Source organism: Cornus florida, unplaced genomic scaffold (assembly GCF_030987335.1).
Source record: "Cornus florida cultivar Cherokee Brave unplaced genomic scaffold, ASM3098733v1 CherokeeBrave_3.0.0_Hap2_Chr11, whole genome shotgun sequence".
Classification (NCBI taxonomy): domain Eukaryota; kingdom Viridiplantae; phylum Streptophyta; class Magnoliopsida; order Cornales; family Cornaceae; genus Cornus; species Cornus florida.
Genome location: NW_026775581.1, coordinates 121,951,437 through 122,095,615, shown reverse-complemented (window position 1 = coordinate 122,095,615; position 144,179 = coordinate 121,951,437). Strand labels below are relative to the sequence as shown.

Genomic DNA, 144,179 nt, shown 5'->3' with positions numbered 1-144,179 from the left:
GTGCCTTTGTCCACTTTTAAATCTTCAAGGAGTGTCACTTTTCAAAAAATAGATAATTTGTAAATGTGTATCTTTTGCAAACATTAGAGAATGTTGCTGTACTTTATCTTATTTATTTATAATAATAATTTTTTAAAATTTGTCAAAATCCACTCTTTCTCTCTTTAAATTTCACTTGGGAGGATTTCTTTCAGAGTAGTGATAGGAACAGAAGGGAAACGGAACCCATGTTCTTTGATATGGGTTGACTACAAATTTTTTAGAATTGTCTTTAATTATCATTTTGGTTTATATACTAAAAAAAAATTAAAATTAATCCTATTAAATTTGTTAGTTTGCAATTTTTATGTTCCTTATTAAATTAGAAATTTTATGAAACCAATCAACTATGGTTTCAGTGGTGCTTGACGACATCAAGTCTTTGCCATGTCAAATGCATAATTGCAAGCTTCTCTAGCTGCCTCCTATTTACAATACTGTCGATGGTGTTTTTGGTGGAAGTTTTCAGATTTATTTTGGGAGCTCCAGCCACAATAATCTATACAATTCTCTAGGTCCCTTAATGCTAAAAATTACTTTCATCACCGTGGTTGGGTTTTTTCTTTTCTTTTGTTTCTCTTTGTTCTAGTCCGTTTCTTTTTCTCTGCTCCTATAAGTTTGTCAAGTTTTAAAAAAAATAATAATAATCAAATATAGCGTTTTAGCGTTAAGAATTAGGATGACTAAGTGCTCTTCCGGTGCATAGATTAAAAAAAGGGTTTCATAATTAGCCTTTTGTCACATTCCGAAATTAAGAGGTTACGCCACGCAGGCATCACGTTTCTAGACTTTTTTTCACAAGTATGAAACTTTTCAAAATTCTTTATAATAGTGTGGAGTTGTCTAGTCTCTTTTAGAGTTGTATAGAATTCTCTAAAATTCTCTAAACTTGTCTTGTACATTGTAGAATTATGTAACCTAAGTTGTAATCTCCTCTCAAGTAATATAAGTGTTCATACATTCCCAAACTCTCTTGTTCACTTTGTAACGACCCACTCCACCACACTCCACTACATGGTATGATATTGTTCACTTTGGGTCTGAGCCCGCACGGTTTTACTCTTGGGTTTCACCCCAAAAGGCCTCATACCAATTGGAGATGACACACTTACATATAAGCACTTCACATTTCCTTTACCCAGGCGATGTGGGACTTATGCACCCCTCTTGGGTTTCACCCCAAAAGGCCTCATACCAATTGGAGATGACACACTTACATAAAAGTACTTCACATTTCCTCAACCTAGGCAAAGTGGGACTTGTGCACCCGTAGCTCGCCAGTGTGGTAACATGTCAGTGTCTCTCGCACCCGCACCCCCTTGGAGGTTCGATGTCCCCGTCGGCACACTTCCGGCTGGGTCAGGTTCTAATACCATTTGTAACGACCCACTTTACCACATGGTATGATATTATCCGCTTTGGACCTGAGCCCACACGGTTTTGCTCTTAAGCTTCACCCCAAAATGCCTCATACCAATTGGAGATGACACACTTACATATAAGCACTTCACATTTCCTCTACCCAGGCGATGTGGGACTAGTGCACCCGTAACTCGCCAATATGGTAGCTTGTCAGTGTCTCTCGCACCCGCCCACGGCACACCCGCCCACAGGGTCATTACAACACTTGTCTAGCCTTAGTCTTGACTAAGCTAGCACACTCGGGTAGGCTGACTTAGCGCTTCAAGGGGACTTGAAAGTGTCTAAGCTCGCACGTGAGCTTGGAAAGGTCCAAATCCGTGGCATTTTGCTGACAATACCAAAAGGGCTAGAAAGTGTAAAGCCTTACTTTAATGTGAAGGACCTCATCTAATAAATACCATCATTCACAAAGTCTCAGTGTCTTTCTCTCTCTCTCTCTCTATAACAGAAGCCATCTCTTAACCTCTGCCTGTCACTCACTAACACAAACTGTTGGGTTTATGTGATACCCCTGGATATCCGGATGCAAGTTGGCCAGGCCCACGCCGATTACCCGAGGATATCAAACTAATTAGTAATAAACGAATACAGAATACAATTAAGGAAACAGGAATAAATAAAACTGCTGAAAAGAAACTAGAATAATAATCCAAAACTGAAAACCTCAAAATAAAATTTTATAAATAAAGTATTAATCTGATACATCAAACTTTTCCAATTCTAATACAACTCGGGAATCCATCTGGGGGACCCCTAATCAAAACCAATACTGGAAAGCGAACAACTGAAAAGAAGTCCATTGCTAAACCATGAAGAAACCTCCTACGTCGCCGGTAGAATGAGTAGTCGTCTCTGCTCAGCACGAACAAGTTCTAAGACCTAGAACCGTCCGTTACCTAAAAAATAATAATGGACCAGGCCCACGAATAAGTTCTATCCTAACTACAATCCAAATAGAGACCCGATACGCAGATACATCCTAGATGTCTCAACCATATCTATATAGTCCGTAATAGATAAATATATATCCACGCTACAGGACTCTCACTAAACTATGCTGAGGGTCTCAACCTGAATAGAAGGCAACATGCAATATGCACCTGAGTGGCATGACTACCTAAGTTTAATAGGGTATACCCCAACCAATATAACTAGCTACGCATCCTACCGCATATACGTACCCTAATCGTCGACTATGAGACTCAAGCTCAGATCGCGGTACCATAATTTATATATATAAATTTCTATCCAAACCAATGTAGTACCGCTCAACTGTTCATTGCCATGACACGACATAAAATTAAGATTTAAGTGTTTCAATTAAATCCCTATCCCAATTATATATATAAGTTCCCACCAAATACAATGTTGTGCCGGTCAACTGTTCATCGCTCAAGACACAACCTGTAATCCGGATTTAAATATTTAAATTAAATCCCTATTCTTCCTAATACAGAAGTATAAACAACCATCCAATATGTCGTTCAACTGTTTTAGTTGACAGGACATGAAACCATGTAGGATTTAACTGTTTTAGTTAATCCATTCCGTATGTATGAATAGGTAGGAATTAGCGTTGTGACCTAATCCATCCCTACATATGATACCGTCCCATACCTGTGCATACATGCAAATGATCCGTAAATGATGCCACATTTTATATAGTACATCAAATAAAGTCCACGTTATCCATATAGTTGATAAACACAGAATTTAAATAAGTCATCAACTAAAAAAAAAATCCAGAATGCATTTATGTAATTAAACGAGACAAAGTCTACTAGTTCGTCAAGTTAAATTCCAGCATTTATCCCGGTAATTGACAGAAAATATATATTTAATTTTTCAATTAATTCCAGGCCAACGTCCAATTAGATTGACAGAACCTAAGTACTAGTTCAGCAATTTAAGTCCAAACCCTAATCCAAATAATTGCAGTGTATTACTTAATATTACAGCAATTAAAATTCCAAGCTTAAATCCATGCATTGCAGAAACAAATTTAGTATTTCAACAACTAACATTTAGGATATGCATAAATCAAACTTATTAATTAAATGATCCTAGCGTGCAACCAAAATAAGATTTACAAACGCATACATACTCCGTTAAATTGCTAAACCTAAATTAGGCAATTAAACTTCTTCCAACCGTTAACCGCCTGTACCGTTGTATACATTCCTACGGTTAAATCCATGATGTCAGAGACATTAATTTATCAAGTGTGGCTCTAATGTAGCATGGTACAATGATTAAAATCCATGTTCTAACCCCTTTTAAATTTCTAGACACCATTTGCACAATTAAATCCTTTCGGTCCGTCAAGTCCGTAAACAGCCTGCGACTTGCTTCGGATTTTCCCACGGTTTAAACCATTAGCATATAAATAAATTAATGCATCCTAGGGCTTTAATATTCCATGAATTAAGATTTAAAACCATCACGGTAACCTAAACACAGCTGAAAATAAGCCAGTTTGAACCAAATAAAATGAAATTAACCTTCTGTCTTGCACAAAATCATAGAGCCTTCTCTAAAAAAAACTGGAGAAGGCTCTAAGCTACCTAGAGCCATCTCCAACTAAGGGAGAGCCTTCTCTAAGTTTTCAAGAGCCTTTTCTAAGTGGATAAAGCCTTCTCTAAGTTTTTAAGAGCCTTCTCTAAGTTTTTAAGCTGCTGTAACACACACTGTAACACCCAAAACCACAGAGCCTGCTCTAAAATCCTGGAGCAGGCTTAAATCAGCCTAGAGCCGACTTTTCCACAAGGGGAAACCGGCTCCCCTTGCCTAGAGCCGGCTCTCTCCCCTTTGAGAGCCTCTAAACCTTCTGCAATTCTTACGGCTTCTGCTTCATCTCTGGCCGCTTATACCTCTTCTATTCTTAATTAAAACTGATCCTAAAAGTCTTCACTTATATCCAGATAATAATCCAGTCATTTGTTTACCACAATTTGCATTACAAAAAAAATCAAAACTATTACCGTATCAACATGCTCACGGAGTTAAAAGTGAAACCAAACGTGCAAGAACAATTTCAGTTTAAATTTCAACACACACAGATACTTAATTAAACTTATACTAAGCATGCATGATCCGTTTAATAGCCGTTTAAGATCTTAGAGAACATCTGCGAATGCAGTGAACACAGGCCAAAGGGAGAAAGAGAATAAAACTTGCCTTAACCGTTTCTGAATTTTTCGATGAAATCTCCGATGATTGTGCCACCTCTGTTGCTCTTGGTTTTATCCTCGAGCCAACCACTGCTCCTCCTCCTCCTTGGTTCAACCCTAGCCTAAGGCAAAACCCTAGACTTCTTCCTTTTATCCCTCTATGTAATTCCCTCTGAAACTCTCTCTGTTTCTCTCAAAACTCTCAAGTACTTCTCTGTAGCATACACCCTTATATATGTGAATATCGTCTGTGCTATATTCAAAACCCTAAGATGATCTACTGTTGTATTTATATAGGCGTCAAGAAAACCTAATTCTAATTCTGAGAAGAGACGGGACAAATAAAATTATCCTAAGTCAGCTAACTCATGAGAATAAACGAAACCCTAAATTTATAATATTCCTTTAATAGTAATTAATTCTAATTTAACTATTAATAGTTACATAAATCCCTATATATACATGTATATAAAATCATGAGTATTAAACCGTACCCATGTAATCCAACCCATCCAATTGAATAAAATAAAATATATACTTAACAAAGCAACTAACCACAATTAAATTAAATAGACTAATTAATCAAATAAGGTAAATTCAAATACACAATTAACAATTAAATCAATAAAAATGAAAACAAATAGACACAAAAACAATTAAAAATGCGCAAAAATAAACTTTAAATTCCAATTTTATCCTTTTGGAAAATAGGGTTATTACATTCTTCCCCCTTAACAAAAGGAATTCCGTCGGAATTCACGAAACTCTGAATTATTTTCATTAAAATTCATTTCCGTTCTCGTGTGGACTCATCTCTATCAGTACGAACAGATTGAGTCATATCTTGGCAACTAACCAATGCCTCCCTAAGTATAGTTATTTATACTTTGGCAAATAAACTATGCCCTTTTTTTTGTATATCGTGTTAAACCTTTGCAAATCAACCATGTCGACAATTCAACCATGCCTTTGGCAAATAAACCATATACCGATTTTAAACTTAACAAAGAACTGAATCACCTATAGTCCGAGCATGCATAGCAACTGCATAACATAAGTAAAACAACCAATCCATATAGATAAATTAAACATGTCTTACATCATCCGATTCACGTAGCCAGACAGTCGATGTCCTGATGCACCTTTATAATTGTCCGAGTGCATTAAGAAGAAGTGCCGATTGTGCAATCGCATTCCTTCTGACAGCACTAACAAAAACTACTAATCTCCCGTAAGTACCTTAAGCTCTAACTGAGTAAGGTAACACCTCTACGAAGATCAACCCTAATATGTGCAGTTGACTTCCTTATTTTCTGTGATAACAGCCCGTGTCATTGTTATACAGACTGAAACTTCAACTACGATATAGAACCGATCCAACATCCCAACCAAAATCCTTACCCTTTGTAAAAGTCAGTACCCCTTTATTTAAATCCGTAAAAAGGTTCTATCATTTCCTCCTGAACATAAAAATGTCTACAGGGATCTAGTAATCTTGAATAGTCCAGCTCAATCATATTAGAGATGGTGTCAAAATCACTACGTCCCTCTACTTACCGATTCCCCAAACCTCAGCTTCATACCATGAAGCGTTTTGTTTTCACCAGGATGAATAAAGAACTACGAGTTGTGAATCTCAGTCCTTGCATCATTCTTCCCATTTGTCTACAGGAAGTACCAACTGGTCTGGTACCACTAGCTTTTGTTTACACCCATTGCTTACATTGGAGCATCCTCAAAAGCTAATCCTGTAACTGTAGCGATGCATCACCAGTTAGTGATAAACATACTGATAATAAAATCAATCGGTAATTCCATTCAGCGAAAGTCAATTCACTATGACTTTCCACACACACCGTGCACCGCTTCCTTCTATAGACGTTCGGTCTCTCATTCCTATCCTTGACGCATCATATTTCTCCAATATAGGTAAGTGTCAAACTGACTCCTTGTCTCGTTTCAATTGAATATGGAACGTTTCCTATCCTCCTTATAGTCATCAGTACTATAGCAACAGCTAATTGTTGCGAATGGTGACCCTAAAAAAAAATTTCACATTTTATACAGTGTAGAACCTTTGGTTCCTCCTCTAAGTGCAACTCTAGCAACCCCTCCAAATGACACTCCTAAGAAAAATGTCTTGTTTACAAGTAAACTGATGAAGCTTTCCTCTCCCAGCGTCATTATAATAAGTACTTACCAGCACAAAATCCTCCGTCCAAACCATAGTGGCATTACGGTGATCTTTACCTACCACAACCTCCACGAATCCCCAAAACATTAACAACCACCATTCTTATAGCGTTGTAAAAACGAATCCCTACTTAGCATATAACATGTAATACCCCGATATTTTAAAGGAATTATTAATTGAAATTAATTACTTTTATTTTATTTTAAATGATTTATTTGATTTAATTTGAATTAATTGTGTTTATTTTATTTTTATTTTATTTTATTTGTGTTATTAAGTGCTTAGATTAATTATTTTATTTATTTATATTTCGTGAATTATTGGTAGGATGATTGATTATTTTTGCACTTAATTATTGATTGAATTGTTGACGTGTTGATATGATGTGACTTAGTTGTACATTCTTATTTGTTTATATGCTTCATGTAATTAGTTATTTTAATTTAAGTGTTTAATTAATTATTTTATTTATTTAAATTAATTGGATTGGGCTTAAGGAAAGTTGGACCAAAGGATATGGTCTTGGGCTTGGATGAAGCCTAGTTGGGTTAATTAATAAAGGCCCATGGTTATATGATTATTTAAAATTATCATTTTTATATAATTATAAATGTATATATTTAATTATATATAAATATAATTAATTAATAAGTGTTACGGAAGGATTTATAATTATGGATATATATATATATATATATATATATATATATATATATATATATATATATATAGGATTTATGATTTAATTAACCATGGGAGATATATATGTATATATTATATTATTTAAAAAGTATTATTTTATTTGGTAGTCCTACTAGGAATAGGATTTAGGTTTTAATGTGTATAAATATACACATAAGGCTAAGAGTTAAAGAGTTTACACGTTAGAAAAATAAGAAAGACAGAGAGAGAAGAAGAAGAGAGAGTTAACAAGGAGGAAGCCGGATTAAAGAAAGAAGACGCTGGAATTGAAAGAGACAATCCAAGATTGAAGCGTCGGTTTCGTTTCGAAACCTTCAGGTAAGTTCTTTTCTAACTCTCCTCTTAGCACCCATAAATTTATCATCTTGAGTATTAATGTTTAGATTAAATTTATTGTTTAAAATCATAGTTAGATCGGAATAACTAAAAGGATAAATTATTATATTTTTATTTTTGGATTAGTAGATTTTAAATTGTATATATATGTGTTACTTATATTTTAAAAATCAAGTTATAGGTTGATCTTGGACCCATTAGGATTAATAAGGGTTTCTAGAGTTTCTGGAATTTTTCGGTAATTTTTAGAATTTTCTAGATATTTTTCTGAATTTGTTTTATATTTTTTTGAATTTTGTTATAATTATAAATGTGCATAAATAAAATATTTATACTGTTCTATGAATTAGAGGCTGCGGCGCATCAATAGGGTTTCTGATCCAGTGTGGTCGTTTGCACGGTAGGTTAGTGCAACCCCTAATCTAAGCCATGGGATTAACTTAATATATAATGGATTGATTCGGTGCTATGCGGCACATGATAAGATGATGCACATAGGGATCTAGTGGTTTAGATTAATTAATACAAGGGTGAGGGATTAGGTACATCACGGCACATGGAAAGATGGTGCGCCTGTACACCTGTACCGTGGATGTAGAATGGTCAACAATAGATTGATCCAGTGTGGCAGCGTCTTGTAGCTACGGTGCACCCAACCAATGAAAAGAGGCCAACACACGCAGAGGGCAAATCAGGCACGTGTACAGCGCGTGTAGGCGCGTGAGGACACCTGCCACTATGTACGAGCGCGTGGAAGCGCGTGCGGTGAAACCAGGTGCGTGGGGAGGCACGTGAGACACTGTTTAGGGTCTCGTTAAGGTCTTGTGAGGTCCGGTGAATTTCCAGAATTGGTTTTAAGCCTGTTAGGGTTGAAAACAACTCCTAGAAGAGGTGTTTTTGGTGTTCGAAAAGCCATAGAGTGTTACTACAATGATTTGTAGCATTTATTTTGCGTAAATATAATAACTTATTATATTGTTATGAAATGTGGGATATATATGTATATATATATAATTATGTATATATGTGTGTACGTGGATTTTATTAAATTGTGATTAGTATGGAAGGAAGGATATATATATATATATGTGTGTGTGTGTGTGTATATATATATATATATATATATATATATAGGATTTAAATAATCAAGGATTATTAGGGGAAGTTTATACACATATATATTATATAATATATGTGTATATATATGTCTGTTAATTAAGATTATTAGTATTATTTTTTTTTTATCTGGTATATATGGATAGACTGGCTGTTAAATTAGGGATGTACTTATAGTCTACATGAGATATCTATGCATAAATTAGTTATCATTGAGCCTACAATTTGTATATGGATGAGTTGTCATAGGCGTAAATATATTGCCTAAGTATTTGTATGAATAAAATATATACATCGGAAGCATGGATGAGTTGCTAGTTTATTAGTATAAATAAATATACTTAAGGAGGCATGGTTGAGTTGCCAATATATAAATAAATATATTTTAAATGGCATGGTTGATTTGTCAATATATAAATAAATATACATACATGGAGGTATGGATGAATTGTCAATATATAAACAAATATATTTATAATGGCATGGTTGATTTGCCAAAGTGTAATTATATTGTTGTGTGTGTTAGATGATTAAAATGTATCATCTATGGTTACTGTTTGTGTAAGTTGGATTATGATTAGATATTCTTAAAGTAGAATAGTCTAGTACCTACAGGTTGGTGTATAATTTTATACATATTAATAAAATAATACTGGTAGTGACATGGATGATTTGTCAAAGTCTAGATATTGACTGTGTGAGTTAAATACTTAAGATCATTATTGGTTTTGGAATTTAATATAATGTTCTTTTAATTATATTTTATAGTTTAAATTATTAAATTGCGGTCTAGGATGGAGTTAAGGCTAGAGGAGTTTCTTTAAAAGAAATTGTAGATTGGACTATGTATGATTATTAGTTAATCATTGATAATGGTTTTGGAATTAATAAACTTGGTAATAGTTGTGATAATTATATTGTATATAATTATGTACATTAAAGATAAAGACTTTATTAGGTTTGGTTTTGATTAAAGATGATCTATTTATTGGTTTTCAGAGGTTTGGTAGAGAGAACTTGCTCGTAGGGTTTAACCCGCGATTTATTTTTTAGGTTATTAGAAGTTCAAGTCTCAAGATTAAGGATCCGCAGCTGAAAGACTTATCCATTCTTTCTTCTTATTTCAATGTAGAATATTTTCTAATTGTTAGATACTGGATTTTATTTAGAGATCATTGGATTATTGGTTTATGTTATCAGGGGTCCTTGATTTATGGGATTCCCGAGTTGTAACTTTTGGAGAATTATTAATGGAATTTTTATTTAATAGATTTTTCTTCAGCGAATTATTTATTCCTTATTATTCATTTTTTGTACTCTGTGTTTGTTTGAAATACTTTAATTGTTTTGAAATCTCCTGATTTTGTGCGCGGACTTGATCAACCCGTGTTCCGAAATTAGTGGGGTATTACATAGCATATCAAACTAATCATTGCAGATTATTTGACTCGTATTGGTAGTTTAACTATCCCTTCCCTAGTAGCATACCATATTGATGCATATCCAGGTCCAATAGATTGGTTAGAAGTTTGTCTCTTTACCCAATCCTATGACCATATATCCACAAATCCTAGCGCATATAGCACTATTACTCTATGTCAGTAAAATCATAGTCAGCTGATCACATACTTGTGCCCCCAACTAAACCATATTCCAAATCCTTAACCAATTAACAAAAATGAAACACGTAATAACAAAATGTAACACATAACAACAAAATGAAACACGTAGATACACACAATACAACAAAATAACCAAAATATAATTCTACTTAAGACATCCTCCATTCCAGAGAAGAAAACTGACGGCGGCCGTTCCTATACGCCAAAATAATGTAGTGAATGTGCGGTTCAAGAAAAGCCTTTTGGGTCAAGTTTAAATTTATAAAAACCACTACCAACACTACTACTAACGTAGCAAGAGTGAGTAGGGATCGTCCTAAGCGATTGAGTTGTCGTACTAGCTTGTGGAATCACTATTAGGGTTAGTAGGTAGTGATCAAACAAATAGTTGGTTGGATGATTAAACTAGAGAACAAATTAAACTAAATAATTGAATGCAATACCTTTCTACACCAAACAATACATTTCTACACCCTTAACAAGTGACTAATGAGGGAAATGTGTGTTGCAATATTGATGTGTGTGTGTGTTTGGTTGATTTAATTAGCAAGGATAACCAATTAAGTATATATTGTCTAAGCAACATGGGAAAAATACAATCTATCTAACAATTAAGTATATATTGTCTAAGTAGCATGTGAAAAGCACAATATATCTAGCAAGTCATTAATCATTTCATTAAGCTCACAAGTTAAATACATCACAAGGTTAGAGACATATGTTACTTGCATTCAAAAGTATGGAGCATCAAACAACAAGCATGGATTGTCCTCCCATCTAACAACTATACCACCACTACACTACAATTAAACTAATGACATGAAATTAAACTAATTAAACTAAGGGAGAGGCACAATCTATCAAGTAATGAGCATGAACCATCAAGAAAATTACAAGAGCATTCCATTAAGCATTATGTTTTGACAATCTCTAGATCTATGGCATTAATACACATAGACATGCATCAATAACACAAGAAATAGAGACAAACACATGAACATCGATTCTAGCATACATAGACATATGGATAGAATGAAATGATCAATTGGAATCATTAAACCACATAAATCATTGAATAAATAAGATCTATATATATAAAAATGCCAATACATGTATTACAACACTAATCCCTCAATAATACACAAAATCAAGATGCAGAAAGCATGCTTGGGGCTAACTCTAGCCCCAAGAGGATGCCTAGTCATTCATGGTAATATTTTTCCAACCCTCAAGGGCAAACTCTATGGAAGAAATCTATTCCTTGGTTGATGAAGAACTCTCAAGCTTGTGTTTCTAGCTCTCTCTTCCTTTCTTACTCCCTAAGAATAGCCTATATTGTGATAGATGGATCCTCCTCAAAAAGTGTATCATATTCTATATATAGGTAGGTCAAGTGACACACAAAATGAGCTGGGGTCGTGCACAAAATATTCCCCAATGATTGGATAGAGGACAACTTTTGTGAGCTGGAAATTAAACTTTTTCGCACTGGAGGAAGTTCGATCGATCGAACCTTGGACTTGGATCGATCGAACATAGCTGAGATCTATCGAACTGAAGTTGGATCGATCCTCAATGGCGGCGCCTTTTTGGATAAAAACAAATCTGAGATATTTCGAAGATATTTTTGGGAAAAGGACAAAAGTGGTTGGTAGGGTGGTACAATTGGATAAGATCAATCATTTGGATAAGGACAAGGTAGTTCGATCGATCGAAGAATGATGTTGGATCGAACCAACTATTGAGATCTCTGAAAATGTCATCATAGCTCAGATCCATCTTGAAGTGCTGAGATCGATCATGTTGGATCGATCGAACTTTGATCTGAGATCGATCGAAGATATTGAATTCCACCTTTTGCTTCCACTTGACTCATTTCTTTGATTCATTCCAGAATTACTTCATTTCTGCTCTTATTTGGCTGAGTTAGCTTATTTTCGGGATAAGTGCCTGAAAATGGAAATAACACGAAATCAATCTAAAACGGTAAAGTAAGATAGATAAAGGTACTAGAATACCTAAACTTAAGGGGTTTAAATACGCACTTTTCAGCGCTCATCACACCCCTAAACTTAAATATTAGTAGTCCCTAGCAATGAACTAGAAAGTAAAGGAATGAAATGAACAACTATACATCTATGAACTAGAAAGCAATAAATAGATAACGCCACTTTCGTAGGGAACACGATTACATTTAGCATATGCAACAAGCCTTTTAAACCCCTAGGTTACCCCTAGTGGACGAGTGAAGTCTCGTGAGGGTTCCAGAAATGATACCCACAAACATTAAGCTCATTTCTTCTAAAGAGGCACCAATATTGCAAACAAGCATTGAGATAAAACTACCTCAAGTATGCAATTTTTCAAACATTTCCAAGTAATCTCCTAAAATTTCAACATCAAGCAAGCAAATATGGTCCTCCACACATCAAGAAAATGATCATGCAAATCAAAACAACTCTAGAATCCTTTTTGAGTGGAGCAACATCAAATATGTTGCTATCTAAGCTAACTAAAGAAATGATCACATCCTTACCCTCAAACTAGCACACAAATCTAGTACCGATCATCAAGACAAAAAGTGAACCTTTTATTAAAGCTTTATTGTTCTAGGTGCACTTATTCTTTTCAATCAATTTTTTTTTTTTTTAATAAGATCAAAGATGGAAACATGGTGCAATGTGTTGATCTATTAAGCTTTCTAGCGATTCATAAGGTTGAGCATTAGGTCAATGACTCCCAAACCAGACGGCTTTAGGATATTAGACGTTCAAACACCCCTACGGATTTATAAGCTCAAATCAACTAGGCTACAAATCAAGACAACCTCCATCTAATCATTTCCCACTTCTCACATTTTGGGAGAAGTCCTCACTTTTTTATTGCTTTTGCAACTTTTTTTTTTTTTTTTTTTTTTTTTTTTTTCAATTCAATTATTAATCTAGAGTTTGGCCCTCCACCTTTCGGCGTGAGAAATTCAGTGCTTGATGAGGCTAAAATCTCAGCTACTTAGTGAAAAGGGATTGTTATCCACATTTATCAAGAATGAAAATTTTTAATGCACTACTAGCCCAATTGGGATATAACCAATTCAATAATCAACAAAGCGTGTACCCACAAATGAATGCTAGTGTGCGCCTGTGCTAGTGTAGAATACTAGAGTGAATTTTAAAATAATCACAAAATTAAGATGATGTGGACCATAAGTGTAAGCAAGATATCAATCTTTCGAAAAATTTACTCCTAAATGGCATCCATAAAGCATACAAGGAGTATTGGACTCTCAAGTCAAACAATTTTTAAATTTTAAGCAATATAGTCCTCAAAAGATCAAAATCATCGCTAATCAATCTCAAATCTCAATCATGCATTTAAAACTCAACTTTAAGTAGAATGCAACAAAGACACCTTACCCCCAAACTTAAACCGCACATTGTCCTCAATGTGCAATGAAAACAATGGAAAAGATGGAAAGAGCATACTGTGGTGGCGAAAACATGAAGCCCGGTAATAATCCAATGCGAAAGACGTCTCCCCCAAACTTGGAATCAAAAACCTACTTAAATAACCACACTAGCAAACTCACATCAAATATCAAATGAGATAAGAATAATCAAGCATGCAATATAAAACAATATAGCACAATAAGAAAATGAGATATGAGATCAAGCCCTAACTGAAGCATAAAGTATGCATAACTACATATAAGGGCATCATGGTGAATCTTTTTAATTTTTTTTTTTTCGGAAGTAAAATAAAAATGAAATAAAAATATTTTTGGAGTTTTTGAAAAGAATAGAATAAAATAAAATAAAATATTTTTTTGAATGTAAAATTTAAAAGTCAAAACAAAGTCAAAACAATAAATTCCAAAATTGAGATTGATCTGAACAAAATGTTCAATTGATCTGACAGAGAGGTAGAATATGCAAGTTTTTGGGTTCAGAAATTTGTCATAGTGTTGGAACTCAAGATCGATTGAACTTGAAGTTTGGATCGATCTAAGAACTTATGATTGATCTGAGAATAAGTTCGAACGATGGGACAGAGAAGTGATTTGGATGCAGGTTGATGCAGGTCGAAAATTTTTCTAAGTGTTGGATGCAGGTAGAAGTTCGATCAATCGAACTGTCATTTGAGATCGATCGAACTTAAGCAAAATGCTCAATCACAACATAAAAGTGCATGCAATCCTAATCACAGTTCCTAGCAATGCATGTGAACCAAAAACAAGTATCTAGACTTCGCAAGAAATGAAATTAAAGATAGAAATGAGGAAGGAATAGGGTGTTGACACCCTACAAAATGTCGTGCTAGTCTTTAACGTCTCTAGCAAGACATTGGGCTCTTTTAGCCCGGATCAAACATCTTGTAGTGCATCCCCTCCTTGTTGGGGTGATAGATGTTTAGAACTCCACCCAACAAATGGTTCTTTGAAGAACTTGTTGAATTTAGCTCAAAAGAAACTTTTGATGCCTTGTCAATGCAATCACAATCTTTGAGCTTCCATACCCTTTCAAAGCAAGAATTTGAAACAACACTTTGAGAATGCAAGGTTGAAGATAATCCCTTGATGTTTTGGTCTTTCACAAAAGCTCACTTCCTTGACATTGGAGATCATAGCATTTTTCTACAACATTAACCTCTCCTTCATAATTGTCAAATGAGCTGGGTGTGGGATTGAAGATATTCAACTTCACATTCATGTGGCCAAATGAGATTTTCATTATTCTCGTCCTGCAATTGATGTTGGCATTAGCGGTTGCCAAGAAATGAAGGCCAAGGATAACGGGAATTTGACTTTTAGGATTGGGGACCGATTTCGTGTCAATGACAACGAAATCAACGGGAAAGAAAAATTTGTCTATCTTTATCAAAATATCCTCAATGATACCCTAGGCTTCTTAATGGTTCAGTCGGTTCAATTCACCTAGGCCCAATTTGACATAAACCGAGTATGGAAGAAGGTTAACACTTGCTCCTAAGTCAATAAGCGCCCGATTAATGATATGATCACCAATGATGCATGATGTGGTAGGTGTGCTAGAGTCCTTAAACTTTGGTAAAGTGTTATGTTGCAAAATTAAGCTCACTTGCTCGGTTAAAACCACTTTTCTTGGTGCTTGGCTCTTGTTCTTCCGCTTTTTGGTGCACAAGTCTTTCAAGAATTTAGCATAAGTCGGAATTTGCTTGATTGCATCCAAAAGTAGAAGATTGACTTTCACTTGCCTAAATATTTCCATGATTTCATTGGTTTTTGCCTTTTGCTTGTCTTTTGAAATGGATCCTTTTAAGGCATCCAGAAATGGAGCTTTTGGCTCAAACACTTTTTCAGCATTTTCTTTTGAAAACTCTTCAACACAAGAATTTTTCAAATCACTTTGTTTTAAATCATTTTTTAACAAATCCTTTTTAAATTCATTTTTCGACAAATCTTACTTCAAATCATTTTCAAAATCATTCTTCAAATCACATTTTGAAGTTTTCTCATTCACAAGATCATTTATATGCAATGAAGGAGGAATGTGATGTAAAACGGGACGGGTGACAACTTGAGGTTGTACCGGTTCACTCTCTTCATTAAACATTTCAACTTGATTGTCCACAATCCTACCACTCTGCAAGGTAGTCACCGCATTAACATACTCAATGATATGGCCTTCCGATAAGAAATGGGTTTCCACAACACATTGTTGCTTAGGTAGAGCATTCATAGGCATCTTTCCCTTTTCTCTTGCATTAAGAGTGCTCAATAGATTGAAAGTGGGAATGAAGCAATTGTGTGTTTGCCTCAAGAGTGCCCAAAACATTCAAAACTTTTTCTTCAAAGGCGGGACTTCTAGCATTTCCTTGGGAATAAGATTAGTTGGGAAAATGAGAGTTAGCAAATTGATTCCCTTGTGATTGATAATGTCTATAAGCTTGGGATCATTGGCTTTGAAGTGGAGGTGGAATGTACTTCCCTTGAAAACCGCCTTGGGAAGGGTTTGAGCCCTCTCCTTGGTTTTTCCAAGAGAAGTTTAGATGATTTCTCCAACTTGGATTATAATGAGAACCATAAGGACTGTTCCCTTGGTTCACAAAAGCTGCATTGACTTGTTCATTAGGTTCATTTTACACTTGTCCGTGAGAACAATGAGAAGTAGAATGAAGAACACTAGAACAAGTCATACATGATTCATTCGATGCACGATGAAAATGGTTAGGGAAGGAAGATACTTGGTTCGCCGAGTTTTGGTTAATCAAAAATTAATCAAATCTTTGAGATAAAGACTTCATTTCGGCGGCTATTTCATTTAAGTGATAGACTTGATGTAAGCCAACACTCTTCCTACCTTGTGAATTTTTACCATTCTTGGATGATAATGTTCTATGCAAAGAATTTTCACTCATGCTCTCATAAAGATGCCACACATCATCCTCATGCCTATCAATGTATGAGCCACCCATGGAAGCATCAACCATGCCCTTATAATTGTCCGATAAGCTCTCAAAGAAATATTGAACTAATTGCCATTTGGGTATGTCATGATGTGGACACTTCTGAAGCAACTCATTAAAGCGTTCCCATGCCTCATGAAACGTTTCTCCATCCCCATATGTGAATTCTCTAATGGAAGTTCTCATGGCATTGGTCTTAGAAACTGGATAGCACTTCTTCAAAAACTTTTGTTGCAATTCTGCCCAAAAAGTTATTGAAAAAGGCATAAGATTGTTAAACCAATATTTTGCCTTGTCTTTAAGGGTAAATGGAAAAAGTTTAAGCCTTAACACCTCTTCCGGCATGTCCGTATATCTAACGGTAGAACAAACTTCTAGAAACTCATCAAAATGCTTGTAAAGTTCTTCACTTGGAAGTCCATGATAGTTAGGAAGTATTTGAATGGTTTGTGGTTTAATTTCATAGTGATGTGCTCTAAATGGTGGCAATTGAATGCATGCGAGTGCATTATATTCATTAGGCACGTAGTGATCTCTTAAAGCAAGTGGAGGATTAGCAATTTGAGGTGCAACATGGACACCTTGATTTTGATTTCCTTGAATGATGGGAGGTTGTGGAGCATACATTGCCCTTGGCATTCCAATTGGAACTTGGCCTTGTTAGTGAATGAATGGCCTAGACATGTCTAATGGTACTTGAATGTTCTTATGATGCACATTTGGATGGAGGATACCTTATTGGTCTATGTGACCAAGGTCCTCCACATGGTCCTCATTGTGTCCTTCCATTGATGAAATGGATTGACTAGAACTACCTATTCCCTTAGGGTTTCGAACAGTGGATTCAAGATGAAAATTTCAAGGGACAAGAGTGGGTCTCAATGAGCTTCGACCATGCATGCACAATACAACACAACAAGCAATAACAACAAACACTTCACCTTCACAACAAATCAATAATTAACAAACTTTCCCCACATACAATGTTCATACTCCTATGCTTAAACAAAAATGCAAGAAAAGTAAATTGCCTCCACGCGGGCTCACGATTTATCTAAGAATTGAATTATAAGCCTCCACGCGGGCTGATGATTTAACTAAGGGATGAGTAAAGAAAAGCTCACAAAGGTCCTTTAGCACTTAAACTCCAAATTTATAGCTTGGCTTAGCAATTTTTTTAATTTTTAGCATTTTTCCTTGCTTGCTTAGCTCTTTTGCTTGAATGCTACTTTGCTTGCTTCCTAGCTCAATGCTCCTTGTCAATCAAGAACAAACACAATAAGTAACAAAAAATTGAAAACAAAGTAAAGACATGATCAAAAGAGTACTAATTCCTAATTGATTCCACAAATACGACGTTGCCAATCAATCAATCCCCGGCAACGGCGCCAAAATTTGACGATGGCCGTTCCTATACGCCAAAATAATGTAGTGAATGTGCGGTTCAAGAAAAGCCTTTTGGGTCAAGTTTAAATTTATAAAAACCACTACCAACACTACTACTAACGTAGCAAGAGTGAGTAGGAATCATCCCAAGGGATTGAGTTGTCGTACTAGCTTGTGGAATCACTATTAGGGTTGTAGGTCGAGTGATCAAACAAATAGTTGGTTGGTTGATTAAACTAGAGAACAAATTAAACTAAATAATTGAATGCAATAAAGAGTAAGTAAGAGAGAGAGATCTTGGGGTTTAGAGGTCACTACCAAACAATACTTCACTACACTCTTAACAAGTGACTAATGAGGGAAATGTGTGTTGCAATATTGATGTGTGTGTGTGTTTGGTTGATTCAATTAGCAAGGATGACCAATTAAATATATATTGTCTAAGCAACATGTGAAAAGCACAATATATCTAACAATTAAGTATATATTGTCTAAGTAGTATATGAAAAGCACAATATATCTAGCAAGTCATTAATCTTTTCATTAAGCTTACAAGTCAAATACATCACAAGGTTAGAGACACATGCTATTTGCATTCAAAAGTATAGAACATCAAACAACAAGTATGGATTGTCCTCCCATCTAACAACTATACTACCGCTACACTACAATTAAGCTAATGACATAAAATTAAACTAATTAAACTAAAGGAGAGGCACAATCTATCAAGCAATGAGCATGAACCATCAAGAAAATTACAAGAGCATTCCATTAAGCATTATGTTTTGACAATCTCTAGATCTATGGCATTAATACACATAGACATGCATCAATAACACAAGAAATAGAGACAAACACATGAACATTTGTCTAGCATACATAGACATATGGATAAAATAAAATGATCAATTGGAAGCATTAAACCACATAAATCATTGAATAAATAAGATCTATATATATAAAAGTGTCAAAACATATATTACAACACTAATCCCTCAATAATACACAAAATCAAGATGTAGAAAACATGTTTGGGGCTAACTCTAGCCCCAAGATGATGTCTAGCCACTCATGGTAATGCTTTTCCAACCCTCAAGGGCAAACTCCATGGAAAAAATCTACTCATTGGTTAATGAAGAGCTCCCAAGCTTGTGTCTCTAGCCTTCTTCTCCTTTCTTCCTCCCTAAGAATAGCCTCTATTGTGACAGATGGATCCTCCTCAAAAAGTGTATCATATTCTATATATAGGTAGGTCAAGTGACACACAAAATGAGCTGCGGTCGTGCACAAAATATTCCACAATGATTGGATAAAGGATAACTTTTGTGAGCTGAAAATTAAATTTTTTCGCACTGGAGGAAGTTCGATAGATCAAACCTTGGACTTGGATCGATCGAACATAGCTGAGATCTATCGAACTGAAGTTGGATCGATCCTAAATGGCGGCGTCTTTTTGGATAAAAACAAATCTGAGATATTTCGAAGATATTTTTGGGAAAAGGACAAAATTGGTTGGTAGGGTGGTACAACTAGATAAGATCAATCATTTGGATAAGGGCAAGGTATTTCGATCGATCGAAGAATGATGTTGGATTGATCAAACTTTAGAGATCTCTGAAAATGTCATCATGGCTCAGATCCATCTTGAAGTGCTGTGATCGATCATGTTGGATCGATCAAACTTTGATCTGAGATCGATCGAATATGTTGAATTCCACCTTTTGCTTCCTTTTGCTTCCACTTGACTCCTTTCTTTGATTCATCCCAGAATTGCTTCATTTCTGCTCTTATTTAGCTGAGTTAGCTTATTTTCGGGATAAGTGCCTGAAAATGGAAATAACACGAAATCAATCTAAAATGGTAAAGTAAGATAGATAAAGGTACTAGAATACCTAAGCTTAAGGGATTTAAATACGCATTTTTCAGCGCTCATCAAAAACCTCATTTGAACTCAAGTTGCCAAATTTTCTCACTAAAATGATAATCCAAAACTAAAACCTCAGAATAAAATTTTATAAACAAAGTATTAATTTGATACATCCAACTTTTCAAATTCTAATATAACTCGGGAATCTATCTGGTGGACCCCTAATAAAAACCAATACCGGAAAGCGAACAACTGAAAAGAAGTCTACTGCTAAACCATGAAGAAACCTCCTACGTCGCCGGTAGAATAAGTAGTCGTCTCTGCTCAGCACGAACAAGCTCTAAGACCTGGAACCGTCCGTTACCTGAAAAATAATAGTGGGTTAGGCCCACGAACAAGTTTTATCCTAATTACAATCCAAACAGAGACCCGATACGCAGATACATCCTAGATATCTCAACCATATATATATAGTCCGTAATAGATAAATATATATCCACACTACAAGACTCTCACTAAACTATGCTGAGGGTTTCAACCTGAATAGAAGGTAATATGCAATACGCACCTGAGTGGGCATGACTACCTAAGCATAACATGGTATACCCCAACCAACATAGCTAGCTACGCATCCTACCGCATATACGCACCCTAACCTTCGACTATGAGACTCAAGCTCAGATCGCAGTACCATAATTTATATATATAAATTCCCATCCAAACCAATGTAGTGCCACTCAATTGTTCGTTGCCATGACACGACATAAAATTAGGATTTCAGTGTTTCAATTAAATCCCTATCCAAATTATATATATAAGTTCCCTCCAAATACAACCTTGTGCCAGTCAACTGTTCATCGCTCAAGACACAACCTGTTGATGCGACTCGAGCGTGTGCACAAAATAATGCACAACACTTTAGGTTTAGAAATAATGTAAAGTGGGCATCATATTTTAAAATTTATAAAACCACTAAACACTTATACTATGTAGTATGAAGTGAGTAGGGATCGAACCCAAGGGATTGAACACGTGTTGGGATTAAACTTGATTTTAGTGCTAATGAGATTGCACAAGAGAGAGAGAGAGAGAGAAAAAAAAAGATTTTTGGTGAAGTGATTCAACTATAAATCGAAAGCATGAAATAGAAATGACAATGCAAGTAAATTAAATTAAATTAAACTAAGAATTAAAGAGATATGAAGAGAGTCTTAGGGTTAGGATTCACCACTAAGCTCATGCAATTAACCATATGCTTTCAATTAATGGGGAATTCATTAGTGTAATTATAGATGTAGCCACATTATCATCACAAATCACAATTGTAAGCATAGATTATCAACATCAAGAATGAGTTGTCTATTTAATGACAATTAAACTAAAGTATAGAACCCATTCAAAACTACGTCATAACCCACCATACACATTCACAAATGTATCAAATAAGAGCACACATCAATCAAGAGAATAATAATAATTGTAATTAGAAGCATGGATTAACATAATCAAGCACAAATTGCCTACTTAACTACAATTAACTAATAACAAGAAAGCTAATTTGTAGAACAACCCATCAAGATTAAGCCTTTATCCATCAAATTAATTGACAATTGTATCAAATAAGTATCATGTTATGGCCATCACTAAACACAACTACAAGAAATATTTAATGTAGAATATAATCCTAAAGCAATCACACATAGACATGTAAATTACATATAGAATTAATGAAAGAATTAAGTTCTAATCATCTAATGAAGAATAAAATCCCTAATTAATCATACATAGACATACAATCAATTAGAGATTTCAATGGAAGAATTCATCAATACAAACCCTAATTTGTCAAATCAAGCATGTATATATAAATAAATCACAAGGCCAAATATTTAATTACAACTTAATAATTCCCCAAGAAAAGAAATACAAAGGTTAGGGTTACATGAACTTAGGGCTCATCCAAGCCCTAAGTGAAGAACTAGCTCATGGAGAAGATGATCATGGTGTCAACAAGCTACATCTCCATCTTTTGGCTCCTTCTTCTTCTTCCTTCAATTATAGGCAAAGCCTCTATAAAAATATTCTTTAAACCCTAACTTTTCCTTTTTCCCAGAGAGAACGTAATATCACGGTACAGAAAAAAATTAAAACTTAATTAATTAAAATCATAAAACTCTCTTCTAAATAAAATAAAAACTAACCCTAAACTAATGAGTCACTGGGCCTTAAGTAATAACCCTATTTAAGCCCAATAGTTCACAAAATAAGCCCAAACAATAAGAAAAATCTGTAATGTTGCCAAGTCTTGGGGGATCGATCCTCCACCCTGGGGGATCGATCCCCCCAGAGTTGAAAATTTCCTTTAATCCCTATTTAGCTCCATTTTGGCCCCGAGCTCATTAGTTTGCTTCTTCATCTTTGGGAACATCATCAAAGGCCTGAGATTGACCGCTTTTGAAGAATAAACACACTATATGAGTAATGGGCTGTGACCTCCTTTTTGCCATTTTCTGAACTTTTTCTGAATATCTTTGCTTGACTCCAAAAAGGCTTTAATGGACCGTTCTTAACTCATTTTAACTTTATTGCCCTAAAATACACATAAATATAAATTAGGACTAAAACATGAAATTAAGATAGATGTAATGACTGAAATACCCTAGCTTAGGTGCTGAAATGTGCAACATTTAAGCACTTATCACACCCCCAAACTTAAATATTGCTAGTCCCTAGCAATGAACTAAAGCATGGAAATAAAACAAACATATATACAACTATGAACTAATAAAGTAAATAAAGATAACACCACTTTCGTAGGGATCACGGTTGCATTTAGCATGTGCAACAAGCCTTTTAAACCCCTAGGTTACCCCTAGTGGACGAGTGAAGTCTCGTGAGGGTTTCCAGAAATGGTACCCACAAACATCAAAAGCTCTTTCTTACTTGAAAAGCAACGACACATATTAAACAAGTGTTGAAAGTAGACTACCTTAAGTATGCAAATTCTGCCATTTCTAAGCTATTCTCAACATGTCAACATCATGTAAGCAAGAATGGTCCTCCACACATCAAGCAATTAATCATGCAAATTGAATCAATTCTATCATTCTTTTTGAGTGAACCAGCATCAAAATGTGTTGCCATCCTAGCAAATCAAAGTAATGGCGTAGCCTTACCCTCAAACTAGCATACAGATATAGTACCAATCCTCAAGACATTGAATGAACCTTGTTATTCAATCAAACATTCTTTTTTTTTATTATTGATTTCATTTTATTTATTTATTTATTTATTTATTATGTATGACCATGTGCAATGTCCAAGTTCCTTAAGCTCTCTGATTACCCCATGTAACAAGCGTTGAGCCAACGACTCCCAAACCAGATGGTCTTAGGGCGTTAAGTGTAAAGACACTCCTAAGGGCATAATGACTCGGAATGGCTAGGCTACGAACTCAAACTAATCATACATCTTACATTCTTTCCTTGTCTTCCTTTTTAATCAGTTGACATGTTCTTGATACTCACTTGGAAAACTTTGTCCAATGAGACAATTGGAAGTATTATGAGTACAACTAGAGCAAGTCATGCACGTCATACTTTGAGAATGGAAAGAGTTGGATGATTGAATTGCCGGGTTTTGGCTCGAAAGAAATTTATCAAACCTTTGAGTAAGATTTTTTACCTCGGCGGCAATTTCCATGGAACTCTCCACTTGAGAAAGACTGGAGGTTTTCTTCCCTCATTCATTTAAATTTTGGCCAAATCGGGACGATGAAGAACGATGCATTGAATTTTCGCTCATGCGATCAAAAAGATGCCACACATCGTCTTCATTTTTGTCCAAATAGGCTCCTCCACATGAAGCATCAACCACATCTTTTTGGGTATCGAATAAGCTTTCATAGAAGCAGTGAACTAACTGCCACTTTGGAATGTCGTGATGTGGACACTTCCGTAGCAAATCGTTCAAACGCTCCCATACTTCATGTAAAGGTTCTCCCTCATTTTGGGAGAATTCACGGATAGAAGCTCTCATAGCATCGGTTCTACTTGCGGGGTAAATTTTTTTTAGGAATTCATATTGTAGTTGAGCCTAAGATGTGATTGAATTTGCCCTCAAGTTATTGAACCAATATTTAGCCTTTTCCCGAAGAGTGAAAGGGAAAAGCTTTATTTTTAAGACTTCTTCCGGAAGGTCCGTGATTTTCACGGTTGAACAAACTTCCAAAAACTCATCCAAATGTTTATGTGGTTCTTCATTGCTCACCCCATAGAAAATGGGGCACATTTGGATGGTTGCGGGCTTGATTTCATAATGGGTTGCCCGAAAGTTTGGCAACCGGATGCATATTGGTGCATTGTATTCATTTGGAGTGTAGTGATCCCGAAGAGATAATTGAGGATTTGGGGGATACACTACATGATCTTGAGGATGAATTTGCATTATTGGAGGTTGTTGCATTTGATTGGGTTGTGGAAACATATTAGGATGTGGAATTCTCAAGGGTGGATGCACACCTTGAGGTGGATGCCCATTAAGAGGGTGATACTCACCTAGATTATCCATATGCCCTAGATCTTAGAATTGATTTTCCATTAAGTGTGGGATAGTCAAGAATGGGAAGAATTCTCCTAGAAACAACAAACCACAACAACAATCAATAACAATTCACCACCTCCACATACGATGTTCCCATACTCCCATGTAATATTAATGCACAAAATTAAATTGCCTCCACACGGGCCGATGTTTTCTATCAAGAAAGTAATAGCCTCATTTTGGGCTTATGCTTGGACAAGAATTTAAACAATGTGATAGCCTCGACAAAGGCTATCTCGCAAGCATGTAGAGAATTGAACAATTATAGTAAAAGAAATTCAAGGAAGCTCACGAAAGTCTGTAGCAACAATGTCACAATGGTGCCAATATCCAATGCTTGCTCCTCTTCTTTTCAAGTACCTAATTGAACAAGAGGGATTTGTAAGAAAATAGTAATTTAAAGAAAACAATCAAATTAGCCCTAATGCCTAATTCAATTCTAACTAAACTGTCAATCCTCGGCAACGGCGCCAAAATTATGATGCGACCCGAGTGTGTGCACAAAATAATGCACAACACTTTAGGTTTAGAAATAATGTCAAGTGGGCATCATAATTTAAAATTTATAAAACCACTAAACACTTATACTATGTAGTATGAAGCGAGTAGGGATCGAACCCAAGGGATTGAACACGTGTTGGGATTAAACTTGATTTTAGTGCTAATGAGATTGCACAAGAGAGAGAGAGAGAGAGAGATTTTTGGTGAAGTGATTAAACTAGAAATCGAAAGCATGAAATAGAAATGACAATGCAAGTAAATTAAATTAAATTAAACTAAGAATTAAAGAGATATGAAGAGAGTCTTAGGGTTAGGATTCACCACTAAGCTCATGCAATTAACCATATGCTTTCAATTAATGGGGAATTCATTAGTGTAATTATAGATGTAGCCACATTATCATCACAAATCACAATTGTAAGCATAGATTATCAACATCAAGAATGAGTTGTCTATTTAATGACAATTAAACTAAAGTGTAGAACCTATTCAAGACTACGTCATAACCCACCATACACATTCACAAATGTATCAAATAAGAGCACACATCAATCAAGAGAATAATACTAATTGTAATTAGAAGCATGGATTAACATAATCAAGCACAAATTGCCTACTTAACTACAATTAACTAATAACAAGAAAACTAATTTGTAGAACAACCCATCAAGATTAAGCCTTTATCCATCAAATTAATTGACAATTGTATCAAATAAGTATCATGTTATGGCCATCACTAAACACAACTACAAGAAATATTTAATGTAGAATATAATCCTAAAGCAATCACACATAGACATGTAAATTACATATAGAATTAATGAAAGAATTAAGTTCTAATCATCTAATGAAGAATAAAATCCCTAATTAATCATATATAGACATACAATCAATTAGAGATTTCAATGGAAGAATTCATCAATACAAACCCTAATTTGTCAAATCAAGCATGTATATATAAATAAATCACAAGGCCAAATATTTAATTACAACTTAATAATTCCCCAAGAAAAGAAATACAAAGGTTAGGGTTACATGAACTTAGGGCTCATCCAAGCCCTAAGTGAAGAACTAGCTCATGGAGAAGTTGATCATGGTGTCAACAAGCTCCATCTCCATCTTTTGGCTCCTTCTTCTTCTTCCTTCAATTATAGACAAAGCTTCTATAAAAATATTCTTTAAACCCTAGCTTTTCCTTTTTCCCAGAGAGAACGTAATATCACGGTACAGAAAAAAATTAAAACTTAATTAATTAAAATCATAAAACTCTCTCCTAAATAAAATAAAAACTAACTCTAAACTAATGGCTCACTGGGCCTTAAGTAATAACCCTATTTAAGCCCAATAGTTCACAAAATAAGCCCAAACAATAAGAAAAATCTGTAATGTTGCCAAATCCTGGGGGATCGATCCCCCCAGAGTTGAAAATTTCCTTTAATCCCTATTTAGCTCCATTTTGGCCCCGAGCTCATTAGTTTGCTTCTTCATCTTTGGGAACATCATCAAAGGCCTGAGATTGACCGCTTTTGAAGAATAAGAACACTATATGAGCAATGGGCTGTGACCTCCTTTTTGCCATTTTCTGAACTTTTTATAAATATCTTTGCTTGACTCCAAAAAAGCTTTAATGGACCGTTCTTAACTCATTTTAACTTTATTGCCCTGAAATACACATAAATATAAATTAGGACTAAAACATGAAATTAAGATAGATGCAATGACTGAAATACCCTAGCTTAGGTGCTGAAATGTGCAACATTTAAGCACTTATCACCTGTAATCCGAATTTAAATATTTTACTTAAATCCCTATTATTCCTAATACAGAAGTATAAACAACCATCCAATATGTCGTTCAACTGTTTTAGTTGACAGGACATAAAACCATGTAGGAATTAACTGTTTTAGTTGATCCATTTTGTATGTATGAATGGGTAAGAATTAACATTGTGACCTAATCCATCCCTCCGTATGACACTGTCCCATACCGGTGCATAAATGCAAATGATCCGTAAATGATGCCACATTTTATACAGTACATCAAAAAAAGTCCACATTATCCATATAGTTGATAAACATAGAACTTAAACAAGTCATAAACTAAAAAAAAATCCAGAATCCATTCATGTAATTAAACGAGACAAAGTCTACTAGTTCGTCAAGTTAAATTCCAGCATCCATCCCGGTAACTGACAGAAAATATATATTTAATTCTTTAATTAATTCCAGGCCAACGTCTAATTGGATTGACAAAACCTAAGTACTAGTGCAGCAATTTAAGTCTAAACCCTAATCCAAATAATTGCAGTGTACTGCTTAATATTACAGCAATTAAAATTCCAAACTTAAATCCATGTATTGCAGAAACGAATTTAGTATTTCAACAACTAACATTCAGGATACGCACAGATCAAACTTGTTAATTAAATGATCCTAGCGTGCAACCAAAATAAGATTTACAAACGCATACATACTCCGTTAAATTGCTAAACCTAAATTAGGCAATTAAACATCTTCCAACTGTTAACCGCCTGTACCGTTGTATATATTCCTGCGGTTAAATCCATAATGTCAGAGACATTAATTTATCAAGTGTGGCTCTAATGTAGTATGGTACAATGATTAGAATCCATGTTCTAACCCCTTTTAAATTTCTAGACACCGTTTGCACAATTAAATCCTTCCGGTCCGTCAAGTCCGTAAACAGCCTGCGACTTGCTTCGGATTTTCCCACGGTTTAAACCATTAGCATACAAATAAATTAATGCATATTAGGGCTTTAATATTCCACGAATTAAGATTTAAAACCATCACAGAAACCCAAACACAGCTGAAAATAAGCCAGTTTGAACCAAACAGTACGTAATTAACCTTCTGTCTTGCACAAAATCACAGAGCCTTATCTAAAAAAAACTGGAGAAGGCTATAAGCTACCTAGAGCCATCTCCAACTAAGGGAGAGCCTTCTCTAAGTTTTCAAGAGATTTCTCTAAGTGGATAAAGTCTTCTCTAAGTTTTCAAGCTTATGTAACACACACTGTAACACCCAAAACCACAGAGCCTGCTCTTAAATCCTGGGGCAGGCTCAAATCAGCCTAGAGCCGGTTCTCCCACAAAGGGAAACCGGCTCCCCTTTCCTAGAGCCAGCTCTCTCCCCTTTGAGAGCCTCTGAACCTTCTGCAATTCCCACGGCTTCTGCTTCGTCTCCGGTCGCTTATACCTCCTCTGTTCTTAATTAAAACTGATCATAAAAGTCTTAAATTACATCCAGATAATAATCCGGTCCTTTGTTTACCACAATTTGCATTACAGAACCATCAAAACCAATACTATATAACATGCACACATAGTTAAAAGTGAAACCAAACGTGCAAGAACAATTTCAGTTTAAATTTCAACACACACAAATACTTAATTTAACCTATACTAAGTATGCATGATCCGTTTAATAGCCGTTTAAGATCCTAGAGAACATCTACGAATGCACAGAACACAGACCAAAGGGAGAGAGCGAATAGAACTTGCCTTAAACGTTTCTGAATTTTCTGATGAAATCTTCGACGACTGTTCCACCTCTGTTGCTCTTGGTTTTATCCATGAGCCAACCACTACTCCTCCTCCTCCTTGGTTCAACCCTAGCCTAAGGCAAAACCCTAGACTTCCTCCTTTTATCCCTCTCTGTAATTCCCTCTGAAACTATCTCTATTTCTCTCAAAACTCTCAAGTACTTCTCTGTAGCATACACCCTTATATACGTGAATATCGTCTGTGTTATATTCAAAACCCTAAGACGACCTACTGTTGTATTTATATAGGCATCAAGAAAACCTAAGTCTAATTCTGAGAAGAGAATGGACAAATAAAATTATCCTAAGTCAGCTAACTTATGAGATTAAACGAAACCCTAAATTTATAATATCCTTTAATAGTAATTAATTCTAATTTAACTATTAATAGTTACATATATCCCCATAAATACATGTATATAAAATGAAGAGTATTAAATCGTACCCATGTAATCCAACCCATCCAATTGAATAAAATAAAACACATACTTAACAAAGCAACTAACCACAATTAAATTAAATAGACTAATTAATCAAATAAAGCAAATTCAAATACACAATTAACAATTAAATCAATAAAAATGAAAACAAATAGACACAAAAATAGTTAAAAATGCACAAAAATAAACTTTAAATTCCAATTTTATCCTTTTCAAAAATAGGGGTATTACATTCTTCCCCCCTAACAAAAGAAATTCCGTCGAAATTCACGAAACTCTGAATTATTTTCATTAAAATTCATTTCCGTTCTCGTGTGGACTCATCTCTATCAGTCCGAACAAATTGAGTCATATCTTGGCAACTAACCCATGCCTCCCTAAGTATAGTTATTTATGCTTTGGAAAAAAAACCATGCCCTTTTTTCTTTGTATATCGTGGTAAACCTTTGCAAATCAACCATGTTGACAATTCAACCATGCCTTTGGCAAATAAACCATATACTGATTCTAAACTTAACAAATAACTGAATCACCCATAGTCCGAGTATGTATAGTAACTGCATAACATAAGTAAAACATCCAATCCATATAAACAAATTAAACATGTCTTACATCATCCGGTTCACATGGCCAAACAGTCGATGTCCTGATGCACCTTTATAATTGTCCGAGTGCATTGAGAAGAAATGCCGATTGTGCAATCGCATTCCTTCTGACAGCACTAACAAAAACTACTAATCGCCCGTCAGTACCTTAAGCTCTAACTGGGTAAGGTAACACCTCCACAAAGATCAACCCTAATATGTGCAGTTGACATCCTTATTTCTTGTGATAACAGTCCGTGTCATTGTTATACAGACTAAAACTTCAACTACGATATAGAACCGATCCAACATCCCAACCAAAATCCTTACCATTTGTAAAAGTCAGCACCCCTTCATTTAAATCCGTAAAAAGGTTCTATCATTTCCTCCTGAACATAAAAATGTCTACAAGGATCTGGTAATCTCGAATGGTCCAGCTTGATTATATTAGAGATAGTGTCAAAATCACTATGTCCTTCTACTTACCGATTCCCCAAACCTCGGTTTCATACCATGAAGCGTTTTGTTTTCACTAGGATGAATAAAGAACTACGAGTTGTGAATCTCAATCCTTGCATCCTTTTTCCCATTTGTCTACAGGAAGTACCAACTCGTCTGGTACCACTAGCTTTTGTTTACACCCATTGCTTACATTGGAGTATCCTCAAAAGCTAATCTTGTAACTGTAGCGATGCATCACCAGTTAGTGATAAACATACTGATAATAAAATCAACCGGTAATTCCATTCAGCGAAAGTCAATTCACTATGACTTTCCACACACACCGTGCACCGCTTCCTTCTATAAACATTCGGTCTTTCCTTCCAGTCCTTGACACATCTTATTTCTCCAATATAGGTAAGTGTCAAACTGACTCCTTGTCTCGTTTCAATTGAATATGGAGCGTTTCCCATCCTCCTTATAGTCATTAGTACTGTAGCAACAGCTAATTGTTGCGAATGGTGACCCTAAAAAAAAATTTCACATTTTATATAGTGTAGAACCTTTGGTTCCTCCTCCAAGCGCAACTCCAGCAACCCCTCCAAATGACACTCTCAAGAAAAATGTCTTGTTTACGAGTAGACTGATGAAGTTTTCCTCTCCCAGCGTCATTATAATAAGCACTTACCAGCACAAAATCCTCCGTCCGAACCATAGTGGCACTACGGTGATCTTTACCTACCACAACCTCCATGAATCCCCAAAACATTAACAACCATTATTCTTATAGCGTTATAAAAACGAATCCCTACTTAACATATAGCATATCAAACTAATCATTGTAGATTATTTGACTCGCATTAGTAGTTTAACTATCCCTTCCCTAGTAACATACCATATTGATGCATATCCAGGTCCAATAGATTGGCTAGAAGTTTATCTCTCTACCCAATCCTATGACCATATATCCACAAATCCTAGCGCATATAGCGCTATTACTCCATGTCATTAAAATCATAGTCGGTTGATCACATACTTGTGCCCCCAACTAAACCATATTCCAAATCCTGAACCAATTAACAAAAATGAAACACGTAATAACAAAATGCAACACATAACAACAAAATGAAACACGTAGATACACACAATATAATAAAACAACCAAAATATAATTCTACTTAAAACGTCCTCTATTCCAGAGAAGAAAACCTTATTTGAACTCAAGTTGCCAAATTTTCTCACATAAGTTCATTTCATAGTTTCATTGGTAAGCATCCAACCTTGAAACCATTCCGTTAAACATAGCTTAATTGCACAATCGTTTGCCTAAGCAAATACCCATCCTCCTTATACGCAAAATGCAAACCGTCCATCACGGCTTTATAAAGCAACCTAGAATGTCATAACCTAATCCCCATACACTCCGGAATGTGATATAAAATCCCGTCTTCGTTCTGATAAGAACTCTATTCGATTCCCGAACTCCTAAAGAGTACTTCTCAAACAACTCCCGGAGAGATGACACGAAACTTTAACTATATGTAGATTGATTCACACCAACTCCATTAGTACCATTCACTATACTACTGGTGAATGAGAGCACACTTATGCGATCCTTCATCCTCAAACTTCTATATCCCCTTTTCTTGGATACGCGAAAATCTCCTCCATTAGGATCCTCTTCGGACTCCTATTCTTCGCTTGTCTCCTCTTTAAGAACAACCGAAATTGTGTTGGCCCCGGCATACGGTGACCTAACACCTACACCTTAATCCTTCCGTGGCTTCTACTTTTTAAGTAGTGCCAACTCCGGAACTAAACCTCTAATCCCCAAGTTCTGTTTCTGGCAAAGAACTCAACAACATACTCCTTTACTCCGTTAGGTCCGTATCGCTTTCGCCTTGAACCCTATCCTCCTCCTAGTGTCAACCATTCTGTATCTACAGAATATAATTGACATCAGCTCCTCTTAGAGAACTGTAAAAAGAGTACAACGAATCCTAATATGGCTCTAAGTTTTAAGAGACGCAACACGGAAGTCCTATAACGAAAGACACTCCTAAGGACGCTAGAACTTGGAGTGCTCTGATACCAACTCTGATACCCCCGGATATCCGGATGCGGGTTGGCCAGGCCCACGCCCGATTACCCGAGGATATCAAACCAATTAACAATAAACGAACACAGAATACAATTAAGAAAACATGAATAAATAAAACTGCAGAAAAGAAACTAGAATGATAATCCAAAACTGAAAATCTCAGAATAAAATTTTATAAATAAAGTATTAATCTGATACATCCAACTTTTCCAATTTTAATACAACTCGGGAATCCATCCGGTGGACCCCCAATTAAAACCAATACTGGAAAGCGAACAACTGAAAAGAAGTCCACTACTAAACCATGAAGAAGCCTCCTACGTCGCCGGTAGAATGAGTTATCGTCTCTACTCAACACGAACAAGGTCTAAGACCTGGAACCGTCTGTTACCTGAAAAATAATAGTGGGTCAGGCCCATGAACAAGTTATATCCTAATTACAATCCAAACAGAGACCTGATACGCAGATACATCCTAGATGTCTCAACCATATCTATATAATCCGTAATAAATAAATATATATCCACACTACAGCACTCTCACTAAACTATGTTGAGGGTCTCAATCTGAATAGAAGGCAACATGCAATACGCACCTGAGTGGGTATGACTACCGAGGCCTAACAGGGTATACCCCAACCAACATAGCTAGCTATGTATCCTACCACATATACGCATCCTAACCGTCGACTATGAGACTCAAGCTCAGATCGCGGTACCATAATTTATATATATAAATTCCTATCCAAACCAATGTAGTGCCGCTTAACTGTTCGTTGCCATGACACGACATAAAATTAGGATTTAAGTGTTTTAATTAAATCCCTATCCCAATTATATATATAAGTTCCCTCCAAATACAATGTTGTGCCGGTCAACTGTTCATCGCTCAAGACACAACCTGTAATCCGAATTTAAATATTTTAATTAAATCCCTATTACTCCTAATACAGAAGTATAAACAACCATCCAATATGTCGGTCAACTGTTTTAGTTGACAGGACATGAAGCCATGTAGGATTTAATTGTTTTAGTTAATCCATTCCGTATGTATGAATGGGTAGGAATTAGCGTTGTGACCTAATCCATCCCTCCGTATGACACCGTCCCATACCGATGCATACATGCAAATGATCCGTAAATGATGCCATATTTTATACAGTACATTAAATAAAGTCCACATTATCCATATAGTTGATAAACACAGAATTTGAACAAGTCAAAAATTAAAAAAAATCCAGAATCCATTCATGTAATTAAACGAGACAAAGTCTACTAGTTCGTCAAGTTAAATTCTAGCACCCATCCCGGTAATTGACAGAAAATATATATTTAATTCTTCAATTAATTCCAGGCCAACGTCCAATTAGATTGACAGAACCTAAGTACTAGTTCAGCAATTTAAGTCCAAACCCTAATCCAAATAATTGCAGTGTACTGCTTAATATTACAGCAATTAAAATTCCAAGCTTAAATCCATGCATTGCAGAAACGAATTTAATATTTCAACAACTAACATTCAGGATATGCATAGATCAAACTTATTTTAATTAAATGATCCTAGCGTGCAACCAAAATAAGATTTACAAACGCATACATACTCCGTTAAATTACTAAACCTAAATTAGGCAATTAAACTTCTTCCAACCGTTAACCGCCTGTACCGTTGTATATATTCCTACGGTTAAATCCATGATGTCAGAGACATTAATTTATCAAGTACGGCTCTAATGTAGCATGGTACAATGATTAGAATCCATGTTCTAACCCTTTTTAAATTTTTAGATACCGTTTGCACATAAATCCTTCCGGTCCGTCAAGTCCGTAAACAGCCTGCGACTTGCTTCGAATTTTCCCACGGTTTAAACCATTAGCATATAAATAAATTAATGCATCCTAGGGCTTTAATATTCCATGACTTAAGATTTAAAACCATCACAGTAACCCAAACACAGCTGAAAATATGTCAGTTTGAACCAAACAGTACTGTGATACCCCCTAATTTTGGAACACGGATTGATCAAGTCCGCGCACAAAATCAAGGGATATCAAAACAATTTAAGTATTTAACAAACACATAATACAAAGATGAATAATAAAGAATAAATAAACCGCTGAAGAAAACTAATAAATAAATATTACTTAATGATTCTCCAACAATTACAATTCGGAAATCCCATAACTCAAGGACCCCTTAAAATATTATCCAATAATCCAATACTATTTAAAAGTACACAAGATGAATAGACGAATGACAGTCTCCCAACTGCGGATCCTCAACCTCGAGACTGGAACCTCTAATAACCTGAAAAATAAATCGTGGGTTAAACCCTACGAGCAAGTTCACTCTACCAGGCCTCTGAAAACCAATAAGCAGATCATCTCTGATCAAAACCAAACCTAATAAAGTTTTAACTTTAATAAAGCACGATATACATGTCAATATATAATTATATATACTATACTAATCACATCCATTAATAGGTTTATTAAATTTCCATACCTATTAAATAATTATTAAAATAATATTCATACCTAGACCAATCTACCATTTCATTTTATAAAAACTCCTTTGACCTTAATCCCATCCTAGTCAGTTGTCTAATCATTTAAACAACAAATTATAATAAAAGAAATACTCTATTTAATCCCAACCCGATAATGATTTAAATTGTTTAAATCACATATCCAAAATCCAAGTTTTGACAAATCATCCACGTCTTCCCCAATATTATTTTATTAATGGAAAATAATACACTAACCAGTAAGTACTAAACTATTCTCATTTAAGAATATCTAACCCTAATCCAATCCATACATACAACAACCATAGATGATATTTTAATCATCTAACACATAACAACGTAATTATGCTTTGACAAATCAACCATGCCATTGTAAATATTTTTATTTATATATTGGCAATTCAACCATGCCTCCATAAGTATATTTATTTATACATTGGCAATTCAACCATGCCTCCGTGTATGTATATTTATACATTGGCAATTCAACCATGCCTCCACAGGTATATTTATTCATACATTTAATTAGCAATTCATCCATGCTTTCCATATATGTATTCTATTCATACAAATATTTAGGTAATATATTTCATCATTTGACAATTCATCCATGCCCACACTTTAACCATGAATTAACTTTAAAATTAACAATACACTAAATCATACATAGCCATCACATGCATATTATACGCATATCATTAATTTAACAACCAACCTATTAAGATATGCCAAATAAGAATGATAATATTAATCATCTTAAATGATTTATATATATATATACCTACACATATGTTATTTAATGTATATATGTGTTTAACACCTTCTTTAATAATCCTTGATTATTTAAAATCAATATACATACATACATATATATATATATATATATTCATCCTTCCATACAACTCATAGACAAATTAAACTATATATACACATATATAAATAATATATATATATATATACACATATATAAATAATATATATATATATATATATATATATATATATACACTTCCTTCCATAACAAATTATTAATTTATTATATTTACCCAAATTAGTGCAACTAAATATGTCAGAAATAGTTTCCTTTAAATACTCCATACCGGTTTAAATAGTTTTCCGACACCGTCTCACTAAAACGTAAATATCTCTTATTAGGATAAGAATCTGATAATGAAATTGGTACCATTGGAAAGAGGACGAAAAATCCTTGAATTTGAGCTCAAGAATGACCCAATTTCGATTTAAGATGACTAAGTTATGACCGTTTTAATTTTATGTCACAAACAGACAAAATAATTGGCTAAGCTCAAACACTACTGTGAGCGCGCCCACACTTAATTAGCTCACTTGAGCTCACACAAACGCACCCACACCAGATTAGCTCACTTGAGCTCACATGTATGCACCCACACCAGATAAATCTTCTGTTGACCAAACTTAATCCATGGTCCAGATTCACATGCGCACTCTTTTATGTACACCGTAATGCACCGAATCATTCCACTTATATTTAAACTATTCCAATGGCCTAGATCAGTGATGTAACCTTTTACTATGCATTCTACTACACTAGATCATACCTCGAATCACCCATCTCCTGATTTATGCGCCGATTCACACAGAGTACATAGAATTAATTTAAAATTTAATAAAAATAATTCTAAAATAAATTCCAGAATATAAAAAAATTACAAAACAAATTCTAAAAATATTCTGAAAAGTACAGAAAAATTCCAGAAAATATAAAAACCAAAATTAATCCCCTTAGGTCACAGTTCCACCTATACATTGATTTTAATATATATATCCAACATCTACATATACAAATAAAATCCAATAATCCAAAATTAAAAATATATAATAATTCATACTTTTAAATAATCATATCTAAACACAATTTAATAAAATAAATTAACTTGATGCTTTTAATTAATCCAAATTAATAATTTAATTAGAGCCTTAATACTTAAGATGAAATCCTTATAGGTTCTAAGAGGAAAAATAGAGAAAACTCGCCTGAAGGTTTCGAAACGAAACCGACGCTTCAAGTTTTAATTATCTCTTCCAATTCCGACGTCCTTCTTTTCAGATCCGACCTCCTCCTTGTCAGCCTTTCTTCTTCCTCTCTCTCTGTCTGTTTTATTTTTCTAACGTGTAAAACCTTTAACCCTAAAGTTTTATGTGTATTTTTATACACCTTAAATTCCAAATCCTATTCCAACTAGTATTATGAATTAAAATAATAACCTTTAAATAATTTATATCTATAAACATATATTATATATAAATATATATTCCTTCCATAATTAACTCATTAGTTAATTAAATCATATATACTTATAAATATCAATAAATATATATCTATATATATATCTTTCCATAACAATTATTAATTAATTATATATATATATATATATATATATATATATATATATAAATATAATTGATACAAAAGTGATCATTTAAATAATTAAATAACCACGGACCTTCATTAATTAACCCAATAAGGTTTCATACAAGCCCAAGACCACATCTTTTGGTCCAACTTTCCTTAAGCCCAATCCAATTAATTTAAATAAATAAGATAATTAATTAAATACAGAAATTAAAATAACTAATTACATGAAGCAAATAAACAAACAAGAATTTACAACTAAGTCATATAATACCAATAAAATCAACACACCAATAATTCAATCAATAATCAACCACACAAACAATCAATCATCATACATAATCACGAAATATAACTTAATTAAAATACGATAATTAATCTAGCACTCAATAAAATAAAATAAATCATTGAAAAATAAAATAAAATAATTAATCCTAATTAATAAATCTTTTAAAATTATCGGGGTATTACAAGTACGTAATTAACCTTCTGTCTTGCACAAAATCACAAAGCCTTCTCTAAAAAAAACTGGAGAAGGTTCTAAGCTACCTAGAGCCGTCTCCAACTAAGGGAGAGCCTTCTCTAAGTTTTCAAGAGCCTTTTCTAAGTTTTCAAGAGCCTTCTCTAAGTTTTCATGCTTTTGTAACACACACTGTAACACCCAAAACCACAGAGCCTACTCTAAAATCCTAGAGCAGGCTCAAATCAGCCTAGTGCCGGCTCTCCCACAAGGGGAAACCAGCTCCCATTGCCTAGAGCCGGCTCTCTCCATGGGAGAGCCTCTGAACCTTCTGTAATTCCCACGGCTTCTGCTTCGTCTCTGGCCGCTTATACCTCCTCTGTTCTTAATTAAAACTGATCCTAAAAGTCTCAACTTGCATCAGATAATAATCCAATCCTTTGTTTACCACATTTGCATTACAGAACCATCAAAACCATTACCGTATCAACATGCTCACAGAGTTAAAAGTGAAACCAAACGTGCAAGAACAATTTCAGTTTAAATTTCAACACACACAGATACTCAATTTAACCTATACTAAGCACGCATGATCCGTTTAATAGCCATTTAAGATCCTAGAGAACATCTACGAATGCACAGAACACAGGCCAAAGGGAGAGAGAGAATAAAACTTGCCTTAACCGTCTTTGAATTTTTCGATGAAATCTCCGACGACTGTTCCACCTCTGTTGCTCTTGGTTTTATCCACGAGCCAACCACTGCTCCTCCTGCTCCTTGGTTCAACCCTAGCCTAAGGCAAAACCCTAGACTTCCTCTTTTTATCCCTCTCTGTAATTCCCTCTGAAACTCTCTCTGTTTCTTTCAAAACTCTCAGGTACTTCTCTGTAGCATACACCCTTATATACGTGAATATCGTCTGTGTTATATTCAAAACCCTAAGACGACCTACTGTTGTATTTATATAGGCGTCAAGAAAACCTAATTCTAATTCTGAGAAGAGACGGGACAAATAAAATTATCCTAAGTTAGCTAACTCATGAGATTAAACGAAACCCTAAATTTATAATATTCCTTTAATAGTAATTAATTCTAATTTAACTATTAATAGTTACATATATCCCCATAAATACATGTATATAAAATCATGAGTATTAAATCATACCCATGTAATCCAACCCATCCAATTTAATAAAATAAAACACATACTTAACAAAGCAACTAACCACAATTAAATTAAATAGACTAATTAATTAAATAAGGCAAATTCAAATACACAATTAACAATTAAATCAATCAAAATGAAAACAAATAGACACAAAAACAATAAAAAATGCACAAAAATAAACTTTAAATTCCAATTTTATCCTTTTGGAAAATATGGGTATTACAGTTTAGCAATGATATCCCTAAGCATAGCTTTTTGTTTTTGGCTGGCAATACAAGAAAAGCTCACTCAAAATCCCTGGTGTACATAATGCAACAAAATGTGTGCATTCTATGCCCCGATGCAGACGGAAGTACTTGTTCACAAGAAATGATTTATTTTAAATTCACAAAGTTTGGTGTTTTGAATCCACAAAACGAATAATAATTTCATAAAAATCTGATATTTGTATTAATAATTGAATGAATCATTCTGAACTCTATATTATACATATTTATAATGAAAGAAAACCCCAATCCATAAGAAAACCAAGTGCAACTCGAATACTTATAACATAAGGAAACCTAATCTCGAAAGGATAAATAAGCCTAAAAATAAAGTTCTTTAAAAATTATTAAAAAAAATAGAGAAAGAAACTTAATAAAATAAAACTACTAAATATAAAATATGAGTGCAATCCGAGTTCGTTTAGACAACGAACAAAAATTGTGAAATATTCAACACTCTTCCTTAGAAAAGAAAAATCTCGTTTTGATGGCCTAAACGATAGTAGTGAGTCTTGCTCATTGGACTATTTTCAGTATAAAAAAAAAAACTCTACTGTCGGGTAAAAAACGCACACTTCAGAATCAGTCCAGAAAGTTGGTCAGCATGCCCGTTTGGTCTCTTTGCAATCCAGACGGGCCATAAAGATTTCAGCAATCAGTTCTACATTAGAGTCCCATGAACATCTATTTCACCAATGGAACTACTCAAAAATAGTGTGCAAAATAAATGTGGATTCTATATTAACCCTAACTCATGAGAAGATTTTCTATTGAGCGTCATCCAACTGAAAACACAAACTGAAATCGAGCATAATACTTACTTGGAAGCTTACATGGGCGAGCTATGTATATCAGATACGGAAAGAAAGGAAGAAACAAATCCTTTGCCTCCACTCCAAACAGAGTAATAAATGCCCATAGGCAGAAACGATCACGAAGGAGTGGAATCTTCCAAATTCATTCTATACTCTGCCCTATCTTTCCTTTTGCACCCTCTCTGTTTGTTTGTTGATAGTTCCCGCCTTGTGCTATGTTGGTTGGTAAGTTATAAGTGGTAGTTTGGGCTGTTCGTTCTGGGTTTCTCTTTGGGGTGTCCTCCTCTGACTTTATGGGCTTTGTTGTTTTTTAGGGCCATACCCCATGATTTTTTTGTAAATTAAAATTTCTTAAATTTAAACTCACTAGCTATTTAAATATTTTGGTTTGCAATGAAGCAAAATATATTATCGGAATAAAATCTAAAGAAAAAGGAAAATTTAATCTTTCAATTACTTGCATTATTAGTTTATTGGTAATATAATTTGGTCAATAACTTTTCCCCTTGCATATGAAAGTTTGACGGCATGTGAGAGTGTGAGACTTGCTTAATTGCTTACAAATATTATACACACGTGTTAATATATACATGACAACTCCTCCACAATTATAAAATGCCTCTGATCTTATGGTATGACCAGATACTTTTATTTTATTTTTGGATAAAGTGCAAAAAATTTCATATTATATAAATGTGTAAAAAATACCCTTATTAAATATTATGAGCATATAAATCCCTGTATTATCATAATTTGGAGCAAATTGCCCCCTATTCTCCAATTTTGGTCAATTTTTCTTCTAAACACCCAAAAAAGCCTTAAGAGAATTTTATATTATATATATAATTTTTTATATATAATTTTTTTTTTTGTTCTTTTTCATCTCTACAATATGGGTACTATAAATAAAGCACTCAGAGACACTGACTGAATTAACAACGAACTAGAAATGAAAAAGAAAAAAAGAAAAAAAATAAAATACCCGACGACCATGGAGTCCGACGATGATGGGATGTATAATAGTAAATCCATGGGTTCAAACAGCACAATCGACCACCATGGATTTCGGCGACAAGATGGGTGTTTGAATGACGAACACGAAATCCATTCTCGCCAGACTGCGTCTTGCATCCATTGATTCCGTCTTGCATCAATTGATTTCGTCAGCACAGTAAGACAACGTTAAAGAGGCGACCAATAACTCTACTCTTCTCCAAAAACTCGCAAAGGACCCCAGGACGGACAATGCTTTTCAGATCTGTCACGAGCTCTTAAAAATCCGGCCACCAAACACCACCGGTTCATTACTGCTTGTCCCCACCGATTTTCAACCATTAAATCCGGCCACCAAAAACCACCCAAAAAAATACATTTTTTTTTAAAAGAAAAAAATACATATATTTGAGAACCCATCAATTCTATATTACAATTAAAATTAGGAGGTAAGATGCAGCATTAATGAATTTGTGGTGTTTTCACTTGTTTGAAGAAATTCTGTGTGGATCGCGATCAACTCAACAATTGATTCCCCGTCCCAAAAGGCTATGATGTGATACCTCTGGCAAGGGATTTGTGTATAATGTAAAGGAAAATCATTGATGGTTTTGCAGCAGTTTAGATTTGAGTAAATATATATGGCTAAAGGCTTTTTTTTTTTTTTTTTTAAGTGGAATGTCTCCCACCGGTGAGAGAGAGAAGGAAGAGAGATTGCGAGAGAGAAACGAGGGGGTAGAGGGAGAAATAGACAAAAGAGAGCGAAAAAAAAAAAACTGTATTTATTTTTTATTTTGATTTAAGGGTAATTGAGGTATTTCAATCTTCAATTTGAGTAATTATCTTTATTTGCATAACTTGAAAAATATAGAGAATTATTTTCACAAATTGTATATAAAAGGATTTTTTTTTTTTTTTTTTTTTGTACTTAACCCTTTACTCCCTCCGTTCCTTATTAATAGTCCATTTTTCTTTTTTTACATGTCCCAAATTAGTTGTCCTCTTTAAAAAGTCAAAGTATCTTTTCTTTATGTTTTCATCATTGTCCTTTATCTTTTTAAAAAAATTTAAATTTTGTAATTATATATATTTAAATTAAAAAGACTAATTTAATAATTTAAAAAAAAATAATACATTAATTACATGTCTTTTAAAAAGTTATAAAACTAAAAATAAATAATTAATAAGGAACGGATGTAGTATTTTTTTAACCTGACAAAAGTGTTATGACCCACATTGTAAAAAGGCATGTCACGAGGGACCTTGGTCACGTGTCTCTCTAGTTGTTGGGCCTAACATCCATTCCATGTTTCGCTTTACGGATGAAATAATAATTGGTTTGATGGCAGCCTGACAGGCAAGGCAGCATAGAATCTCTGCCCTCCCATAAATTTTTAAATGATTCCGGAAGCATGGTCTGCCGAATGAAACAATATATAAACAAATGTATCAATTTTTTATTTCGTCCTTGACCCAAATCATATAATAAATTTTTACAGCTCCTCAACACCAAAAACACTTCAAAATGTATATATATATATATATATATATATATATATATATATATTAGTACAATTATTGATTAACTTGTGATGGGTAAATAATTTTAAATTGTTGAACTTCAGGAAAATAATTCTAATAACGATTCATCGGTGAGATTGATAAAATAATATATATATATATACAATTATTGATTAGTACAATTATTTACCCATCACAAGTTAATCAATAATTGTATATATATATATATATTATTTTATCAATCTCACCGATGAATCGTTATTAGAATTATTTTCCTGAAGTTCCACAATTTAAAATTATTTACCCATCACAAGTTAATCAATAATTGTACTAATTCATGTATGTCTTTCTCCCATCAATCCGTACTAATTAAGGTAACAAAAGTTTTCCTATTTGTTTGACGAAAATTGCAAAACCACCCTGTTGAGACTAATGCTTTGAATTGATTGAACTTTTGTAAATAAACGCATGGACAAATGCAAAATAGGTTTGTGATGTTTCTTGTCATTTGAAAAGGCAGTGCAGATGAGTTTAATGCTTTGAATTCAAGAAGTGGATTAATGCTTTGAATTGCTTGAACTTTTGTGTAAAAAAAAAAAAAAAAAAATGGACACATGCAATGAGGTGTCAAGGAAGACATGATTGTCTGGTCTTGTCGATGGGCTTCATGATTTTAGACTCCGTTTGTTTTACAGTAAAATATTTTTTGAAAATCAATTTTTCATTTTATGGTGGTTGGATCACTTCTGCTTTAGGAAATTATTTTCCATATAAATCATTTTACCCCAAATGAATAAAAATGATTTACCAAAAAAGTTTCCTTAAGTCATTTTTTATAGGCTATCTTGGATCATCTAACCATCCGTGTACTTATTGAATCCCAATGTCCCTCTATGAAACTGATCTTTTTCAGTCATTTTAATCTAAAAGTCTAATATTCAGTCTTCTCTCTCTATACGTATACATAGAGTGAGAGGAGAGAGAAATAAGGACACAAATTTGGGTTGATCGAGGAACACATTTTGATTGACAGCATGTTTTTGATGGTATTAAGAAAGTGGAGAGAGAAAGTAACGAGAAGCAAAGGGAGGGATGGTTTAGTGTAGAAACAGAGAAAGTAACGAGAAGGAGATAGAGGAATGGTTTAACGTAATGAGAGAGAAAGAAAGTAACGATGAGAGAGGGGTGATGGTTTAGGGATACTATCACCGAAAAATAAAAAATAAAAAGAACATTTTACATGAAAATGTTTTGTTTAAAAAATATTTTACAAGAAAAACATATTACTTCCAAACAAACAGTTTGGATGTAAAATATTTTTTTATTTTTATTTTCTAGTGTTTGGTTGTCGTAAAATATTTACGAAAAAAAAAATATTAAAATTTAATAAAAATAACTCACATATCAATTTTTGGCAAGTTATTTTACACGCCTCGCCTGAGAGACCTGTCCTTGACCTCAACCTAGACATTTACCAAACACTGAAAAAGTAAAAATAAAAAAAATATTTTAACTTAAAAAAAAAATTCCGAAAAAATTATTTTATGTCGAAACAACCGGAGCATAATATATGTTGATTTTACATTTGCCTTGAAGTTGGATGTTAGTGTATTCTTTGTTCTCTTGAATTTTTTATTTTTTATTTTTAGCTTTCCTTTCTTGTTGCTATTCAGTTTGTTAGAAGTTAATTACTTGAATTTATAGTTGAAGTTTGATTGACTATTATTGAATTTTACATATTTCTTTCAAAGAAAATGATGGTTTATAATTATATTGTATTGTTAAATTGCATAGAACACAAAGATTTCATGTCCTAGAATTTCATATTTTAGTTTCCTTGTTCGAAAGGATAACTTTCTTTTTTTCGGTAATTAATTAAGATGTAAAAAAGATAAAAACTTTTGCCACTGCAAAAATGAAAATCATCAAAGGATTTATGTTACTAGAGATTTATTATTCAGAATGAATAGATCATGAGACCCCAACAAACTCCTGTAATTATATTAATTAAAGATGAATATTTTGAACAAATAAATTGAGCAAATGGGGGATTAGCATTTGATTTGGAGCAATTTGATCCTAATATGGTTTAGTTGAGTTGAGACTATTGAGATTTGGTGGTTTGGTTGTATTGTTTGGTGCTTAATTCTTTGTACAAATCAACAATTAAATACAAAGATTTTTTAGGGGACAAAAGTTGACATTCACTATAAAAAATACTAGGGTTAATTTCACTGACACCCTAGATTTGGCCAAATATCATCCTCAAATATTTTTCGAAGATAACTATTACTCACATCACAAATTTTGCTCCGTTTTTCACTAACACCCCAACAGATAGTTGAACAATTCTGACACGATGTAAAATAACTTAATCACCCTTTGAATTTGTCAAACCAACCCTTTAACTTAAAGAATTAGATTAAGGCTCCGTTTGGATACACAGGAGAGAAAATAAAAGAAAATATTAGGAGAGAAAAGAAAAGAAAGGAAATGATAGCTATAATTTATATTCATGTTTGGATAGATAGGAGAGAAAAGAAAGGAAAGTATAATATTCTTGTTTGGATAAAATAGAGGAGAGAAAAGAAAAGAAATGATAATAATCAAATTACTGTACTACCCTTTTGTATCTAATGTAAATAAAATAGCTTGTTTTCAAGGTTTGAATTACTTGTAATTTGGAAAGCTTGAATTACCCTTTTGAATTACTTGTATTATATAAAATCCTTATAACTTATTGGCCTTCCATCTCGGAAGTCGTTGTTTCAACTTCAAGCTGAGCGAATTTTGTGTGTTCAAAAATTAGCAGCTCAGTCTGTAAATGATGGTGAGCTTCATCTTACAGTTTCTGTGAGTTCATACCTCATTAGATCTGCTATTATATTCTTAATTATTGGGTTATATGCAGGTTCAGCTGGTTTGGTGCCGATACATTGGTACATAATAACTAGCCCATTTACTGGTGATGCCACACATAAGTTTTTTTAAAGTCATAAATATTTTTGAAAGTCATAAATACTTTGGTATCAGAGCCAGTTGTTGTGGTAGATTTAGTAATCTGTTCTTGATTCGGTCCTTACTGACCCAATATTTTATTCCAAGTAATCCATTCTATTTTCTGATTCTGATCTATCAGTACTGTTTCTATTCTGTGAGTCCAGATCCAAACAATAAGTCCTAGGAACCAAACAGTAAGTCCCAAGGAAGGGCCTGAGCGGATAGGTATGAGCGGATGAGCACAGGAATAGGATATAGATTCCAACTTACCTGAGTCAGGAACATAGTTTGTTTTATCGAGAGATCACACAAGATAGTCAATGATCAGTTATCATGAATAGGTTATTCAGATACACCTCTTCGGTGAGTTCCAGAGCCAGTTCTTCTCACATTCCTCCTCTAATTCTAGACATAGTTAATAAAGAAGAGTACCAAATAGAAGATTGTAACTTAGACTTTAGAGATTGGAATATCCCAAGGGTCTCAACCAAATAAGTTTATGAAACCAGTTTTCAGAAGTCAACCTTTATTACGGATTATACAGTTAAAACAGTAGAGCAAATATATTCCTTGTCCAAAGAACATGAAAAATGCCAATTACTCACAGCTAAAGCAATTCAAAGACATAGAGAATGAGAATACAATTTCATCTACATAGGACTTGTTCAAGTAGTAGTTATAAACCATTCACAACCAGAGGAATAAATGCCTCTGTCCTACTAGCTCTTAGAGACGTTAGGTTCATTGATTATAATCTCAGCCTTTTAGGAGTAGTCGAAACAAGTCTTTGCAATGGCCAGTACATTTTAACTGTTACCCAAATTTTACCCTTAGGGTTTGTTTGATTAGCGTGAAGTAGGTAGAAAGGAAAAGAAACGGAAAAAAAAAAAAATTTAATTAATTTTTGGGAGTTTGGTTACCTGGAAATGGAAAATTTTTAGGAAAGTGGGATTTCCGCATCGATAAATTTTCCCAAAATATTTCCCCGCATAAAATACAAGAAAGTTTACTTTCTCGCACAAAACTGTTATTTTATTTCCAAATTTCCTATTATGCCTAGTTGGTTTTTTTTTTATTTTTTTATTTTCACATAACAAATATAGCATGGTTATTAAATTCAGACTTAGAAAATATTCCAACAATTATTACATATTGGGACATATAATTTGATTATATCCAATAGGTCGTTACATAAAATTTTTGGAAAAATTAAGAATTGAATGGTAGAATATTAAATAATATAATTTTTAATTTTTATCAATATCTCAATAGAAATATGAAAAGAGATTAATTTGAGTCATCATATTATTTATATGACATAACAATTTCACATGGATGGAAATCAATATAATATTTATTCTTTTCTATCTATACAGCTTTGAACTCAATAGAGTTTTATACAGTGTGATTTTTGCAAAGAAAAATTTGTATAGAAGTGGTTCATATTTATAAAAAAATATGAAAGGGGACTGATAAATTATGCATGAACCATAAAATTATTATGCATGAATTATAAAATATGTTACTTTTGTATGACAATTTTTATCCTAGAGTTGTCATTTAATGTTTCTTTGAAGGGGCTTAAAAAATGATATATATAATAATTCAATAAAATATGAGTATGTTATCATAAATGAACTATATTCTACATATAAATATAAATAATTATTATTGAAAACACAAAATAAAAAAATCTGGCAACTAAAATGCAGTCCTCTTTAGTTTTTCTAATTTAAATATGAATATAAATAATAGTAATAATTATTATTATTAATAATCCATTATTTTATGATAAAATATGAGTATGTTATGATAAATGAATTATACTCTACATATAAATATAAATAATTATTATTGAAAATAGAAAATAAAAAGAATCTGACAACTAAAATGCATCTTCCTTAGTTTGTCTAATTAAAATATGAATATAACTAATAATTATTATTATTATTAATCCATTATTTTACTATTTAATTGCTAAAAATTAATATAAATAATTGGGTATAAAGATGATTCATCCAACACAAAATTGATTTATTTTTTAATATTTGAAATCATGAGGGTAGTTTTGGTAAGTAAATCATTTTCTTTTCCCTTTCATGCTTCCAAACTAATAAAATAATATTTTCCCACAACTTTCTTGAAAAATTTTCTTACTAACCAAATGCATGAAGGAAACTTAATTTTCCTTTCTTTCACTTTCACTTTCCATCATAAATTTCCATCTAACCAAACGGACTCTTAGTCTCAGTGACCCCCACTTACAAAAAGCTCTTACTCTCAATATTTAATATCAAGTTATCCTATGCTTTCTGGATTTTAACCCTTAGGACTGATTTACAGAATTTATTACAAAACAATGAAAACAAATCTCAATATTAAAGCGGTTCAAAAAGATATGAAAGGTCATACTTTGTTAATCCAGAGTAGCACGCCTAATGCCAATATCCAAATAAAGAAAACAATTGCCTAGAAAGACATTTCGTTACCCAACGAATGAATTCTTCAAAACGAGAATTACTTGGCAAAAATTGATAATGATATTAGCAATCTCGATAGAGTATAGGAATTTCTAGATGGTACGGTCAGAATAAGCTTTGATGAACAACATTTTCTGGCTAGATCTAGACCTTCCACTTCTTTTAATAGGTCAGACACCAGCCTGTTAGGAAGAGAAACTGAAATTCCTCCTCTACATAGGAAAAAGTCTAATCTGGACCATAAGTTAAAAGATATCAAACTCAAAGGTTAAAAAACAGAAGAATAAGTTAATCATCCTTGTTATACACAAGATAATAGGGAATCAGATTCTTCGCAGTCTTTTACCCCTACAGACTTTGACGCCAAAATCAATCCCATTAACCCACAACTAAATACCATTAGTAAACCTTTCTCCTACAATCTATCCAAATTACAAAAAGAATATGATTCAAAAGAAAATAAGGAAAAAAGAAAATAAAAAATATAATGACAAAGAAAAGGCCAGAACCCTACAAAAATGGACCAAATTCATGATAAAACACAAGCTTGAAGTTCATTTCTTTGATTATCTTGAAAATTATCATAATAAGATTAATGTCTAAACCAAGATTAAGTGGACTAAATCTGATAAAACAAAAGTCTCCTCTTCCCATCCTCCTTTAGAATCGATAATTCTTGATCATATAGGAGCTGAAGTTACTGCCTCTCCTTTAAAGGTAACCAATACAACTGATCCAGATGTTAGAAAGGTAATTGAACAAAATAATTTCACAAATCAGTACCTACACTTGATCGGTACCCAGTTAGATAAACTTGAAGTTACTCTTATTGAGACGGCTACCCCTAAACCATCTCCTCCCTCAATGATAGAAAAAGCATTAATTACCATGCCTATTCAAAGAAAATGTCTTCCTTCACCTTGGTCAAACCCTTCAACAATTGCCCAAATAGAAACCATTCTTAAAACCCTTGAAAAAGGAAAATCTAAAGTTAAGGATGAAAAATCAGTCACTGTAATTCATACCAATTCTGATTCTGACCAGTCCTCTTCAGAATCCAGTTACGCCTCTGAAATTCAAGCCATTGAAAACGCTTTCTCCAATTTAGAACTCAATCGAATTTCTAATAAACAAGTCAATCCCACACTAGCCTCACCAGCCCAGCCCCCCCCCCCCCCCCCCCCCCGATCTGCAATATAAGGAAAGAAATATTCAAAATCAATTTTCTGTCTCTTCTGATAAACTATATGAATGGAATATAGATGGTTTATCAGAACAAGAAATCTTTAATAAGTTAAATCATATCTCTATGGTTGCTAACAACTACGTCACTACTCATGACCTTAGTCTACCAGATATAGTTGATTTGCTTACTTCTGGATTCACAGGTATGTTAAAATTTTGATGGGAAAAACATCTTACTGAAGATTACCGCAACAGAATCAAAAATGCTGTTCCAAAAAGGTAATAATGGAATTCCTATTTTTTATGAAACCATAGGACAAGGAGTACCTAATGGTCAACACATTAGTCTACACCACAGTTAAAAATTTTATAGGAACTCCTAGTAACATTACTGCCATAATACATGATCAACTAACTAATTTTACTTGTCCAACCATGAGTGATTTCCGATGGTACAAAGAGGTATTCCTGTCCCGAGTAATGCTTCGTGATGATAGTAATAAACCATTTTGGAAAGAAAAATTCATTAATGGTTTACCCAATCTATTCGCCCATAAGATTAGAGAAACCCTAAGTAAAACTACAGGAGTCATCGATTATGATAACCTTACATAGGGCAATATCATTAGCTTAACCCAAAAGGAAGGATTAAAAATGTGTATTGACATGAAAATTAGTAACCAGTTACAAGATGATAGTAAGAGAGCTAAATATGAATTGGGAACCTTCTGTGAACAATATCGTCACCCACCCATAGCTCCTTCTCGAGAACGAGCTAAGATTTATAGAAAGCCATACAGAAGTCACAAAGGTTATCGAAGAAATTACAAAAAGAGGAAAACAGTATTTCCGAAAATAGAATACTATTACAAAGAAAAACAAAAACCCAAAAAGAAATACAGTAAAATGGATATGAAAAAAGAACCCAAAGATAAAAGCAAAGTTACATGTTTTAAATGTGGAAAAGTCGGTCATTTTGCAAAAGATTGTTATGTTAAAAAGAAAATAAACCAGTTGCAAATTTCCGAAGAAAGAAAAAAATCCCTTTACCAAATTCTACAATTAAGAGACACTGATATTGAAAATAACCCAGAAGCTAGTTCATCCTCCCCGTCCTCTGATGATTTTTCTGGCTTTCCGGACATTACAATAGGATGCAAGGATAGCTGTTGCAATCCTAAGTCGTTAAATGTTCTCACTAAAACTGAAGAACAAAAACATTTTCTTATTGATCTAATAAGTAAAGTAGAGGACCCTGAGTTAAAATCCTCTTATCTTCAAAAACTTAAGATATTACTAGGAAACAAAGAAACTGAAACTCCAAAAGTTACCAAACCAAATTTTAGTCTATATAAAACTCTTGAAAGATTCAATAATCAACCAAAAGAAGTCACCATTCAGGATTTTCAAGCCAAAATTAATACTATAAAAGCTGAAATTAAGAATCTTAAGTCAGAAAACCAAGTTATCAAAAGCGATCTCTCTGACCTCAAAATAAATCCTGCTTTCTCCTTTAATGAAAAAGATTCATCCTCCAATGAAAAAAGATCTACTCAATCAGTCAAATCCACTCCATCTCATCACCTCCAGACCTTAAACAAAATATCATTTCAAAAATGGTATGCTAAGGTTATCCTTATCATTAACAAAGACTTCAGACTCAAAGTTATTGCTTTGATTGATACAGGTGCACACCTTAATTGTATTCAAGAAGGTCTCACACCAACCAAGTATTATGAGAAAACTTCTGAACAATTAAGTTCCGTAAATAGGAGTAAGATGGATATAACTACTCAAAGCTCATATTTGTCAAACTAATGTTTGCTTTAAGACATCGTTTGTCTTAGTCAAGAATATGACAGATAAGTTAGGAGTTCCATTTATCTACCTCCTATATCCATTCACAATAGACAATGAAGGACTAGTCACTCGCCCATTCAAACAAGAAGTCCAATTTAAGTTCTTAAGTCCCCCTTCTCGAAAAGAATTAAAATCAGTTATTGATTCTTCTGTCTCCAAATCTATCAATTTACTTCATAGCAAAACCCAACAGTTACAATTTTTAAAAGAAGAAGTTAATTATAAAAGAAAAGACCTGCAATTAACTGATCTAGTTCTCCAACAAAAAATTCAAAATTTTGAAAAAGAAATTCGAGATAAAGTCTGTTCTAACATACCAACTGCCTTTTGGCATAGAAAAAAACATTCAGTAAAACTACCTTATATAAAAGGCTTTAAAGATAAAAACATCCCCACTAAAGCAAGACCAATTCAAATGAGTCCAGAAATCATGGAATTTTGCAAACAAGAGATTGCAGATCTTCTCCAAAAAAAGATTATTCGGAAAAACAAGTCACCTTGGTCATGTCCAGCCTTTTATGTTCAGAAAAACTCTGAATTAGAAAGAGGGGTTCCACGACTAATTATAATTACAAACCTCTCAATAAGGTCTTAAAATGGATTAGGTATCCTATTCCTAACAAGAAAGACCTCATCAGCAGGTTAAGCTAAGCAGTCATCTTCTCTGAGTTCGATATGAAGTCAGGATTTTGGCAAATCCGTCTTAGAAAGAAAGATAGGTATAAAACTGCTTTCACCACTCCATTTGGTCATTATGAATGGAAAGTCATGCCTTTTGGGTTAAAAAATGCCCCTAGTGAATTCCAAAACATCATGAATGATATTTTCAATCCTTGCAGTCATTTTTCAATTGTTTACATTGATGATGTTCTTATTTATTCCAAGTCAATCGATGAACACTGGAAACATTTGAAATCGTTTATAGCTACCATCCAGAGGAATGGTCTTATAGTTTCTGCCTCAAAAATCAAGTTATTTCAAACCAAAGTCAGATTTCTCAGTTACCACATCCATCAATGGCAGATTCGTCCTATTGATAGGTCACTCCAATTTCCTGATAAATTGCCAGATAAAATGCTGGATAAAAATCAATTGCAGAGATTCCTTGGATCTCTTAACTACATTGCTGATTTTTACAAAGACCTCAGAAAACAATGTAAACCTCTATTTGATCGTCTTCAGAGTAATCTTCCTCATTGACTTCTGTTCATACTAACATAGTTAAATCCATAAAACAATATGTTAAGTCTTTGCCATGTCTTGGCATCCCAACTTCCGATTCTTTTAAAATCATTGAAACTGATGCCTCAGACATTGGTTATGGTGGCATCCTCAAACAAAGAGTCAGTCTAATTGCTCCTGAACAATTAGTTCGTTTCCATTCTGGTGTTTGGACTGAAGCACAAAGTAACTATAGTACTATTAAAAACGAAATTTTATCCATCATTTTATGTATTAGTAAATTTCAAGATGATATTTTAAATCAAAAAGTTTTTAATCCGAGTTGATTGTCAAAGTGTAAAATATGTTTTAGAAAAAGATGTTGAAATTATTGCTTCTAAACAGATTTTTGCCCAATGACAAGCTATTTTAAGTATATTTGATTTTGATATAGAATATATCAAAGGAAGTGACAATTCTATTCCAGATTTTCTTACTAGAGAATTCCTGCATAATGACAAACAGGCAACCTCCCCGACAGCCCCCTAGGGGAAATAAGTAATTGAACCATTTGATATTTGTCAAGCACCCCCAGTAACTCAAACTCAATCATCTGCTCTTGCAGTAGTTAATAGGTTTCAACCGCTTACATAAATATCCACTTTCAAGTCAGCTCTTGTCAATCCTATTCCAAACCCTTTTCCAGGTCCAAGCTAAAACCATAGTTAACTAAAACCTGAAACCAATTCCAGAAAAGTCATCCAATGATTATTTTGAGGAACCCTTTGTTCCTCTTTTTTATATTGAACCACACATGAGTCACATAAAGGATCCCATCACCTTAATGCGATCTTATTTCCCTGGTAACCTCCATTTTTGCCCAAGTCATCCATAGAAGACACTTGGACTCATATTGTTACACCAAAATAGTCATTTACTCATTCTTGGCTTATCAATTTTGATAACAAGTTCAAAAGTCAAATCCCAACCTGGTTTCTCAAATGGTGGACACAACATGGCGCCATTCCAAAAATCCTGCTCCTCACCCTTGCAGACCATGTAAAGTATTTTTATACTGTTTACAAAGTTAATAAACACAATTCCCAATTTCCAATTCTCCTCATATTCTCTTATAAATACAAGGTCCCTGGATATTCAAATGGTCATATGATATCCAAAACAATACAGCAATTCGCGCTATTACGTCAAATGGTGGGACACTTTCAAGATTGATAGGATCATGGGTTATGTTGAAGATGAATTTCCAAAACATATCCCCAAACAGGTTACTCCAGTCACTTCAGCACAAATTCAGAAGCTAAGTAAACCGGAACAGGCTTCTTCTGAAAACACAGCCCGATCCAGAAGATCTCCTAAGTCAGAAATTGTAGAACTCAAGGAAATGGCAGCATCCATTTTAGATTGCATTCAAGACTTCTCTCAAGTTGATGAAGAGGCTGATGATACATCCTCAGCTGCTGAATCAAGTCACCCGAGGAATCCATATGATAATTCTTTGTTCCAAGATAGCCAGGATCCATTCGCTTAATCTAGGCTATCCAAGTCAAAATCACTATTTGCTACAGTTCATGTTAAAGTTACTATTTCTACAGGAACTGTCGGCAGAGTTACTATTTCAACAGTCCCCCGACAAAACACTATTCATCTACAATGCCATCGCCGTCGACGCAAAAGGACAAAAATAGTAAGTCCACTATTCATCCACAGTCAAATTCAATCAGCAAAGTCAAAAGCATCTTTTTAAAGCCGCAAATGCTGGAAAGATGTCTCCAACAGTTCTCCAATAATGTAAGAATCTAGCTATAAAGAAGGATGCCAATCCATCTGATCGGCAGGCTCCGAACCAGTTCTCTTTCAGGATTCATTGAAGAGTGAATTCAGGCTTCTCTTATAGTTTCCAATACAATATTCAGTTCTTTTTTATTTATCTTTTCTGAGTGTAATACACCATCAATATGTTGTACACCTCAGAGTTCTACCAGTAATTTGTATATTTATTTGAAGTTAATTTCTATTTCAGTATTGTAATTTGAATTTCTATTGTTATTTGTAATTTGAATTCAGTAATTTAATTTAAGTATTATCAGTTTCTATGTATATTTAATATATATATATATTTGTTTGTTTTTTTATTTAGTTCTTGATTTTGGGGTAGCTCACCTATGAATACATTTTTATGATTTGAATGCAATATAAATTTTGTGTATAGAATTTTGAAGGCTAATTTCGTCTTTAATGAAAATTTTACTTAAATTATTTCATTTCCCCTCAAATCTTCTCAAAATTGGAAGGATTTAGTTAGAGGAATTTGGTAGGATTTGGAGGGATCCCAATCCTTTTTTTTTCTCTTCTATTCTCTCCATCCAAACACACGTAACACTATCATTCCATTTCTTTTCTCTCCAAATTCTTCTCAATCCCTCAATCCAAACGCAGCCTAAAAGACTAAAATACCCCTAGAAAGTTGTAAATTTACAAAATAATATATACAAAGACATATATATACACATTGAGACATACATATATATATATATATATAGACACACACACACACAATCATATATATATATATATATACACGTTACACGCAAAGACATATATATATAGATATACATACAGACATCCGCCGCCACCCACATAGGCGTCAGCCATCGCCGTCGTTGCTGCCACCCACACAATCCCAACCCATCACCAATCGTTGCCGCCACCGCCAAAGCCTTCTTTTTTCTCTCGACCTCCTCAAATTGGGTCTCTGCAATCCAAAAGATAATGACGTTATGATGGTTTACAATCTTGTCTCTGAATATATCTATGGAGGGAAAAATCTCCCTCCAATGAGAATAATCCACATCATCATAAATATAAACTTATCCATGATAGGTTTATGAAGCCCACCTCTCTCAAACCCAAATTGAGTTTGAGGCTAGTCCAAGATCACTATTCACAAGCCCAATACTATTGTTATTTGACCTTCAGTCCTGTTGAAGCCCGAATCAATAGATTTTCAGCCCAACATGGCAACATCAAACATCCGGCCCGTAATTCAAGCCCAACTGGTTCAAGGTGTATTCAGCCCAGTTTTCCAAGATTGGACAAATCCTACCGGTAGAAAGATTTATCATAAAAGGAAAATTCTTTTATGGGAAGTTCTATACAAGGTAAGTTCTATGTAGGAAATATTATACAATAGAAATAACTCTATTTGTAAAGAAAGTCATGTATGGGAAGAATTGGAGGACAAGTAACGCGAGTTCTACCTTAATTCTACCAATTTGTGTATATAAATAGAGGCCCAGACCTCCAATAAAAAAATCTAAGCAATTTTACGCTTCTTTAGATACTGTTCTTGTTGTTTATTGAGTGAGTTGTGTTATTTATCCTAATCATTATTGGTTGGGTGAAATTTTGCACCTACACTTTGGCACCGTCTGTGGGAATCGTGTGCAAATATATTCCCACTCTTGTTTTTTGTTTCACAGGTGAATCCTGCAGCTACCATCCAGAATGTCAAACGGAGAATCTTCAACAGATCAACAGACGGAGTTGATGCAGAAGATGCGTGAAGAGTTTCTACACCAGTTTGACGTACTTCGTCAGGAAAACGAAGCAAGCGTGGCTCAGATCGCCTTGCTTCAACAGTAGAATAATACTCTGCAAACGGCGCTGGCTCAATTGGCACCACCGCCACCAGTGGGTGACACAGCAGCACCCCCTAGTCAGAATATTCCTCCGATTACTGGACTTCCGCCTAATGGGGCTCCACCTAATGGGGCACGACCCAATGAGGCTCAGCCGAATGAGGCTCAGCAACAACGGAGGGCAAGATCCGAGGCTGCGGCTTCAGATAACGTCCCTCGTCGCACACAGGATGAGCAAGTTGAATCCAGCCATAAGGTTACGGTGTGGTCCAATGGAATCCCAGATGGTGCAGGTATTCAGGATGCCTTTGATGAGAAGAGACTCCTGAAGATTCAGACACCTGCCGAGATGGCTAGAGAACACAAAAATTCCTTGGTCAAAACTCCTTGCACTGACAATGTGTATCTGGTTGAGAGGCCTAAGAAATTTACCGTGCCTTCTTTCACCCAGTTTGATGGAATAGGGGATCCTTCTCGGCATCTAGATCATTACGCTCAAAAGATGGCTTTGGATGATCGTAATGACCCTTGGATGTGCAGAGTTTTTCTTACCAGTTTGACAGGAGCAGCACTAGAGTGGTTCAGGAATAGACCGCATAAGTCCATCCCGGATTACGTGACTCTATGTACCATGTTCCTGGCACAGTATTGCAGAAATAAGAAGCAAAAGAAGAGCATTGCCAGCCTCTTCACTGTAAGGCAAAAAAGGGGGAAAATATTGCATGATTTCTTGTCAAGATTCAACATGGAAGCCTCAGAAATAGCGGATTGTCATCCCGCATCTGCTATAGAGACATTTAAACTCGCGATGATTCAGGGGATGAAATTCCACACTTCCTTAGTCAAGTATTCTCCTCCCGACATGCAGACTCTCAATGCCAGGGCCCAGATCTACATTCGGCTTGAGGAAAATATAGCCCACCGAGCATAGCACGCCACCCTCGTGACAGTGGAAAACAAGCCTCAAGAAAGAATTCCAACTCCAAAGATTCAAAAAAGCCAACGTTCCTCAACGCCGATCACCCAGGCACCTAAAAAAAGGCAAAAGGTAGAGGAAGGATTTACACCTCTCCGAACTACCTTGGCTTGGCTCTTCCAAGAGAATAAAATGAAATTCACAACTCCGCAGCCAATAAAGCAACCCCTGGAGCAAAGGGACAAAAGCAAGCATTGCGCTTATCATCGAGACTATGGGCATTCAACCAATGATTGCAGAACCCTCAGGCAATAGGTGGAAAATATGATCGCCAGAGGTGAGTTGACGAATTACTTCATAACAAAGGAGTATGCAAAGCCCCGCGAGGTCTATCCCCGCAAGGTGGAAGGTACGCAAGTAAAAGTCATCTATGCAATACATGGCAGGTCTGTAGATGATCAAGAGTCCGAGGAGGTATACAGATCCAGACTGAGGGTAACCCACAAGCTCAAGAAGATATCCTCGGTCAATGCTATCGCTTCGGGTAGCATCAGTATTGGATTCGGAGATAGCGACCTATCCAGAGTTCAACTCCCCAACGAGGATCCATTGGTCATCAGTCTTTTAGTGGCTAATTGTATGATCAAAAGGGTTTTGGTAGATTTAGGAAGTAGCACCAACATAATTACAAAGACAGTCTTTAAGTAGCTAGAGATCCCATCATCATCTATTCGACCTACCTCCAGCCCGTTGATGGGATTCGATGGCACAAGAGTAGATACTCTTGGAGTAATAGACTTGTCCGTAACCGCGACGAAGAGGACTCTGAAGGAGAACTTCGTTTTAACGGAGATCCATTATTCTTACAATCTCGTCATGGGAAGAGGCTGGATACATAGGATTAAAGGAGCTCCGTCCACCCTTCACCAGGTGATGTGGTGCTTATCTCCGGATGGGAAAGAGGTAATTAATCTATGGGGCGATCAAGTCGCAACGAATGAATGCTATATGTTGACAAAAGCTGAAGCAAAAAGGGTGTCAACTCAACAGCAACCAGGTGTGGCTTCCAAAATTGGACCCAAATAGCAATTACAGAGCCCTTTGCCCAAGTATCTTAAGGTAGAGGAGGAAGAGGAAATTGCGAAGCCCACCGAGGAGACCCTTGAAGCCGTGGAAGTTTTCCTTGGTGACCCTCAGAAGGTTACCTATCTAGGCTCTTCCTCCACGTCCGAAGAAAAGGAGGCGTTAATTGATGTTATCCGGAGCAATGCAGATGCCTTTGCGTGGGATCACTCGGACATGGTAGGGATCGATCCCTTAGTTTCCTGCCATAGTCTGAAGGTGGATCCGAAATTCAAGCCGGTTAAGCAGAAACACAGAAGGTTTGCCCCCGAACGCAATCATATTATAGCTGAAGAAGTGAGCAAATTGTTGCAAGCAGGTTTCATTCGAGAAGTGCAATATCCACAGTGGCTGTCAAACGTGGTAGTCGTACAAAAGAAGAATGGAAAATGGAGGGTTTGTGTAGACTATACCAACCCTAACAAAACCTGCCATAAAGATAGCTTCCCTCTACCCAAGATAGATCAGATGGTTGATGCTACCACCGGTTACAAAAGGCTGACATTTCTAGATGCATACTCAGGATACAATCAAATTCGTATGAATCCCGAAGAGGAAGAAAAAATGGCTTTTATTACAGAAAAGGGGACTTATTGTTACAGGGTCATGCCCTTCGGACTGAAGAATGTTAGAGCTACTTATCAACACCTTGTCAATAAGATATTCGATAATCTGCTGGGAAAGACAGTTGAAGCATATATAGATGACATGGTGGTTAAGAGTGTGAAAAAAGAAGATCATCCGAAGCATCTACAGGAAGTTTTCAATACCTTGAAGAAGTACAACATGAAGCTGAATCCATCCAAGTGCTCCTTTGCGTTATCATCAGGTCAATTCCTCGGCCACATAGTGAATAAAAGAGGGATAGAGGTAAATCCGGCTCAGGCTAAGGCCCTCATCCAGAATCAGGAACCAAAAAATCGCAGGGAGGTGCAGGTTCTTACCGGTCGGATCGCAGTCCTCAGCCGGTTTATATCCCAATTGTCAGATAAGTGCAAACCATTCTTCGATGCTATACAATCTAAGAATAAAGATATATGGGGACCTCAGCAGCAGGAGGCCCTCAGCCGGTTGAAAGGTTACATGGCCGAACCACCAATTATATCCGCTCCAAAACCCAGGGAAGTTCTTATTATGTATTTGGCAATTTCTAATATAGCGACAAGTGCAGCATTGATTAGAAAGGAAGGAAAGAGGCAATATCCAGTCTTCTACACAAGTAAGTCCATGACAGATACGGAGACACGATATAGTAAAGCAGAAAAAGTCATCTTAGCCTTGGACTATGCCAAGAGGAAGCTTCGGCATTATTTTGAATCTCATAGCATTGTGGTACTTACCAACTATCCTATACGGGGTATACTCTCTAAGCCCAATCTATCTGGGAGAATTACCAAGCGGGCTATCGAGCTTAGTTCCTTCGACATAACTTATGAGCCAAAGGTGTCACACAAAGGACAGGCCGTAGCAGACTTTCTTCTTGAGTATGAAGACACTCCCGAAGAGCCAGTACACCCTGAACCACAGTGGGAACTTCGAGTCGATGGCTCCTCGAATCAAGCAAGTGCAGAGGTAGGAGTTGTAATGTCAACACTCGAGGGCACCAAGTTACAGCAATCTATTTGTTTGAAGTTCCCGGCTACGAACAATGAGGCCGAGTACGAGGCGTTACTTGCTGGTCTTCGATTGGCCAGCAGCCTCCAGGTACGTTGTTTAAAGGTTTTTAGTGATTCACAGCTTGTTATAAATCAAGTGACAGGTTAGTACCATCCCAAAAAGGAAATAATTAAAGCATATAAAGAAGCTGTAGAAAACGCTGCACGGAGATTCGATCAAATCAAATTTTATTAGGTACCTCATGTTGAGAATGCCGAAGCAGATCAATTGGCCACATCAGCGTCATCCTCAAATGAAGATCTGACTCGGATTGTGCTGATTGACGTCCTAGACGAGCCCAGCATTAATCCTCCGCAGGAAGTAATGGTGATTCCAGTTGTTCCTTGAGAACCATACTGGATTGATCCATTGGAAGCCTACCTCAAGCATGGAGTTCTTCCAAACCAGAAGTCCAAAGCACGGAAGCTTCGTCTCACCGCAACTAAATATGCCATCATTAACAATCAGTTATACCAAAAGTTATTTTCAGGTCCTTACCTGAAATGTTTAAGCCCTACTGAGGCTCTTGTAGTGTTGAAACAAATCCATGACGGAGATTGTGGCAACCATTCTGGGGGTAGATCCCTTGCGCATAAAGTCCTGACTCAAGGTTACTTCTGGCTGTACTTGGCCCGGAATGCAGAAGAGTATACTCGGAGGTGTGACAAATGTCAACGTCACGGTCCCATGAAGCATCAACCTGCCGAAGATTTGCATGCAATGGCAAATCCATGGCCATTCGCACAATGGGGGATTGATATAGTGGGCCCGTTACCCAAAACTGTGGAACAAAAAGAGTACGTGCTACTGGCTACAGATTATTTCACTAAATGGGTACAAGCCGAGGCCTACTCAAGTGTGACCCATGAGTAGGTAAAAACTTTCCTTTGGAATAACATCATTTGCCGGTTTGGGGTCCCAAAAGTCATTATGATGGACAATGGAAAGAACCTCGACAATAGAAGTACAAGAAAATTCTTTGCTGAGCATGGAATTATACAAAAGTTAGCTACAGTTAGTCATCCACAAGGGAATGGGCAGGCTGAAATAACTAATCGGACTATTTTCAGTTGTTTAAAGAAGAAATTGGAGAAACTCAAAACGAAATGGTACGAGAATCTCCCTCAGGTGCTCCGGGCGTACCGAACCACACCACGACGGCCCACGGGGGAGAGTCCCTTTGCCATGGCTTATAAATCCGAATCAGTGATTCCAACAGAAGCGGCGATTCCAATCCTTCGGACATCCTTGTTGCTTGAAAGAAACAATAGTCAGCAGCTCGAACATAGTCTCGACCTCCTCGATGAAAAAAGGGATGCTGCAGCAATTAGGCTTGCTTCATATCAGCAGCAGCTGCGCAACAATTATAACAAACGTGTCAGATTCCGGAGCTTTGCGGTAGGCGATTGGGTTCTGAAGCAAGAGACAGCTTATGTAAAGAAACTGGAACCTAATTGGACCGGACCCTACAGGATTACTGAAGTAGTGGGGAAGGGAGCATATCGTTTGGCTGAAGTTAACGGACGTCCCATTGCGCGTCCTTGGAATGCAATACACCTTAAACGGTATTTCCATTAGTTAAGTTTGTCAATTTTATTAAGAATTCTTCACAAATAAGGCTGCGTAAGCCCACAGTCAGCCATGCTTTACTTTATTTTGCTTCTATTTGTTTTTGTCCATAAAAATGGGGGCCATACCATCATTCTATGATTATTCAATTTTGCGTCGTAGTATGCATTAGCAATTTTTATGCAAAGAAAGCAATTTTTATGCAAAGAAATTTTCATACTACACTATGATTATGCAATTTTATGCTTTTATGCAAAGCAATGTTGGAAGCAAGTTATTAAAAAGCATGCGTTTTGACCTATGGTTAAAATTCTTTGTCACACATCGGATAAAAAAGAAAGGAAATGTGGTTAATATATGCGTAGTCCATGACACATGGTTGCCAAGAAGGGAGTATTAATGGAGGAAAGTCTCCAAAGTAAACAAATAGGAAACTTCGCAGCCATTATTACTCACTTTCTTGGCCCCCTATCATTTTTGAGTCCTCGGCAAGTTGTTTTAAAAAAAAAAAAAAAAAAAAAAAACAAAAACGATGAAGAGAAGAATATATGTAAGAAAACCTCCTTCAGGCTTAGCGCCGGAGAGCAATTCATTCGCCTCAGACCCTAAGTGTCCGGCTTGGCAGAAATCTCGCCTTGGACCCTAAGCGTTCGGCTCGACACAACCTCCTTCGGCTCAACGCCAGAGAGCAATTCATTCACCTCGGACCCTAAGTGTCCGGCTCGGCCCAACCTCCTCCGGCTCAACGCCGGAGAGTAATTCATTCGCCTCGGACCCTAAGTGTCCGGCTCGGCAAAAATCTCACCTCGAACACTAAGTGTCCGGCTCGGCAAAATCTCGCCTCGGACCCTAAGTGTCCGGCTCGGCAAAAATCTCGCCTCGGACCCTAAGTATCCGGCTCGGCAAAAACCTCGCCTTGGACACTGAGAGTCCGGCTTGGAAAACCTCTTATTTATTTTGCTTCGGACTAAAACAAATAAGGAACCTTCAGGCAGAGTACCTTTCTTTAAAAAAAAAAAAAAAAAAAAAATTCTCTCAACAGAATGAGTGCAATATCAGAAGCATACAAGTATACTCAATCGAAGCAAAGAAACACAGCTTAAGAAACAAGGATATATCATTCATTCTCAAAATTGTTTCATTACAAGAGGAAAAAAAAAATATTTGCTTGATCCTACTTCCTCTTCGGATCAAACGGGGCAGATTCGAAAGCATCTACTATAACTGGACTTGCAGGTGGAGGAATTGAAGGACTAGGAGTTACAGAAGTTGATGAGCTTGGAGGATCTTCCAGGTGAGCCTTCACCATTTCAGCAAAAAACACTTCAGCCTCCTGAACCTTTGGACCCTCTGTATAAGGGAAGGACACCCCCATGTTCACATCAAAGGCATCAGGATCCATCGATTTAGGGCCTCAGCCTTGATTGAAGCCGGACCGGTAAGCTTTTACACTTGACAAGCGCACCAGACAGGAGTAACGATCTTGCATTTGCCTCTCGGCAACGATGCAGGTGCTAAGGGCATCATTCAAGCGCTGGACTTCAGCCTCCAGCGACTCAACTTTGGCATCAGAAGCAGCCAGACGCTTCTTGTAAACATCCCGAGCCTAGTATGCAATTTGTGCATTGGCAATGGCATGGGATGCCTTTTTCTCAGAAATTACTGAGGTCTTTTTCCAGCTTCTTAAGAGAAAGAGACCGAGCCTCAGCAGTAGCATAAAGGGCCATAGTATGATACAAGCCCTGCGTCATGAAATAATAACAATGTAAAAAAGTTTGTAAGACAATTATGATAATGGAAATGAAGGAAGGAGCAAACCTCTATAGCTCGGACAGGGGCAGATGGGAGTAGCTGTTCCAACCCCATTCTGCCGATAATTTCTTCATCCTTGGGGAGCCACATTCCCCGAGCGACGGCCAGTGCTGCAGATGGGTCAGTGATCATAGAATCACCAACATGGAGGATGGACTTGTCAGCCCTCGAGAAGGAAGGAGTCCAAGGTGCCCCAGCCTCTGCAAGGACGTAGGCGCTGACCTCATCCTCAGGGTTAATCTCCTCGATTTTCTTCCCTTTGCTTTTTGGGTTGGAAGCACCCTTGGGTTTCGCGGTTGAAGAGGGGTTCAGCCTTGCCCTTTTGTTCAAAGGGACTTCATCAATCTCCTTCTCCTGCTCATTTGTATGAAATATAGTCAGCGGCGCATTCTCTGCAGCTTTCCTCTTCAAGGCTTCAGCCCTCTGTTTTTCTTCCTCAGTTATGAGGAAGCTGTCGAATGATGGAAGTGAGAGGTCCATGAGATCAGCGGTTACAACTCTGGAAGCAACTGTTTTAAGACTCGCAGAAGTGAGTAAGCTCTCGACCAAGGGAGGGTCACTCCAAACCTGCCCTTCCAGGAAGGAAAGCCTCTTTTTGGCAGCCGAAGAAGGAAATGTCGCTGAAAAAACACCAAGAAACTCATAAATATATCGAAAGAATAAGACTCGACATGGGAAACAGCCAGAATAATCTTCATGAAGAAAGAGGGGATGTTCTATACCTAACTTCCCGAACTTGCGAGGGATTTGGAGTTTGCTCGATTGGGGCACGGCCCATCTCCCTTTAACGATTATCATCCTCTCTTTCCACTTCTTCTCAAAAGTAGGGAGGTCTGTACATATCCGTTGGTGCAAGGGGGAAATGAAAAAGAAACGACAAGGTTCGGTCCCATGCTTAGAAATAGAATAAGTAATCAGCAAGTCAGCCAGAGTCAGGTCAAGACTCTCCTACCACCGGCGAATGAGAAGTGCCGAGATTACTCGAAAGAAGTTAGGGTTTACTTGCAAGGGTGCAATCCCTAATTTGTTGAAGACTAAGTGATAGAAAGGATGAAGGGGGAACCTAAGAGCGATGAGATGCCCAATAGAGAGAAACAACTCGTCTTCTCCGACGCTCTCGCCGGCGCAAAAATCAGCGCCTTTGGGGTATTCTGCAATTTCTACTCCCTCGGGAATCTCGAATTCTTCCATTACGGATTCAATGGAGAACGGGATGCGACGAATAGATAAAATTGCATTCCTTTCTTCCTTAGTGAGGATATTTTCTGACCCAGAGGTGGATGTTTCAGCCTGGATCGGGGAAGCACCGGCTGATTAGCCAAGTCATTTACAGGTTTAGGGAAGTTCGAAACCCTAGGTGGGGGGACCCTAATGAGATTAAGGGAAGATGAGGAAGTGGACTAAGAATCTAACCTGGAGATATGAAGAGTATGAAGAACGCAGTAGATAGAATGAGCACACTAAAAACAAAAGCGAGTCTTGAAGAAGCCCTTGAGTCAGAATAACAATAGACGTAACCCAATTAAAGAATAATTGGGGGCAAAGTGTGGAGGGAAAAATCTCCCTCCAATGAGAATAATCCACATCATCATAAATATAAACTTATCCATGATGAGTTTATGAAGCCCACCTCGCTCAAACCCAAATTGAGTTTGAGGCTAGTCCAAGATCACTATTCACAAGCCCAATACTATTGTTATTTGACCTTCAGTCCTGTTAAAGCCCGAATCAATAGATTATCAGCCCAATATGGCAACATCAGACATCCGGCCCGTAATTCAAGCCCAACTGGTTCAAGGTGTATTCGGCCCAGTTTTCCAAGATTGGACAAATCCTATCGGTGGAAAGATTTATCATAAAAGGAGAATTCTTTTATGGGAAGTTCTATACAAGGCAAGTTCTATGTAGGAAATATTATACAATAGAAAGAACTTTATTTATAAAGAAAGTCATGTATGGGAAGAATTAGAGGACAAGTAACGCGAGTCCTACCTTAATTCTACGGATTTGTGTATATAAATAGAGGTCCAGACCTCCAATAAAAAAATCCAAGCAATTCTACGCTTCTTTAGATACTGTTCTTGTTGTTTATTGAGTGAGTTGTGTTATTTTTCCTAATCATTATTGATTGGGCGAAATTTTGTACCTACAATATTTGAAAATTTTTGCACCTACAATATCTGAAGCAAAGAGTGCTTGTGATTACCCATCGATCCCGTATTGCTTTTCGCAGTGTCATTAAAATAAAATAAAATAAATTTGAGGAAAAAAGTCTAGCACAATGAAAACGTACAACAAATGTGTCTCTATAGTTTTACATCTCTCACATATGCATCCGATCCGGCCCACCAACTGATATTACTAATCATCTATCATCATATTGAATTCATTCTTTTATATAGTACTCCTGCTACATTATTATTGTGAGGATTATAATTTATAAACATGTCCATTCCATTGAAATTACAAGTCTCTCATCTTCCAAGTTATTTTCATTGCATATTGACAGGCTTGGGTTTGAGTGGGCTCCTCCTGAGGCTGAGCCTCTCTTGGTCAGTGAGGGCATGTCGGAAGTGGAAGGTTTTCCAACAGCCTGATTCTCTCCAAAACCCTTTCTCAGTGGCCAATCCCGATCGCTGCCTCCCAAAAGTTGTTTCGCCTCCATATCTTTCTGTTCTTGTAGAAACCCGAGTCAGCCTCCTCAATCGGTGAACTAATTATTGGGCCTAGACGACGATGTTGCAATCAACCCCATTCACGAAATTACTTCACAAATCAACCCCAAAACAAAAACTGTAGTTTTGGCCAAATAGTAATTTCGGCGAGGTGGAAAAGGGTGGTTGTCATTTTTTATGGCGGGTGTGTGGATAAGGCTTCCTATTCAGTCAAATCCAAGAGCTGGGATTCCTTGGGAGTCGATCTCATATAGATTTTTTTCGAACTGGATTTGCTTTCAGAATTAGGACGAAAAGCTATGACAAGTTCGAACTCCTACAGGAGCAAAAGTCATGAACTGTATTTTCCCTCGGAGAGTGGTCATCAAATGGATTCATGCTCATATAGATGCAAAATTACTTACTCGGAAGTAATGAGCAGGGGAAACAAGAAAACACGCTGAGCTTACCTTTTAACCAAAAAAAAAAAAAAAAAAACCACGCTGCAGGTATTCAGACTCTTAATGATAAAGGTATATTGGTCATTTATGTAATTTAATATTTAAAAATAAATGGGATTAAAAAATTAAGGATAAATTTGTCTTTTTATTTATATTTAACAGAAAATATAATGAAAAAGTGAGAATAGACCTAAGTGATAATTATTTTTTAAAAATATTTAAAAGCGTTATTTGACCGAACTAAAGGAATGTGAATAAAATTATACCAAAATATTAATAACAATAACAATAATAATATGAGCATGAGCATGACTATGATACCATTACCATCACCGTCACTATCACCACCCCCCAAAAAACAACTAATAATATCATCCATGACTTTCATGATACCATCACGACTGATCATGGGTTCCGATGGCAACAAACTACACGTAGTAATGTTCCCATGGCTAGGGTTCGGTCATATGATACCATTCTTGGAGCTTGCCAAGTCCATCGCCCTTAGGGGTTACAAAGTCTCCTTCATCTCCACCCCAAGAAACATCCAACGCCTCCCCAAACTCCCTCCAAACTTAGCCACTCACATACACTTTGTCCCTCTCACTTTGCCCAACGTCCACGTTCTGCCTCACAACGCCGAGGCCACCATGGACATTCACGGCGATCAAATACAGTACCTCAAGATCGCTTTCGACGGCCTCGAAACCGAGTTGACTCGGTTCCTCTACAACTCACCTCCTGATTGGATTCTTCATGATTTTCTTCCTTACTGGTTGCTACTAATCGCAGCTAAACTTAACATCTCGTGTGCCTTCTTTTCAATTATCAATGCATGGTTCGTAGGTTTCTTCGGACCCACTTCGGGATTGATTGACGGCTCTCATCCACGGACCAAGCCCGAGCACTTCACCGTCCCGCCGGAGTGGGTTCGGTTCCCGATGAAGGTAGCGCCTCCAAGAGACACCCTTTATTATGGGAGCGTTTGAACCCAACGAGTTAGGGGTTTCTGACATATACCGAGTGGGAATGACCTTAGCCGGGATTGACGCTTTTTTTTATGCGACACTGTGAAGAGTTCGAACCTGAATGGTTGAACGTGCTCCGAGAGCTTTACGGCAAACCTGTGATTCTGGTGGGTTTAATGCCTCCCACGGTGCAGGATAGTGGAGAGGAGAGAAATGAAGCGTGGGTTTCCATTAGTGAGTTGCTGGGTAAGCAAAAGAAAGGCTCTGTGGTTTACGTAGCACTCGGGAGTGAGGTGACACTGAGTCAGGAGCAACTCACGGAGTTGGTTCTTGGGTTGGAGCTATCTGGGTTACCCTTCTTCTGGGCACTGAGAAAGCCACCCGGCTCGAACGAGTCTGACTCGGTTGAGTTATCGGTCGGGTTCGAGGAACAAACCAGGGGTCGTGGAGTTATTTGGACGGGCTGGGTGATAAGTGCCGAATATTGTATATTCAAGCGCCCTAAATTGCATTAGTTAAGTTCTTTATTTGTGTATTTTATATAGATTATCTCCAATTGTATGTTTTTGCACATTTTCAGGTTAAATTGCAAAAAGGAAGCAAAAATGATGCTTTGTGGAGTTTTGAACATAGGAAGGTGCAATGCTGAATTCTGGCAGCAGTGAAATCCGGATTTGCTCACCATTTTTGACCTACCAAACTCGAGAACTGGACTTCCATCATAACATGAAAGATTTAGAGCTCTGAATCAGGTTTCCAAATCTTCAAGTGGTTCATCATTCGGAGTTCGGAGTAGAGAGTTATGATCTTCTTATTAGAGGTGCTCAGAACTGCCTGGCAGCAATGAAAGTCTGCCTTGTTCTTCAATTTCGACCAACCAGACCTGAGAATTGGATCTCCACCAAAACATAAAGTTTTTAGAGCTCTGAATTAGCTTTCCAAATCTTCAAACGGTTTGTCATTCGGAGTTCGGAGCACAAAGTTATGGCTGTTTTACCAAAGTAGGTCCGGGCGGAGCAAACCAAGCATAGGGCATTCTGCCCAATTTTCGAGTGCTCGAGGCCCTATTTCGAGCACTCGAAATTAGGGCAGAATTCTACACGACTCAGCCCACTTGTGCTCAGATTTTAGCCCTTTTGGATTGCCTCCTTTATGAAGTGGTTGGAGATGTTGGTTGGTAGCTTTTGGGGTGGATAAGTGATCTAGATAAGGGAAGCAAAGCCACTCATTATCTCTTAAGCTTCATTTTGAGAAGAGAGGGGAGGAGGATAGAGCAAAGGAAGGAGAGTTCTTGGAGCAAGAAAGGGGAGCTCGAAAATGGAAGGAGGATCCATGGTTCTTCTTCATTCTAAGGCTCCCATGTGTAACTAACTCCTCTTCTAAGAAGGTAATGGAACCCCTCATTGTAAGCATGCTTTACTTTTTATTCTAGTTTGGGAAAAATAATGTATTTTTGTGGTGATTCTATAATCTAGAACTCTTACTTGATGTAATGAATTGATTTTGATTTAATGATCATGTTGGACCTACTTTCTTGTCTTAGAATGTATGTTTTCATGGTTGTATGGTTTACATTTTCATGGTGACAATGAAGATAAGATTTTTGGAATGGTTTTAATGGCATGTTGTTGAGAGATTTGATAGGCCATAGCTTAGGTTCTTCCTTTGATGGCTTATTCTTAATTCTTAGCTTCATGTGCTCTTATCATGTGATTGATGGTTTGACAATTTCTAGCTTAGTGAACATGTCTTAAATTACACTTTAGTTTAGGTAATTGAGCATGTAAAATCTTTGATAAATTGTTCTTGCCTATTGATTCCATGAATCCTTTGAAGGTAATGTAGTAACCATGAGTAACCACTTATCATAGCCATATATTTATGTTGTTTTTCCCCGAATGAATCATATTCTAGCATGTTTATATTGTAGGTGGTGAAGTTACTTCCCTAGTCTCTTTTACCGACATTTTATCTCTTTTAAATTCTTACAAGTTCTATTTTATGCATCTTAATTTCATAACTTTAGTGACAAACCAAGCAAACACCCTATTCCCCCTTATCATTCTAAAACGATTCTAGACGCTTAGGTTGCCTTAAACTAGCGCAGTCCCAGTGGTTCGACTTACCCGACCAATAGCCCTATTTTACAATGATTCGTGCTATTGCGAAGGTTGATGTATAGTTGATCAACCGATCACTGGGCGCCACAACTCAGGGTACTGGGTCATGACTCGGTGGGTGGTTTCCTGACCCACTGTGGTTGGAGTTCCATCATAGAGGGACTCAAGTTTGGGCTACCACTTATCATGTTACCCTTTGTTGTAGATCAAGGGTTGAATGCTAGGGTGTTTAAAGATAAAAAGGTTGGGATAGAGATACCGAGGGACGAACGAGACGGGTCGTTTACGAGGAACTCAGTGGCTGAGTCGGTGAGGTTAGTAATGGTTGATGGTGAGGGAAAAATTTACAGGGACAACGCATGGGAGATGAAGAAGATATTCGGAGACAAAGAAGGGCAAGACAGATACATAGAGCCCTTTCTAGAGTTTCTTGAAAAGCATAGGCGTGTGCTCAAAGACAGTTGAGTTGACACCGACTCGACTCGTCACTCAAGCACCAGTACCATTATACTGTTGTATTTGATTTGGATTGTAATGTTAATCAGTGTTGTATTTGATTTGGATTGTAATGTAATGGATTTTCATAATCCAATTCATCTGTTTTTTAAAATTTGTACTCGTCCGTTGCTTTACTGTCTGTAAGGGTCGGTTTGGTACGATAGAAAAGGGTGGAAAGGTGATGGAGGGTATTTAAAAAATTATGTTTGGCCAACATGGGTGGAAGGAAAAGAAAGGAGATGGAAGACTTTGGAGATGTATAGGTATATAAAGTAGTTTTCTTATCCTCTCAAAAATGGGAGGAAATGGAAGGAAAGTGAAGGTACTGGCTGATGGAGGAGTTGTGATGCCAATTTTACTCCAAGATTACAGAAGTTTGCAAAACAATGTACATACAAATTAGCAATTGCAGAGAGAATGAGAGATGGCGGGCCAGTGGCTGAAGCTTGCGAACGGCGAACCCGAACTGGAACAGTGGCGATGGAAACTGAAAGATATGGGTTTTGATTTTTTGAACAATCTGAAATGATATACCGATACAGGTTTTGAACTTTTGATTCTTGCAGACAGATAGATAAACTGAAATATATGAGTTTTAAACTTCTGATTCTTATAGTGCAGAGAGAAAGAAAGAGAGAGGACAAGTTCAGAGTTGAGAACGATAATAGAGATGGAGGCAAGATTGGGGAGGCTGAAATGTTTGCCCTAATTTGTTTTTATTTATTTATTTTTTTTTTTTTTTTTTTTTTTTTGTGGCCCATCAAGTATAGGAGACTATATATATATATATAATAGAGATGGAGGCGAGATTTGGGAGGCTGAAATGATTTGCCTGAATTTTCTTTTTTTTTCTTTTCTTGTGCAAGTATAGGAGACTATATATATATATAGATATAGATTTTTAATATAAAAGGGTATAATAGTCAATTTATTAAAATAATTTCCTTTCCTTTCTTTTCTTTTCTTTTTCCAAACATGATTATTATCCTTCCATTTATTTTCCTTCATTAATCAACCAAACACAATAGGAGATTAAAATTATCATTCTCTTCCATTCATTCATAACTAATGTTATCATTCTTCTTCAAACTCAACGTAACCGACATTCGATGATGGAAGCCCCCCACATCACTATCCGACTCAGCGAACCGCGTTAGTGGTAAAACTTTTGGATGAGTTGATGGGGCCATTCAAATTTGGATATTTATTTATAGGGATAATTTCGTGACTCCGTTAAAAGTATGGGAAAAGACAAGTTTGTCCCTAATTTTTTAATTACATTTATTTCAAAATATTAGATAATGTAAATGACTACTATACCCCTTACACACTATTTCTCTCTCCTCTGTCTCTCTCTGGAGGGACCTTCTCTCTCCTCATCTCTCTCTCACACACAGCCATGCCAAATCGGCCTGTACTAAGATAACCCTGTACATTTGAATCAAATTACCTTACTATTCCCTGACCCTTTCACCCCAAAACATCTCCATTCGCTCCCTCTCCCATCTCTATTGCAAGAATGGACTTACCGGCGATGACGGAGTAAACGGCGTGAAGAGCAAGTAGTATATCGAGGCTAACCATGCAGTGGACTGAGAGGTGGAGCGGCAGCTCAGCTCTATCTACGTCCTTTCTCCAATAGTCATAGTTGATTATCTCTCTCCAATATCCGTGACCTTTTTTTTTTTTGTGGGGTGGGGTTGGAATAAGGTATGAAATCTGTAATCATGTTATTATTGCACACACGTCTAATATTTCCTACCTGGAAGCTGTGATATTATAGAACAATTCATCAAATTATATCTCAGTTTCATAAAGTGACCTGTTCTTTTTTGTTTGATATCTAATATTTTTTGTTCTTTTTTATGCTTACAGTGACCTAATTTTTTATTTAAAATTTCATCCAACTGCTGGTGTAATTTGACACTTGGGGTCGACATGGACATGGAGTTTCCGGCGACCCACCACCGCACCACTGCCCAAGCCATTCAACAGACCCCAATTTCTAATTTGAGGTCTGCAATTTCGAAACTCTAATTTGATTTGTTCAATTTTAAAACCCTAATTTTGATGGTTACAACTTCTAATTCTTCTACCAACAATCACTACCCTTGAATCTTTCATCCAAATCTCCTTTGAAGGAGAATCGGAAAGATGGGAGGCCGAGGCTTCTGATCTCCTGCCATAGCGTGAAATGGTGATTTCTCTAACTTCCCCTCTGTATTCTTGAAGCCATCTTGGATAGAGGTTGAAGGAGAGAGAGAAGGGAGTGAGAAAAGCCAAAAAGAAAAGAAAAATAAATAAATAAATAAATGGTGCTGACTAAGATCAGATGAGAGCCAGATTATAGAGAACAGCAGCGAAGATCCAGGTGGTCAACGGCGATGGTTATGGTTACGGCCGAAATACACAGTGGTGGTTGTGGGTTTGGAGATGGAAACTGTGGTTTAGGGTGAGATGAAAAAAATGAAAAATAAAAATCAAATATAAATATAAAATGACTTTATTTATTTCTGTATATAGAAAAGGAAAGATAAACATGTCATTTGAATAGTCAAATTAAAGTCAAATGACATTCAAATGAAGGTAAATATATAATTTTAATTATTAAAGAAATAATTTAGTAGGTCAAATCAAAGTCAAAAGGCAAGATTAATCATTTAAAGTTGTGAGTTCTCAATTTTTATTTTTCTTTCTAAATTAAAAAAATTTATGAGTACGGAGCTCTTGCAATAATTCCTTTAATTTGAATCGTTTATAATATATTAGCCTTTTATTATTATTATTATTTTTAAATCTTGACCATATAATATATTAGCTTGATAATATTGAAATTAGAATATATAGCATGAGCAATTATAAATTCAAATATCTATTACGAGTAAGTAAAGTTCTTTCGTTTATTAACAGTATCTCGTCACTGGTTTGGTGACTTAGGTCGCCCTCTCTCAAGGTCGCCCTCTCTCACATTATATTCCATGGCCAAATTTCCAACTCCACTAGTTCACCCATTGAGCAAACTTAGGCATCAGGTCCAGGTTAGTCTAATTTTGTGGGGCTATTAATATTTAATTTATAATGATAGTAACATAGATCAAGTTCATGTTTGGACACAGTTTTCAAAAGAACAGAACCAAAACCATGAACTCACATTGGATATTTGGCCAACAGAGTTTGGCAACAATATGAAATAAAATTTTGATCAAATTTCATGGAAAAATGTTTTGGTGATTTTGTGGCTGAACAAACCCTGTGAAATTGTGGCACCCCCAGAATAGACAAGAAAAAGCATAAACCAAAATTGAACTGGAGATGGTAGAGGTCACTCTACAGTGAGCCAGCCCTAGACCCGCAATGCACTAAAGAAGATTTTAGTTCAAATGGCATATATCACCAAACATGCATAAAAGTGTTTCTGCAAGCCATAAATTTACCAGTCCTTAAAATATAGTCTAACCGAGTAAATCAGCAACTTTATATATACCGTCTAAACAAGCAAAGTAGCAATTGAAATAACAGAGTATCCGCGCGATCTCCTACCACAATAAGGGGTTAGCAGAACAGTCATTCAGAGATTTGGATCCTCTCCAATGCACTCGGGGTCACCCCCCACCCACCTTCTGGTTGGGCGACCCCAACCGCCCCCGAAACCCAGTGAACTAGAGAGAATTTTTGTCGGTCATTCAGACATCGAACTCTACAGGAGCGACTCATTTTTCAATTATTCAACCATTTCATTTTACCAAGTTCAATGTTAGTCAGATTAGTCAACATTTATATGTTTCGATGCAACAAGAAGATGTTATTTGTAACAAGTAGTTTTGTTGGTTGGTTAATTGGTCACATTTTATTCATGAAATGGGTTGGATTGGTATTAGTCTGGATACAGCAAAATCATTCTATTAGATCGAATGTACTTGTTAGATCAAAATATACAGGAAGAGAAGATTTACAACAAAAAAGATTCCACCTCTGAAGGCAGAGAAAGTACCCAGAGCTATATTGATCATTCCCAGAAATACTTACTTTGGAGAAGTCAGCTTATTTTCCTCAGAATCATGCTTCAGTGTAGCATCCCCGCCCATCAATTCCTGAAAGCCTTCAACCTTCACCGGCGGAGCCCTAACAAGTCCCACGTTCCTGCATGCAAACAAAAGGTTTCAGAATCCCATCGACTGCCTTTCTTTAGGCCTCAGTGAAATTCATTCTACAAATTGTCTTCCTTACGGTGTCTGCACTTGGGGCATTTGAAGGGAAGCCAATTGCCTAAACTGATTGGTGGATTGAGCATGGTAATTTGACATTGCAGCAATTTGCTGCTGCCGAAACTGCAGTTGTGGATGTCTTGTATTAATTGTGCCAAAGACATTACTGTCCATTGGAAATTCAGAAGGGTTTTCAAGCTTGACTTCCACCATGGGCCTTTCTTTATCCATATTCATATTCATGCCGGGATGAGGTGCGGCTGGTTGGCGCCTCCGCATTCTGTCCCACTGTTGTTGCTGAAAAGCCAGATTTTGGGGATGAACCACCTGCTGAGTCTGTGGATGCATTTGTTTTGGTATCTGCACAGTTACCAGGAGAAAGTATCGTCTTTGTCATTTTACATATTGAATGCCAATATTTGAAGGCTAACATTGAACCTAATAAGTCCCAGAGCCCCTGTGATCAGGGACTAATTGTAAAAGGAAATCCATACAGATAAAAACATTATTATTGATACTAATAGCAAGATCCAGCATTTATTATTCTATGAAAAGCCTTTTCTTGTTTGCAAATGTGTTTAACCATTGGTCAGATTCTGAAGTTAGCCAAACAGTGGTACAAGCTATACAAGGGCAGTAAAAATTATATAAGTCCTGAAGCGTAGTACAGCACAATAGACAAACAGTTGGGAGGTGGATCAACATACTTGCTGGGGTTGGCGAAGGGGGGTCTGGTGTTGTGATTGTAACTGTGACTGGATTCCCTGTAATTGTTGCTGAGTTTGTGGTACAACATTCCTAGAATTATCCTTCACAATCTCTGCTAAAGCCCCAAGATTACTGGCAATAAAAGGGGAAATACATTAGATATTGAGATAAAGAAATTTGTGCACTAACAATCACAATTGAAGGATATTTTAAGAAATAATATAGGAATATATGTAAAGCAAAAGTTTGGGCCAAAAAAATACATTCTTTCAACAAGGCAATTATAGAAGCCAAAAAGACTCAAGGTCAAGTACCACCCCCGTAATATTTTTGCAAATGACCCCCCCCCCCCCCCCCCTGTCTATTTGTCCATCTTTCCTTTTTGGTTGTCCCGGAATATTTGTTCCATTTTTTTTTTTTTTTGATAAGTAAAAAATTTCATAGAAAGGCGCTCAAGAGGGGAGCACTCCCAAAGGAATACACAAAAAAGGCCAAAGGCGACAACTAAAGCTTTAAACTATACACAAAATCCAGAAGATCCCCCAAAGATTTACAATTCCGCCCATTAACCCAAAAGGAATATAATATTTGTTCCATTTGAATAGTCAATGTGAGATAAATGCATCATTCCATAAATTTTAAGTTTTCACAAAATTTCCAACTTGATAATATATATTACAATGAAAATATATATATATATATATATATATATATATATATAAACTTCAAAAGTTAACTTGGGAATTTTGAAAGGAAATAATGCATCAAAAGAATGTTCCATAAAAAAGTTAAAATACCGAAAAGGTACTAATAAATTGGGTCGGAGGGAGTATATCTTATGAAGTAGTAGTACTATATAATGCAACATAGTGAGTTGAAGCCTGAAGTGGTGGGCCGAAGCCGTGGCTCCCATATGATATAACAAAAACGCACATTGTTGCATCATGTGGCAGCCCACAGTATCGGCTGTTTGGATCGCAAAATATAACATTTTCCTTTTATGAGATCACTTGATCTAAGGCAATAGCTTTATTGGTATAAATATAGGAGTGTTGAACAAACAGTCATAGTCAAACTTTGCTTTCGAAAAAGCTGTTAATTACACAACAAAACTAACTGGTTTTCAAGTGCAAGACAGAATATAATGTGATTATTATTGGACTATAAAGAAACCAAACTGTAACCTCAGGTTGTGGATGTCTATTGAAACATCCCACATCACCGGGAAGAGTGAGGTTTATGATATTTGTATGTGTGGGTGCCTCCTAACTGTGTAGACCCATTTTAAAAAACCGTGAGCACGGAGAGTGCAAAGCGAACAGTATCTACAGTGTGTGACAGGTCTAAACAAATGATATCAGAACAAATCCCCTGACAGAAATGGGAGGACCGTGCACAAGCCCTTGAGGGTCATGCCAGTGAGGACACTGGGTCCTAAGAGAGGGTGATTGTTACGTCCCACGTTGCCTGAGGGGAAGAAGTTGTGGGCACTTATATGTGCAAATGCCTTCTAATTGTGTAGACACATTTTGAAAACCGTGAGACGAAGAGTGTGCAAAATGAACAATATCTACATAGCAGGACGGGTTGTGACATCTACGGTTGGCAATAATAAGAATTTCATACAAGAATTACACTTAAAGGAGACTAGATCATCCCAAAGAAATAACGAAGAAATAAGATCTTCTCATTGCGTTTCACATAGCCTTCCAAAGGGGAAAATTTTAGACTTTCAGTATTAATAAAGCCTGGAAAAAAATTCCTACAAAGTAAAAGAATCATATGATAATTTAAGAAATTAGCAAAAGAACTTCTCTATCATTTCCAATAATAGTTATTGTTAATGCTGATTCCAAATCTGCATTTAGTTTTGTTTTACGAAGATACCCCTATTCTTTACCATCACCCTCCAATGTGTCCATAACATGGACTTATTACCTAGCACCCCAAATCGATCTAAACCGCACATAAATTGCGACTTTGGTGGAATTAGAGTAGAATCGTTGCTAGAATTGTAGAATCAACATTTTTTTTTCCTTTTTTGGGTATTATAAATCTTGGTGTATTGATACGCATGGTTGATTGTGATTTTTCAGTGAATATGGGGGATGTTTTTCCTGGGCTTCTTGTTTTGTTTCTAACTTTATGTTATTGACTTATTGGTTTTAATTTTCTTTAGTTTTGATCTTAAATTCTTACTTGGTATTAGATTATTTACTATTAGTTCTGTGTTAAATGTTCATACAATGAAATTTTGTTCATTCATTCCTTTAATACAATGTAGATATTTTTGATAGACAAACACAGAGGTGTCTATCCCCCAATTTTTATATAAATAATGTTAGTTATTTGTTAATTAATATTATTATTATTTTGGATTTACTTTTTAAAGAACCTTGGTCATTCCTCTTGGACCTACTACCAAGCATCTATTGCAAGTTAGTATTGTCTATCGCTGTTCTAATTGAATTGATGTTGCATAGTTTTATGAGAGCTCTACCTTTTGAGCTACATTCTCTTAGATACATGTAACTATATTTGGAGTGGTACTTTCATACATTTTTTGTGTTTTGGGCTTATTCTTGTTATATTTTAGAGATACTATTGTTTAAAAAGGTAGTTTGAATTATTTTTCTACTAGTTTGGAAGAATTTTACAATTCTCGATCCAATTCTACAAGGCCCCCAACGATCAAAACATAGAATGATCCTTACAACCTTGGTCTTTGTTAATACAAGGTAGGGGTCACAATTAGGCCCGAGCCTGTGGGTTACCATCCAGCCATGCCCCTAATGGGACGGGTATGGTAAGCTCTTAAATGGGAAATCGTTGGTATGGTTGAAAGAGCCTAAACCCAACTCGGGGTTCAGGGTGGGGAATGGTTTTCAATCAATCCAACCCTTCCCGATTATAAATGAAATTACATTGATACCTTATTTTATATATACATATCTAAAATGCCCTTACATATACAATTCCTAAGGCTTCGTTCGGATTGATGGATTTGAAAGGATTTGGAGAGAAAAAAAAAAAGTAAATGATGGTGGTTTTTGTGTCTAGGTTGCCATTAAGGAGAGAAAAGAAAGGATTTGGAGAGATTTGGACTGATATATAGTCCCTCCAAATCCCTCACTTGCTATCCTTCAAAAAATGAGAAGATTTAGAGAGAAAATGATAGCAAGTTCAGTGATGTTTTCATAATCTTGAGAACACCCTCAAGAATTAAAAGAAGAAAATTGTTATGACATTTGAGTCCCATCTTATAACATTTTACAAAAGGGTAAGAGCATCTCCAACCCACCTGCTATATGGGCTGCCAATTCAAAATATAGCAGGTGGGTTAAAATTAGGCCCTCCAACGAGCTGCTATTTCACCTGCCAAAAATTGCCTTTGCTATTTTTGGTGCCAAATCTAGCAAAACTTATAGCAACAGCTATTTCTATATCTCTCAATCCTATCTGTCTCTCTCTCTTTCTCTTCCCCTCTCATCCTCATATATATGTGTGTGTGTGTGTGTGTGTGTATCTCTTTCTTCTCAGATCGGTTTTGAAAAAGATCATAAAAAATTTCACCAAATAGGATTTAGTTTGCAAAACAAGAATTAAAGACATTGATTAGCTCATTTAGAAAAAAAAAAAAAAAAAAAAACAAAACCCATACGTACAAGTTAGCAGTTGCAGAGAGAGAGGGGGACAAGCTTGAGAGTTGAGAGACAGCGGCGGAAGCTTGCGAACGGCGAACCCGAACTGGAACAACGGGCGATGGAAACTAAAAGATATGGGTTTTGAACTTCTGATTCTTGTTGATTTTGTAGTTTGCAGTTTTGTAGTTTGCAGTTGCAGAGAGAGAGAGAGAGGGCAATTTCAGAGTTAAGAACGAGAATAGAGATGGAGGCGATTAGGGAGGCTGAAATGATTTGCCATAAAACTATATATGGCGATTTGGGAGGCTGAAATGATTTGCCCTAAATATATATATATATTTTAATAATAATATAATCAAATATATATAATATACATATATATATATATATATATATATATATATAAATTTCCGAAAAAGAAAAAAAAATTATATAAAAAAAATTTATATAATAATATAATCAAATATATAAATTTATACATATATATAAATTTATACATATATATATATATATATATTTGGGTCATTTTTTGACCAGATATTTTAGATTTTTGATTCTTTTTAATTAAGTTTAATTTTAGTTTCCTTCAAATGTCTACAACTTGACTTGGAATGTGCCTAATATTAACATTACTCATGCAAATATGAATGGTGGGAATAGTAGTTGAAAAAGAATAGTGGTTATGTCAAAAAATAGCATTTTACATAAAATGCATCATTGGAGCAGAATTGCTAAAATGTAACATTTTGACACTATAGCACTGTCAAAATATAGATTTGGCATCCGAATTTAGCATTTTACCATTGGAGATGCTCTAATGATAGTAATTTGGTTGTTATCCTTTCTTTTCTTTCTCTCATCTACCTTTTCAAAACAAGAATAATAACCTGTCCTTTCTTTTCCCTCATAATTTATGAGGTTATTGCTATCCTTTCCTTGCTTTTTTTTACCTTCGTAACTAATGCTATCTCTTTCCTTTTCTTTTCTCTCTTGTTTATCCAAATGAAGTCTAACTCTTATTTTGAACTTGTCCATTTTACTCTGCTGCCACCCCCCACCCCAACTCCACTCCCATTCCTCCTCTGATTGGCAATCATAATAATTAGATGGCGATGTCTATGATTAGTAATAATCAGTTTTTCGGCGAGAAAATCATCAACAATATTGTCCCCAACAGCAGGTCACAGTCACAATCACAACAATCAACTCCATCCCCAGTCACTAGTCATGGTAAGCACGCTCTCTCTCACTCCGAACGGGGTGGGAACAGGGTACTAGTTCATTATTGGGACGAGGATGGTGCTTGGAGTATACATCGCTTCCAGACAAGGATTTTGTAATCGAGAGGGATAGGGTTCAAGAAACCCGTTCCAAAGCTGTCCTGTTGGCGTCCTTAATCGAAAGTGTTAGGAGGGATAGATTGAAATACGAAAACCTAACCTTTGTGTTTTGTAGTAAAAAATGGTTGCTCTCAAAATTCGAACACGTGTTTTCACACTTGACAGTCCGAGCTTTTACTCCCGTACCAAGCAACAGCCTCAGACAAAGTACTTTTAAAATTACAATAATAATTTGCAAACAGAATATAACATAGTAGCATTACATTATATTTCATTACTTGCATATTGAAGTTTATCAAACTCAAGCTAGAGTCGCTAGACCAATTATGCATGAAATATCATTTGACTTGATTATTTCTACCAAGATGCATTTCGCTAAATGATAAATTTTTATATAATCTACTGCAGATATAGTTTCATACTATTTATCATTCTACTTCAAAGTTCATCTTCTGTACTATTAAATAGACCAACCAAGAGTCTAGTACACAAATGCAAATAAAAGACCAATCAAACATTCCAAGCATCTGAAATAAAAAAGCTCCACTCACCTATATCCCGCTGTTTGAAGGAACATCTTAAGTAGTTCAATAGCTGAACACTGCTTTCTGTAACTATCAGCAAGGACTTTCAAGATACGACCTAGTTTGCATATATGACAGCTGAGCAACTGAGACAATACTTCCATTGGAACTTCTGAAGCAGCTTCGAAACCCACACTTGTTAGCACACGAACTATTGCCTTCTGGGACATCTGTGATGCTTGCTCTTGACTAAGATGTTTCCTGTTACCTTCAGACCCACCTTTCCCACGACTTTGATTTCCTCCTTGTTCCATACTAAGGTACTCTGGCCTAATACCAAGCCTTTCAATCATAATAGGGCTCCTAGTCATAATTTGAGGAAGGTTATCAAGGACTCCATTGAACTCCACTTTCTGGTTGTATTCCACTCGATTTATGGGAGGGAGTGCGCTATCAGGAACGCAGTTCAACATGAACATCGTTTCAGGGAAAAACTCGTCATCCATAGCATTATTGTCATCTAAAACTGAGTTTGGGCACAAATTTGACCCATTTTCCAATATAGATTTGCCAAATCCCATGTTTTTTTCTTCCTTGTATGCTACTCGTCTTCTCTTATGCTTCTCAAGAATTCTAAGATAAGTAGACATCTGCTCAGGTGTGCGTCTGTCTATTTCTCGATCCCCAAATGATAACCTATATGGTTTGCTGACTCTATGCTTCTCAAAAAATTGGCTATACCATGATTCGGGCAATTCTTCATGCCTAAATCTCTGAGTCACATTATCAATTTCTGATTCGCCATATCTTGACATAACACCAATGGCAGCTTTAGGTTGAAGCTGCAGAAACTGTCAAATGATGTTCAATCAAAGTATCAAACCACAACAAGAAGTGAACTGAAAATAAACACATTCTGTTTCTACACTCCTTTCATGTTAAGCATCTGTAGCACATATACGTAAAGATTTAACTTGACAAGATAAGCACAGAATAAAATGTAATATAGGTTATTATTGCCCCACGAAACAACCATATTGGCATGTCATTTTACTTCTCCTAAATAAACATCCGTCAAGACAGCATAAACCAACAACATTATATGTAACTAAATAAAAGCTTGCAATTCAGTCAAAAAACAGCATTTTTTTTTTCTGGCAAGTGATAACAGCATATAATAAAATATAAAGGACCATAGGGAAGCAAAAGGTACGTTCCTAAAATAACCATATTGTAGAATCGATTATGGATGCCCAGGTATAAAAGAACGAGACATAGAAATATCATTTGGACTTAGCAATAACTCCAGAAAGCTAAGTCATAAGTCATAAAAAATAATGAAACAAGAAGAAATGTAATTCAAGGAGGTGATAATTAATGCAAGGATGGACAAATTATAAGGGCTACTACTTGGTCATGCTCCAAGATATTATGTTACGATTTGCAATAGAAGGATGCAACTGGTTAAAACATAATCAGTTTTATGGATTGACTTGCATATTAGTAATTATGAACCCACAAAATAACATTGAAAAATGAAACGATTCTTTAAATTTTAAGCACACCAAAATGGGAAAGGGAAAAAAATAAATAAATCCAATAGTGGAATTTACAAGACTATTAAGGATCGATGCATGAATTCTCATTTACCATTCTACTCTATGTTGGACTGTGATCAAACCATCTTAAAGCAACCTGTTAAAGAAATGTGCCACATGGGATCCCCTATTTCATTTCTTAATCATCAACAAGAACCCACAAATTATAAATTAGAAAATCAGTGCAGTTAGACGATCGAACCTTTGAGGTCACCGAATTGGACGTGATAACACCGTCTCGCTGCTGAACCCCATTTTGTGAATAACTGTCCAAAGTGAAGTACACATCATCGCCGTGCAACTGCAAATCTGAAAGAACGAACTCAGTTACACACTAAAAATTGAGACCATTGAATCAATCAAACAAGACAAATTTCTATCTACACCGACATTAAACCGAATTATATACATACAAGTGGGATTGAGCTTCGAAATTGCAGTCGAAGAAGCACTAGAAGAAGATGAAGACGATGAAGGTTGAGTGGGGCGTAGAAAGAGAGAGACACAGGCTTTGTCGAAGAGGAGAGCACGAACTCTGAGTTGGAGTTGGATCTGAGCCCTAGATTTTGAAGCATCGTTTCTCAAGAAGACTTCCCATGAAGATGGCGAAGAGAGGAAGTGAATAAAGTTGGCGTAGAGTGAGTCGCCGAGCCATGACCGCCACACGCCTTGGCTTTCGAGCTTGCGAGCGAGTTCGTATCCCCGTCCATCGTCGCCGAGCAAGGCCATTGCCCTGTTTGTGTGTGTGTCGGAGAGGGTTTGAGTAACACACTGTTTGGATTTTACTTGGGGGTCAGCTTGTTTGAATGGAAATGAAAGGAAAAGAAAAAAATGGTCTTGAAGAAAATAAAAAATAAAAAATGTGTTTGGCAGAAAATGTTGGATGGAAAGGGGTGAAAGAAAAGGAAAAAGAAAGATTTTGGAGAAATATAATTAGGTTTTTTTTTTTCTCTTAAAAGTGGAAGGAAAGTTAATATTTTTAATAAAATTTTATTGATATTAAATTTGTTTTTTTTTTTTATAAAAAGAAATTCAAAAATAAAATAAAATAGAGTATGATTGTAATTTGATTGTATAAGTTTTTTTTTTTTTTTTCTTTAAATATGATTATTATTTATTTTTTTTTTTTTTATTAATCGATTAAATACGACTAGTATTAACACTATTTTTTTTTTCTTTTCTTTTTTTTTTTCCCTTAACTAATGTTACCATTTTTTTTCTTTTTTACTGTACCAAACACAGTCTTGGAATTTGTTGAGATTATAAGAAATCAAACCATTGTCTGGACCAATCACATACTAACACTTCAGCAATGCATTAATTTCTCTCAGAATACATCGAATTTAAAAGCATTCCAATTTTATTAAAATGACACTTCTAACCTAATCTCACATTTATTTTCACCCAATAGAAAATCACAAACTTATAAATCATCGGGCATACTATTTTAAAAAAATAAGTATAAACGCCCTACTTGATTAAATTTTTTGAAAATTATTTTATAAAAACTCAATTATAAAATATATATATTTTTTGTTTTCTAATTGTTTTGATTACAACACCTACATTTGATTCAAAAATCCACCCTGTCAAAACCCCCCAACTTACAACTAATTCCATTCCTCTGCCCTCCTCATGACCAAAGCTTTTCAGCAAGTTTTATATCAAAGACGTCTTTTTGAAAACAGCCACCAGCAATTCGTACTTCAGCCACCCATTAGCCTGAAGAATCCACTTGCTGGACTATGCTCTCCTATCATTTTCGGAGCTTGACCTAAAATTCATTCTTGTTATAATTTATGTCATAATAAAAATTATTGCTGATGCACGGGTGCAATAGAGTTGCTTCTACCTCGAGTAAGAGAGCTGGACAAATAATGGTATTATTTTATCCTTACTTAAGGCTCCCTTTGGTTATATGGAAATAGTAAAAAAAATAAATGAAATGACAAATGAAAAGAAAATTATTTTTTTAGTATGTATTTGATTATGATGAAAATTTACTCAAAAAAATTGTAGAAAAATATCATATTATAGTTTGGATACCTAAATTACCCTTATTTTATAAAAATAATAAAATAATAAAGAATTAGAATTAAATATATTAAAAAAATGATAAAGTTTTCAATTAATTTAGACCTTCCCAACTACTATTATTCATGTATGATGAAAAACAACTAGGAAAGGGAGTCAATTACTCAATCAATGTTAAAATTGTTGGTGGACTCTAATTCTTTGAAACTCACTAAAAAATTATTATTGTCTTCAAATAAAAATGAAGTTGTTGGGTAAAATAATATCAAAGAAGTTATTGAATAAAATAGGAACACTAAATAAAAAGACGGTGCTTTCACGGGAAAATAAAATTTCCCTATGTTTTGTGCAGAAAACATTTCGGAGAACATAAATGGTTACAAGAAACTTAATTTTCTAAAACTTTTCCTTTTCTATCTAACTAAACTACAAAAAAAAGTTTTAAAATTTTCTATTTCCTTTCTTTTCCAGTTGATTTTATCTAATCAAATGAAGCCTAAGCATATTAACATTTTGTTGTTGGGTAAACAAAAAAGTTTGGAAAAGTAATATATTATGCTTTGAATAAATTACTTCTTTTGTTGGGAAAAAAAAGTTTATAAAAAAAATGAAGTTTACAGTGAAAATGATTGTTATGATATTATAAAAAGAAGAGATGGTGAACTAGGAAAAAAGAAGAACAAGAAGAAGAGATGTTGCATTAATGGCTTTAGGTTTTCTTGTCATTTCTTTTAAAATGGTAAGGAAATTAAGTATAGTTCAATTGGAGAAAATGTGAGTGCAAATATTGTCTCTCTTTTGAAAAATAGTGCCCTCAAATTTGACGAAAAATGGTAGTATTTGTAAATTTATACACAATAGCTTTAAAAATGTACTTGTACAATTTTTTTTTTTTTTTTTAAATTCCTTTTGGACTCGAATCTTCACCATCTACTTTGCAAGATCAAAGAGGTACCACTAGATCATAAATCATTTGATAATTTATAAAATACGTTATACACATAAGTACTTAAAATATACATTATCAATTTATATGCACTATAAGTGTTTATTTGCATTTATACATATTTTGTATGAAGAAATGTTATTTTCATAACGTTTTCTATCATGAACTTTTGTTGATGTAGTAGTCTATTTTAAATAAATTAAATACTTATTTAATTAAGTGTATCTGATAATGCAATATTTTTTTTTCTTAATTGGTACTTACATTTACTTGTCTCTTCTGAGACTTGAACTCCCAACCTTTTTTTGGGAAGTAAGAGCCGCTAGATTTTTTATAGAATTTATATTGCATTATATATGCAGCACTTTGGATAATGCAATATAAATACTATTAAAAAAAAAATCACTTAAAATAGAGTAAAATTGTATAATTTTAAATGAAGATTACTTCACTCGTTATTTAAAAGCAAGCAGCAAAACCTAATTTTCAATTGAGCAATGCTTTACAAGCTTCTTTCATTTTTTTATGTATGAAGAAAGTCATGTCATTTTTATATACTTTACAAGTTTCTTTCATTTTTTATAATATAGATTTTTGTAAAATATTTTATAGGATAAATTGCATTTAACCCCCCTTTGACTTTCACTGTTTTGCAATAAATTTCCCTTTAATTATTATTTTCCTCTCAACTAACCGAGGGGGGTTGTTTTTTGAATTTTGCCAAGAATACCCCCCACCAACCAAGTCAAATGAGGGTTTTATGCAATTTACCATGAATTTAGCTAAACGATTATATATTTTTTTCTTTCTTGAATTATAATATTTGAAGTTATATTTTTTAATTAACATATATATATATATATATATATATATATATATATATATATAATTTTAAAGTAAAATTCATAGTTACAAATGCAACTACATGTTATTTGTTAGGATAAAGTGTAGAAAACAGCCCTATAGTACTCTTACAGAACATATCACACCCCTCACATACAAAAAACACCCCTAAGGTTTTAATTTGGTGAAAATAGGTCCCCCAAACAAATTTAAACCCTAAGTTGACTAAATTACCCTTAATGAACATTTTATAAAATATGTAATAATAAATAATTTTGTAAAATGACTAACAGACTTGTGGCCTAACGGTACAAGACTCATACTTCTCAAAGGGAGGTCAGGGAAAGCAGTGTGTGTGAATCCCAACTAGGAAAAAAAAAAAAAAAATTTGGTAAAATGACCGAAAATGACATTATTGAAGGATGCCTCTCACGTGCAAAAAAAACACCCCTAAAGTTTCAATCTGGTGCAAATAGGTTCATCTGATAAATTTAAACCCTAAGTTGACTAAATTACCCTTACTAAACCATTTTATAAAAAATATAAAAATAAATAAATTTATAAAATGATCGAAAATGACACTATTGGAGGACGTTGGCAATTGACAAGTAAAGATAAAAATAAAAAATAAAAAACAAAAATAAAGTGCAAACTAAAGAAAACAAATCTGTTCCAAATTCAAAAATCAGTGCACATTGATATTGGGAATTTTTTTTTTTTTTTTTTTTGGTACGAAAAAAAAAATTAGTAAAAAAGAGTAAACTGAAATCTCAAAAAATTCAAATCATTTTTGTACAAATTGTCAAAGTTAAAAAAAAAAAAAAAAATGTTTAGAGATATATGCAGAGAAATTTTTTTTTTTTTTTTAAATATATATATATATATAAGACAATGTGCATATAACACCCCTATTCTATGATATTAGTAGCATATATACTCCCTTAGGCATTTTCGGAAGAATAAAAGGTTAAAACGGGTATTACAACACTAATTGATGTCAAATGGGTATTTTTACACAATGTGAAAAGATTAGAGGTGTTTTTTGTACACTTTTTCAAATTGGGGGTAAAAGTGCTATGCGGAATATACTTTAGGAGTGTTTTATGCACTTGTCTCCTATTTGTTAGCATATGTCTTGCATAATTAAATCTTGTAATATTCATTTTTCTCAATTTTTTTTCTATTAAAAAAAGAAAAGAAAAGAGAAGAGAAGAGAGAGAGAGAGAAAAAAAAAAAAAAAAAAAAAAAAAAAAAAAAAAAAAAAAGAAGCCTACTTTTTGTAATTAAAATTCATTTTTGTCGATTTAATTTTTTGATTAAATGCCCATCTCATATACTTATACACACACACACTCTATAAAATAAAAAATATAATATAAAAAATATAACAATGGTATAATAATATATAATATGAATAGACATATAAGATTTGAATTTATATGTAGTTGCACTCATAAATATAAATTATAATTTTTTATTTTTTTAATATTTTTTTTTAATTAAAAGTATGGTGATGCATGTAACAAAAAATATAAGTTGAATTATTATTATTCGAGAAAGAGAAAGGGAAAGGAAAAAAAAGGGTTAACTTCAATTACACCCCCTGTGATTTGTCCAATCTTCAAGGAGATCCCCCCACCTTTGCAAAAATTCAGTCAAACCCCCTTCTTTTTCTGACACATATCAGTCTCCCCCTCAGTCAACGATCAAAGCTGGTCAGAGATATTTTTTGGTGACATCAACAAAAAAAGTAGATTAAATGCCCAGATTGCCCTTCAAGGTCATGTTTGGCTATAGACTTGATTATAGTCTATATATTAGATAAGAAATAAACAGTGTTTGAGTCTTCTTCCCCATCAATGAAAACTCAATGCCTCTGTTAATAACCAGCCTGTTCCACCATAAGATACCTTAGGTAGACGTTTTATATACAAATCCAAAAGAAAATAAATCAGAAAAAACACTTATTACAGAGAGGAGATAATGGAGCACCCACAACAGTAGCAGCAGCAGAGGTCGAGCGATGATCTTCATCGCCGACAAGCTCCTCACCAGCTGCAACTCATTGGCAGCAAGATATTCAAGATTGCCACTCAGGACCACCGACTCGCACTCCTCTTGCACCCTAATAGAAACAAGCTCACCTTCGCTGACAAAGCCTTCAAGCTCGTCTCTGATGCCAGGTTGTTGAACCGACTCTCGGCGACAAGGAGTGTGTTGACGACGGCGAGGATCCGGTTGGCATAATCGAGTCCTGGGTCGTCCTCGATGGCTCGGATCGAGAATTTCTTGCTGTCAATGAGGTCACGGAAATAGAGAATTTCTGAGTTTCATAACCTCCATCCCACCGTTTCTTCAAATCCAACCCACAACAATTCAATTTAACTCATCAATTCAACCATTCTCATCAGTATATCATTGAAATAATCTAATAAAATCATCAATTCAACCATATGTATCCATCCAGCTCGCGGATCTGATTGAGAGCATACTCGGTCTGGTACTCATTCTCCGGTATTGGGTGTCTGAATTCAACAAAGAATTGGGGAAAACTCACCGGTGACTGCTGCAACTTCGTCCACTTCAATTTGTACCCTCAACGATTTTGGTATCGGAAGTTGTACGACCGTAGCCTACTGAAATTGAAGTTCATCGAAACTAAAGCTCACGGTTGGGTCAATGTATCTCTGTTTTCTTCCTAGTCTCTCAAGCTCTATGCTCATATCAGTAGGTCGCTGAAACTTTGACATTGAGTCACTGAGACTCTAAACTGAATTGCAAAGCAATGAGTCTAATTTTGTAACCTGACTTTGCTATTGAGATACGAGGGATAATAGAAGATTAGCTGACTGTTTGGTTCAACAGATAAAACTAATCTTGGTGGGAGTTATAAAATATGTTATTTGATCAAGTGTATATAGGAAAACGACAAAAGGGTAATTTAGTTATTTTATTTATTTATTTGTTTTTGTCAGCCGATAATGTCTGACAGGGAATCTGATTGAATTTTTGCAAACTTGGGGGTCACTTTAAAGATTGGACATACCCCATGTGTAACTGAAGTTAACAAAAAAAAAAAAATACCAGCGAATTGCATAAAATCATTCCCTTTGACTTGCTTAGTGGGGGTATTTTTGGTAAATATTTAAAAAGTCACCCAACTCGGTTAGTTGAGGAGAATTTTTGACAAAATAATAGTAAAAAGAGTTTATTGCCAAACGGTGAAAATTAAGGGGTTAAATGCACTTCATCCTATTTTATACAGTATATAAGGACACGACCGTAAAAGCGTTGTTCACATGAAAGATACTATACATGATGGAAATAAATTTATCCACATCATGTTATAGTTATTAATTGGGATCGGATGGTTTTTTTTTTTATTAAATTACCTGGAGTATCTTAAATCGGTGTTGAGAGAATTCCATGCTTTAGTGGGGAAAGTAAATTCCATAAATTAAGCCTCAAATCTTTTCTGACTATGGGATTGATTTTGCCAGAATTTTACTCTCACCAGGGGTAAAAAATAAAAGACGTGAAAAATAGGAAATTTATATATATTAGTTGGATTCGTTATTGTCCTCATCTCCCACATGACGAATACAAAGAGTCAAAGAATAACCTCCTTGGAAAGACTAAGATGGTGGTGTCATGTATAAAAATAGCACATATTCTAATCACCACAAAGCTGAATTTAGCTTGCTGCTCTGCTCTTTCTCAGAATAACCATCTTCCAAAGATATACCAATTTTAGTCTTCTCATCCTCTCTAAATACTCTCTCTACATTATCTGTCTTTCTGTTATTATCTCTTCCTTTCTCTACATCCCTGTAGGGAGGGGATTGGGAAGATATGAAGGCCTGACATTTTCTTCAAAGGTTTCATTCAAATTATTACATAGCTCTGGAATTCAAATAACCAACATATCGAAAGCTATTATAATTTGGAAGAAACCCATGACAATCCTTATGGAAGGTAAGCTTATTTTCTAATGTTTTTCATTTGAAACTTTCGAACAAAACTCTGTTTTTCTTTTTTCTTTTTCTTTTTTTCTTTTTCTGAATTGTTGTCAATTTTGTTATGTTTGAAGAAAAAACTGTAGAAACCCAAAAAAAAACAGAAACAGAATTGACAGACAGAGATGTAGAGTCATCGCCTAGAGGTGTGTTGGAGATCCCTGTTTCGGGTTCGGAGTCTGATCAAAGCAGCAGCGGCAATAGTGGTGGGTCGTCGTTGACAGAGAAGGCGAGATGGAAGAATTTGTTTGGTAACATAAAGAAGAAATCTGGGATTCCATTGTTGTCAGGGTACGAGAGTACAAGGAATAGTTTGATCAGAAGGGTAAGGAGTCGAAGCGCGTCTGAGACAATTGACTGTGGAGAGATGGTGGTGGCCAAGCCCACTTGGAGGAACTTCAGTTACCAAGAGCTCACCGAAGCTACAGACAATTTCAGTTCTGGTAAGAGAATAACGGTGTAATGGACTCACAAGTAATGATATATATATATAGTATTCTAAATCTATACAGTTAAAAAAACACATTATTATACATTTAGGGGTGCAACTTGGCCAGTTCAATTTGAATCCAACTTGAATTATGGACTTGAGCAGCTAATTTTCAACCGAAACTTAATTAGAGATAGGGAACCCAAATTCTGTTTTTATTTTAAATATTCTAAATATTTATATATATATTTATTTATTTCGATAGTGAAAAAGTTAAAATTTTGATCTTTGGTCTGTATATTAATCATGCCTACTAGATGATCTTCTTTCCAAGCACCTAAAGAATGAGTAATCTACAAGTTTCGTAAAGTGAGTATGACACAGGATATTAATATAATAAAGTTAGCGTTGTAACCCAAATTCTACCCCGAAAATCTCAAACTGAGTTTCAAGTCCGAATTCAACCCGAGCTTTGGATGGGTGGGCTAGGGTTGAAGTTGAGTTAGTTCTTCCAATTTTGTGCGTTACATGTCCAGATCATGCAACTAACTGTGATTGAATTTTGACAGACAATTTGATAGGTAAAGGGGGGCATGCTATGGTATACAAAGGATGCTTATATGATGGTCAAGTTGTTGCCGTGAAGAGGATACTGAAGGAAGAAAAGACAGACGAGGATAGGGTTGGTGATTTCTTATCCGAGCTTGGGATCATTGCTCACATCAACCATCCAAACTCTGTTAGATTAATTGGGTACAGCGTCGAAAGTGGTTTGCACCTCGTCCTCCAATTTATGCCTCACGGCAGCCTTGCTTCTGCGCTACACGGTGCTGTATACTCATTACCTTTCATTTCTCCTTTTCTTTACTAAGATATAATTAAGGTCTGTTTGGTTTAGTTTTACGAGAACAGTTTTACTGAAAATGAATATCAAAATGCATGATTTATCATTTTCTAGAATTTTTTTTCAGAGAACTAAACGAACCAAGCCATATATATTATGTGTAGATACTTTTAGCAGTGAAATGTTCAATGTACTATAAGATGGTTTCATTTCTGGTGAATTAAAGGGTCATCAGTGATAACGAAATTTGGTCTGACCATGAATTAATGTACCATTTTTAACATTAAGGAGCAAAATGTGAAGCTAAATTGAAATTTGAATTTGACTAAGGAAGAGAGATTCAGTATTTCAGGTTCAACAGAGAGTCTGGAATGGAAGATAAGGTATAAGGTGGCTCTTGGAGTAGCTGACGGATTGAAATATCTCCATTGTGAATGCCAGAGGCGCATCATCCATAGAGACATCACAGCTTCAAACATATTACTCACCGAAGATTATGAGCCTCAGGTTCTCATTCCATTTCTCTGACAAAGGCTTCAAACTTTATCTCCTTGTTGAGTGTCTATCTCTAGCTTCTGATATAATTTGTGACGAGCAGATTTCTGATTTTGGATTGGCAAAGTGGCTTCCAGAGAAATGGGTTCAACACGTTGTCTCCCCCATTGAGGGCACGTTTGGGTGAGGCCATTTAAAGTCCATGATACTTTTTTTTTGTTCAGTATGTGTAGTGTATTTCTGGGCTTATCACATATATATATATATATTAAAATTGGATTCAGATATATGGCTCCAGAGTATTTCATGAACGGAATTGTTGATGAGAAGACTGATGTCTTTGCATTCGGGGTTTTATTGCTGGAGCTTATAACAGGACGTCATGCAGTTGATTCATGTCAACAAAGCCTTGTGATATGGGTATGTTTTGATTGTGCTAAATATATACTTGTCACATTAACTTGAAAAGAACATGCATTTCTAGATTATATATCCGTTACTCTTGTATGTATAGGCAAAACCGCTTCTGGAGAAGAACAGCGTCCCAGACATAGCAGATCCTCGTCTAGGGAATGCTTTTGACATTTTAGAAATGAAGCGCACCATGCTGACAGCTTCTTCATGCCTTCGTCACTTACCCAGCAGTCGTCCAGACATGAAGCGAGTAAGTTTTTTTTTTTTTTTTTGAAAGTTCAAGCAAACGCGCAAAAAGTCTCAACAACCTTTCCTTTGGGAGGAGAGAGTTGTTGTTTACAATCAATTAAGTATAGCAAAGCTGAATTTCTCGGGTTTGCATGTGTAGGTTGTGCAGCTATTGAGAGGCAAGAATGGACCGGCAGATCAGAAACATAAGTCGTTTAAAGGAAGAGCGATCCTTCCCGCCTATGCTTGTGAAATGGAAGACTATACTAGTTCTTGTTACATCAAGGACCTCAATCGCCACATGCAACTTGTTATGGAGTGATGGGGTTGCATATGTATGTGCCTTGTTGATGCTGCTATGTGTTGTACGCAAGTTCAACAATAGTATGTATTGCCTGCCCTAGGGTGTCTGTCTGCTTTGAACATTACATTCGGCAGATGCTGTCTTATTTTTAATAGTCAAGCATCCAAATTTGGGTTTCTACATATTTTGTTTTTGCATCTCTCTTCTAATACCACCTCTTAATATAATCTATATACGGATGTTAGGGCAGAAGAAAAATAACGATCAATGAAATCAACATTTGCATGCCAAGAACTCCAACTGCAAGTCAATCAATCCTAAAATGTCCGGGTTGATCAAATCTATATGGTATTTACTACGTGGTACCCCAACCAATGCATGCTCGTTTTTGAAAACTCTCAAATTTTCATATATGAAGACAAATTGAGAGTTTTCATGATTGTGTATTAGTCAGTATCACGATGAATATTGTCACAATTGGACCATATTAGAATTAGTTGAGCAAATATAAATGGGAATTCTTAAATAGTTGTAAATAGCGAACAAAGGATGATCCCCGACATACGCAAATTGATGGCAATCCACAAATTTCACACTAATATTATTAGTATGATGCATAAGCTGCAAGGAGAGAGTATCTTCTGTAAAAACACTATCCAATTTGATAATGAAAATTGAATTTGATTACTGTACAATGACTTTTACCTTTGTCACCATTGATAACTGTTAAATAAGTTCTAAAATGTTAAAATATGCATTAGGTGTCTTTTAAAAAAATAATAATAAATAAATAAATTCAACACGAATTCTTAGCCGAGTCCAGTAAGGAGGTAGGTATAATTGTATCATTTTTCAAACTGAAAAAGTATAATGCCAACAGCATATCCATTACACCAATATAGTAATTGACAAACCTAACTGTCTTCTAGTGAGCTTCTTGTAGTTACAATGTTACATAAGTATAATAATACTATTTGCTAATTCTCTCTCTCATATGCACAAATATGTACTGTATATAATTATATATGTCTCCAGGAATCCTAGGATGATTCGGGTATCCAAATTCCTAGGGTTTTGCTCCATTAATCAATCCCAATTATAATGTTGAAAAAAAAAAAAAGAAAAAAAAAAAAAGAAGAAGGATTCAAAGAAGCTAGAATTCAAGGAAATACCAACAAAATTCAAAACTTCAAATCAAATTATTCAAAGACCAATAATGAGGTCCCAACACTGCCATCTACGGCAAACATAGGAAAAAGAAGTCCAAATCTTGCCGTCCCATCATAAGGGTGTCAAAAAAACAAAAATGCCAAACAGTCCTTTGAATTCCTCCTAATAAAACCCTTTTTGAAAAATTCAATCCACTCCCTAATCCTTTTCTCACACAATTTTCTACCCCTCAACAAGGTCTAGATTTGCTTACCTCGACTATTTCTTGAATCTTTAATAATATATATATATATATATGTAGAAATAGTTCTCTGCAATTGCAGGAAGAAGAGTTAGCCAAAGCTAGGAAATGGAAAGTCAAGCAGAGAAGGTGTATGTGGCCATTGGGACTGACCTGCAAGATGGTTTTGGGACCTTGGAATGGGCAATTAGAAAGTGGTCCTCTCATTCAACCTCCATAGTAATCCTCCATGCACCTAATGACATATACAAAAACTATGTTTGGACACCGAGTAAGTTCATTATATATTCATATTTGAATTCCTTCCCATTCTTTCATAGAATTGTTCAATTGGTAGGAAATATGAAGCAATTAGTGGAATGAGTTTCCCTTTCTTTTTCAGTTGGAAAACTCCCTACAAGTTCTGTCAGTGCTGAGAAATTGGATGTTCTTCGGAAGATAGAAGGGGGAAAAATTGACAAATTACTATCCCAATACATAACTTTCTGTGGCCAGGTTTGTTCTATATATATATATATACACGCGCGCGCGCGCGATTTCTTTAATGGCTGCTGAAAATCAGAAATGTTGCCATAAAACTAGTTCTGGCAAGACTTATGGAGTGTTTTTTGGTTCATAGGTGAAAGTTGAAATTCATAAGATTGAGAAATATGATGAACCGGTTCACAAGATCATGATAGATTTGATATCCGGACTTCGGATAACCAAATTGGTCATGGGATTTACATCCATGAAGTCCTCATCGTCGTATGCACAATACCTTTTCCATCCATTCTGTCTAATAATTTTGAGCACTGGCTCTGAAAGTTTTTTTTTACTAGTATGTCATTTTTATGTCTTATTTCCTTTTATTTTCTTCCTCTGTAGGAAATCTAAGAGTGGAACCAATGGATTATTTTACATTCATCGGCATAAACCTGATTTTTGCGAGTTGTTCATAATAAGTGGTGGGAAATTGGTCTCCTTGAGAGAAGAAAATAATGAGGGATTTATGGAGGATGATAAAGGACTAGTGGTAGCTAAGATTAGAGACGGTTAGTTTCAAAGGTTTGTTTGGAAAAAAGTTCCCTGAAACTGCTACTAGTGAAAAAATCCCGGATAACTCACCTTCTTCAACAACAAGCAATGAGTCACCTGATCAATGGGAAATTTATGCGCAAGAGATTGAAAATTATTTCCATCAACTGTTGTCTTCGAATTCAGATGAGGAAGATGGTGCAGTGGAGAATGACAGTTTGAAGACTAGTCCAACAGCACCAGATCTGGTGGAAAATATGGTAACTTTCTAATATGGACATTTCATTGACTTATATGACCATAAACTAACCTTGATTAGTTCAGAGCAGCTAGAAAATAATTCATTTTGTGTTTACTAAGTCCACTTATGTTATGATTTTTTTCTACCTTATCTTTTCCATCTTTTGACCCTAGTGGCAAATGATAGTGATATGCCACAATGGGCTTTATCTAGATTCAAGAATTCAAAAGGCACACTCATGACTATTGCCAATGCAAGAAGTGGGGAGTTCATATTTTGTTTTTTTATTGTTTCTCTCAAGTCCCAAATTTCAACTTTGAAAATGATCTGTTTTGATTAATAAAAAAATACCCATATTGGTACTGATATTTCAAGAACACCAACTTCGGCAAAATATCAGAGTTCTGCAGAGAAAATTGAAATGCTGAAAACTAGATTAGCCAAAGCTCGTGAGATGATCCAGTTGAAGAAAGAACAAGCTAGGGGCAACGTCGAAAGACATGCTAGAGCTGAATGGGCCATTCGATTGTGTACTCGTCGGGTAATCTCTTATTTCTCTATTTTAGTCGGATTTTAATTCAATTCAAGAAGAAATTAACAGAACAAAACCATTCTTGCTTCACAGGCAGAGGAACTTGAAGCTCGTATAAACGAAGACATAGCTAATCGTGTAGAACTAAACAAAGAGTTGGACATTGCAAAGGAGGAACTTTGTGAATCTCAGAGTGAAGTTAAAGGAAAGAAGAGTAGGCTCAATTCAGTTCTTGAACTCCAACAAGAACTGTCAAGCAAGCTCCAATTATCCTCTTCAGCAAAATCAGAAGCTGAGGCCCAGCTAGAGAATGCAATCACTAAAAGAGCTATGATGATTTGCGAGATTGAGGAGATGAGACGACAAAGAGATGTTTTGCAGCGTAGGATCGAGTTTTGCAGAGAAAAGGATGCAATAGGAATGGCTACAACTTTGAGTGGCTTAGGATTTAACTGTAGAGTGTTCACAGCTGAAGAGATCAGAGCAGCCACTGATGATTTCTCGGAGCATTTGAGTTTGAAATCTGCAGGTGTTCGGACAAATGTGTATAGAGGGCGTATCAGCCATACAACAGTTGCAATCAAACTGTATGATTCAATCAATGGACTATCTCAAGAAGCCTTCCAAACTAAGGTAGAAGACTTTTCCTTTGATCCTAATGCATGTTCTTAAGGTTACAAAAAGGGTATATGCATCTTTACAAATTAGGCTAGCCTAATGCACAAGACTCCCATCATTTTAGGATCCAGAGAGAGCCACATGTACGTAGTCTTAACTTAGGAAAAAGGGTATATGCATCTTATGCTGAAAAAGCATCTTGTCCACTAGTTTTATTGAAGTTAGGCCTATAATAATATGGTGACTTTTGATGGAAAGAATTTTGATAGTTGTGATAGTATGACACTTGACTAAGATTGACCCTCCTAATGCAATGCAGGTGAAGCACCTTAGCCACATTCGTCATCCTCATATAGTGGCCATGATCGGCTTCTGCTCTGACCTAAAATGCATTGTCTTTGAATACTTGCACAACGGCTGCCTCCGGGACATTTTATTCTTGGGCCACAGAAGAAGGAGCCGAGGACTCAATTGGCATGCTAGAATTCGCATCATGGCCGAAGTTTGCTCGGGCCTGGCCTGCCTTCACTCGGCCCAACCCAGGCCCATTTTTGACGGCCACCTCAACCCCTCCAAAATCCTACTTGATCGTAATTTTGTTGCAAAAGTCCATGGCTTTAGTCTTGATTGGAGGTATAATGAATCTGATGTGCAGTCAGATGTTCGTGGTTTTGGGAACCTAGTGCTGCAGCTTCTCACCGGAAGGAATTGGGCTGGACTTGTTGAAGAGGCGAAGGTGATGGACCCTCAAGCATTAGCTAGTGCCTTAGATAACATGGCTGGAGAATGGCCTTTGGACTTGGCAGTGGAACTCGCCGGCATAGCAATGAGGTGTTTTTCCGGCAATGAAGGGCCGGCAACAGTGATGGCAGAGCTCGAAGAGGTGAAACAAAAGGCCGATGATCGAGTGGCAAGCCTAGGATGTGAAATGCCAACTGAAGGAGATGTACACACAGAGGACTCAAGCAATATACCAAATGTTTTTCAATGCCCCATATTTCAGGTTGGCTTCTATATCACCCTTTTTACTATTTGTTGTATACACTTGCACAAACTTGGGACAAAACTAGACCACATGACCCCATTTCATAAGCCTCCTCTTAGTAGCCCGCCCCTTTCCACTCAATTTATTCTCTCGTCTTACTGAACATGAAATCCTCCATACCTGGTGATCAAAATAAACAAAGCTGCACAATGCCTACTCTGGTTAATTAACTAACTACATGAATTGTCGATGCAGGATGTGATGATGGATCCGCATATTGCGGCTGACGGGTTTTCTTATGAGCAAGAAGCCATAGAGGAATGGCTCAAGACTGGGCACGATACGTCACCGATGACCAACTTAAAGCTCAAGCACAAGCTCCTCACCCCTAATCACACTCTTCGTTCCTTAATCCAGGACTGGCACAGCAAAAGATCCATTCATCATGCATAAACATTGTAAACTTGTTCTAGTTTTAAACATAAAGAGCAAATTGAGCATGTTGATTCTTTTTTGGAAAAGCTAGTGTTCCCTGCAACAGTTGAGATAACTAGCCCAGTTTTGCCAATTTTTAAGTAAGCAACATTGACTCAAGTCTAAAGAAACGTAAGACAATGGAAATCTCGTGTAATAAGAGAATGAATTATATATGTATATGTATATATCACAATTCTGTGTAAGAACATAATGAAATGAATATGCATCTATCACCTATTTGAGCTGTACTGCTTCTGAGCTACACTGCATCTCTGCGCCACGATCTAGATAATGACCTCCAAACAGAGCAAAATTCCCAGTATTTCATGCGCATACTACATATATATCATGTCATATATCCAAACATTTTGCCCAATGGAAAAAACGGGCAACTCTTCTTGGCAAGGAATAATCTGAAAGAGAAGCCGGATCCCTTGTCCTGTCTTCAGCACTTGACCAAATATAGACCCCTCGTTCTTGCCGGCTACCTGGTACAGTATTGTCTAGTACAAGGGCCACCAACAGTGTCACCACCATATTCAATGACAGAAGCGCATTAATTGCAAAATCAACCTGATGCCATCCAGACAGAAGTCAATAATATAGAAGGTAACAAGAAGGGAGGAGGAAAATACTGACGTAAATAATATAGAAAGAGGTCATACTTAAAAATATATTTATGTATTGCATTATGAGTAATAAAATTAGACTTTAGGTCTCTGTGCTTGAATCAAACGATGAAAAGTTACTTGCATATGATAGGTTTGAAATTTGATCACCAGTTTACAAAACAACCATCATTTAACGCTTCCTGTAGGTGCCAATTTAGAAGAACTCATAAATCTCATTGAGATGGAAATTTTTACGTTGCTTGAGTCATTTCACATAAAGCTCATTTGTTGAGAAAATTATATCATTTGAATAAAAATGTCATATTTTATGTCATCAGTTTTAACCCAGGTGATTGAATGCTTTAGGATTTGGCCCTCTTAGTGGCATTTGAAACGATCCCTTTCGTGTTATGCTCATATAAATAAGAAAATTAAGGAATCTCTCCTTCAAGAAGTGTTGTGTCACTTGTGCATTTAATAACACCATAAAACAAAGAGAAAACTTAAGCTTTCTTCCCATCCTTATCATGAAAAGGTGGGGGAAGTAAAAAGTTACTCCGTATATAAAATAAAAAGATAAAGAAAAAGGGGAAGGGGAAAAAAGAAGAAGCGGTGACTTACTTGTTTACTGCCGGTGTGGACTGGTCCATTGGATGCTGCAGAGTAAGGAACAAAATAACTAGGCAGAATCAAGGTGGTCTCAGGTTGATACTGTTGAAAATATGCTGGGATGGATAAACCAAGGAACAGCGAAACACCAACTATAGTCATGTTTCTAAAACTCCCTGTCTCACTATACTGCAGTGTTGAGAAACCCAGTGCCACAATCAGAGCCCAGACGAAGCACAGTATGGCAGCACCCAAGGCTTGTGGTATAGAAGCAAGGATGGCACCCACTTTCCCTATCAAATACAGGTCAAGCAATTGGTAAGTTACCTTCCTACAGGGATAAAATGCCTATAGGTTTTGCAATGAATGATTAGGAAATCTGAAGAAGATTCCACATTATATAGCATATTTCATTATTATGCCTCGGCATCGAACTTTACAGGTCAAATCTTTCCCAATCCAGCTTGATCCGTGTCAGACCAACTAGATGCATTATAGGTATTGTGTATATCACATATACTGCTTAGACGTATATGCATCTAATCTAAATGATTTATGTGGATATTTCTGTAATTTTAGATCGACATTCCGACCATACTTCAAATTCCACATGTCCAATATACATCTAATCCAATATACAGTAATCATATTAAATAGCATGCAACAATAATACATAAATCTGCATTTGTAATAGCGTCTGAGACTCAATTCTACGTCTCTGTGCCAGGCTATTCCAGAATAATATACCTATGAATGAGGATAGGATCAACAAAACTGCTCCAAGTTGCACCGCCCGTTGACTTGCTACCTTTGTTATCTTAATGGTGTGCAGATTTTCGGTCAAGGTTGTTGACCCGGTCCCCGAGCCCCAAAGTCCGGCCAGTATACTACAAAAACCTTCCAGCCCGATTCCTCTACTAACAATACCTGGGGTAGGAGGCTTTAAATTGATTCGCAGAGATGCAGTGTGGTAAGTTCCAACCTGGTAAGGGGCACAGCAAGTCAGGCTTAGACTCGAATTCATTCTCTATTTTCATTCAGTTCTCTAATCCATAACATGATTATGTCAACATTTGAAAATCCATTTGGTTCCTCCATTAAAAGTTTTTCTACTTTCAATATTTTCATGTGTTGGAGTTTTACCAACACAAACCATGTCCCACTAGAGGTTTATATCACAGGAATTGTGATGGGATATTTTTGCCATTATTTTAACATTATTTGTGGTTAAATGAAAGAACTGACCCTCACATATAATAACGTGGCAATTTGTGCCAGATGATATATTGTAGAGGTATACCAGAATTTCTTTCCTTATGACAGTGCATTTTCTACTGCCTCTAGTCCATTGGATTATCGATTACTAACCGAATCCACTGATGCAACCAATGATACAATGATCATGATGATTGAGGTCCTTAAATGGAAGATAGGGATACCCCACTGCAAAGGGTAGGGAACCCTGATCCATGCAGCATCTCTCCAAGCGTTGGAAATATCGGTCCGGCAATGCTTCATGGTATATGCATGCTTTCTGCAAGCATCAATTAAGATGTTGGAACTGGGTATGTCAGGACTGCAGCCTTTGTAATTGTATGCTCCACCAGCTGTCAAAAAGAATGCATACGCCCAAATAATAACAACACTCAGGGGAACCTGTAATAGTTAGAAATGTTGGCAAGATCAGTTAGATATATGGTATATATATTTACCGCATAGAAAAGAAAATTCTAACTAAATCTGCAACAAGAAGGTAATAATTAAGTTAATGGAAATGCATACAACTGTTCACTTCTTTTTCTACTTTTACTTCTCTTTTGAAGCCATGGTGCCTGGGAGTAAAGAATAGGGGTTCAAGGTAAGAGGGTTGCATGGATCTGTTCTTTAAAAAAGAAAAGACACGTGTCAATTAGTGGAGGGCCATTAAGAAAGTTTATGAAAAGGGTCTGTTTTGATGGAGACCAAAATCCAATGAGGCTAATTATTGACTCTCAATGTTGGACAAAGGAATTTATCATTTTAGGCTAATTATGTTCATAACCTTAGGTTATTAGAAACCCTTCATAGTATTAGGGGGGATATTAAGATCTGCCACTCCCCTTCTTATGCGTCCTCCATGCAAAGATTGAAAATTTCTCAAGTTTTAGTTAACAGAGAATTTCTTCATAAATGAGGGAAGTATGTGATTATAGAGGAGACCTACCAACTTCTGTCATATGTAGACCAGGAGTAGTACCAACTTTTCATTTTTGTGGGCAGTGGGTAGGTAATGCTAGTTGGTATGATCCAAAGGCCCTTGAGAGATTATGGAAAGGCTGATGATGACGGAAAAACTACTATATGCAAATTTAACTGCAGCTGGAGAATGGAACAGGATATGTCTTGCCATGCCGTATAATTGGGACAAATATCGAAGACAATGACGACAAGAAAGACTCTTCCGACCTGAAAAGCGGGGTGGATAGATATCCACTCAGAAGTGAGGTTCAATGTGAAAGTTCTGCTGACAAGTCAATAGTCATATTATCCCACAACATCTGTGTAACTTCAAATCTTTTGGATTTATGAGCAACAGTCGGTATAAAGGGGCTTTTCTCTTGGAGGCCCTAGTTGCAGTTCATGCTAAGACATTCACATTTGCTCTAATAAGATTCTGTCTCTTGATCCTATTGGTGGGGTGGGTGAAATGTAGGATAGGGTGGGCTACAGTAGAGTGCATAGCTAATTTTGTAATATTATGAACCAACTGGGGAAAAAAAAAAAAAAACAGTACCAATTTTAACCCAAAAAAAAACCAACAAATTGGAAGATAATATACATACCGCATAAATCCGAAATACTCGTTGTCCAAAAATAGATATCCCTCGGAAGTACTGGGGAAAAAAAGAACAATAAAACTAAGAGCAAGTGTTGTAGCATGTTGTGAAAAGTAAATTAACCTTTAACACCAAAAAAACTTTAGCACAGCTGAACAAGAACAAGCTAAATGTGCATGGGAATAAAATTATCTTGTACCACCCTTGGATATCAAGAATTAAAGTAACCTAAATTAGGTTTTATAATCTGCTTAAAATATTGCTTACCAAGGTGAAAATAAGAACCAATAGTATCTGTGGAAGGCTGATTTCCACACAACTACCAGCTTGAGGAAAGCCATAGCTGAAAAATGCTAAGCCCACTGCGGCAACAGTGGGTGCAACAACAACTGGGTTTATCAACCTGCAGCACAATATTACATAAATAACACAAATTGATTCAAATTAGATGTCCTTCCCACCCAAGCTTGAAAATAATTTAGCTGCTTAAGCAGATACTTGATATGGCAGCTTGAGACAATGAACTGCTCAATCCCGAAACTAGAATGTGAATATTGACCAATATAACACATGAATAGGAGGAGCCAAGGAGAGAGCTAGATAATCTATTCAAGTTTTGTATGATTTACAAAAATTCAGGTTACATCTAGCTACGGAGGGATAAGTTTCGTAAATTAGGGTTCTATTACATCAACATCATTCAATAATAACAACAGTACAAACAGATAGAATAACAGCAAGACAGAAGAATTATGAGCAGCAGGGCAAATTCGTCCCTAGAAACGCATCAAGTTAGCGGAAGGAAGATATAAGAAGGCAACACATTAAATTACCTTAGAAAAACAGGCATTAGACCACTGAATCCCAACATGCATTGAAAAATTGAACCAACGATTATAGCCCCTTGCAATTCCCTCATAATGTGTCTAAATTTCTGCAGTTAACTGAGCATGCATCAATAATTCTCACTAAGAATAATTTCTGTGCAAAAGAAAAATAGTGCAATAAAATTCACAAACAACAGTTGCATGCTATTTATGATGCTTTTCAACATAAAAGAATGCACTTGCTCAATTTAAAAGAACTTGAATTGAACATATTAATCATGAATCATATTCCAGATAAAGTTTTAATTTACAAAGTTGTTAGTGGAAATATTGAACTTCGTAATATTTCTAGCAAAAAATATAATGTTTTGAAAATACTGAAATGTTCATCTGTAATAATGAAATGTTTAAGGCATTTGTGACATAGCTAAGAGTGCAATGTGCTCCCCAGTAAATAAAATCACTGAAAGTAATAAACTTACATGCTCAGTTAAATTGCGATACTCTTGAGAATTCATAATAACTAATGCCGGTGCCAAATACACAAATGAGCTCCCTTGAACCAATGGAAGCCTGGTGCCAAAGTACGAGTGCAGTATCGTGGTAATGCCAGACACCAAAAGCATTGTGGACATTACAGTGGCTGTATCCTTCTGTCATCATATATAAAAGAAAGAGGTGCTTATACTGAGTTAGATCACTGTCGTCTCACATCCCAAATTGCAATAGGAATCAAAGAATTCATGAGGACATATGCTTACATCAGTTCCACCCATTGCCGGTACAATGACCAAGGGAATAAAAATAAGTGAACCAGCCAATGATAAATAGTGCTGCACACCGTAATACATAAGTGGTACTGCAGTTTAAAACACCAGAAAAGAATCAAGAGTAAACCGCTGCTGATCACAAGTAAACTATAACTTAAAACATAATTCAGAACCACAAATATTCATTATTTTTCAAATACAGGAAAAGAAAAAAATTATTAGTTCAGACATACCAAAATGGAGAATATTTTTCTACACAGAAGAGAACTCAAAGAGCATATGCCAATTGTTTTAGAGCAAGCATCACAATTTTTCATACTGTAACATATACTGGTAGCCAAGGCACGGCAAAAAACTTGAGCTAAATCCTTGTAGTAAAGCTTAAACAACTTTCTTTCACATATTTAGCTTATATGTAGCTCTTGCACGAATGGAGAATATGTTTCTGCATAGAACTGAATTCAGAGTGCTTCATCAATTGTTTTGGTACAAACATCACAATTCTAAATCTGTGTAGTGAAGCTTATAGACTCGTACAACTTTCTTTCACGCGTTTAGCTTATCTGTAGCTCTTTGAAAATTTAACTATCAAGTCCAATGTTAGGCTTCTTATAAAGTATGTTTTGGCTATACAAGATTCAGATTGTAACTCTATTGCAAAGCCAATTGTGCAGGCTTATCATTCTAATAATAAACAGCTCAATAAGAGTGGGCTCTCATGAATAGTCAACTTTTGTTGGAAAGAGTGTTTACCATGGTTCTGTGCAAGGAGTGGGCTCTCCTGAAAATGAATCTTAACAATGAGGTTTAAAATATATATATTTTTTTTTCTTTCCTTTATTCGAAATGAGTATTTTGGCGGGGAAAGGAGAATGGAGAATGATAAGCTCTAAGGTTGGAACATTCCAGGTTACATGATTTAAGAGTTCAACAGGAATTCTCCTCTAGATTTTGTCCTTTGCTATCTTGTGCTTCAAAGAAAAAAAATAAAAAATAAAAATAAAAATAAAGAATTATGTCTTCATTATTATCATGATGAGTTTAGCTTTTGAATCATCTTCACCCATAAACGGAAGCCTTATATACTGAAAGGTAAAAGCACAAAAGATAATACATCCTCCCCAGTCATATCAGCCTATATGTAGTTGTTGTAGACCCTATAACAGAATTAAAATACAGTCACATTGCTTTCACATTTAACCATCTCTAGGGAATGGTTAGAATCAATGAAGATGCCTCCTTTAACCATCAACTAATGAAGCTGGGGAAGAAGTAGTTGTGAGGAATTCTTTGGGCAAAGTTCTTAAGGCTGCTATTTTCTATGAAAGGCATGTTCCCTCTGCTCGCATGGCCGAGTTCTTGATGCTAAAACATGCAGTCAAATGCTCCATTCAATGGAGTTTTGAGATGAAACTAAAACCTATTTGATGCAGAACAAAGACCTAGTTCTAGGGAGTTTTGCAGTTAGGAGGAAGACTTCTTGTTCTCTGGATGGTAATTATCCCCCTAAGATGATTGAAGTAGTTGATGAGGATTGTAAACACTATTTCGAAGTATAAATTTCTTGTGATTTTGTCAGGAAAACAAAATATCTTCGTTGGTATGTTTGTTTACAAATTATTTGCAATATCATAGAATTTCTGCAGGTTCTGCATTGTGCTTTAATACCAAATTGTTCACAAGTGCCACTAATGCAAAAGAAAAAGAGAAATTGCAACTTCTTTTTCGAAAGAGAAAAACAATCAACAGACAGTGTGAAAGTAGTACTAACCGAAACCCGGATTTTCTCTCAGCCCACATTTCATTGTTGTGAATGGAGGCTGCCCTCCATGACCCGGTCCTTCACCATCCGGAAACGCGTCAATTCCCACTTCTGGATCATCTTTCTTTGCCCCGGTGACCGGAGTAGTGGCCAGAACTTCATGCCCACTACCATTTACAACCTCATTCCCATTCAAATTAACCTTCCTCTCATCATCTCTGGCCCCCAAATCTGGGCTATCACCAATTCTCCTCCCTTGATTCTCAACTCTATTTGTTCCATCCCTCAACCCCACATAATCAATTCCATTCTTGGGCAACCCCTGCCCAGACCTCAAAATAGGTTCGATTTCTGTCCCTCTATTTCTAGTCCGCCCAAGAACCGGATCGATTTCAATCTTTGGCGAGGACGACCCGTTTCTCTCAAGGCCTCTCTCCAAATCAAGCTCAATACTCTCACTATTCTCATTCTGGCCCCTCTGGCTCACGCTAGTACCAGTCTCTCCAGAGAAATTAGAGACAAAACCAGTCCTCTTGGCCCAAGATTTCAACTCTCTCGGATTGTGATCTTTTTTTGGTACAAATGGTTCGATCCTGGAAAGAACAGAACCAAGTTTCTGACCCTTTTCAGTACCAACCTTCTCTGGGGTTTCTGAGTTCGACCCAGTTTCCATTCCAGCTTTTCCTCAAATGGGTACCAACTTTCCAAGAAAATGCAGGAAAATCAACCGAATCAACCCCGATTTGTTTCTTACCCTCTGACAAGAACCAGTAGAGAGACAGACAGAGAGCGAACTTGGAGGTTAAGGCATACTCCGTAGCTGGATAGAATTATCAAAAGGGGTTATGGGGTGAAGAGCATAATTTTTGCTTTGACATGTGTTAATGGTGAGTGAGAGTGAGCTGACGATGATGATGAGGAGGAGGCAGCATCTTTTTATCGTCTCTTTTGGTCTTTTTTTTACCGCTCGCTAGTTGCTTTCAGTTGGAGCTTTCAGCTGACTAAATTTACCGAGATGCCCTCGTTTGGTGGCCGTTAAGACAATCTATACATGTGTGTGCGTGTGTAGAGAGAGAGAGAGAGAGAGAGAGAGAGAGAGGCGGTGATGAGTCATGTCAGCGTCAGGAACTTCCTTAGCTTTCAAGATTCTCCTTCTTGATGATAGAACCAGGAACTCAGTGAGTTTGAAGTTGAACTCGGGCGAGGCATGTTATTACAATGATTAAGAAATGGAAGAACAGAATTAAAGTGGCCCTGAAAATATTGATTAGTGAAAAGAAATTTGCAAATTTTTGCTTTTCTGGCACATAGATTTTGACCTTTTAGCTTTAAATTGAGTAAAATACTGGAAACCTTTTGTTAGCTTTAGAAAAAAAATTCTTGTGTTTACTTATTTTGTGCACAACAGTTTAGGTTAGACGGTTGGTTTAAGGAGATTAAGACTTTATTTTTACTCGAGTTCCAGGGTGTTAAATTTTTCTTTTTCATTTTTGTTTGACAACTTCGTTGCAGGCTTGCAGCACCTTTTTTTGGAAGGAAGGATGGCCCGTTGACGTGGCGATCTCAGGTGTTCCCACATGGACTTATAAGATAATAAAGTTGTAGGACAATGCTCCTTCAAAGAAGTCAAGTATGGATGGATTAGGGAGACACACTGATAACGGGGTAAACGATCGATTCAATTTGCGAAGTGACATTAGTGATGGTAATACATTTGATTTGTTACCTCCTTCTAGTTTGTCAATATTTTAAATACAGTCCTATACTTGTACTTACTAATATTTTAAACAGCTTCTTATACTTTTATAATTCTATTTATCTTAGTAGTAGTCATTACTTGCTACTATTCAACTTAGTAATTCAGATGTTCGCAGGGAAAATTTTTTTATCAATTTTTAATTTGTCTCCTCAAGTGCCAGTTGATGACATCCTTTAAGTGTTCACAAAATTTGTTACATAATTCAAAATCTCCTTAAATGTAAGTGAGATTATAAAATTTAGAGGACTTCGTGAAATATTAACAAACTTAAAGAGTTGTAGGTGAAATTTAACCTATTAGTGAGGTTTTAGGTGGCAGTAGAGATGGCGATGGATGCAATGGTGGCTTTAACCTCTTGTCGGCAGAGCAGTGTGGCGGCTGCGTTCCCGTAACATCAACCCCGGGTTGGAGTTGATGACAGCAATTGCAGATATGATGGGTTGAAAATTCTACTCTATTTCTTTAACCAAACACAGGATTTGGAAATTGAGATGTATCAAATTCTTTTCCGGTTTAATCAAAGGAAGATACCTGCTTTTGCTTTCAAGTTGTTTGATGGTTAACCTCCCATCCTTCCCTGCTCCTTTTAGGAACATCTTCTCTTTTTATACACACACCCATGGTTTTTCTAAAATCTCTCAATATATATATATATTTTTTTAAAGAAACCTTTGCATTTCCAGTTGTACATTAAGGACTAATTTGGTGTGCAAGAATGAATTAGAGTGTGAGAATTATTTGGTTGCAAACATGAAATGCTATAAATATGGAATGATGATTCTCATTCATGTGTTTGATTGAACTAATTTAAAAGCTGTACTGGAGTTAATTGACATTGATTTCTCAATTACCCTTTATCATGAATAAAGAAATTTAACTTTAAAAAATAATAATAATAATAATAATAATAATAATAATAAATTTAACAAAAAAATTAAAGTAAGAAATGAAATTGGGGCAAGATTAAGGCAATAAGACGCCATGTTGAGAAGAACGTGATCGAACAAAGAGGAGGCATCTCCGATGACAGGGGTGAGATAAGGGGTAGTGAGACAGCGGAGGTAGACGAAAAAGGTGAAACCAACGCTTGGAGACGAGAGAGGCGGCTGGGTTGGATTGGGTTGAGGTCTTGTATGTTCCACCGTTGAGAAAGGAGATGATGATGGCGGCGGAGCAAGACGGTTGGAGGAGTTGAAGGTGCGATCCAGACTTCCAAGGTCTCTGATCTCAACGGTATTTCTGGATTGTCCGATAGCTTCCTCTACTTCGGCCACCTTTGTCGTCGCCGTGGTTCTAGGCTATGGAAGGAACTTCGAAGTCGATGGGTTGGAAGGCGCCGATGGGTTGGAAGAGATCAGAGATGGGTTTAGAAAAGAGATGATAAACAGGTTTTTTGGTCATAATTTTTTTAATCATATTCCATTTGGGAATGGAATGCCCATTTCATTGGTAAAGAGAATGAATGATTTTGGTGGAATGACCATTCTCCGAAAATAGTGGAGAATGATGATTTCACCTTTAATAGCCCACACCAAACACAAGACTGGAAAGAAAAGCATTCCATTCCCTCTGAGTTGATTCCATTCACCCACACCAAACAAGGCCCTAAATACTCCATCAAAGTATCAATAAAAGACCCAAATTTCTCTTCCTTAGTTTCCTAATTGACTAGAAACACATGTTAGGCAGCTAGCTGAAAAACTCTTTTGCCAAACACAGGCCAAGGAAAAGGTATGAATTATTTTAGGGACCCCATAGCTGCAATTTGTTTCCTTACTAGATCTATTATAAAACAAGCTTGTTAGACATACATATATACACACACACACTATCTATAATATGTATATCTAATAGTACATCTTAGGACATGAAGTTTTAAAACTCAGAAACAATAACCTCCATTTGTTACCAAATTGGTGACAAGATTGTTACCCAAAACTAAGAGAGTTACCAGGCAAATTACCACCAGACTACCCAGTTCCCATTCCCCATCCTAATGTGACAGCACTTTATCTAAATTGTCTTAGGATGACAATCTATATCAAACCTGCTCATTATTTTTTTTCCTTTTCCTCAAGATGAAACGGGAAGCGAGAGATCTTGGAACAGATGACGGGATGTACCAGTCACAGCTTCCTCCAAGAATTGAAAGACTCCTGGTGGAACTTCTTCAGGGATACACACACTAGAAATCAGGGCACGTCCTTTATTGGAAAAGTTTTTTTCCATCTCGCAAATCGAACATATCATTATGTTCTCCCATGGGGAGCTGTAGTTTGAATCTTGAAGGGCCCGATGAGACAGCTCTACAATGTCATCCACCCCGTGTGAGGAACCCTGGGAAAGGATCAGCCTCAGTAATGGGAGATATTGCCAATTAGGATTTTGATTCAACAACAATATTGGGGATTCTCATCTACCAAGCAAGCGCGGGGCCTTTCCTACGTCCCCACAACTCTGCCATGGTGTGGAAGAAACACCCAATTACAAACAAGAGAAGCCAATTTATCACCATTATCCCTCAAAAGACCCCCGGCAGCAGCTGGTCTGGAGTCACATTGGCAACTGAGACCTCAACCATAACTTCAGTACCATATCCCAGAGCAAACGAAAAGTTATAGTGCTCAAGCCAAATTACAGAAAGCAATAGTCAGGAGCCTATTTGCTCTACATTTCAGCATACCTAGGAGAGCACACCTCTCATATCTCAAGATCAAATTAATTCTTGACATTTGGGATTGAGTTCAAACTTTTTGTGCCTGTTTGATGAAATACTCCAAATCCACAATTAATTCAGGTTTAAACAAGTTGTCAACTTCTTTCTCTTTCTTATTTTCATTATAAAAATAAAAAATAAAAAAAAATTAATAATAATAATAACCATCAGAATTACTTCTGGCTGGCAACTGCCAACCAGCAATATGAATCTCTCGCTGGTTGTTCAGATGAACAAGAGACAGATCACAATAAGAGGAGTTCCCTACCAGAAGCAGCTGACCTAGATTTCTAACTATTGAATACAATACAAAATTCAACTGCACTGAGCCTCAAGCCTATCATGAGGTGTCACGTTCACTTTGGATTGAAAAAGAAGTCCAAAGTTAAATTGACTTTCTTTTCCTTTTTTCCCACCTTAGCAAGTAAGACACTCACACACCCACTTTGCCCCCAAGGGGACTTGAACCCTAAACCTTCTACCTTGGAAGGTGAGGAAGTACCACTAGACTACAATGCTTGGTAATTGACTTGCTTTTCTTTTTTCAATAAGTAATTTTTCCAAATAAATTCAAGTAACTCAAAAAACATCTTATTTTTTATTTTTCCATTCATTTGGTAGGTAGGACTGAAACCCAAACTTACCCCAATCCTAACTCCTTTAGTCCTTTATCACCTGATCAAAAGCCTTGGTGCGAAGTAAATTATGTAATGTATTAACTCCATGTAACCTAGTTCAATCATACACCATTCTACATTAAAAAGTGTCAACCCTTGCTAGCCCTAAGGCTCATATTGCTATTGTAATTTTTTATAATATTTGAGATTGACAATGATAAGAAATTAAACCTTTGACCCTGCTCTACTCTTTTAGATGCCGCAATAGCACCTTAGCACTGTACTACGATAATTTTGGCCACAAACTCTAGACAATAGAAGTAAAGATATGGCGAATCTAGTATGCTATGATTGCTATCCCAACAAAAAAAGAGCAATCCAACCCCATCTCACGATGCTGATCAAGCTCAGCAGAGGAAAGTCTCCCAGACATGGATAAATTCAGTATCACCATAAAAAAAAAAAATTGGTACCTTAGCAATCTGCCATCAGTCTATAAGATTTCTTATTTCCTCCCCATTCTAGCAAGTTCACCTGCTACAATCCTAGCATTATTATTCAAGTATATGGCCTCTAACATTTACACTATTTCAAGCACAATAAATCGAGTGTGGTCTGGTCATCCCTTTATCAGTTTCTCCTAACTGATACTGTTTTTTGATTAATTAAAAAGCTATTACAAGTTCCATCAACGAGTAGCCAAACCTAATCAAAGGTCTTTCCCATTCCATTTTTTCTCAAATGCAAAACAAAACATACTCTTTATGAACTAAGCAATTAGGATAAGCCTATCACCCAACTTGTATATGATTTTGCATATCACAAAATTGAATGAAACTAATACTACCTTTATCCATCCATCCGAAATAACATGTTCATGTCTGAAGTTTTTCTATTTCAACTTTTGCCTTCCTGAATTATTGCTTTATTCATAGCCCAATTTAACAGATGCACCAATTGTCAGTGCTCTCTTCTCCTCTTTAGATATCTAACATAATCGATTGCAACAATCCATAGAACCTTACTTAAAACTGACAACTCAACATAGATGTATCACATTCATTAATACCAGCACTGCAGCCATTTCCTTCATCATTATCACCATCAACAGCAGCACACAATTATTATAAGAAGAAACCCCCTAGTACCTTAATTGCAAGTAATAATTCAAAAAGAAAGGACTAACTTCAAATTTGAACAAAAAGAAGGTAGGAAAAAAATGACATTTTAATGTGGTAATGTTTACTTTCCATAGAATATGTCTGTATATGAATTATGAAAAGCGAAAAACAGGATCCTGATTCATGCTATCTTTTAAACTAAAACAAGCAACTCTGTTTACAAGCACTGCCACATAATTAACTGCTCGTTGTATTTACTTCCAATATCCATAATCCACTACTCTTACAAAATCCCCACTTTTTCTATAGGCCTCTCACATACCTTCTTAACATCTTCCAATTTGTACCTTAATGGCAACATCAACCAACAGCTTGCAGAACCAATGCAGCAAGTTCATCCAACAAAACCCAAGTAAGAAAAGGTGCCACTATATAATTCAATCCGCCCATTGAATTAACCACTAAACAAAACTCATACCTTCCTGAACACTAAGTTCCGATTTTCGTAGATCACACCTAAAGAAAAAACTAGATTTCATTCCATTGATTGAGCTAAACTATTTACAGATTTTGGACAACCAAGAATTACTAAAAAACATGAATTTCATGCAAAACTGAACAGTTTACACTGACAATCAGCAGTCAGCACCAACCAAGAACCATAAAAATTAAAAATCAGATTCCTTAACATTGACATTAATCATTATGTGTCAAACACAATAAATATAACAAACATAAAACTACAGAACAACACATATCAAAACGAAATTCAATTTTTCTTTTCATAAAGAACAAAGAAAGGATACATGGACATAACTCACAAGAATCTGTGGAATTTGAACAAAGAAAAGGAGGGGTTTTTTTCTCTGTGTTATTTGCTTTGGTGTATCGGAGAGAAGAGACGAGACACGTGTTCTTGTTGTTCAAGAAGGCGTCGCTTAAGGTAGGTCTCGAGGATCTCCATGACGGAGACGAATCGCTTCATCTCCTCGAGCCGGCGGCTGAGATCGGCCTCCCGAGCCCTAGCTCGCTCGAGCCGTGCCTCGGTCTCGGCCAAACGGCCTCTGAGATCTTCGACCACAGCGTTCTCGTTCGCCGGTGGTCGAGGCCGAGAAGGGTTCAGTTCATCTTTCGAAAGCAATCGTTGCGATTGACCGTAGCACATGTTTGGATGATGGAGGGATTTTCTCAGGGTTAGAAAAAGAAAGGAACAATTGCTCTGGTTTTGGGTATCGATGCACACCGTTGGATTGATTATTTTTCTTGTAAGGGTTTGTTTGGCTCGAGGGACTGGAATGAAAAGAAAATAGTAAAAGGAAAAGAAAAAGAGAAATGATATTTTGACGACAGTTTATGACCCGACTTACAACCGACCTACATGAAAAACTTACGTGGGCAGACTCCTATTCTCCCTTTGTCTTTCTCATTGTCCTCTCCCCATCCCAAATTTTATCGCAATTGCCCTATCTCTTCCTCATCGCTGTCTCTCCCATTCGTCGCGGGTCACTGTTAATCCATTATTCTTTCTCATAGTTGTTAGACTCATAAACTCCTTTTCTCTCCCTCATCGTTGTCTCCCTGATTTGTCGTCGGGTCACCGTCAATTCATTGCTTACCTCTAACGTACACTGTTGTTCATTATCTTCCTCTCACCTCTACTCTAAATCTTCCAGAAAGCATAATCAATCAATATATGTGTTTGTATGTGTGCGTGTGATCTTTTTAAGTCACGTTGTGTGAGAATTTATTGTGGATGTATTAGTTTGTTTGGTTTATGAGAGATGGAGGGAGGAAAAGTAAAGAAAAAATTAGGGATGGGGATTTTTTCTTCCTTATCGTATGGGTTCTAATTGAGTCAATCAAAGAAGATATTTTTATTAGGCTCAGTTTACTACTGGTGTTCTATTCAATTGCCTAGTAAAGAACACTATATGATTCAAACTATTAAAATTTATAGTAAAGGAATATAAATTCTGAATTCAGATCACGGTATCTTCAACTTCTCATATTTTAAGTAAATTATAATATATGAATTGTTAATTTAATGGTTTTTGTTGTTGAAGCTTGTTGCTATAATAACATGTATTTTTCAGCATTTCGAAATTGTATTTGTGTGGTCTTAGACTGTATATGGGCTTAATGTTTTGTTACTTTGATATGTAACAGTGGCCAGTTCTCTTTCAACATTCATTAAAAGAGTTAGAGGATCAAAGAGTGCAAATTTGGATCACATAGACCAATGAAAAAAAAAAAAAAAAAAAAAAACTGAAGTTGAAAGTGCGCTAGCACTTAGAGTTTTGGAAGGATGTTGTCTGCTCCACAGAGAGAGCACCGTTTTTGGCCTATAATTACAAGGCAATTCAGGTTTGTTTTTCTACCACATCTGAGCTCTCATTTATGACTATTTGAATTATGTAATATTGTTTAGGAACCTATAAACTACCGAGAATTATTCAAGAGGAATGATGAAAATATATTGGATTTTAGTACAAGTAGTGTGGAAAATATCTATTCCAAAAACCTGACATTCGAAGGACTAGTGTTGATGATCAGTGCAATAAGATTTTTCTTTTCCTAATGCATTTCTCAACTCCAAGCGGGAAGAATTTTTTATTTGTACAAAGGGACATGCAATGCTATGACAGCGTTTTACAACACAAATAACACTTATGAAATCTTTCTCATTTAATATCACATAACTTCTAATATAACATTTAACAATATTTGTTAGCCATTGAGTTTTTTTTTTCCTCAATTTCAATGACTGAAAAAATGGAGATGGAGTCAAAGTGTCTTCTTTTCTTAACTTCATATTATTTGTTTGTGTGTAATTTTTTAACTCTTGAGATCATATTTTTATTAGTCAAATTATTTTTCTGTAAGGAACAGGTTATTACTAGTATGAATTCTGAGTTTTGCTCACTTCTTGATTTTTTAACTTTTGAGATCAGATTCTTATTTTCCTATTTCTTTGATAAGTTTTAGTTAAGTTACAGTTTAATACTCGACATAATTAAGCACCATAACAAACATTTTACCCAGGTATGAAGCACAACAGTAATTACCTTCGAATCTTCAAAATATTATGTGTATTCCTTGTGTTACTCTATTTAGATTATAAGTTAATTATGCATTATCAAGTGCTACTCTGACAACCTTAATTTTGTGTTTTGACATCATAGGTCAACCGAAGAATCTGTGTCTTGACCATTTTGGTTAGACTTATGTTGTTGGTTCAAATATTTACTAAACTAGGTTGCTTATTGAGCCATTTCATTACATGGTTTAATTGTTTGTTGGGATTTTTTTTTTTTTTTTTTTATTCTGATGCTTGAATCTAATAAATATTAATGTTTGTAGTAATGGCATATTTGTATTAGTTACAGACCTATGGCTGGGTACTTGGTTTCAATGGTGCTATCTTTTGGATTTGTAATCTTGAAAGGTGAAAGGATCGTGTTAATGGAGACTAGTCAGCAAGGAGAAGTCATCAAATTGGAGGAATTTTGAACTCTACACTAATTGTTGGCCTATCACATTGTTAAGGGAATCAGATCAAGAACCATACTCCAAATTGAGTAGCTAGATATGCTTCAATTTTTTTTCTTATTTTATAGCAATGGTACTTAGATTGGTTTTATGTGACAAAACGTTATGGTAAATGGAAAGATTCATTGGATATATATATATTTGAACCAAAAGAGCTTAGACATTGGTCTATAGCACATTCCACTTCTAGTATGTAATGCAAACTAGTCTCTGGTGTATTATTCACAATTTTATTTTCTCAAGTAAGATGTCATTGAACCTAAATATACCGTTCACTACCAACGTTCTGTTGACAAAGATCAGAACACAAAAAAAAAAGAAAAAGAAAAAAAAAAAAAGAAGAAGACAATCATTATCATCACTTCCTAGAATACTTTCATTAATAAGCGGCACTTAAACATTCAAAAAACAGATGATCAACACCTTAAGTAAACAAAAAATTGATATCATTTAAACACCATCCAGATGTACATTATAATAGCATAAGATATAAGTTGCTCTCACAACAATTTTTTAACTCATGTATCTAGACCCCCAAAGAAACGAAAAGAAAATATTCATAAATGTAAACAATATAGTACATGGACAACAAGGGCATTCCCTTGAGCAAACAAATGAAAAACAGAATGTCACCCGAACGCAAACACCAAAGGCTTTCACACTACAAGAGTCAACAGATGCAACATATCAAAAGGCAGCATAGTAAGAGTCACCCGAAGCAACTCAGAACTGTTGGCAACAACTGAATTTAGAAGACCAATAATCTGAGAGGTAGATTACAACAAAAGAATCATCTACTTCTCCGGCCCCAATGTATCAATGTTGTTGTGCTGGTATCCATCCCAAAGAGAACCTGCAAACAAAATAAAAGTAAATAACTTTGTATACCTTCAATAAACAAAATAAAAATAAATAACTTTGTATACCTTCAATATGTTGATCAATTGCGTACTTTGCCTTAACTAGATCCAAAACATACCTTCATTAGTAATCTTAGGCTCAAGATTTTTTTCATTAGGAAAAGAACCATCCATTAAAAGAATAAAATAAAATATTGCTCCAAATATCAACTAGTGTCCAATTTCTGGGTTTCAAAATCATTTTACTTCTTATATATCTCTTTTAAAAAATCATAATAAAAGGAAAATACAGAAAGCAAACCCATCTTTGAATTTTATTGCACATATATTTCTTAAAAAAATAAAAAATTTAGAAGAGAAAGGAAATATAGAGAGCAAACTCATCTTTCAATGTTACTGCTCAAATATCTCTTAAAAAAATCAGAAGAGAAAGGAAATACAGAGAGAAAACCCATCTTGTTTCAACATGAAAATATATATATATGAAAAAGAACGATCCATACAAAAAAAAAAAAACATATTATGTAAACTAGAATCCATACCTCATGATATAGTTGTTTCTTTGACAAATTTTACAACTGTTTACACCCTCTGTGTGGCACTCTGTCGCTAATACAAATAGACCTGCGTTGTGATCAAGCTTTCCTTTTGGTCTGTTGCGTGAGGCAGCAAGACGACTCAAAAAGGAAACTACAACTACTAAGCTTGAGGCAACTTCTCAATCAAGAAATGAATATAGCACAGAAGCAGAGGAGGAACAAGCATGACACGATGAACACAGAAAAGAACGAAGAGAGAAACCAGAGGAGACGAATAAAAGAAAATCTAATTAGACAAGAATTTTTAGTATAAAAAAATTTATTAAATGATATATAAAATAAAATAATTTTTCTAAAATTCTACCACAAATTACCTTTTATCATAATTTTTTAATTAAAAAAAAAATCTAATTAGACAAAGATGTATTTAAAGAAAATAAAATAATTTTTATAAAACTCAAACACAAATTACCTATTTTTTTTTCAATAAAAATAGATCATATTAGACAAAGATATATTTAAAGAGTTTGTATAAAACTCTAACACAAATTACCTATCTATCTATTTATTATGACTTTTTTTAATAAAAGAAAACCTAATTATACGAGTATTATTAATATAAAAAAATATTTATGAATTGATATAAAAAAAAAGTTTTAAAAGAGTTTTTATAAAACTCTAACACAATTTACCTATTTATCTAACTAGCAAGAAACGAATATAGGCGCCAAATAGACTCGGTACAAAGTAGGATTTTTTTTTTTTTTTTTTTTTTTGGTCGAGGAAAATAGCAGTGCTCAAAGAAAAATGGAGTCATACAAATGGAGGAGACAAAAAAGTAAAAATAAAAATAAATAAAGGGATTGATTGCACATTTCTCCCCAAACACTTATCAAAAAAAGAAAATTTTCAAAAGAAGAAAATTTTCCACGCCACTCTGCCCTACTTTTTCTTTGGGTTTACACACAGCATACAAAGCCACCTTTGCTCCTAATGATTTCATTTATGCACCAGACCATGAGAATTATCTAAACACCTTATTAAGCTAATTTATAACACTTTTGGGGTAGGATAAAGATGTTGGACCAATACAATTGTGTAGAAACCAGTACAACCTTGATGAGTTGAAATCTGCCGGCATACGAGAAGGGCCTAGTTGACCAGTGAGATATCCGGTGAGTAATTTTCTCAATTAGAAGCCTGTAATCAGATGACTTGAGGTTGCTGGTGATCAAAGGCACCCCAAGTTGTCTAATTCGAAGACTGCCTATCCCAATTCCAAGTGTGCTAATTATGGCATTCTATTTATATTGTTCAACATCATATAAGAAAATTGAGCTTTTGGTTAAGTTGATGTCAATCCCAGACATTGAACCCAAGTGGTCCAACATTGATTTCATAACAGAAATTGAAGCTATGCCTCCATGGCAGAGTAAATGGAGGTCATCTTCAAAGTTTAGGCTAGTGTGATTCCTAAATTATTGCATTTCCAATGGTGAATTGAGGCTGGTGCTCTTGCCACAATTAGTTAATCAGTTTTGGGTATTTGTTTGTTGGGTTGGACTTATCCTTTGTTTATGTTTGTATTTGGGCTGGGATGCCAATTTTCTGACTTATTTTGTCCAAAGGTTCACCATGTATTGTCTTATGTTTATTTATACTAGCTTAATCTTTCGTCGTCGAAAATAAATAAATAAATAAAAAGTTTTGTGATGTACTGAAAATCCTAAACAAAGGCAAACCAATATATTTTGGTTGTAGTTTGTCAAATATGCCTTTATACATATATATATTCCTTTAATTTTGCTAAATCAAACGTTGAAATAAAAAAATTTACATTAAGATTCTTGACTAGACAGTGAAGTTTGAATAACAGTTTAACAATTATATCAAAAATATTATTATTAAAAAAAATATTAAATAATTCTGACTTATTTAACAAGTAAGTACACTAACTCAATCACTCACAAAAAGTATATTAATATATTATAATAAAATTCTAACATATGCTCCCATTTCATTATGTTAGTTCACCTGTCAAATCAACCAAAACATGGTTGGTCTTTGTCAAATTACAGTCTTTAGAGCATCTTTAATGCTCTTTCATTTTGAATTCTCAAACTCATAATTTGAGATGGATAAAAAAAACTATTCCAATGACCTTTCATTTGACTTTTCAAAATTTAAAAATTTCTCTCAAATATAAAAACTGTTAAATTTTTTTAAGCAGCTCTGTAACACCACCCCACATATATATAACCCCCCCCACACACACATATATAATAATATATGAATTTTTGAAAAGAAAAAATATATATATAAAAAAATTATATAACAATATAATCAAATATATAAATTTATACATACATATATATATATATATATATATTGGTCATTTTTTGACCAGATATTTTAGATTTTTGTTTCTTTTTAATTAGGTTTAATTTTAGTTTCCTTCTTATATCTACAACTTGAATTGAAATGTGCCTAATATTTATATTATTGATACAAATATGAATCATGGGAATGGTAATTAAAAAAAATGGTGGTTGTATCAAAAAATAGCATTTTGCATGAAATGCATCATTAGAGCAGAATTGCTAAAATGTATTTTGACACTGTAACGCCTGTCAAAATATTATCTTTGTACTGCTATATAAGGTCAAATTGTCCTGACATTAATAAGTACGAGTGATCACGAATCAGATTGGATTAGGTATCAATCTTAATTTGATTCGTTCCTAATAAATTAGACAAATTTTAATCCGCTACCGATCCGTTATCTCACGGATTGAATTAGATTCACGAATTGAATTTTATCTAAATTATTTATTATTATTTTTATAATTAATATTATTTATTTATTTTTTAGCCATAACCCAATAAATAAAATTTTAATTTATTAATATTAATTCTTATATTTAAATAATTATTAACTAATACGTCATAGTCCATTAAATTATCATTAAGTAATTAAATTAACTAATATATTATTTAAATATATATATATAAATTTTACGGATCGAAACAAACTCACGGATCGGATTTTTAACAGTCTAATCCGTGATTCGATCCGTGAACTACTGATTTAATTTTTTTTAATCCGCCACTAATCCGTGGGTGTAACAATCCAATCCAATCCGCACGAATCAAACCAATTCGAATCAGATTAGCGGATTATTTGTGGTGATAAGAACAACTCCAATGGGCTGCTATTTTCAAAATATAACATGCTAAAATATAACTTTGTCAAATATTGTGCCAAATATAACACAACATATAGTTATTGCCAAATCTGCTATTGCTCTCTTCCTTCTCTCTTCTTTCTCTCATAGGCTGCCAATTTGGTGTTGCACTTGTATATATATATATATATGCCAGTTGTGCTTGTGTGTATATATATATATATGTATATATATATATGTCAGTATTGTGTATATATGTGTGTGTGTGTATATATATGGCACAAACACTAAAAAAAAAAAAAAAAATGGTTGTTGAAAATTGTAGTTGGAAATGGTAGTTGAAAAATAATGGTTGTTATGTCAAAAAATAGCATTTTAGATGAAATGTATTATTAGAGTAAAATTGCTACAATATAGTATTTTGACATTGTAACTCCTCTTAAAATATAAATTTGACAGGTAAAAATGGCATTTTGCATGAGAGATGGGCGTATTTTTCAAATTTATTTATTTATTATTATTTTTTTTTCTCACTATATTATAAACACTGACGAAGTAGCGGTGAGCCGAGAAATTTCCTGGTGTGGCTCACGGTATCGGGTAGGCGGTGAACCTTTTCTTAAAAAGCCCTAGCCGTTACTACCTTCAAGAAAACTCAGTAGCAGTTATGGAGACAACTACAGACCCTGATTCTTCTTTCTCCTCCATTTTCTCTCACAACAATTCCAGACTCCCTGACGACACCGTTTTCTACGCCATCTTCCCCGACTTCGCTATTCCTTCTTCCTCCTCTCAAACCCCAACCCCTCAGCTCTACTCACAACTCCAATCCCTCCACCTTCAGATTCTCCACTTTATCTCTCCTCTCACCACTCACTACATATGGCAACACCAACCCTTCAATCTTTCTCTCTCTTCCACCACCACCGCCACCCCCCACCACCACATTCCTCATCTCCACGGCCACCTCCGCTTTGGTGACAATCTTGAAGACGAGTGGTTCGTCGTCTTCCTGCTTTTCCAAATCTCCAATCGCTTTCGTGACCTTTCGATTCGCGTATGGGACACCGACGGCGAGTTCATCCTCATCGAGACCGCCTTTCACATCCCCCGCTGGCTCAACCCCGACACCAGCACCAATCGCGTCTTCATTCGCCTCGGCGAGCTTCACATCGTCGGGAGAGGTCGGTTCCCTTCCACGCCGACTTTGTTGGACTCACTGTCGTATTTGGCAAACTCTGGAGATGAATCCAGAGCGTCTGAGTTGGTTCAGTCGGCGATCAAGAACCGGATTGGGGATTATCCGGAGAGAGCGATGAGGAATATGCATAGGGTTAGGGTTAGGGTTCCCATGTCCGTAGCGCAGGTGTTGAAGCACGAGCCTGCCTTGGTTTCGCTGGCCGTGGAGGCGTTCTACGACCGCGACATTGATTCGATGAAGTATGCGGCGAAGATGGAGAGGTTTTTGAGCAATGGGAGTGGGGAAGAGATTGTTCAAGTCTCTATTAGGATGTCCAAGGCCATGTATGCGCAATTGGTGCAGCAGACATTTCAGGCGCCCAAGTGTTATCCGATGCCGCCAAGGAGCGATACCACCGTGTATATGGAGGCTGAGTTGGGGATGAAGATTGCGTGTGGGTTTGAGATGATGTATCAGCTGCGGAGGCAAGAGGGGTTGGAAGGGAAGGGGAGTACATGGAAGTCGTTTAGGGAGAGCTTGGAGAATAGTGGCTATTTTGAGGGGCTTCTTCCGGGGTCAAAAGAGCATCGACGGTTGATGGAGAATGCAGAAGAGTACTACAAGAACAGTTCTTTGTTTTCTCGAGCCAGGTTTGTGTGTCAATCAACTATGTTTGTGTATTAAATTATTATTCAATCTTGTTTGAATAACATGAGAGTAATGCTGTACAGATAGAAAATCTACTTGTTTTATGTAACATATGAATTAGAACTCGATACCTATTACATTTGATATGATTAGAATACTTAAATTTACCTCTTAGAATTGATGGGTAGAGTTAGTAAAGAAATATATGATAGCGTGGGGGTTAACCGAGGCTATGGCCTTAAATAGAGCGGAATGGAAACATAGAATAAGTAATTGGGAAAAAGGCTTGGCGGTGGTTGTTGTCTTAGAATTGATGGTTGTTTGGGGTTTGGGAAAGTCCATTTGTAAATCCCGCTGGAAATTCATGGCTGTCGCTCTGGGAAAGCATCAGCATGGCTTGTTGTGTATTATTGAAGATATCATGTGTGGCACCTTCTCTATCATTAATGGATTTTGTAACTAGTTTCATTCATCTCTGATTATGCAATATTTTTCTATATAGTATAACAACACATCTTACAATCTAAATGATACCCACCTTGTTCATTACACCATGGCACAATTCTTTGCCTGATCCTTCTGTATTTTCCAATACTTTTCTTTGATAGTGGAGCTCTAACACATAATGGTGAGTGTGTGTGTGCATTGCTTTGTTGCAATTACATCTAGTGCTGGTGCAGCTTTTGAGGTAGTTATCAATGCTATTATTGCTGTTACTACTAGTACTTTACAAGCTTTAGTTATTATTATTATTTTTTTCCCTCGCTGTTTTCATCACTAATAATGCTACTAATATTGATGTTACCATTGTTGCAGTGAAATGATGAGCGCCCCAGTGAGACGCATAGATGAGATTCTTGCTCTCCCCTATTCAGCAGATGATTTTAGGGGTCAGGAGCTTCCTCCTTCAGATGATGATTCATGGCTCTACAACGGGGAAGATGAATTAAATGCTGCTCTTCAGGAGAGACAGAAGGAGATGGAACTTTATAATTTGAAACATGAAAAGAAAGAGAAGTCAAAAGAGCAGCAGGATGCTGGTGCCTCGTCTTGCACAAATTTGGATGATTCTGGTCTTGGGGACATAGCAAAATCCATGCAGGCATTTGTCCATAAGATGTCAAGTTATGAGGGAGCAGAGGTGCCTGAAAACAGGTTGGTCTATATCCATTCATTCTATTGTGTAATTACTCAACCAATCTAATGACCTTGCCATGTAGTAGATGCAATGCAGACCAGGCCAACTGTTTATTATCGCCCGAATTGTCACCACTCTGTTATGAGAAATGGGGTATATTGCAATCTAGATCGATTGATTATCACCATACATTTGACGTCAATTGACTATTTATTTTTCCTGGAAGGCTTATAAGTTTCTTTTCTATCTTTTGATGAATAAAAACCAGGTCTCTTGTTACTCTACCTCTTTAATTTCATAAAAGGCAACTAATATAGTTATGGTGATTGGTGAGTAGAGTACGCATTTTCATAGCAACAGATGTCTTATAACTACTCCTGTTAAGTTTTTACTCATAAACAAAAATCTTTTGAAATATTTATCTGAAAAGGCAATATTTTCAATGTACAGATTATGCACCAATCTATTTTTATTTTAATGTTATGAATTGCGCGCCTAAAATTAGAAATTTCCGTGTTAGCTTTTAACATTGTCCCAATTAGAGAACATTTTCTTGAGAAAGTGTGAATTTTTTGGTACATGTTTCTCATGTCACTGAACTAAAGTGATGCCGCTATATTCTGTTGAGATTTTCTTGCCATATTAGATCATCACCTTCTTTTAGTCGAATAGAATTCCTACCTGAATAGGTCTGGTGGGGGTCAACCATCCCAAACCAGATCTTAAACTGAGTCCCTCAACCCGAGATTAGCACTTTGTGTAGAGTGGAGTGGCTCCTTTCGTTGTTTAAACAGGAAGTGTCAAGTGAGATGGCCTGGATATGTGTGACAAAGATGAAAGATACAAGCTGGTGTGACGGGCAGGAATGCAGGATACATATTATGGATTTATATTATTTTGGTGGGTTGACCTGTTTTGGTTGCATTTCCAATCTGATTCATAAAAAAGGGAAATGAATGGAGTGTTGGTGGGAATTGTTGTTCCAATTTGTTACAGTTGTCCTTGCTGTGACTAATTAGATACTTAAAATCTGCAAGAAATATTATCATGGATCATCAATGATATGAACTAGTTTTTATTCTAGCAAATTTGCACCTTGTTGTATGTGATCAAAACTATAATATACTTGAATGCTGTGTAATTGAATGCTCGTTTAGTAGGTGGAACTATTTCAAAGTGTTGATGTTTATTTCGATTTTAATTTTATTTATTTATTGCGCGTGCTCAATATAACAGTTGATGGATGCTGTATTTTATTTTTTCTTGAAGGGACTTAAAAGATGTGGACTTTGATGTGGACCGTTTTATTAAAGACATGGAATCGGTTATGAGGCGTCCAGTTTCTGAAGACACAGGTAGGGATGTTGAGTTGGAAGAAGGATCCTCATCAGACATGGATTTTGGTAATTTCTAAACTTGGATCTATTTATGAGTTATAACCCATATTTGTTGCATAATTTTTTTTTTTGTAAAAAATTATTATTATTATTTTTGTAACACAGTTTCAATGCTGTTCACTGTGTACTCTTTTTCTGACTTTTTAGGTTGATCAAATATCGCTTTTGATATCTCCATTACATCTCTCTTATTCGGAACATTGGACTGCGATCCTTCCTTATTGACCTTTTAGAATTTGAATTCCTCACAGTTCTTTAGTTTTATGTCCCAGTCTGGATTGCTTTCTGGCATGCTACTACTCTCGATTCTGTTTGGCTTTTAGCTTATGATGTTAATCATATAGACAAGTGTTCCACAAAGATAATATTACGCCCATAGTTTAAATGTTTGGCAGAACTCAATTCATTGACATATAATGCTGATGGATTTGACTTGGAAACCTGATAACATCAAATTATAGATCTGTTCTTTAATATTTTTATATTAATATATAAATGCCTGTGCTTACCAAAAAAGATGCATGCAATGCCCAAATCTTGGCTTTTGAAGTATTACATTTTTTTCCTTAAATTTTTTGAGTATTACATTTCATAGCTTATATTGAGTACATGGATTTGGACCCTTTTTTCATTAAAAAAATAAAAAAAATTGCAAGTTATTAAAAAAAAATTAGTTTCTTTTTTGTGTACTTATGGATTCTCAATAACTTAAATGAGCAGATGAGTCTGAAGATGGAAGTGACATTGCGGAGCCTTCTGGAAGTACTTTCATGCATTCTTATTCTGATGCTCTAAACGACGAACTGAAAGACACCAGTCTCAACAAAAGTTTTGTCCGTGCAAAGGAACAACAGCCTTTGAAGGAAGATGAGGTTAGTTCTCCATGTTTGCATTCATTATTAGAGAACTGAAATATATATATATATATATATTCTCTCTCTCTTTTAAACACCACCCTTTATCTTGATAGAGCTTAGCAATGAAAGGAAAAATGCAGTTGCGATTTATCCAGATTTTTGTTTTAGATAAATAAATCTCATGCCACCACTCTGCTCTAGGATGCCATGCCAATGGAAAATTTATAATGCATAATTGATTAATATAGCAAAACAGACATTATCATGTAATCTGTTTCTTGTATCATTCATAAACTTATCTTAATTATAATGTTTCACTCATTATATTTGTGTAAACTTGAAAAATGCAGGGAACATCAAATGCCTTGCAGGACATGGATGAGGACTTCAGCCCTGTGGATGTGGATGTGAACCTTGTGAAAAGTCTTCTTGATTCTTTTTCTTCTCAACAAGGACTTCCTGGTCCTGCTACCAATTTACTAGGGCTAATGGGTCTACCGATCCCCCAAGATCCGAAAAAGGAGAAATGAAATATCCTTTTTTTAGTTTGCTTTCACTTATACTAGTATAATGTTGTTAAGCCTTCTAACCCTCCCTACAAATTTTGGTGGCTGAGTTTGTAACAGGGATTGTAAAATGCATATTTTAAGTTGATACAATGTAATATACCTACACCATGAATTCAACTAGCTTTTACTTGAAAAATATAATACGAAATAAGCCTTTTTCTCTTCATCATCATTTTGTTCTTCTCTTCAACGTGTTTTACATTAAAAAAATTTTGGTCGCAAGTTTCAAAGGGACGAATGTTTTGGGTTTATGAAGATCAAGACATTGTTGGTAAGATTGAAGAATGCGCTATGGTACATTCTGTGAATTTTTTAACTCTCTCATATTTGGAAATAATGTCTACTTGGAGGAATATACTGTCATTGTGGCCATTTTATATTATTAGCATTGTTTAGAATAATATTAGTTAAAAGACGGTTGCAATTGTAGTGGTGAATAATGGCTAGAGTAGCAATTAACTACTCAGACTCGGATCATAAGACGTCGCAGAAATTCCGAATATGAAGAAAAAATAACTCATATTCTCTCATATTTCAAGTAACTTCCTCCAATTTTAAATTTTCAAGTAACTTTCTCCAATTTTAAATTCAAGCCAACGATTTATTACTCCAAACATAACACAAGTCCTTTTGTGCCCTTGGAATTAACAATCCACCACCATTCACATTTAGATGCATGTTACTACAATGTTGCTATTGATGATGAAAAAATAACTCATATTCTCCTGCTTAGATAAATTAGAAACGAACAGTTCCTGAAAGAGGACCAAGAATCAGGGGAAAACAAAAAGAATAAGAAATGATTGATATGCTTTCTCTTGTTTTCTTTCCCTCCCTCAACGAACCAAATTTTCCACGGTGATCAAATTAGGAGAAATGATGTTATTTACATTCTCTTTTCCTTTCCTTCATCAAGTCCATCTGAGAAGGAAAGAAAGAGGAAGACATAAACAGAATAATAATAACTTGAAAGAAAAAAAACCCACAAAAACAGAAAACAAAAGAATGCACTGAAAGTTTTGACACAAGAAGAGGGAAGAAAGCCTCTGGCACCTACCAGATATTACCCATATATAGGATAAGAAAAAAAGAAAAGAAAAAAACCTGTATACAATGAAAGAACACAATTTTTATGATCTCGTATCATGGTCTTTTCTGTGAACTGCAGGACTCATACAGGAGAAGAGTGAATTCTTGGGTTTTTTTGCTTTAGTACCAAATATCAATGCCTGTAAAGGGATTCGAGACCGACTTGTTGAGTTCTTGAGTTGTGATTGCCTACGATGCATCGATCCAGAAACCCCAAATTCCTCGTTCAGCTTCATTAGGGTCTTATCAATTTCATGTTGGAGTGCAGTTACATGATGCAAGCCTCCTTGTAGTTCACCTCTAACCTTATTATTCTCTTGTTTCATCTGCAGAACCTTACCTTGGAACTTTGCAGCTTGATGACTAGTGAACTTCATTTCTTCTTGCTCCACACAAGCTTTTAAAGCCTTTGTTATATCTTCTTGAATGTAGCACAAAGCAGTGAATCTGCGTAACTGTTCATCTTTCAGCAATGCACTTTGTCCTAACCATACTGTCATTTCACCATGCATCTCTCTGAGGTGCCTGTATATTGCCCGGAAATCTGATTTTTGGTCTGTTGTCATACTTCCCCCTTGCTTTGTCTTTACTTTTTCCTTTAGTTTCGATAATTCATCTAGCAAATCTTGGAAACCGGTTTTAAATTTCTGCATCTGTTGAAAAGAAGTACTGAATCTCAACCAGAAGTCCAGGTTCTCATCTAGGATTGCATCGATGTTCATCTGGAGCTTTTCTTCAATAGGGGAGACGTTTTGAGTTTCATCAGGCATAATCAACTTAATATCTTCTTCTTCCTTCTCTATCAGTAGACTCTCTGAAATATCATGAGCCCCAGTTGTTGCTTCAGGTTTAGTGCTTTGATCATTTAACATGTCAGAGTATGGCAAGTCATTATATTCCAAATCCTTACTTCCATCAGAACTGGCAAGCAAATGTTTCAGTTTCTGACGTAAAGATTGATTCTCTTTGTCCCTCTTCGCAACAGCACTCCTCAGTTCTCTAAGCTGCACTGTCATTTCAAAGCGGCTATCCCTATTTTTCTTCTCTGCTTCACTGAGCTTCTTCTTAACAACCTTATAATTCTTGAGAATTATAGTATATTCTCTCAACAGAATTTTCTCTTTATCCTCCAATCCATCCAAAAGCATATGTAGCCAGTTCATTCCATTTTCGTTTGCTGTTGCTATTTCCTGTAAATTTGTGTCAGGAAGAGTATATGGCGTCGGCGACAAATCATATTTACCAACTTGGTCTGGTGATTCTGGGATCTTCCATCTCGCAGCATCATTTGCCCAGGACCGCAAAACTTTTTCTTCCTCTTCTCCTTGAATCTGTTCATAATTATTCTGCGCGCCTGCTGTTCTTGAATCTCTGGTATTCACAAAACCATCACTAGGACTTGGCATACTTTGTTTTTCTGAATCTTGTTGTGATTTGATTTCACTAAGAGACCACCCTTCTTCTTGTAATAAATCTGTAATCTCAGACCTCTCTCCTTGTGATGACTCTGTAATCTCAAGATCTTCATCAGGCTTCGCACTGTGCAGTTTGTTGGTCAATTGCTCAAGACTACAACGAGCTTCAGTAAAATGGGATTGGAGGTTGTTGTTTCGGTTCTCAATATTCTGGTTTAGATCCTGAAGTTTGTCCAACTTTGCCTCAATATCCCTTAGCCTGTTGCTCAAATTGTCCGAGCCATCAATCTGAGTGGTCTTATCATCTTCTAAGCTCCTTATATGTGCTTGAAGATCATTGGTATCTGTTCTTAATCTGTTTATAAGAGCAGTCTGAGATAAAATTGCAGTTTCTAGGCTGATTATCTTATGGACAAGCTCATCAATCTTCTCTGCTAATTCTGTCACTGTGACGGATACTTTGGAGCCTGCCTCAAAATGTTCCTTAATCTTGTTCTGTAATAATTCCAATTCCTCTCTCTCTTGTGCCGCACGTTTGGATCCAGCCTCAAAGTGTTCCTTAATCTTGTCCCGTAACAACTCCAATTCACGTCTCTCTTTTGTGACACCGTGTGCTTCTTGGTTCATGGGTTGTGACTGCTCTTCCACCACTTTCGGGGACTCATCTTTGTCACAGGGATTTTCTTCATCAGTTTGATCATGAGAAAACTTCTGCTTGAAGGACTTCAGTTTCTCACGAGCATCCTCAATCTTTTCGTTTTCTTCTCTTGCTTCCTTGGTCGATCTATCTTGTTTCTCCTCCAACTGAGACAAGGTCTCTTGGCATGATTTTAGAGCTGCTTCCGCCATCAAATTCCGAGCCTCATCATCCTCAATAACCTTTCCCACACCAAATTCATCTTGCAAACTGAAAACTCTCTCGTGTTTATCTGAGACCTGCTTCTCTATTTCCCAGTATTTTGCAAGTGCAGTTTCATAAGAGCTCTTCACAAACTCCATCTCAGTTTGCAAGGCCAAAGTTTCTTTCTGAAGCTTGTCAATCTCTTCAAGTGCCTCAGATTCGCTCAAACCAGATTTAGCAACTAAGTTGAATTTTGCTCTTTTTGGTGACTTCTTATTTGGAGTTGACATTTGTAGATCTCTATTTGGAAACTTTGGAACTTTTGGGATATTATTGGTTGAAACTTGTGAAATATTGTCTGGAATTCCAAGAGAGCCACATTCGTATTCGTCATCCATTGATAACTGGACTTTCTCGGGGAAAACAGAAGCAATGGTGGTGTTGGCATTTTGTAACTCAGTTGATAAGTGGTCATACCTTTCAGCCAACGCTCGGAAAATTCTGTATGATTCTTCCACGTAGTTTATAAGTTCTGGCCTTTTCTTATAGTACATTTCTGCCCTCTGGGCAAAGGTGTCTCCATCCCCTTCAATGAGGCCAAGCACATTTTGGACCTTCTCTTCCATATCTGCAATTCCGTAAAATGCAGTCAGATTTTGATGTGTTATGTATATACACCTGGAGCTCATGAACGTCAAACCAGTTGATTAACAAGTAACTTTAAGTCACGTAAATACTAGTGAATCAGATGAACATCACAATCGGTTGATGCACAGGCTTTGAATCTTTTTTCTTCTATTGCTTCTGGTTGAAATGGAAACATAATCACAGGAAAACTTCAAAATAGAGATGGGTTGTCTATAAGGTCTGTAAATGATTTCATACTTTAATCAAATTAACATTTTATCCGAGGTTCATGCTCATTGCATATTAGCACCTCAGAAGGAAAAAACAAAGAAAAAAAAAGGTGATTAAGTTCCGAACCTCTGAACAATGCGTCCCATAAACGAAATGTTACAAGGAAATTACTTCAAGTCTTTAAGTACTGTGGACTTCAATAAACTAGGGTGAATGGATAAAAAACACAGGATACTGAAATCCGGGAGAGGGAGGGCTCGACCCAACAATCCACCTAATTTTTTTACTTCCCCCTTTTAGTATATGCTGAAGTAAATATAGGAAGAATAACTAATAAGAGGGGTTGAATAAAATGAAGAACATGAAATTAAATAAATCAGATTTCTTTTGAAAAAAAAAAAAGAGTGGGAAATCCTACAAAATTGCTGTTCAACAGAAAATGCCACTTATGCAGAACTTTTATAAATTTCGGTCTGAACTGAAGTTCTTCAATTTTAAGCCATGTTTAAGAGCACCACAAATGGCAAATTGAAAGCTTACATTATATGTACATATATATTGAAAAAATAAAACTAATATTTCAGTGGGGAATTGTTTTCCAGATAATAAGCAAGATATTCCTATGCATTGTCTAGTCACTGTATCTCTAGAGCTACACTCTTGGTGGTTCAAATTATAGTTATAACTCTGTAAACTGTTTTTTCCTAAAAAAATTTCTACATAAATATTTATTGTGATTTTTGATTGTTATCAAGTTATGAACATGCTCTGTAGGCAAAATATTTAATGACAACCATGGTGAGTGGTAACTTGTATGAATTTAAATTCAATGTTCACTAATGATCAACATAATTTCACAGTTGCAGAAAAAAATAGTAAGTTTTTTATTTTTTATTTTTCAGAAAGAAAAAAAAAACCATATGTTGCCAATTAAGTATTCTTTTTTCTTTCATGAATCAACAATGACATCCCACAGAAATGAAAATTTTCTATATTGAAAATTTCAATTTAATAGCTTTAGACAGAAGACCAGAGCAATATCAATTTATTACTGTTATTATTTTTTAGGTCCTGACAAAGAATTCCCGGAATGCTCTTATCTTGAACCCTATATTTTTCGCTTTCAAAGCGGAGCCTTGGTGCAAACAGATAATTGAAATCAACAAAAAAAATAAAAACCGTAAGTTATTGATATAACATAAAATAGTCTATACATTCTAGTATCTACATAAATGTATACACAATTCATACTATATGTATAGAATGTGATTTGAAATCAAATCAACGAAAACCCAAGTGGTGGTTTCATCAAAAGAATACCTTGAAGGGTCTGATCGAGCCATTTGGACTGCTTTGTCCTGACATGGCTTGACCACCACCATGAGTATGCATTGCTTGCAGCTCGTTGCAACATCTATCTATTCTGACCTATACAACGAACATGCAAGATGCAACACTTTCTCACTCTAACCAAGAATGGATCGCATAGGTGGAACCCATTAACTTTGAGGAAAAAAGCTAAATGGGTTTTCAAGAAGAGGAAAAAGGAAACACAGGTTCTCTGGGGAAAGCCATGGAACAAAAAGGTAACTCTGAATTGGGAACCTAATTATGGGTTCGAGGAGAGGAGATTTTCCCGCGAGAAATGAATGGTGGACCTCACAATGGAGAAACCAAAATGTTAGAAGCCAGCCCAATCAGCAATCTCTATGTCAACGTGGCATCAAAAATGTTATCGCTTTTGGTTTGGATCAGGATTAAATTGTTTGTTGTACACTTGTAAGTTCGTAAAATACTTGAACTTGTACCAGAACACGGATAAATCAAACACATAACATAATAATCCAAGATTAGCACACACATTATATCAACTAAACAAGTATGATGCAATATAACAAAATCAAGAATGCAATATAAATGTAATATAGTTATTTCGATTCTAGATCAATCATGTTTTCATTTAGTTTAGTTGTATTGCGTTCTCAATTTAATTATTTTATATATATGTACAACATTTTACAATAAAGAGTTTCAAAAATAATTCCGTACACTTTAGTTATGAAGTTTCAACACTTCTTTTACCGACTTAGAAGTTAAATGTAATTAATATCATGATTTGTTGGGTATGAAGGTGGCTTTATATTGATCATTAAATACTGATAATATTTTGAAACATGCTAATATGCTACTTTATTTGAATTAAGATTGATTTGATTGACTTGAATTGGATGTGAGGTAACAAGATAGGCTCAAAACTTTATTTTAAGGCTAGTTAAATTTAACCTGAATAATCTACTAACAAGACTAAGTTAAGCTTGTCTAAAATATATTTGTCAACTTTGGGTGCTACAAGCAACTTGGCCATAAGGGGGTGAACGACTGGGAAAACAACTTGCCATTATGGAGTGTTTTTCACTCAACAACAGAATTACATCTTTACCCATGATGGTGACGGGCGAGGATTAGGTCATGCACAAGACTTGAGATCTCTTTAGTACAACACGTGGAGTGGGGTCGTGCTGTAACGTAACCAACGGATCCGTGACTCACATGTGTGGTCCTGCAGCATGATGTATCAGTTAGGCTTACAGGCAATAAATGCACAGCAGTCTCATATTCACTGACAAAGAAAACTGTTTTAGCCTTTCCTAATTCAGGGACTTTTGGAGAAGGAACAATTCTCAAGGTCTCATCATTGTAGCAACTCAAAAACAATGGAGCAACATGGTTCATTCAAGAAGCATTTGCAAGTGCTTCCCAAACTCAAGAAGAAAGGCATGAACTATGAACAACACACAAATATGCACATACACGTATATAAATTGATATTTTGCTTCGAAAGAAGAAGTACTTCCACCGGTGCTACCAAAATCGTGGGATCAAAATGAAGGAAGAAATTCTTAATTACATGATAGAAAAACATGAAAACCTATATTGACAAATGGCTGGCTCTTGATTTCACCTCTTCAGAAAAGAAGAGAATTATTTACAATAGCAGCAAGTAGAAGGTATAAACATATTCTACATATTTACAGCAGCAGTATTTACATTAAAGAATCTGCATTAGATTTCAAGTTTCCCCTTGTAACAGTTGAAACGAGACCTGGTAAGCTAGAGAATTTTACAAAATGTGCTGGAAAACAGCAAGATCGATGTCACTTGTCGTCGTCGCTAAATTGTAGATGCTCAATCTGTTTTCTCAACTGAAACAAAATAACCCTCAACTTTGACATATGATGATCCTCTGCACTTCTACCCGAGATGCAGTTGCAGAGCCTAATACACACCCGAGTTCTCAACTTCAACCTTTTGTATCTCTTATAAGTTCTTCCGCTTATACTTTCTAATCCTCTGTACCATAACAGTGTCAGTTCTTCACATGGATGACCACATAATTAAGAACTAATCATGCAAGGACCATAAGGACGAAATAAACTGCTCCATGTACTTCTTGCGCTCTGCATATGCAACCAAAATATGGAGAAAAACTTATCATTTTGACAAATTTTAGGCCTGTCGGTAAATAGAGATAGAACAGCATTTTCCTTCATCAATTTAAAACATACTGAAAACTCGCAGATAGTTCAATCGAGATTCAGGCAGCATCAACAAATTTCAAAGGCTTAAACTTTCCAGGCAGCGGTGAAAACTGAAAAGTAAGACTAGTTTGTCACACACCACCAACATAGTTTCAAAGCCGAAATTTAACACCTAGAGGAGCTCTCGCTAAACAAGTCAAACTAACAACTAGTCACTCAAATCCTAGTGTCTAAAAGAAGGGAACTCCAATTTTCATTTTGTGCTGCGCGGTGAGGATTGAAGACAGAAAATTATTTTGCCAACCTTGGTTACAGTTGAGCAGAACAAATGATATTCATCTTAACAATCATTTTTCATTGTAGTAGACAACGAGGCAAGTATACGATTATGTATTTGCATCGAAAAAAAGTAGGACTCAAGAATCCTCCAAAAAGGAAACAGGAATGCAGATATTGGCTTAAGCAGAGAACAAACGATTCACAAAGGAATGGGCAAAGGATGATAAAACCAAAACTCTTCCTTTATTTCTTAGTTAAACAAAAGTTAAAGCTAATAAAAAGAAGTCGATACATGAATGAGAATAATGTTCACAATGACATGGCAATGGGATGCATATTGTCCAAAATAGAATGCTTTAAAACCGCTTAGTGCAGGTGATAGATCCCTTCACTGTGGAACAAGAGGGAATTTGCAATTTTATTATGTCATAATCAAACCAAATACCATACTTATCAAAAATAAATTAATAATCAAATCAAATACCATAAAAATACAAAACCAATAAAGGAGAGGCGGAAATTTGACAGAATGGTTGCTTTTACTTTTAAAAGAAAGCCTTTAGTGATGATCCTAAATCCCAGATATATCATAAAGAAGCAAATATAAATCAACTCTCTTTATTTTGCATATCTCAAAGCAAAAGTAAGAGATGATCTTTCTCACAACTACAAAATTGCCTCTATTTTTCTAGCAAATTCTTTTCTTGATTGGGGGCTAAACATTTAAATGTAAGATTTATCAAATGAAACAATGACACTCACCATCAGAGTACTCGTTTGGGAGGTTGTTGATGGCACTAAAGAACTGATTGTTGGGTTCTTCCTCCAGCTCCTTGAATTCATGCTTATAGCAAGGAACTAACACTGCAAAACTGTTGTCTGCCTCCTCATCATCCCTCTGGAAATCGGGGGCGTGCGGTTCCAGCCACCCAATTGACCAGTCCGAGTCATCGGTTTCAGACCCCGACAAACAAACACCGTCTGATGGCACCAACACAGCATCACACTCCTTGTCAATTTTCCTTTCCTCCCTGCTTCTCCATTTCCTCTTTACCTTCCTTGTTGAGCTGACCATCTTCGACCCTTTAACCGATGGAAATTTCACTGTATCTGGTTCCCTCAAACCTAAACCCCAATCCGAAGAAGAATTCATTGAAGACCCATTACAAAGAGGCTCTTTATCTTTCCCACCCCACAACCACCATGAAAGATGGGTAAAAGAAACAGCCATTTCTACAAACACAAAGTCTGCAGAGAAGTGAAGTACCAATAAAAGGAATTCGGCTTCTAGAATTGAAGCAAAGAATTGGAAGCCGAAGAATCGAAGAATTGAAAGGGGTTTCTGCCTGTTGCAGTAACCATTAAATTAGAAAAATGATTGAATTCATTGGTACAAATAAACCAAATTAGGGAAGATATTAATTCAATCCAAATAGTTGGGAAAATGCTTTGCTGAGTCGAGTTGAATTGAATTAATTCAGTCCAAACAAAACATTAATCTCGGCTGTAATGAAGAAAGCTTTGAAAAAGCTATATAAAACATAGTCAAATGATTCACAAAAATATCTCAACTTTCTTTAGATCGCAACCAACAAAGATGTCAACAAATTATTGACATTAATAGGACCTTAAATAAGGAAAACCAAACAACATTTAACCCAACTCCAAAGTCATAATTAAAGTCGGAAATTTTTAACAGAGTATCAGAGACTCTACAATCCACTCAACACTCCAAAATTCTCACACACACCCAAATGATCAACCAAACTCAAAGGCATCAAATTCAAAATCAGAAAACTACGTCTGATTTGATTTAACGGATCCAAGAAAAGACTTGGTTCGCGGCTTTGCTATCAAAAATCTGAGATACCCACAGATTTACAGAGATAAGTGATCATTAGGTCCCTAATATCACCGAAAAATTGAAACTTGATCGGCGCAATAGGAAAGTTTTGGAAAATAAACGGTGACAACGCCGGAAAAGGATAAATCTCGCCGGAACGCAAAAATTTTCACGAAATCAAACGGCAGAATCACCGGAAAAATCGAAATTCTCGACGGCATTCGAAGTTTGAACGAAATCAAACGACGACATCGCCTATAAAAACCGATGTTGTTCTCCGGAAAGAGAAGAGAACGGTGAAGGTAGGAGGAATAGAGCTCGAAACTCTTTAATATCTCTCCAGTATCTCCATTCTCTAACTCTCTTATCTCTCTCTACAACAGAGTCCTTCGTCCCTCTCACTCTATATATATAGAGATAGAGAGGAATAGTACTATTACAGTAATTTCTGATAAATTAACTGACAGCTTTCGCAATGGCGATATAAAATTAGCATTATTATAATTTGCTTTTGGATTTATCGGAGGACATCCAACGGTTCAGATTCAAGGACACTATAATGGTCGTCGGATCATATCGTGGTCCTTGTAATCATTTAACAACAATTCAGAAATCTTAATGATTGAAAAAATCTGATTGGAGAACCGGAGAGTGCACGTTAATGGGACGATTTTGCTGACATGGGAAGTTGTGATCCCAATCATTGCGTGCGTGTGCGGTTCTTGTAATGACACGTGTACACCAGGTCAACCATTGATCTTCTAAAAGAATAATTTTTGCCTCTCATTGGCAAGGTGACAAAATAAATAATACATGTGGATTTTGAATTTAAAATATATATATATAAAATTTATTCTAAATTTAAAATAAAAAATGTCATTTTATCATTGTACAAGTATCATTCTTTATAAAATACAAAATCCAAAACTTGCCTACATGTATAGAAATTAAAGGAGGCCCATAATTAAAGGTTTAAATTTCAAAATGAGCATGTTTTCTGTTAAGGTATACTAATAATAATAATACTATTATTACGACGTGATTGATAGCGTGTAATTTTGACATAATCAACGTGTTACTATTTTTTAAAATTCAAGGAAACAGCAAAACCCAAATTCACTCACAAATTAAATGTAGAATAAAGTACTCCTATGATAGATAATCTAATTTGCCTCCCATGCTCTAAAGTCAGAAATCACCAACTTTTTCTTCTGGCAACTTTTGATTTGTTCTTAAAATATAGTAATTTTTTAGTAGTTCGGGAGAGTTTTTGTTAATTACGTTCATAATTTAGCAAATTTTTTATTTTTTTTATTTTTTGCACTTTATCCTACAATAAATAATACATGTGAATTTTATATTTAATATATATATAACTAACAAATCTAAGATAAATACTTGTCATTTAATCGGTGTACAAGAATCATACTTTGTAAAATACAAAATGCAAAACTAGGGACAAAACTTGGTTGCATGTGCAGTGTCAAAAGTAAATAATTATGTGAATTTTGTGTTTAGGTAATTCTGAAAGAAAAGAAATTAAAGGAGAGGAAAAAAAGAATAGATAATATATTAAAGGAGGTAAGTTGAGTCAGGTAATTTAATAACTAGCTATTAAAGGTTATATAATTTAGTCGTAGTTTATTCATTTTTAAAGTAAAACAATGAGGATTTAAGTTTTCAGATAAGCAATTAAGTTTGTGATTTTTGTCAAGATAAAATAAAAATAACCGTAACAGCGTAAAATTTTAACACAATGAGAGTGTTATTACCTTTAAGAGTTCAAGGAAATGGCGAAACGCAAATCCCCGACTAACAAATTAAATATATAGAATAAAGTACTCCTGTATGACTGAGAATCTAATTTGCTTCCCATGGTCTAAAAGTCGGAATCACCAAACTTTTTCTTCACCCGCATTAGCCTTAAATTTGAAAGTCAAAAATTTACTGCTAAAGGAAGAAGTTTCCTAGCTAGTTCCTAATTACATCTTTCCAAAGAACACAAAAGGGCTCTTATGGTCTTCGATTTACCTCCATTGGCCATTGGAGAAGAATCATAACTATTTATATGAAAAAAAAAAAAAAAAAAAAAAAAAAAAAAAAAAAAAAAAACAACTTCATAAATAACATAAAGAAAAAGATAAACATAGTGGATTGATTTGACTCCTCTTTGTTTAGGGTAAATGTCCACCCTTCACAACCATCCATCTAGATTGGTCCCATTCAAAGTAATTGTGAGAAATATATATATATAAGTTGTGGGGGTTCGTTAATACAATAATTGTTACAAATTACAAGGGTGATATCTAGAATGCAAAATATGATTGATCTGAACCAAGTCTTTATAGGAGGGAGAAAATGAAGCCCTGTGGGAGAGCCTTCTGTCCTCCTCTTTCCTTTCTTTTTGTCCAATTTGCACTCGTGCATGGAGAATTCTATTTATAGTCCCAGCCTTTTGCCTAATGTTATGTTCGGTAGAAAGGAAGGAAGGAATACGTTAGATAGGGATGATATAAACAAAGAAATAATAATAGGAAGAATGAATTATCCTTTCTCCTTTACAAATTTTTATCCATCCAAATATAAGTAGAAGATAAGAAAGAAGACAATTGAGCCTATTATAGAAGTTTTAAATTACTACATTACTCTTTATAAATATTTAATAAATTTCATAAATAAAGTAGTGATGGGTTCAATGGTAAAAATAACTTAAAATTTTATCTTTTATTTTATCCTATAGATCAAATTAAATTGTTAACTTTTTTCATTCTCTCCCATTCAACCGAACAAAAATAGGGAAATACTTAATTTCTTCTCTAAGGATGTCTCAGTCATCCCTTCTTCTCTTCCTTCCATTTAATTTTTTTCCTTCTTACCGAATGGAGCATAAATCTCGAAGATTGCATCCAAAGTTCGGGTCCCTCGAGTGGCCATCATGGCCATATTAGGCCTAATAGGGTCATTCTGGCCCTTTAGCTCGAGAATGGACATTATTGCATTAAATGCACATCTTTTCAAAAGCAGTAGTAGTTGAGAGCCATTAATATGATTATAAGTGAGGTACAGGTACGTGGTTCCATTGCCTTATTGGCTAGACTTATAGGTCAGGTGAGTGGGTGAGTGTAGTATGTGGGCCCCCCTAAGCTCGTCTCGAGATGCCAGTGGAGACGTCGAGTACTCTTACGTGAGCGTCATCATCGAGCCATGCATTAGCACCCGGGCTCGACTTCTGTGGGGATGCACCGCGTGGATCTCGAGCGAGAGTAAAACTTGTTAGGGTTGAGCTTGAGAAGCCAAGTGCTAGGGTGTGTCACATGAAATCATGGAATGCATCATCATTTTTGTCTTTATTTAACAAAACACGGTGTTAGGATCGTTGTAGGAGTAATAGACTTGAACTAAATCCATGCATTTTTCTTTTAGGTCTTTTGATAGCTATTTTCTTTATTTCCTTCACAAATGGGGGCATAAATCCATGTAATGTTAATGCTATGTAGAAATTGTGATTTTTTAAAAATAATAAATAAATAAATCCAGTGGCCCATAGCACCTGAAAATTGCAAAAGTGATGGGTTACGTGTCTTTTGTTTGCACAATATGAGTGGGATTAATTATGGCTTGTCTGTTTGACATGATGGAGTTTTCAAGTCCCTTTCTTCCAATTGTTCGAAACATTGGAAAATTAGCATCCATTTTAGGGCATGACACCACTTTCAAAAAGAATTATTTATTGCAAAAGTAGCTTTTATAAGAGCACGAAAATGACGAAACAATAATACTAATAAAATAGTATTCCAAAATTGTCCCGTGTGTCCTCCAATTAAAGAATAGAAAATAAAATAAAATAAAATTCCCCTTCAATATTTTCAATAGTTTTTTTGAGTTTTTATTTTATTTATTTATTTATTTATTTTTACTGTTAAAAAGTTTTATATGAAAAAAAAATTATAAAAAAAATATTTTATTCCCTTTGTGTTGCTATGCGCGGGAAAGTCTACAGTATCCCGATAGTAGCATACTAACTTTCAGCCGTTGAATCATCCATCAGATTGAATCCTACCACCACATCTAACCGTCGAGGATCCGAAGGTATGATCAGGAGCAGAGGGAAGGGGGGGCTGGTGGGGGCCATGGCCCCCCATAATTTTTTGGAAATTTTTTTAGTATAAATAAAAATAAAATAGTATAGCATATATGGTATGAAATTTATACTTGGCCCCCTAAGGAAAAAAAAAAATAAATAAATAAATAAATTATTTCTTTAATTACCATTTAACAGAAGATAGTTTATATATAATCTAAAAGAAAGTTATTTAATTGACGACTATAGAACTCCGATAAAAATTTAATGTGGTTATCTTAAAATTTCAACTCAAATATCGTTCTTTCCATAATGTGCCTATCTTAAAATCCTTTCAACTCAAGTACGATTCTTTTCATAACCTTATTATCCTAAAATTTCATCTCATACATGATTCTTTCCATCACTTTTTTTTTTTTCTTTTTATTTATTTTTATTGGAATGCTTTTATAAGAATTCTATAAGAAATTAATTTTTGCAAAATCTAGAACAAAAATTTCATTTGAAGTTTTGAATATCAACAAAAATTGATAATTTAAGAATCTAAATTTTTATTCTATTAATTTGTTTGTGTTTTTTTTTTTTTTTTTATTGTTTTGTTAAATTTTCAATTTTTTACTTTTTTTTTTTAAAAAAAATCATTGTTATTGTTTTATTTTTGTTATTTAATTGAATTTTTTTATAATTTTGGCATAAATCTTATTTGTGTTTGTTAGACAGTTTGATAAAAAAATTGTTTAAATAACTAGTATTTTTTTTTTTTTTTTTTAAAGTTTAGATAGATATATTTTTGTATGAATATAATAAATAGTAAAATATTTTTGCCTACGTAATATTTTTTTTTTTCAAAAGTTCTAGCTAAGTAATGTTATTTATAATTTTGGCCCCCCCAATCTCAAGATCTTGACTCCACCCCTAGGTATGATACTCTTGAAATATTATAAACTTTCACGCTATGTGCAGGGCACTTGGACATGTAATATATATGTCTAGTTTTAAAATTAGAAAAAGCAAAATCCCACAAAGTAATAATATCAGTAAGATGAAAATAAATACTCCACCGTCTCAAAATATAAGACATGATATTGGTCCTTTGGTTTCATAGTAGTAATAGAAAATAGATAATTATTTTAACTAATTCAATTCTAATAAGTTATTCAAAATTGCTGTAATCTAGTAGTGCATTTTGGTCTTTCAAAATAAAAAGAAATTGAGGGTTGGAGGTTTTTACAGTGCCATAACAGAATCTGGACCATGTTTTTTCTTCCTTCGTTTGTAGGAAGTAATTGACCTGTTATGAGTCAACAAAATTAAAATCTTGCATTTTCAATTAAACCAACCAACCAACTTATAATTTTTATTATTATTTCAATTTAAATCTAGCATTTTCAGCTCAACCAACCTGTAGTTTTTATTTCTCCGGATCCAAACAACTTTAATTAAGCTTTTTTGGAGTTAATTAATATCAGATTAAGCCGGTCCAATCAGCAGACAGTAAATAATTATGATTATCTAGTTTCATCCCACAATTTGCGACTAGCCTAATAAAACAATCAACAATTTGTAATGACCATATAGTACAATTTTATTTTTACATGTGACTTTGGAGTGGGACCAAAATTTGTTAAATTTGGTCAATTTAAATTGAAGGTAAGATCAAATATGCCCACTGGATGAATCAATGAATACATATAGATACAGCCAAAAAAGAATATATGTAATTTTGTTCACCACTTGCACTGACCACGAGGTTGGCTTTTCCAACTTTACTTCCTCCTCTTTTGCCTCTTGGCACTTGCATGTGCCTCACACCACCTCAAGACGCAGACAAATTTGAAAAGATATTTACATCACCTTTTTCTTAATATTACTGAAAAGTGAGAAGAATTCCAATGAAGCAACAAGATTGGACAGTGGATAAATAATTCCTCAATTCGCGAATTATATTTTCATTATATCTATATTATTATTATATTTATGAATTTGTGATAGATTTAAAAAAATTAAATCTATAATTTACGAATCGACAGAAATATATATATATATATATTTAAAGAATATTTTAATTAATGATCATTTAAATATTTGAATTAATGTTAACATGATATATATTATATACAATTCAGTAGTGTATTCATTCAAACTACTGTAATTAATAAATTAATTAATCCCAATTAGTAGTAAGAAAATTATATGTAACCCAAACCCTCAACCAAAGTAGACCAATCCCTCTTACATTCATGCATGTCAATATTTATTTAGATTATATAATATTGCTTTTGAGTGCATCAAATTCGCATTTAAGAACTAATTCTTTTTAAAAAAAATAATGTAGTTTAAACTAAAATATATTCTTTTAAACTTTGAGACTCTGCTTCTTCTTGTTTTCTTAAATAAAAAATAAAGGAGGACAAGTGACTGTCCTTTCAGAATTGACAGACGTGGTAATTAAATGTGTTAAAAAAAAAAAAAAAAAAATACAGGTCTGAGTTATATCCCAGATATTGGATTTGAACACAGAATATGGTACATGAATCTATAGTTTGAATGATTTAAATGAATATTAATTGGGTTGGTCTAACGTGTCAAACATTGCTTTGATTTTAGCTACATCATTGGAATAAATTAAAGTTTTTTTTAGGTAGCCATAATGAATCTAGGACTAGCAATATAGTAGGTTGATAAAAATGATTACACTTTGTCACCTCTCAGTTCATAATCAATGACCATTTCATCATTCCACTTCTTTAAGTTGGAAATTTTAGGTTCATCTTCTTCATCTTTTATTTTGCTACACTGAAAAATTTGCAAAGTACAATGCAATAAAGATTTTTTAGAAAACGAATCATTTCTTATACTACATGTGTTGTTGGCAGCATTATAGAGAGATTTTAGATATACATAGAGGGAGAAAAAAGAAAAGCGACTGAACCAATGACAATTTTTTTTCCTCAATCTTTGAGGTTAGTTTTAATTTTTGACAAAAAAAGAGAACCTCATTGATTTATGACTCATCTTCATGAGAGATTTTTTTGTTACAGTAAGTGTGAGAAATTTTAACTGTTCATGTTGTATTTCAAAGAATTTGAATTCCTAAAGTAAAACCTATTCTTAACTAGCAAACAAAAAGAAAAAAGTTTTTTTTTTTGTTTTTTTTTTATAAAGGAAAAAAAGTAGATTTTGATCTAAAATGTATCCTAAATAAGTGGTTGAAAATGAAGATGATGTCCAACTATAGTCGTGAAAAGGCGAATTGGGAATGTCCATTCCAAATGCGGCTTAAATCATGGTAAGAAAAGCATATGCATGTGTTGCTTGTCTGAGTGCAGCAGGGTGTTCCCTATCTAACAAATTTCATGTGGCCTCTAAATTGGAAGGATAGGACCACAGAGGTCTGAGAAATAGGTCCCCATATCTCATTTGGGGCGTGTGAGTAGCCGATTTTTAGTGTCTAAATGAATTGTATTCACTGTATGTGTGATTTTTAATTTTTTTTAATTCATAATTAAAGGTTCCTTTGGTATATATTATGATATTATTTTTTAATATTAGTATTTAAATTTGGATTCATATCATATTTGAAATGGTTGATATTAATTAGAAATAATTCATAACATATTAAATTTTTTGGCCCAACCCATATCATCAAATTGGTGATATTGTGTGTTTTGATATTATAGCATAAGAACTAAAACAAATTTTCTTTACCAAACATGATTCTGATTTCTATCCAAAACACTCCTATAACAAAACGGTTATTTTGATATTAATAAAAAATGCCTGAAACACATTGCATGCCATCTTAAAACACATTGCATGCCAACCTAAAACACATCGCATACCAAACAGGCCAAATCTCACACGTACTGTGGGATTAGTATGTGTGAGAGTCATCCAATAAAAAATAATAAATAAATAAATAATCCAATAGTAAAAGTGAATCCCATACTTTAGGGCCCTATGAATATTAAAAATCATTTGAGTTTTTATTTATTTATTTATTTATAATAATTAAAATCATTTGAGGGTCCAAACATGATTTAATTGATAACAGGAGTTCTGTATTGCAATATGACAGCAGTGTAAACACAGATTTGCCTATAGAACAAAAGCAAAGACGGTGACCAAAATATGATATGTGTGTGTGTGTGTGTGTGTGTGTGTAGGATGCAAAAAGATGTGGCATTTAATCATGATGTATGCATGAGAGTGAAATAGAGGACCCAAAAAGGCGGATTAGGCAGATAAGACACATGTGGTATCCAATAAAGAGTTAGTCATCATTAATTGAGTTTGAGATTGAGGCTCACCTCCAACTAAACTTAAAATTAGAGGTGGAGACACTGTTGGAGTGTAAATGCTCACTACTTGTTAACAAAGACTACCACACAGTTCAATGAATGGCTGGTTGTTTTGTAGATTCTTTAAGTACAAACAAATTCATATATATATATATATATAAGTTTTGCACATATTTTTGAGAAAATTAAGGGATTAATATTCTTTTTACAATTGAGTAATTCCTTGATGCAAGGTATTTTTAAATGACCTAATTGATAGAACTCCTAACTCACCGAAAGGGTGTGTCATGTTCAAATCTTTCTCTCCCTAATTTGTTAGGAAAAAAAAAAAATTCATTGATACATTCAAATCTCAAACTTATTTTTTTTTTACAATAAAAAAAAAAAAAATCTTTTTCAACTAAAAGAAATTAGCAACTACACACATCAAGGTAAAACTCTCATTTTCAGTGGTTTCATTTTAAATTTAAAATTAAAAAGAAGTTTAGCTTAAAGTTTGAATAAAATTTCACTAGAGCAAATTTAATGTGGTATGCACCTACAAAGAAATTGAAATGGACAAGAAATGGTTGGCAAGTGATAAAATCATTGCCACACATATCTATCACTCTAATAAAGCTTTCATTTATTTTACTTTTATTTAGCACATATAGAACTTCTCCCAATAAAGTCGTTTGGTTTTATATTTTCTAAATATAATATTTAAGAACTCGAAAAAAAAAATTAGAGGATTATAAAATGTCTTCTACATTAATTTC

At 35.3% G+C, this 144,179-nt stretch overlaps 8 protein-coding genes and 1 pseudogene across 9 annotated transcripts; 4 read left to right on the top strand and 5 right to left on the bottom strand.

The window, feature by feature from the left end:
* The first annotated feature begins 66,612 nt into the window (after window positions 1-66,612).
* Window positions 66,613-69,758, top strand: LOC132282021 (putative UDP-rhamnose:rhamnosyltransferase 1; annotated as a pseudogene).
* A 3,852-nt stretch (window positions 69,759-73,610) lies between these two features.
* LOC132282570 (uncharacterized) lies at window positions 73,611-82,632 on the bottom strand. 2 transcript variants are annotated; one of them, XM_059784296.1, is made up of 6 exons: window positions 82,224-82,632; window positions 82,013-82,119; window positions 80,240-81,054; window positions 74,704-74,836; window positions 74,019-74,356; window positions 73,611-73,931 (listed from the first exon to the last, which is right to left on the bottom strand). In XM_059784296.1, exons 1-6 carry the CDS (start codon window positions 82,537-82,539, stop codon window positions 73,814-73,816), a joined length of 1,827 nt encoding a protein of 608 aa, XP_059640279.1. In that variant the 5' UTR covers window positions 82,540-82,632; the 3' UTR covers window positions 73,611-73,813. The 2 variants fall into 2 exon arrangements, with proteins under 2 accessions (XP_059640279.1, XP_059640278.1); XM_059784295.1 differs by having other exon boundaries at window positions 80,240-81,063; window positions 82,224-82,631.
* Window positions 82,633-89,331: 6,699 nt separating this feature from the next.
* Window positions 89,332-92,544, top strand: LOC132286331 (receptor-like cytosolic serine/threonine-protein kinase RBK1). The gene is made up of 8 exons (XM_059788650.1): window positions 89,332-89,608; window positions 89,724-90,092; window positions 90,649-90,906; window positions 91,276-91,430; window positions 91,522-91,601; window positions 91,703-91,838; window positions 91,933-92,082; window positions 92,221-92,544. Exons 1-8 carry the CDS (start codon window positions 89,590-89,592, stop codon window positions 92,380-92,382), a joined length of 1,329 nt encoding a protein of 442 aa, XP_059644633.1. The 5' UTR covers window positions 89,332-89,589; the 3' UTR covers window positions 92,383-92,544.
* An 817-nt stretch (window positions 92,545-93,361) lies between these two features.
* On the top strand, window positions 93,362-97,663 carry LOC132282650 (putative U-box domain-containing protein 50). The gene is given in 9 exon segments (XM_059784393.1): window positions 93,362-94,046; window positions 94,158-94,270; window positions 94,395-94,522; window positions 94,643-94,801; window positions 94,803-95,052; window positions 95,434-95,574; window positions 95,659-96,198; window positions 96,503-97,186; window positions 97,424-97,663. Coding segments are annotated over 9 exon segments (2,376 nt in total). The 5' UTR covers window positions 93,362-93,883; the 3' UTR covers window positions 97,622-97,663.
* Window positions 97,664-97,794: 131 nt separating this feature from the next.
* LOC132282651 (nucleobase-ascorbate transporter 11) lies at window positions 97,795-105,974 on the bottom strand. The gene is made up of 10 exons (XM_059784394.1): window positions 105,050-105,974; window positions 103,270-103,367; window positions 102,991-103,161; window positions 102,515-102,615; window positions 101,949-102,084; window positions 101,688-101,738; window positions 100,234-100,521; window positions 99,613-99,847; window positions 98,878-99,158; window positions 97,795-98,218 (listed from the first exon to the last, which is right to left on the bottom strand). Exons 1-10 carry the CDS (start codon window positions 105,711-105,713, stop codon window positions 97,997-97,999), a joined length of 2,247 nt encoding a protein of 748 aa, XP_059640377.1. The 5' UTR covers window positions 105,714-105,974; the 3' UTR covers window positions 97,795-97,996.
* A 5,941-nt stretch (window positions 105,975-111,915) lies between these two features.
* On the bottom strand, window positions 111,916-112,613 carry LOC132285908 (protein SKIP34). Its single transcript, XM_059788140.1, has one exon. The coding sequence runs from the start codon at window positions 112,416-112,418 to the stop codon at window positions 112,125-112,127; it is 294 nt and encodes a 97-aa protein (XP_059644123.1). The 5' UTR covers window positions 112,419-112,613; the 3' UTR covers window positions 111,916-112,124.
* Window positions 112,614-119,937: 7,324 nt separating this feature from the next.
* Window positions 119,938-125,341, top strand: LOC132283845 (protein ecdysoneless homolog). The gene is made up of 5 exons (XM_059785873.1): window positions 119,938-121,216; window positions 122,031-122,369; window positions 123,622-123,755; window positions 124,470-124,621; window positions 124,957-125,341. The coding sequence occupies exons 1-5, from the start codon at window positions 120,054-120,056 to the stop codon at window positions 125,134-125,136; spliced, it is 1,968 nt and encodes a 655-aa protein (XP_059641856.1). The 5' UTR covers window positions 119,938-120,053; the 3' UTR covers window positions 125,137-125,341.
* Window positions 125,342-126,034: 693 nt separating this feature from the next.
* LOC132283846 (kinase-interacting protein 1-like) lies at window positions 126,035-130,927 on the bottom strand. Its single transcript, XM_059785874.1, has 2 exons — window positions 130,699-130,927; window positions 126,035-129,148 (listed from the first exon to the last, which is right to left on the bottom strand). Exons 1-2 carry the CDS (start codon window positions 130,790-130,792, stop codon window positions 126,306-126,308), a joined length of 2,937 nt encoding a protein of 978 aa, XP_059641857.1. The 5' UTR covers window positions 130,793-130,927; the 3' UTR covers window positions 126,035-126,305.
* A 1,360-nt stretch (window positions 130,928-132,287) lies between these two features.
* LOC132282388 (uncharacterized) lies at window positions 132,288-135,451 on the bottom strand. Its single transcript, XM_059784054.1, has 2 exons — window positions 133,959-135,451; window positions 132,288-132,836 (listed from the first exon to the last, which is right to left on the bottom strand). The coding sequence occupies exons 1-2, from the start codon at window positions 134,425-134,427 to the stop codon at window positions 132,781-132,783; spliced, it is 525 nt and encodes a 174-aa protein (XP_059640037.1). The 5' UTR covers window positions 134,428-135,451; the 3' UTR covers window positions 132,288-132,780.
* Window positions 135,452-144,179: the final 8,728 nt, after the last annotated feature.

Coding starts and splice junctions, on each gene's coding strand:
- LOC132285908 (XM_059788140.1), bottom strand. CDS start 112,418: ATGTGCTACGGTCAATCGCAACGATTGCTTTCGAAAGATGAACTGAAC.
- LOC132282388 (XM_059784054.1), bottom strand. CDS start 134,427: ATGGCTGTTTCTTTTACCCATCTTTCATGGTGGTTGTGGGGTGGGAAA. Junction 132,837..133,958: donor CCCAAACGAGTACTCTGATG/GTGAGTGTCATT, acceptor TTGCATATGCAG/AGCGCAAGAAGTACATGGAG.
- LOC132286331 (XM_059788650.1), top strand. Junction 90,093..90,648: donor TACAGACAATTTCAGTTCTG/GTAAGAGAATAA, acceptor GAATTTTGACAG/ACAATTTGATAGGTAAAGGG. Junction 91,431..91,521: donor CCGAAGATTATGAGCCTCAG/GTTCTCATTCCA, acceptor TGTGACGAGCAG/ATTTCTGATTTTGGATTGGC.
- LOC132282570 (XM_059784295.1), bottom strand. CDS start 82,539: ATGGCCTTGCTCGGCGACGATGGACGGGGATACGAACTCGCTCGCAAG. Junction 82,120..82,223: donor TTCGAAGCTCAATCCCACTT/GTATGTATATAA, acceptor TCGTTCTTTCAG/ATTTGCAGTTGCACGGCGAT. Junction 74,357..74,703: donor CCCTTCGCCAACCCCAGCAA/GTATGTTGATCC, acceptor GTAACTGTGCAG/ATACCAAAACAAATGCATCC.
- LOC132283845 (XM_059785873.1), top strand. CDS start 120,054: ATGGAGACAACTACAGACCCTGATTCTTCTTTCTCCTCCATTTTCTCT. Junction 121,217..122,030: donor TCTTTGTTTTCTCGAGCCAG/GTTTGTGTGTCA, acceptor CCATTGTTGCAG/TGAAATGATGAGCGCCCCAG. Junction 124,622..124,956: donor AGCCTTTGAAGGAAGATGAG/GTTAGTTCTCCA, acceptor TGAAAAATGCAG/GGAACATCAAATGCCTTGCA.
- LOC132282651 (XM_059784394.1), bottom strand. CDS start 105,713: ATGGAAACTGGGTCGAACTCAGAAACCCCAGAGAAGGTTGGTACTGAA. Junction 100,522..101,687: donor GAGTATTTCGGATTTATGCG/GTATGTATATTA, acceptor TAACTATTACAG/GTTCCCCTGAGTGTTGTTAT. Junction 99,159..99,612: donor GATCCTATCCTCATTCATAG/GTATATTATTCT, acceptor TGTATTTGATAG/GGAAAGTGGGTGCCATCCTT.
- LOC132283846 (XM_059785874.1), bottom strand. CDS start 130,792: ATGTTGCAACGAGCTGCAAGCAATGCATACTCATGGTGGTGGTCAAGC. Junction 129,149..130,698: donor GCTCGATCAGACCCTTCAAG/GTATTCTTTTGA, acceptor ACGGAATTGCAG/ATATGGAAGAGAAGGTCCAA.